Genomic DNA, 144,179 nt, shown 5'->3' on the forward strand with positions numbered 1-144,179 from the left:
ATTGTAAACAAAAGGTCAAAAGCAAATGACTTCCAGCACTCAACCACAATGGTGACAGTGTTGGAATGGATGATGTGAAGTGTTCCTCTGACATGCAGGTACAAGGCAATAGTATGATTAAACAGAACCAGCAGATAGATTTGCATTCATTGGCATTATGGGTGTGGCTTTGGCACCATTTTTGCCTATCAATTTTCACCTGAAATACAGTATTACAGAGTATGTGTAAAACCAGAAATGTCCATTCTGCCTATCATTCAAATCCATTACCCAGCAGAAGATACTGTAACACCTACATGTCTGACTTGTATAATGTCTCCAATGCCTTCTCATTTCCATTTTTTACTAATAGGTCTTTCACCATCTTCAGAGACATCACCCCTGCTCCTGTATCCTTCTGGGAGTTCAACCTCACTGGGCTCACAGTCTTTTTTCCTTTACTTTTGGGGCTCTTCTAGCCTGCACTGTTCTAACAATTAGAGAGACCGACACTCTTATTTCTCAGACATTATCTGTTAGTCATCTTCTCTTTCTGGTTCTAGGTAATCCTGGTGTATTTCAATAAGACACCAACAACTCATTAAGTGCTGAGAAAGCATTCTGTGTCCTGGACTGTCTCTTCTCCTTCAGGGTAGCCCCTGGTGAATATACACTTTGCTGTTCCTTTACAAATCTACTTTTTCTGTAATTTTTTAATTGACCTGGGAAGTGGTCAGGCTGTTGAGACCACTGGCCATTACGCTGGAGATCTTCTTTCTTTTTCTTCATGGTCCCTCTGCATTGAATTGTTTCTCTTGTTGCACAATTAACTTGTTTGCTTGCATGGACTTTTTTTTTTTAACCTATTTTTGCTTTGTTAAACACAAGAGGTTACTGGTCTGTGACAAGGTCTCCCATATATTGTAATAGTACGAATAATGGTTAATAATAGAGGTTGAGGAATCAGTCTACAAGTTAAAAACAAAATATGATTATGGTAACTTCCTTGGTATGTTAAGTCTCATGGTTTCATTGTAAAAGAAAGAACAAAACACAAACAAAATGTTAATTCAAACCAGAAGATATTGTTTAATTACTTCAGTGTGTGTTGAAAATACATTCCTAACAATAATACATCTCTCTTTCTTGAAAAAATAGAGTTTAAGATCTTTTAAATTCTTTTAGATTCCAATAACACCAAGTTAATCTGGGTAAATCAGATTGTTCTCCTAGAAAAAAGACTTTACATCTGTAATTCAGTTAAATCAGTTATGACATGACATTTCAGAGCTTCTATATAATTTTAAAAATCAGCTTCTGGTAATATTAAAATATCTCACTAAAATATACTAATTCAATAATATTACTGGGAAAAAATAGAAAAAAAAAAAAAGCACAACATTTTCTAACCTTTTGTCCCTCCTCTGGCATTTTTATTTAATCTCATTCCCTATCTGTACACTTGTTTTCTAGAATTATTGAGACAGGCATTAAACACTCCTAAAATATACCAGTCACTGTAGACATTCTTCCTGTGTTTTTCTAGCAGTTCTTACTGCTAGAAACACAAACTTTTCCATCCTATGCTAAATGTTACATATGACATAAAAATACTGTGCTCTACCGTTCTAAGTAAAATAGTTCTCACTTTTGTAAAAAAGCACAAATCCATGTCCCCAGAAAAAGGGAAAATAAATCATAGTTCTGTATGTTTTAAAGTGTTGAAAACAGCAGAATACTGCATTAATAAGACATATTTCCAACATAGCTGTGTCAATCAGCTATAGAATGAAGTTTCATTTACGATTGCAGATTACCTGAAATTCATTTATTTTGAGTTAAAAGCAAAGCAAATAGAACTGATCCTATGATGGTAGCTTGAAAAATTTCTGTTCTGCTGTGGAAGAGTGTTTTCTGTTTCTTCAGTGTCCCTTCTGCTGTTTTTCAAACCTAATCTTTCTGATGAAGCACTTTTCTGTTAAGAAATTTTTCCTTCACCAGGATCAAAATATGTTTTCTCTTGACAGACTTAACTGGGAATTGTCAAACCTGCCCGAGGTTTCAGTCATTCTCCTTCTATAAATTTGCGTGAGTGAGTAGACAACAGCTGATTTGGATCGACCAATCCACAACAAATTTCTTGATTATCCTTTATGAAATATGACCTCTCTCTATATCGAAACTACAAAGCATTTTATTTGTGTAATTAAAAAAAAAATACTCAGCTGAAAATATCCTTGAACACTTGAATTTACTACCCCTCTCAGTGATTTAGATTTCAAAAGTAAACATATTCCAGAAGCTTTTGCTATGCTTGTTTTGTTTTCATCTGAGAAATATGTTCTTTTTTCCTGGGAATAGAGAAGCACAGATTAGCATTTGAGAATTGCTATGTGTAGAGCAACTACAAATAGCATGCCCATTTCCTTCAGAATGAAAGTGGCATTGTTGACAATCAATTTGAATGCACTCTCATGGCAATACTAAGAAGGCTTCTTTCAGTCTCCACAACAAATTAAAAAAGAAAATAAGAGTGCCTGTGACTCAGTAGTTGTGGGAATTTTTCAAAATTACTTAAGGCAGTTCATTGCTGGTTTTAGGACAATGTTTTAAGTCAGGACTTCTATTTTCAATCAAACATGTGTTTCTGAGTTCTACATACAAGACTGATATTAGTCAGCTCCTTTCATTTGTTGTCCAAAGACTGAGTCACTCCAAATCAGAAGTTACTTTTAAAAAACCCTGATCTGAGTTTTTGTTCTTTGCATGGAAAGAGTTTGGGATTTTCACTGCTGCTTCCCTGGGGCTGCTTGCCAGAAGATGGCACTTCTCATTCCTGGTCAGTGCTCCGTGGAAGACATCAAGAATGGCTGAAATGAGTCATTCACCAGTGTGACTACCAGAAAAAACAGTGAAGATTAACAGTTCTGGATATACTTGCATTCCTGTTGTGCCATATTTAGTCTGTTAGCTTCTCTGCCGGACCGTGGATTTCCTGGTGAAATGCTAGTCTAGTGTGATTCTCAATTTGTATTGTCTTTCCAGCAGAGGTATTAAAATATGGGCTTTCAGAAAGTTCCATGGCATATGCTGAAGTGCAAGCCATACTTCTAAAGGATGGACCTTTTGTTAAAAGTCAAGACTGGAAATGTGGAAAGAATTTCTGCTGTAACAGGCCAGACAGAGTTAATGGAAACTGAGTTGCGATTGTGTCTCCCTTAGTAAACCATTCTTTTCAATCTCTCTTCTGAGACAGACTATCAGCAGTGATGAAACTGTGAGGAAACAAGAGCCACATCTCCAGGTGAGCTGGAAAAGGCACCAGACACAGGATTCAAAGGTAGATCTTCATCCAGGCTCTTTGTATTCTCTGTCATAGAGGGGTGAGGTCTGGGGTGCAGATTGCAGAACACTTCAACTAGACAGCGATATCTAGTGTCCTTCCTTATGCTCTGAAATACAGGCTAGTCATTTTAAAATTCTTTCATTTTGTCAGTGTCCTAAAACCTGTGTTATGTGATTTTATCCTAAATGTTGGAACACAAAAAGATTATGTACTTCAAACTCCTTAGAAAATAAGGTTTTAAAAATATTGATGTTGACTTGAGAATGAAGAAGAAACCATCACAAAAGCACTAACCTGTTGTTGCAGAATGCTGAAAGCATTTTTTTTCTGTTGGTGTTTTGTTGGTTGGTAGGAGTGTTTTGCTGTGTTTTGTTATGGGTTTGGTTTGTTTGTTTGTTTTCAGGTTTGGGTTTTTGGTGGCTTATTATCATTATCTTTAAGCAAACAGTGATAGAAAGGTACCATTTTAAAACAAAAGGTAAAAATCTTGTACTAACTCATTTTTGTCTCTTCAAATTAGACAACATTGTTGAGCCAGTTTTGCATGTAGTACAGTGAACAAAAAATTCTATTTCTAGTGAATTTCTGTTGAATTTTGTGCAATATTAATAAACTTGATTTCAGATAAAATTGACTTTCTCTTCTCCACCTATGTCCCTTCGTCATCAAAACCCCATAATTATTACAACAGAAGTCATTCACAGTACTTTTCTGCTCATAGTTACAGATGAAATTCCAAATCAATGCTCCATTTCAGAAAGGTAAAAATTCATAATATTTTGTTTTAGCAGTGTCTTGAACCAGTCCACTCAGCAGCATTCCTCTGATTTTGCAAAAGTCACACATTCTCGTCTCAGCTTACCAGGCTAAAATGAAAAGTTTAAAATTCTCATTAATTTTTTCCATGCTCTTCTATTGAAAACAGGAAACATATTTTGGAAGTCCTTTGGATTGCTTGGAAAACAATTACAAGGTCTTAGAGTCTCCAGTAATCTGCCATAATAATTCCAATACAGTCATTTTCTTCCTAAGAAGCAGGAAAATTCATAAGAATTATACAATTTCAATAGGAAGGTATCACTAAATACATAAAAAGCATGTGTATGGGGCAAGTTTGTTCTTCTCTTTGATTCTATGAGCAACGGCAGACTGCCCATTGCTGAAGCTATCATGCAGCCCTGTGTGCCACAGCTGGCCCTGTCCCACACGGACATTCCTTCCCACCCCAGGACTGTGGGCGAACTGACTCCTGTGGAGATGCAAATCTTGCAAGCATTGCATGTCAATGAAGCAGCCTGAGAAGGTCATTTGGCTAAAAAAAGAGTTAGGAGCAGGCAATGGGGTAATCACCTGATTCTCCACATGATGAAAATTACGTATTTTCCCTTGAGAATTTAATCACCCTTCCAATTTACAAGGCGACAACAAGTACAAGATATTAAATCCATTTCCTTCATCTTTGTCCCTTCTTCCATATAGTCTCTCACTAGTGTCATTTGGTATCAATATTTGCTTCAGATGAAGTCAGTATGAAGTTTTTAGTGGACTTCATAGCTCTCCCTGCAGTTTGAGTGCTCTCAGCTACAACAGAATCATGCAAATCGGTGTAAGTGCTTTGTCAACAACCATTCATTCAGCTTCCTGAAATGTTTTAGCCATTTCTAGATTTATCATTTATTACAGCTCCTAGACACTCAGTATATAAAACTTCTAAGAAAACTATTTTCTGGAATCTAATTAAAAGTTTTCTTCATCAGTTATGTTTAGCACTAATAAAAGGAAATTTTTTTTCTGGGTATATCCAAGCTAAAGAGATCTGAAATCTGTCTGTCACCTTTCTAATATATACTCCTTTGCACATAAATATGTATTTGCAAATACAAGTCCCTCAGGCCTCTGTGCACAACTTTACCATTTGGCAATAGAAATAAAAAGAGAGCAATATGAAAACAGAAAATAAAAATCCTGTATCATGTGACATTCACTAAACATTTTCCCTAACTCACTGCCTGTCTCAGTAATCAGCTCACCATCAAATCTTGAGGAAACATCTAAGGTGAAATAGCGTATATTATAGAAGACCAAAATATTGTCTTTAGTAGGCTGATTATAGGAATAAAACTGAAATGGGTGTGTTATTTTCTTGGAAGGAGGGGGTCTAGACACTATCGTATAATTGAATTGCTTTACAAACTGAAACCCAGATCTTACTTCGCCATAATACGGGGATGCAAAAAACCTGGGTTGAGATTTACACCTGCATCCTGTGACTAGAGCTTTAAATAAATAAATAAATATCACATTTTGAAAATGCATTTATTTATTTTGAGACTTAACATATTATTTATATTTGAAAGGAGATTAGAGCTTAAGTGACTTGTTTTAATTTCAACAGAAACCTGCTGCACTTTGAGTACCAAATTCTGACTTTTTATTAATGCTTTTACGGTAGTTTTTGAAAATAATTCTATTTATCTGTGGTCATTGGGCTATTTTCCACAAATATAATGTCGTAAACAGTTTGTAAGGACTAGAGAGAGGCATTTTGAGAACTGTTCTCTGCCTAAGTGCACCTGCATTCCCAAAGCTCCAGTTAGCATCTTCGCAGACTAACCATCACTTTGTGCACAAAGTGCCTTTATCCAGCAAATGTGGTTAAGTGAAACTGTGGAAACAAAACGGTGGCCATTACTCTTCTGAGAAAGTGATTAAGGATCAATATGAAAGGACTGTCTTGAAGCTGTGCTTGCTGCCACTTCTTAATACTCATTGATCTTGAGTTACTACCTACCATGGAGAAATCCTCCCTTGAATTGCAAAGCTCTGACAGGGATTCAGGACTCTATCAAAGACAGTGCACAAATCTGATTCATCATTAGCATCCCGAGTTGCCACTAGGTTAAAAGATTACTTATGTTAAACAAATATGATGAATATGCATGTCTCCCTGTTAAGACAAGCAGATATACGTAACTATGAGACTTAGCATGCATGCAAGAAAGCAGTGATGAAGAGTGACAGCTGAACAGAACCTGAGTGCTTTCTGTGTGTGGATGTTAAATGTTTCCTTTTTCTAAATTAAGCCATCTGTCATTTCCTCTACTTATCTATTAATTGGTGCTTACAAGCCCTCATGCTGTACGTTTAAGGAAAGATCTCCAGAGTAAATGTAACGAGATAAGAACCTGAAGTGCACAGCAGGCAATGCTGAGTTCAGTAATACAGAGTAATGGCCCAACCCATGGTCAATGGTCCTATTAAATTCTGTTTCTATTGGTTTCAATTTAGAAAAGCATGAAAATGCAGACCTAAATCTGTTTACCTTAAATTATCTCTGGCTTTGCTGATTGCAATGAGACTTCAATGGATGCTTAGATTTACATATGCATTTATATCCTCTACGGAATAAGATTTTCCTGAAAGGGACTGTTAGTCTCAGTCTATACAGAAACAGCTTTTGAGATACCAGAATCCATAATCCTGGGGAGACTGAAGATGATAGCTTTGGATGAGAGCACAGCACAAAGCCTCCCACTCATCTGTATGCCTGGGCACCAGGACCACTGTGCAGGGCAGTCTGGAGGAGAGAATGCTCTCCAGTGTGTCTTCTCTTTCTGGCTCTGTCTCACTACTGCTACAGGGCACATCTAGGGATACCTCTTAGGCTGGCTGCCACCACAGCTGACTTCAACAGTCCCATGAACCAGAGTCCAAACCAGATAAATGAATTACTGTTTTATGCAGATCTTTGGGTTTGAAGGACAGGCAGTGCATGGGGCTTTTAGTGGAGTCTAAGTTTGAGCTCAGAGCTGTGGTGAAAAAACTGTTTATAATTTGCCTGCTCAAAAGGATTACTGTGCTTTTTCACAGCACAAAAATACACATTTAGAACCATAAAATTCCCCCAGGGCTGTGAGCTTTGAGAGAAATCTTGGTGTAACTATAATAGAAACTGCCTGCTTTTGATATCTGCCCAGACAGCTCAACCCAGGCACCTGCAATATCTCATGACAATATAACTCTCTCACCTTTCCAGATAAAGGTCTTGTCTAGTGGCTCCTTCCCTCTCCTAGCAGAGCAGGTTAAGGGCTGATGACATGACACCACATACAGTAAAACTGCAGACCCCCATCCTGTCCCACAAACACCCAGAGAAACAGGTTTCTCCTGTTTCAAACTGCTGAGCAGATAGAGGGACACAAATAGCACTCTGTTGTGGTGATGTCCTTTCCTCTCTCCACAAACACATACCATCAGAAAGCCCCAGAGTCACTTGCCTTTAGTCTGTGAATGACTGTGGGGAGAAATCACGCAGTCTGTCTACTGAGGCTTCCTCACCCATTCCTGTGCCTCCATGGATCTTGCCTGGAACTGAAAAGTCATGGTAGCGAGGCTCGAAGAGAAGAGGAGGGGAGAGGAGTGTGGGAGGACAGGGAAGCTGTGGTTTAAAGGCGCCCAAACACACCTAGTCCTCAGTCTACCTCTATCCAGGGTGGCAGAGCCTAAGGAACAGCAGGATCTTCAGAGAAGGCAGAAATGGAAACTTTCTGTGAATGGCCCTTTAGCCTTCATGTTGGGACAACAGTGAGATGTATTAAAGAGAAAGAAGCTTGGCTCATTGCTGAGGGAAACTGAAGGAAGCTTTGGTGGTGGCTCTGTGGGCCCATGCTACTCTCTTGCCTATCCTCTCAGGTCAGTGCAGGACAGGAGAGGACAGATAGTGGCTTTGGGGCCTCTGTTGCTCACTGCAGACCTTCAGATGGTGTGGCTGCTCCATTAGATAGCCCATGTTGGTCAGATTTTTTTGATGTCAGTCTCCAGTATGTCCTGTTTGTACTGTTTGGCTACATTACTTTCCATAAGTCTTTCCTCTGGACTTCTTCCCCAGTTCTTTTCCCCTTATGATTTTCATATCTGTAACAATTGCTTCTTCCAGTTCATAAGTTATGGGCATGTTCCCTTCTCCTTCCATCCTGTTTCTCCCCTTTAATAAAGCTGTCTTATTGGCTTCAAGATTTTTACAGTAAACATCTGCAGTGGTAGTCACAGACTCTCAGCTTCAAAGGTGCTAGAAGTCCAAATTTTCAGCCTCTGGGCATGTATCTTCCTGTGCAGTGTGGGGTTGGTTCTCTGGTCCCTGCAGAATCTGTCAGTCTCCGGTGCAGCCTTGCTGGTGCCACACAATCTGCTCACCAGCTCCTTTCTCCAGCAGCTCAGCAGCTGAAGTAGGGCTCAGAGAAACCCTGGGCTCTCCTGTAGCTGGAGATGTGGATGTGTCCATCTGCTTTGAGTAGCTGCATCCTGCTATAGGACTCTGCCTTGCCAGAGGTGTTACTTCTGCTGCTTCCAGCTCTTTAAATGGTAATCAGTTCATAACTTCTAATTACACTATGCCAACAATGTGTGTGTAACCGCTGGAAAAAAAAATTCCAGAGGGTAATATGTCTTATTATTCTTTGGATTTGTATATATTAAATACCTAGATTTATTGCTGTCATATTTAGTACTAAAATTACTTACTCAGTATTAGAGCAATGTATTTTTACAACATTCAAAAATAACAGGGTACCAGACTTAGAAGATATCGATCTAAATGCAATATATTCCAGTGATTCAGTTCTTTAAATGTGCCTGTTGTAATAGGACTGAATTTGGGCTGTGATGGGCTTAGGGAAAGGATGGAGGTTATATCAATGTATAGTTAAAAGTCTTGTAGCTGAGGGGTTGATTTGACCTGTGAAGATGAAGATATATTTCCTTGCTGTACTACAGTTTACAAGTGTGAACTGAGACAAATCAATGTAAAATGCCATTGACTTGAGTGGGCTAAGTTAGGAGGGCTAATTCTGGAAAAAGGACTTCAGCATTTTAAGCATGAGCAGCCAGATACATTGCTCCAATTTCACCTATTTGTACCTATTCTGAGGGTTCTCATCCATGCTTTTTCTCTTGAAATCTCATCTTAACCTGATGTTAAGACACTTTCTCTTCCTTTTTGCAGGAGTGTTTAGATGCTGGGAAAAAGGCCTTAAGAAGCAGGATGTTTTCAAAATAGAAACCTTAGTGCTGACCTCCACGGCACAGATCAATAGCTGTTGGAAACTCAGCTTGCTGCCATATTTTGCTAAATTAGCCCTCTCCACAGGTTTTCACAAAGTTTCCGAAAGTGACAAAAGGAGGATAACGTACTAAGCAAATCTTGTTTTATTTCTCTTACCACATTCACCTGTCCCAATGCTCTTCTACGGAGTACACTAAGTGATATTATCTTGGACTCTTTTGGAAAGCAGCCTCAAAGAAAAAAGATTGCAGGTCTGGCACAAGGAAATGTTTGTAATGCTGTTAGTGATTACTTCTTGTGAGACTGTTCCCTGAAAGAGGTGACTCAGACCTTGCGTTGGCTGTAGTTTTGGGACAAGATGTGAATTATAATTTATTTTGAGATAACCTGAATTCATGAACATGAGAAGGCTCTGTCTGTCAAGGCAACACACACTCACACTCAGGTGCTGGTCTTCCAGAGATCAAGTAGTCTCTTTAACTTTCTTGACTCAGGCTTTGTGCCCCACACAGCCCATCAGGGAGGGCTTCCTCCCTCTCTAAAACATTCTGCCTTTCTCTGAGGTTTTGGAGAGAGGTACTCATTCTGTGTTGGATGCAGTGAAGGTATATCAGCTAAGTAAACGTATTTTGATACTGTGTCTCAGTATGAAGTCCTCTGTGAAGGCTGTAGTTTCTTTTTTGAAGTGAGATCTGCCATACCTCCCTTTTCAGTGCATCCTTTGATCACAAATTAGGGAAAGTTTGACAAAATACTCTAAGCAACTTTGGCAGTTTTGTAGCTTGAGGGGACTCTGTACACATCCAGACACCTAAAAATTTTAATTAAACATTTAATTTAATTCCATATAGCCTGTCCATCCCTACAGGCAGCACAGTAAATAAAAAGGCACTGTGGATAACACTGTTTGTTTCAAGCAGCTGTGAAATGAGTCCACTGTGTATAACACTAAACAATGCAAATGACCAGAACTGAGTATTACTGTTAAATGAGTTGTGTGGTTCCAAGCATCCTGTGAGCTGTAGTGGTTTTATCACACTTTTTTCTTCCTTCATTTTTTCCACTTGTGTCTTACTGTGTAACCTGAGTCCTGTGTGTGGTTTGGCACTCTCTAGAACAGGTTGCTGTACCAATTTGGATCGTAGTTATCATGGTAGAACCGGAGTTCTAATTTTGAGACCCCATGTCGTTGCAGTAGTGCAAATTAATAGACCAGTAATACTTTCATCCTGCTCCCACTCACATTGCTTTCCTCCCTAAAGCAGAAGCAGGCATGAGCTAAATGTCTTTATCATTTGGACAAACAATAAATTCACAATGTAGTAGAATTACAAGCTATTTCCAGAAATAAAGCAATTAATTTCATTTATGCTCTTCGATTATTTTTTTTAAACGTATGAGCACACGGGGCTGGTGAAATCAGAAACTGATGCTGGGGATAAGACAGACTCTGTTTCATTTTGGTTTATTTTTGAATATTTAGAGGTTCTCTGAGGATTCCTAGTTCGTGCTTTTATTGTGCATCCCTCTGAGTGTAAAATGAGAGCACTGGGGAAGCAAAGTGAGTCTTAGAGGCAGTTAAATATTTGAATGCCTTCTTCCCTTCACTGATCTACCTTATCCTGAAGGATAAGTCCCTCTGCCCAGCTCTTCCCCAGGGAAGAACCACCCCACAGCCGCTGGTAAAGCCTGGGAGCATGAATGAGGATGCAGACAGTCCTGCTGGTCATAGGCTAGAAGACAAAGCATGAGGCAAACAGATGTTTGACTGGAGAAGAGTTCATACAAAATGACCTTCCCACATAATTGGATATAAATATTTCAATAGCTGGTTTTATCCCTCCAGGCTATACCTCTAGGAATCAAACAACTCCTCCATTTTTCAAAGATGGGTATACATGTGGACACATCATGCACAAGTCCGATATTTTCCTAATTTGATGATTAGTAACCAAGGATGCATGCAACATGGAGTTGATGTGTGTGTGATGCTGTGCTTTATGCACAAAGATATAGTATCAATTTTTCTGGAAATGCTTAGGCTTTTTCTTCCTTTTTCACATTTCATGAGATTGCTAGTACTCATCAGCCTCACATGATTAGCCCAACAACAGGCTATTTATTACCTGCCAAAACAAAACAAAAATATTACATTGGTATTCTTACAGGTATTCTGGACATTGGTGTGGAAAAGCTTGTACTTCTTTGGGACTCCTTATTTCTCATTGTCCTGGTTCTGTCTGGAATAGAGTTAATTTTCTTTCTAGCAGCTGCGGTTTGGGTTTAGTGTGAGAAGAATGTTGATCATACATTTCTGTTTCCATTGTTGCCAGGTAGTCATGGATTTTTCATCTCCCCATACTCTATCAGGTGCACAGGAAGTTGTGAGGGAGCAAAGCCAGGACAACTGACCCAAACTGGCCAAAGGGCTATTCCTTACCATATGATGTCATGCTCGGTATATAAACTGGATTTGGCCAGGGGCCAAATACCACTGCTTGGGAACGAATGGGTAATCAGTGCCATGGGTGATGAGCAGTTGCATTGTGCATCACTTGTTTTGTATATTCTATCATCATCATCATCATCATCATTATCTTCTCTAGCTTCGCTGTCCTATTAAGCTATTCTTATCTCAACACATGAGTTGCTGGGGTTTTTTTGGTGGTTTTTGGTTTTCTGATTGTCTCCTCCATCCCACTTGTGGTGGAGCAAGGAGTGAACAAGTGACTGTGTGGTCTTAGTTGCCGGCTGGGGTTAAACCATGGCACTCAAGTTTTCCTTGTTTAGATTTTGCTTATGGAGATGATTATTGAAATTGGCTCCAAAAAGCTAATAGGAGATTAGCTTAATATATGAATGGCTTTGTTCAATGAAAATTAATTCACTAATTTTTTAATTAATTTTCTTTAGTGCTTCCAACCAATTGGAGTGAGTCCTTTACCACACTGATTTAATCAGAGTACTATATTACAAATGCCATATTTAATTAACAAAGAAGCATTAGTATTGATATCTGGCAAACTGTTACAATACTTCATTATAGTTATAAATCTACATACAGTCCTAAAAAAATAAGAAGTCAGTAATCAGTATGATGGTGCAGCAATCTGCGTTGTATATCTTCTCTTATAAATATGTAATTCAGTTAAATGATAATTTGAATTAATTTATGATTTCAAGTTCTCAGATGGCATAGATTAATGAGAAACTGCAGCAGTTGGCAGCAACAGAAAATTTGCTGATGATATGTCGACGATGAATATAATTCTGTATTGAAAATACTGTGAAAAGAGAAACGCAAACATGCTTCTTTTAAATTAAGTTCACCATATCATAGTGACAAAGATTTAAACTAGACAGTATTACTAACCATAGTTCAGAAATAATTGATACTTGTATTATAAAATACATTATATGAAGTAAATAAAAAAGAAAGAACACTTGCTATGTCTTTTGGTCAGATGAAAGCCAACTGGTTCTTTCACAAAGGAAAAAAATGGAAGTCCAAGTTGTGATAAATGCCTGCTGCAGGACTATTCTACTTCACTATCCCTGAAATCACTAGCATTGTCTCTTGTAGAGAAATATAAATTAATTTTGCTAAATTGCTTTGTTTGTTTGTTTGTTTTTCTGGGAACTACATGAGGAATCAAGATGAGCCAGAAAACACAGTTCAAATACTATGATGTTAGTAAGAATAAAATTAATTTCTGAATATAGGCCATATTTAACCACTTAGATGATTTTTAAAAAATATGTGTAGGATCTGAGATGTGCTTTAGGAATAATATGCAGAGTATTTTTTTCTACTGTGCAGAACATTAGACTTTTGAAATTATTTCGTTCCTTCTGTAACCAAGAAAAAGTCACCTTTCTCAATACTATCTGTAAAAAAGGAACATAGTCCATGTATTGTGTTAGAAAAATAATCAAAGAAAGCCTTTTATCTGCTTCTGGCTTGTTCTGAATTCTCATAATCACACTCAGAAGCATTCTATTTTTTTCTCCTCTTAGCAGCTGAGGGCTTTTCCAGTTAAAACAAGCAAGTTAAATTTATAAGAAAGGAAAAAACTAAAAAAAAGAAAAAAAAACACAAGCAAATAAACACTCCAACTAACTTTTGTGATCTCCACAACTATTCATGTCCATAAAATTAAATAGACAGAAAAGTGCTTGCAGATTTAAGGCCTAAAAATGCACTTGGCTAAATTCTATTCACCCTTTCCAGATTTCACTGAACTCCTGCTGCGATTTACTTCAGTACTGAGTAAAGACTTTAGGATTTGGCCATTGTCATGCAATCTTTTTTTTGTCAGAATACAAAGTGCATTGTGAATAGCTACTCACAAATAATCAGAATGCAAAAGTCAAAATAGGACTTCATTATAGCATTTGTTTTCTTAAAAGAAGAAGCTGAGCATATTCCTACAGAACCAATAAAACTGAAGGTTTTACCTTCTAGGCTCTCAGTTCAGGCACAGGTTAGTCTGTGATCTCAAGGACTCAGAATAAATGTAGTGTTAATGAATAAAACTCGTATTATCAACAAGAAATTCATTATGTAATCTTTTTGCAAGTGTATTTCTTGGGACTTTTTATTGTTCAGTCAAACCATAATGAAAATAATTTTATTTCCATTTTCTCATTTTTCCTGGTAACAGAACACAGACCTGATGCCAGGTGTTCTTGGTCTAAGCCAAGCATGCCGCACTTGTAACTTCAAGGCAGGCTGGTCTTGCAGCATCCCAAACAGAAAGTGCAGGCTCTGCACCACAGCTCAGTCCCATATCCAAGTCCATGTAAAGTACAGGAGTTTTCTGTTACAGTCTGTTCAACCAGAAAGTGCTGCTCTTTAGAATCATAACATATGTTCTCTTGTTTACTTCAAAATAAATATACCCAAAGCTTGACTGATCCAGTGGCTCCTAGGAGAACACTTGACTGATTCATGAAATGCAGCAGCTGATTCCAGAACGGACGTTGCTGTTCTCTGGAGTACAGCTGTCACTTAGTAGTGTTTGCCTTTCACTCTTCATAACTTCTTGACATGAAGTAAATTTCTGACAGGCAGAGGTTGGACTTGAAGAGAAAAAAAAAAGACTGAGAAAGATGAAAGAACTATAGAAGTGGCCTACTAATTCTTGGTATGATAGCTGAGCTTTATTATTGCTTATTAGCAAGGAAGAAAACAATTGCTTTATCTCATTGGGGTCCTGTAATTCTCCTGAGATGGAGCCAATTAGAGATGAAACTGTATTGCTGAGTTTATATGCTAAAAGAGTCCAGTTTAATGTTTCACCTAATTAAATTCTAGCAGTATAATAGAACAGCACTGCTCCCTAGAGATAAGGGCGGCTACATATTTCTAATATCCGTGTATACCATGCACCACTGACTTTAAGACAAGGCTTGAAGTAACTGGGTAGAATTTCTGATAAAGCTGTCTTCTATCCAGATATTCAAGAAACCTTCCCTATCTCTTTCATCAAATTGTCTCACCTCTCTTGTCATAATCCTCACCATTCCACTCTCAGTAAAGAAGAAAGACAGGTTCTGATTGACAGAATCATGATAGATAATTCTTTGAAATTAGGTCAATAACCTATATATCCCACAAATATTCTACATATGACACAAATCAAATGGACAAGAGAGGCATTAAATGTAATCCAGGTGTTGGGCAGTCTTTCTTGAGACATCTCGTGAGAGATTTACAGTTGATCCCCTAAAGGACATTGTGTTGTCCTGACTCATGCATGGCTCTCCATGCACCTGTGGGGAGAACTGGGAATGCTGAACCAGATTTCACCGAAGAATACCCAGATGAGTTACATGTATTAGGATGAAATGGCAAGTATCGGAGCCTAGCTTTGTGGTAAAGGAGGAACTAACGCTGTTGACAGATCCAGAGTCACAGTCTTGAATGCTCCCCTGCTCACACCAATTCTCTCTTGCAAAATCCTGCACTTTCAAGCCTTGCACTGACTGCAGTATGTTCAGGCAATGCTTCCACTGGGGTTATGAGTAATATCTATAAAGATGTCATCCTTGGAATTGTACTGAAGTTAGAGCAACCCAAACCTCTGTTCATATGTTTGAAAGTGAGGACAAGCATCAGTTCTAAATACATAAACCTGGAATGTGAGGTTTGCCGTGTATTTGTGGTAGTTTGGGGCATACTGCTTCTCTGTATATTCATATATCTATAGAGTTCTAGCTATGACTTACATTTATAGGTACATAACTCTAGAGATAAGCAGTGTGCCACAAAATCATACAAATATGTGTGAAACAACACCTAGATACTACATTTTTATTCTGGTGTTGTTTTTCCACAAATTAGCAGCAGTCTTTACCTCTGCTCTTGATGTGATCTGACAGAGTGAGAAGAGCTGTTCACAAACCATTCAGATATTCACAGATATGTCTCACAAGTGTACTTGAAAGAATGTGCTATACTCAACACCATGCACTTGCACCTGTCAGCCATGAGATGAAAGCAAACCTGAAGGCTGCCAATATCTTTATGTACAACTATTTGCCCAGCCACTGTGATATGTTGTTCTGCTGTCTTGTATCTTCTTCATCTACAGCAAACAGGTCTTGAAACCAATATGTTCATAAAAACAGAGCATCTAGAAAAGGTTATGTACTCATGCAGGCTGACTGAAGCATGAGTTTGTTTGCCACAGTTTATTGTGGAACACAGAGAGGGACCACTTGAATCTCAAGTAAAAATAGCAGTATTAGAAGGTGATTTAAGTCTTAGAATCTTTTTCTTTGATGTTCTGGTTTCTAAATTTCATGAAATATTAACAGAAATAGCTTGCTGCTTTTTATGATTCATCAAGTGAGATGTTGATTGACTGACTGGGGTGAAGTTGGAGGTGATGCCAATTTATTTGTTCAGGTGTTTTCAGCCAGTATGTTTAAGTTCAGTGTTATTGCTGTGTTTTTCAAAGGATCCATTCTGACAAGGCACCACTTGTTGAAGGAAGGAACAACAGCAAGAAAGTTTCATTAGAAAGGAAAATTTAAAATTTTATTTTAAGATAATGCTCTCTGTCCAACTTGGCTTTTCAGTCCCTGAAAATCCAGATACCACCATATTTCTAGTGTTCAAGTACAACATACCAGAAATAGAATCACATCCAAAGCCCATACTTCCATAACTGAAGCCCTCTGTAATAAATTGTTCTCTCAAAAATTGCTAGCGAACCTTTCCAAACTATAGCTGTCCCAATAAAGAGTGTCATGAGAAGGATGTAAGTATATGAGAACCAAACACCAGTCCTAGAGTCAGTCTTGCCAGAAATTCTATCTTGGACTCAATGCCAGTTTAGTACATAATGTTGCCCTTTTGTTGGACCTCAGCTTCCACATCTGAAAACTGAATGCAGTAAGTCTTGCTGCATTTTCCATAGTGTTTAATGAGATCAATGAACTAAAATGAGAACCATGCCTAGAGAGATGGGACTGGGACTAAATTTTCTTGCTGGAGTTATGGTGCACATCTTGGTCTCGTGTCAAGGTAGCAGCTTCTGAGTGCTATGGCAAAGCTCGTGCCATGGGGCCCTTTCTGGTACTCCTTCTGGTGCCACTTCCACCCTAGGTATGACTGGAGAGACCTAAATCTAGGCAATAGACCCCAGAAGTTCCTCATAAATGGAGATTTGCAAATTATTCCCTGTACCAATGCAATATCCAACTGTATTTACCTCAGAGAAATGCAGAGAGTCTCCTGTCTTCTTCACTCCTTGGCACATTTTTGCCTTCCTGAGAAACTTAATGCAATCATTGCCACTGTGCCCTAGTTTTCAGTACTGCATATTCCACTGTGCCCACTAATGCATTGTAGCTGAAAACAGATATACCTGTGAAACAGAAGGATAAATTCTGTCACAAAGCATACAATATATAATTGCAGTGCAAAGACTATATCACCATGAAATGGCAAAGAATAAATAAAAACGTTGTCAAGTCACACTTTTCTTTGTATTTATTTGAATGATGTGTAAAATATTGAAATAACAAACCTTGTGAAGTAATACTGAGAAATTGGACGGCTGTTTTACTCTGAGAGCTTCTTTCCTGCAACACTTCTAAAAATTTAATTGTAATAGAAATTTTTCCTACCAGGATCAGAATAGACCAAGTGAGAGGAATTAATACAAGCTCAATTCAAAAGAGCTTGAAAGGGTATTGGAAATCTTTGATAGAAATCTAGCATCTGTGGTGTAGATACTTTTTAAAAAATGAGATGGGAATTTTTACTGTAACCAATGAACAAATTATTGCTTGACCCTTTGACCATAGAGTTTGGTGACACAATAGAATATTTTATTTCATGTGCTATCTACAGGTAGCTCATTTGAGGAATTTAATCTCATAAAGCTGCATTGTAGAAAATTGTTATAATTTATTTTGTGTATCCTAAATAACTGTGTATACATGAGAATGTAAATATATTTCTAGTCTGAATCACACATAACTAATAATGAGCCATTTTCTGTTCTCTGATGTTGCTTGAATTGATTGTCTCAAAATGTTTTGTCTGCCTGGTTATTTTGGTGGACAATGCCAATTTCTTGAAATAAAAAACCTGCAGGAATATATAAATTTCAATAATTTTCTTATGTGGAAAAGTTTATCAGATTCAGGATGGACCATTTGCAAACAAACAGAAAAGGGTAAAAAGACTGCAAGTCTTTGCTAAACCTGGGATGCGTGAGATTGTAAGGGTCTAATCTGAGTCAGACAGGGCAGAATGGAAATAAATCACCTACATTTTATTGAGCATGTGCTAAACACATAGATCTTAGCCAATCATAACTACTCCTCATTGCTGAAGCTCTTACTATTTGTATGAGTTATGAAATATTAATTGAAACAACTGAGAGGGATCAATTATCATGATTGTAGGAAGTAATGTTGAAACACTGTAGCGTAGCAAAGCCCAATGTGAGACCTAAAGTGAGAGAAAGGTGGTTTTATTAAAAAAAAAAAAAAAAATCAGTTTTACTCAGTCACATTCTTGTTCCACGTATTCACAAGCTGCAAGATATGTATGCCCAGGTCATCTGTTCAGCACACAGTCACCATATTGTATCCAGGGTCCTGTTCAAGTTTTCTTGAAGTTGTTTGGAGGACAAGGGAGTCAACCTGTTGAATCCTCCTCCTCCCTTATCCTGGGTACTTCCTAGCTTGGAAACCCTTGCCAATACTGGGTTGCTCTGTTTGACCTTTTAGAAGTGGACAGTATTTTTTCCTATCTCTCTTGTCTGAACTCCATGAATCATCAGGATTTGTACACTGCTTTTTGTCTGCTTGTGTGGGTCTCTTTTGGCTCCTACTTTGTCCACTGTCTTCCCACTATCTCTAAATACACTGAGTCTTTGCTTTAGTCTGCTTGTGGGCTGCCTTTATTTTAGGATGGCACTTTCAGTCTGTCCTTTGTTGCCTTGGTGCTGAGTACCCTGAGATGATGCACAAAAGTGAGTTGGCATCTTGGTGACTGCTAATATACTTGCCATCAGCACATGCCATTCCCATGACCATTATCCTGGGAGTTGTTCCTTCCTGTGCTTCCACCAGATATTCCCAATCATTCTCCATTCAAGTGATCTAAACATTTCTATGACACACGATACTTTTGTCCAGCATGAAAGGTGCTCAAGCCACACCTTTCATTGCTATATGGTGGAGACCAATGGGCTGTAGTCAGGCTACTCACTCTGGAGCTCAAACTCAATGTAGCTATCAATCAGCTGTGGCATTCAAATTCAGAACAATAAGTGATTCAAATTAAGAGAAAGAAAAAATCAGTATTCAGATGCCCGGCCTTCCCCAGTTGCCTATCTTAAGGATTTCCTCATTCTGATTCAACCAATGGTATCACAGTCCAGAGGGACAGCAGGTAGTAGGAATTAAACACCACTCGGGTGATGTACTAAACCGGTCTTTTTTGCCCTATCTCTAACCATACAGCTGACAGAGATTTTTTGGCTGTCATCCTGAGTTATCTCTTTGACTTGGACAAACTCTAGTCTGATGTCATCAGGATTATTTGGTTGTATATATTGGTTTGGAATGTATTAAAGCACCCTGAAGTATCAGGCAAGGGCAGTGCTTGCAGTGCTTTTTCCTGTTACTTGCCCGTAGATGTTCTTTTGCAGTTTCATCATAACCATGGGATGGTGTTCATGTGACCAATGGAAAAATTCACAGATTATGTAGAAACGGACATTTTAAAACACTAATTTGTATCAATCCTAAAATAAATGTTTAAACCAGAATGTGAATGAATCATGTGCCACAGGTGCCTGTTTGTCTCAACTGACTATGAATGGAAAGGTGGACGTGTAACTCAGCTATAGCCATCTCCGTGGGAGCTGACTCTTACCTGCAAGTGGTAGTGTTTCTAATATTTCCCTTTTAAAAATAACATTAATGTGAAAATACCAGATTTTGCAAGTGTCATTCAGAGAGGGACATTTAATATTCCTGGGTCCGTCTTTTACCTTCAGGCATCCTTTGAGAGTGTCTTTGCAGAGACAAGGGAAGTGGAGATGCTAAGGGGGACAGAACATGCGCTTATAAATATAACATTCATAAGAAATCAGGCACAAACTTATTAGCATAATCATTTGAGCACACTTGCTTTGTGCTCTAAACATTAAATTGCTCAGAAGTTTTATGTACCAGAAAATAACAGCTACAAAAAGAGAAGCATTGTTTCTTTTTCATATGATATTCTACTTTTCCTCAGAGAGAAATGGACATCCCCCCACCTGCGTATTTGGTAAAATATAAAGCAACGGCTTTCTTTATTTAATTACAACTGTAATTTGTATAACTAGTGATATCAGGCCAGTTCTGGGAAGGGGTTTTGTTGAAGGGAACTGTGCTCGTTCTGATATCTGATTACTCTGGATGTGTCTGAAGTACCATAAGAAAAGAAACTCTGGCTGGATCCCACTACTTTTGCTCATGCTGAGGTGATCCCTTGAATGGTGACATTGAAATACGTGTGTCTGCTTGGGAAGTAAAAGGCTCTTTGGCATGAGTCATAGTTTCACAATTCAGACTGAGGATTCGGTTTGTTAAGTTGATTAATCACCTTCCTTAAGCATTAAATTAAACCTGCACACTTATCTCTGGGTAAGGACACCATCATAATTGTCTCACAATAGGAAAACCTTTGGGATGTAACAGTGATTCAGACTAACGCTACTTGCCATCCTCTTTTGTCTGCTCTTGAGAGGGAATTTGTTGCAAACCTGCATCTGAGTATGTTTTTCTTTTCCCCACCTTGGTTAGTACACTGCTGCTAGTCCACTGAAATTGTGAAGCCAAGTCTCCAAGTTCCATATGCACCTCCTTTAAGAGGGAAAAGGTTTGGATGTATCTTCTCTGCTTGTGTCTGAGGAATGATATACTGACATTACCAGCATTACAAAAGGTAGAGGTGTAGGATTTCAGAGGTAGCACTAAAAAACAAAGCAAATGAAAATACATTTAGAAAAGCAAGGGATATAAAGTCCTAGTAGTATTAGACCCTCATATTTCTGCAAAAATCAATTCCTGCCACAGAGGTTTTCCTACCGCTGAGATAATGGAGCCTGCTGTGATAGCCGACTTTTGACACTAATTTGCATTTCATTGCTGTTATACATTGCTAAGCTATTCCACTTGCCAAGATTTTGCTTGCTATGAAACCAATGCGCTTACTTCCTGTGCCAATTGCATCTCTGTCTTCTGTGCAACATAGCAATAAGGGATGGATAATGTAAAGTCACCATTATTTTATGAGTAAGTGCATTCCTAGGCATTTGGTATGAAACAGGTTTAGGACAGGATACGTACTGTAGCTATGATACAGTAACGAAGATGATGAACTAACATAGTTTACATCTTTATTCTGGAAAAAAAAAAAAAACAACTTACTTAAGCCAGTTCCTTTCCTTAGCTAGGAAAATCCTCCAGTGTCTTATGAATGGATTACTACATGCTTAACATTTCAGGGGGAATGCAGAAATTAGGCTGTGAATCAGTAGTCTCCATGTAGAGATTTATTTCAGAGTTTGTAATTAAACACCAAGGAAGATTTTTGATGACTTCTCATCATACTTTAATCAATCTGGACATGCATATTCTTAGATACAGTTAGGGTTTAATTAAGGAACCAAGCACTCTATAGAAAGTGTACTTTGGCCTAGATGGTTTTCTATTGAGATTAAAAAGCAGATCTCTACGTACAGTGATAGCGCTGCCATGTATGGGATTAACTCCCACTTACCTATGATAAAGGATGAAGATCTGTCCCATTATGTTTCAAATTGTTCATGTGTTGTGTTTCCAAGGCAAACATTCTGTTTGGGACTGCAGGACTGGTACTTTATTATTGGCACTGCTCTGTTTAAAAAGGCTTTGACATTGAACTGTGATAGCTTCCGAACAGTGTAATTTGATTGGACAGATATACTGGCAGGAAATTGAATAAAACACATCAGTGTATTTCATAAAGCCACTGAAGCAAGATTTCTGTGCTGGTGATTCACTTTAGCGTGGATGTACAGAAAATATAGTTATCCAATTTATAGTTGTATAACTAAATTCATAAACAAACTGATCTTGAGGGCTCTGACAGCTGAATTAGGAAGAAAGTATAAATTTGTTTAACAACTTAATAAGAAATGAATTCTTTGAGGAACTCTCTTCAGCTCTCTTTGATCTGCTGCCAGAAAGAATTCCTCTTTCTTGCTCTTTCCAGGCTTTCCATGGCACCACAGCTGCTGTGGTGCCACTCCATGTGGTGGGCAGCCCAGGGTCACCTCACTGTTCACATTCACTTCGATGGTGTGGGCAGTGGACCTTTACTCTCCTTATACAGTACTTTCCTGGGACTGCTTGGTATGGAAAGAAGCACTGATCAGCTGCTTCTGTATAGACATGAACTTATATATACACAGGCGCACAGTGCTGAGATGCTGGCCCTGGCCTTCTCCACCTCATGATGCAGGAAGAAACAAGATCAGGAAACAAATTTTCTAGATGAGGAAAAGGAGAACTTAGTCAGTTGGTCCCCAAAAGAACTGGATTATCCACTTGTGTTTGAGGCCACTCATGTTGTTCAATGCATCCTCCTCCATGTGTAAAGTGAAGTAGATGATTTGGACTTGTTTCTCTTGCCAACATTAGAAACGACTACACATTTGAAATCAAGTCATTCTCACATAATCCACCCAAAGGAGACAAAATAATTTGTAGTCAGGATTAGGTATTCAAACTTTGCTGTGCTAGCTGAGTTCCATGTTTCCTCTAGTCTGGGCTTATCTGCAGCTTTTCCCAGCAGTAGATGTTTCAGGGGAAGCAATGGTTACCGTCCTCCAGGAAAACAGCTAAATGTGGACCAGAGGCGTAACAGAAAAGCTTGTGCTGGTTTTGTTCGTATTGTATCCAAAAGGGCAGGAGTCTTGCTAATATCCATGCCTTGTCCTGCAGCTTGTACCACAACTTCCATATGCAGAATGCAAACTAGATCCTTTCCTCTCAGATTAGCCTCAAACCAACCTGGTTTTATAACCTTTCCCTGTGCCTCTTCCAGCCTCATCAAACAAAAATAAGGTTTTGCAGAGTGTGAGAAGATTAAATCAAATGAGACCAGGAGATTCACCATTCACCTAACTAAAACCCATTTGCATCATCCGAGTAGCACATCAGGAATAAGTCTTAATTTGCCTCCTAACAGTGTCCCTGTTACTTGCAAGCACATTTGTGAATGTACCTGGATACATCTGTTGGTTCCACATTACATACAAAGGGCTGTCTAAAAACATGGATAGCTGTATGTGTAACACTGTGGACATCTAATAGTTTGCAGATGGAAGTATAATAACTTTTGACTGTATTTTTATAAGTCAATTGAAAATTTAATCTAAAAACTAAAAAGGAATCTCTATACAAAATGAGAATAATTCATAGAGAAAGCAACATTTTATTTCTTGGGAACTAAGGCTAGTCTGATGGTACCACCTGGGTGTACATCTATGAACCTTCCTGTACTCTGTTAATAACTTTTGAATATGTTTGTCCATTTTTCCCAAACTAGGTGTGACTCAAGGATCAATAGATTTCCTTACAAATAGGTACACAAGTAGATGATGGAAACCCAGTGTCCTGTGAGTCTCTTGACTGAGAAGAAAATTGCCAGTGTGTGAGTTCTTTGTTAGATAACAGACTACCTGAATAGGGCATAATAAATGTCTCTGCATCCAAAATATCTGTGTTCACACTTTGAGATCAGTCTTAGGACATGGAGTCCTTCAGAAAGAAAACCTAATTAATTCTGGCTCTTCAAGAACATATGTTCGCAGTTTTCTCCTTCTGGGTGTTCTTTCAAAGGGCAGTATAACGGTTGTTTTTTCTATGGCATTTAAACTGCTTTTGCTATTTTGGCTAAATTAGCTAAATAAAAATTTGCATGTCAGCAGCACCACAAAAAATCACTACATTTGACTGTTAAAAAATGTTGGTTTGTTTCACTTGGAGAAAATAAAGTGAAACTTCTGTGTCTTTCACTTGGTTTATGTTTATTTGACCACTTAACTTTTTTTTTTCCCTCAGCTATCTTGCTTGTGCATTTGTTAGAGAAAGAAATGACTTGTAAAGAGCATGCTGGAGTATTTTTCCAAGGAGGGATAGAAACCAGAGTTTACAATAATTTCTAACACTGGATAAAACATAGCAATGGTATTTGTATTAGATGTTTAGTTAAATAAAAGCTGACTATTTAATGACAATTTAAACATACTTTGGTCTTAGTTTTATGTTTTTGGTTAAAATGTACAACTCTTTGTATTCTGCCCTCTGTTTTTTCCATTTTGAACAGGTGTCTTTGTAAATGTACAAAAAATGGATCAGAAAAATACCACCTTTCCCATCATCATTCCTTCCTCAGTCAGAACCTCTAGCTAGCACCATGTCCCAGTATCTCTTCTGTCCTGAAGTAGCCTGTTGCTTTCCTTGTGTAGAGAACACTGAAAAGTTTAAGGCTGTTGGAATATGAATCTAACACACAATTTGCATCCTCAGTCCCAAATTCCTCTTTTCTTTCCTTGTGGCTCCCAGTAATGAAGTAAATAATATTCTTGGTTTTATACAAAAAAAATGTATTAACTCTGCTCCACAGAGTACAGAAATCTGCAGTTCAGGTCTTCAGCTTTCAAACTTTTGCCTTGCTTCAGTTCCCTGCACACTTAAAAAGGGGATCATACTTGTCTTGACATTAATTTCTTAATCTGTAGATGTCTGAGACACTGTAGACCTGAACCATTTCCCCTTACTCTAACACAAAACAAATGGAAATTAAATAATTGACTGGTAATTCTACAGCAGTGCCAGCCAAGGACATTTGCTGTGCTTGAAGAGGCATAAAGTTGTCCCACATAGCTCTGTCCTGAGTACAGAAAACTGTACACCCAGCTTGACTTTGGTCCCCTCTTCATATCTTTTGTGTCTCTAACTGCATCAAAGATGGTAGGATATACAGATTTTATATGACTCTTACAGACAACAAGAAATGTGGGAAAACAGTGTAGAGTAACATGAAATTGAAAAGGAAGTTTGCAGATCCCATTATGATGTCTGTTTTAACTGTTTGTCCTCCTTGGATGTACCTGTTTGTGACACCAGTATGGTATGCTGCTGGAGTAGCCTATCTAAAAACCTGTAAAACAAAAATGTGTGGTTTGATTTGTGTGGAAAGACAGAATGGTATATTCTTTGTTGTGGAATATCTGTCACACAGGTGGAAAAAGCATTCTTGCAGCCTTCATAACTTCAAAGAACATACCATGTACTTGAGTCCCACATATTTTCTGCAAGAATGCATTTTTTTATAATAATTACACAAGCTGCCTAATGTATTTTCATGCATCCCAAAGCAAGTGTTTCTCTCTGAAGTTCGTGAATAGTATTATAACGTTGCTAATTGCAGTAATCTAATTCCTCAAATTACTTTAGTGACCATAATCTCTGAGCAGGCTGCTGTACCTGAGCAAGACATATATGTCTCTCTCACCATCTTTGCCACGAAGTTTTTTTAAAAGTGCAGTTGTACCAATACAAAAATAATCCTTTTATTTTCAAGGCAAAGTAAGAATATTGCATCGTTTCGTTAAAAAACAAGCCTGAAGGCAGAAAGGACATTCTGTACATACAAAATTAGAAGGCAGTTATCTAAGTTCAGATGAATTTACTTTAACTATCAGCATTGATAGAGTGTGTTTAACGTTACTATTTGATGGAACTGTACCGGTAAAAAATTGCATTAGTTTTCACAGTACTACCTCATTCCCATTTTAGATTTTTTTTTTTCAATCTCAAGACTGATTGGGAAGTTTTTCTATTGTATTTTACTAACTTGAAGTGAGGTGCAATGTCATAGAGTGGGAAAAGTCCTTAATTTGTAGCTGGGAAAACAAAAAAGAAACAGCTTTTCTTCTGTGTTGGCATTAGAAATCATATTTCTTCTTTCTGATATTACATTGTCACAATCCATAGGGTTTTTCATCCTGTCTCTTCAGAATAAAAAAGGTTATTTCCAAGTGTGATGGTAACAATTCAGTACAGGCATTTTGTTAAAGTCTGTAAGACTTTTAATTAAACTGCACATTTAGCTTTCTCCTAAGCCCTCTTTATTAAATTTGATTCAAGGAAGGCATGGTTGTTTTTGTGGACAGTGTTGTGTGCCCCAGCTCAGAATCACAATTATCAGGGAGGATGTTTTAGTAAGAAATCCGTGATGAGTAAAATGTTTGTCTTTTTGTCAGGTTTGCTCACTGAGGGAGCCTGCCCTTCTCCTCACAACAGCATTCTTTTTCTCTCTCTGCTACAAACTTCTTTTCATTGAAATCAATACCACATGTTGACTTTGTTTGAGTAGCACCATTGGCCCAAAGTAAGCCCAAAGTTAAATTAGAATAAGTATTTCTTAGAGCTTCCAAATCAATAGCAATTGAACAGTTATTACATTTCATTTACAATGTATGGGGCAGATGCTTATTTCTATTTAGTTAGCAGAATGTAATATTATTAATGACTGAGACCTGGAATTAAGTCCTGAAACGAAATGCAGAAATTAATCTACTTCAAAATATTTTTCACTTAAAAATTAGTTTAATTAAGTGCGTATGTTGATTTGTATGGAAGTAAATAGAACAATAATTTCCTCCAGAAAATTGCCCATATTTTGGGCATTTTACATGTCTGACAGTCTTTAATCTGCCTTCACAAATTTAGAGTCAGAAGTTCAGCAGCCAGCGGTATTGTACATGTTACAAATGCTGCCGTGCATTGTTCAAAATCCCAAACTCAGATCAACTTGAAGAACTTGATGCTGAAATGAAGTTGCCAAACAATCATGCCCAAAGCCATTACTTCTATAATTAGAATGTCATATGAGATATTTATTTAGCTATAAAAGTCTGCTTGAACCACTGACCTCTATCCTGGCACAAGAATTCCCAGTGAGACCCAGTTGTATGTGCAACTGACAGTATCACTTATCTTCAATGGGGAATAACTCCTGTTCAAACAGAAAGATACAGACTTTCAGTCTGAAAAGTGACAGTCCTCTTCCAAAAAGTAAACCTTACCAAATAAGCATTTTTTTCAAAGAGTTGTCACTGCAGCTATTTGAAAAGGGACTCAGTGTTTAATAAAGGTGTAGCACTGGGGAGTTCTGCCAAGAGGGAGCTCTTCTTTACTGAGTGTCCAGTATCCAATGCAGCTCTAAAACAATATCATCACTTCATTGCCCTTCCTTTGAAAATAAAAGCTGAAATTGAAATGCAGCATAATAAGAGTTAAATATTGAGTGCATCACTCAATATACATCATAGATTGTCAACACATGTAAACAGAAGTTTCCTAGAAAAATTCCCAGGTCCCTTAATAGGCCAATGTTTTTTAGTTGCTTTTGTGTATCTGCTGGTAACTCCTTAAATATCTCACCAGAGCAGAGAAATTTGATGGTTTTCTGATCAACAGCTACAGAGGGGAAATAAGATGCACCTTTTAGAAAGATACAATAAGCAGACCGTTCAAGTAACTATATTCACAACAGAAAGGAAAGACTGATCCAATACACATCTTAAAATAGGTAAGTGTCAATAGAGATTAGCATCTACTACTAACTTGTTTCTAATTTACTGTGTTTAATAGTCTATTATGTTACTAAGATATCAAAATAAGATGAGATTGCTGATTAGAAAATAACACTTTTAGAATTATTTTTTCAATCTGGAAATACTACAAAAGTCAGCTCTCGTAACTGCAGGCGCTGCAAGGCTGCAGGAGTTAGAGCTCTCAGCTGACCAGCACAACAGAGTGCAAACAGGGCAAATGTGCAACATGGTAACACCAGTTCATGCGCAATCTAAGCCCCAGTCTCATACCTTTAATGTCATTAATTTCAGATGAATTACCCTAAATGGAGAAGGAAATATATGAAGTCAAAATTTAACTAGTAATATTTAATTGAAGTATTTGGTGTTTGCTTGGATCAATGCAAACATTTAAATGAGCTGATTTATGAAATATCTTGTTCTCATTGTCTCTACTCAAGGGTATAATGCAGGACTGCTTGGCCACATCTAGGCTAATACTATATGCAATCATAACTACTTGACTAAAAGAATAAGCCTTGGTTATGTAGGAATACGATTCCATAAGATAAAAGACCTGAACTTACCAAAATCAAACAATGTATTCCTCTGATTTCAGAGGGATCAAAATCAGCTACTTTAATCAGAAAAATAAAGAGGTTCATTCATGTATTATTTAAAAATTATTGAACATTGTAAAAGTTACAGTACAGGTACAAGACAAAAATTTTAAAGCTAGTTTTTAATGGAAGCCTTTACCTATCTTAGCTAAACTCAGTTGTTTGTCTTCTTCTATACTTCACAGACAATAAAATTCAAAAAAGTTATCATTATTTTGTTTCAAAAGAGATGTGAAAAAGTCTTAATCTTCCAAATCAAATCTTTTTGTCTAAGCTTTGCTTTGTGTCTTTTGTTTTAATCAGCAGCCTTTTATTGCATAGAAACAAATATTTTATAGTCTTTTAACTAGGAGGTATTAGTCAAGATGTACTTGGTGTGTATGATATTTTTAGCCTAAATGATAACCTAAACGGTATAAAATTTAAAAAGAAATTTGAAACTAGTAAATTTTTTTATAAAATCAAACAGTTAATTTTGTTATGATACGTGGTTACAGATTAATACTCTCCTCACAAACTCCTCGGGGACTAAAACATGACTGCATACAGTTAACAGGAAGATGATTAAAAGACTGGAGCATCTCTCATATGAGGAGGGGGTGCGAAAGGTGGAACTTTTTTCAGTTTGTATAAATGCCTGATGAACAGAGTAAAGAAGATGGAGCCAGGGTCTTCTCAGTGGTGCCCAGTGAGACAATGAGCATAAAATGGAACACAGGAAATTCTATCTTTTACGTCAGCTTGGGGATATTTTGATTCATTGTGAAGCTTACAGAGCTTGTTCTAGATGAACTAACACATGCTTTCTATCCAATTCAATGAAAATTCCAATAGAGACATACCCTGCAGTTTTCAAGAGTGCTCAAATTTCACCCCTCATTTCTACCAAAGGAACTATGGGAGACTTTCATTACATTTAACAGAGGTAATCCTGATTTATATCAGAAAATGAAGCAGACATGGTTCACTGATCTCTGAAGAAATATTGCCTAAAGACAGATTGCAAGTTTGAGCTACTGCAGTAACTATTTGTGTCATATTTATATGTGTAATTATATATTTCATTGATAAAATTTTATTCTTTGATAGTTGTGTGTTCTGTACATACCTATTGACTTGAAAACCCAGGAAAACCTGATAGCTACATTGTTACATAATCACTAGTCAAGAATAATGAGCATTTGGTTCCTGCAAAAACTTCATCTTCTCATTCCTCCCCTCCTTCTCCAGATACTAACCATCAGCCAGCAGCTGCTTCAGCTGGGAGGCAAAATATATCATTGGTTAATGAAAGATATCTTAAAATCTTGTGGCTGCCTGTCTCTTGGGCACCTTGTTTGGTTCCTCAGTACCTGGCAGGACAGAACTTCATTCTGGATGAGGAACCAAATGGGGGGCTTCTCAGCATATGACAGAAACATGACATTTTTTCATCTTCCACTCAGACCTTTTTTGGTATATAACCAAGAGCTCTAGTGCACTGTAATTCTGGCTTGCAGACCACTCAGTAAACCTTGTCAGACGATAAGTGAACTTTTTGAGCTTTTTTTTAAACAATCAATTTTTAATCTACTTACACATTCAGTAACTTAAGATAGTTCTTCAAAAATTGTGCTTAAGGACTCATGGCATATAAATTTCACCCTTACTTCACCAAGGCAGAAATTGATTGGGCAGTTTTGGTGGAAGTGGATAAAACTGAAGGAAACTGGACTCCCTCCTCCTTCTGCCAAAAGTTACACGATGTCTAATCAAATGTAAGACTAGAGTCATTGCTATCTGCCTGAAGTCTTCATGGCATTTGCCCAGTGAGATCACTGAAGTTCCCAGCTGGAAGCAATCTCATTTTGCACTGCATCCTTTTAAACACAGAGTCCATCAAACACACCTGTACTGCTGCTTGTGTGGTCAACAGCACAGCCTCCAATGAATAAGCTCATTGCATCATCTGAATGACTACAACTGTTGGACACCAGAGCCCCATTTTAGCAAAGCAGTTAAATAACATTTTAAAATGGTATGTAAAGCTAGGGTTGCGCTTAGATGCTGTGCTAAACAGGGATTGAGTGTAGCACATGTCAAAGAGACGTGTTTCAGACTTCTGTTGAACCACGTTAAAAGCACAGACTGTGAGTGTAGACTCTCCCTTGTGGAAATACAAAAATGTCCCACAGACATTTTCAGCAGTATTTCTGCTCTGTTTTAATGTTGATGAGGGAATGTTGCTTGAAGGCAAAGTAACTTTGCTCAGGTAAAATCCAGTGAAACAAAGGAGAGTGTTTCATGCAAACAAGGCCTGAGTCCAGCACAAGGGAGAAAAATATGTGTTATTACTACCTGGAAGCTATATTGGTGGAAAACAATCTCAAATACCTCAAGCAAAGATTTTCTAGGACTCAGTGAGGCCTTTTTTTTCATGCTGTGACATGAAATAAATAAAAGGGCTCTGTCAAATCTTTTCACTGTGATGGCCTCCTCTTGTGCAATGATATTCTGCTCATTGACCTGAATGGAAGCTGCTGACCTAATCTAAACACGTTGTAGGCACTTCATTTTTATAGTTGTCATTACCTGGGTAAGCAGGTCACAACAGACAAATGTCACAGTGGACAATCTGTCCTTTTCAATGTATTTTTTTATCAGATACCAGTCCCCTAAAATCTGTGCTATGATAATAAACTGTGTTAACTGAAGAAGTGTATTGTCTTAAGGTGTTTTATGCTGCCTTTAATGTCAAAGGTAATGTTTGTAGTTCATTTCATGTGCAGATTTTTTCTTCCCATGTATCTTCTACTTTTCCTGGCAGAATTCATTAAAATAAAGCCAGGTGTGTGCTGCTAATGATCAAAGATTAAGTTAATGATCCAGTCGTAGGTGTCAAAACTTTTGAACCAACATCTGGTTTCTGCTGGGCAAAGTAACACTGAGAAAAGGATTCAAGATCTGTCCATTAGCTAGAGTGGCATTGGCAATGCTATACCAAAAGATGGTTTTACTGTACGTAGGTCAGACCACACAAGAAGGGAGTGGTATGAAACTATATTATGCCAGTCAGAAATTTAGTTCGTTTTTTGATTTTCAACCATTATTTTAACTCAAATTTAAAATAAGCAAGCTAATCTAATAGGATGGCTGGGCAAGAGTTCTACTTAAAAATTCAAGGAGCAACTGTTGTTGCATCATAGGAGCAGTGTGATTTTTCAGGTACTCTTCCATTACTATCAGAATGGTACCAGCAGATTGATGAAGTAATGATTCGCATAGTTAAAACACTCCAAAACAGCAAAATTCACAAATTTGACCAACCATCTTTGAGCACTGTCCATATTACTATGACATTGGAATAAAAGCGGCATTTCAGGCATCCAGGACTGATGAACAAAAGTGGAAGATTGTTATCTTTTGCCAGTTGTGGTAAAAATTAACAAATACATAAGGATATTAAGCAGCATGTACCATTCCCATGTCCAGCAGCTGTTCTTTCTATATCACAATGTGTAATTGCCTGTTTGGCGATACAGTGGGTGTCTGAAAGCAGCCTCCTGAGGAGGGCATTTCTGAAGGAGTTGTACCTAAACCAGACTGCCCAAGAAGGATGCGTGGACTTAGTCATTCTTTGCATAGCAGCTGTTAGAACTGTACAATGTGAATTAATTTAATCCTTTTCTTAGTGATTCTTGCAGAAGAGTTGGGGAGTAGTTCCTTTGCTTAGTTGTTTTTTGGATTTGTTGTTGTGTTTTTTTTTTTCCTATTGGTGTTTTTGCTGTTTCTTTTTAAATGTTTTCAAACGATTGTGGGATTTCTCATTGATTGCAGCTGAACCTGGATTGCTGACCCCATTCATTAAGAGAGGAAGTCAAGTTGAATGATTTGGACACAATGCGATCCCTGGAGCAGAAATGTATAATCAGAGCTCAATAAGTGTAGCCTAGTTCTGTAGCAAAGGGCTGGGGATTTTGCAGATATGGTATAGCCAGCTAGGCATGCTGTAAACTTTTAAGATAAATTCCACATGGGTGTTTTACTGAATCAACAAGAAAAGCAATATTAACTGACAGTAAACCAAGTTAATGTTGCACCAGTTTTTCCATTCTTGTATGCTGTGGAGCTCTGTGCTGTCAGTATAGGACTGCATTACAAATATAATTAAAGAAGATGGGATTAATAGCTTCTGGAAAAAAATGCAGTAGGAAAAGACGATAAAGGATAGCAGGAAAGTGCTAAGTATAGGGAAGAGAACTATGACTACAAGGTCTGGAAGAAAAGATTTTAGGACACAGAGCCATGGAAAAGCAAATTCTGCTACTCATGTCTTTGCTGTGAGCTGTACACTTAAATAGAAATTGTCAAGGTGTTTTGCCACAGCTGAAATGTCAGCTTGTTCAGCAACACTTATTCTACAAAAAGGCTGATTTTGTAGAACCTGCAGTTCCTTCCATTTCAAACAAGACTACCCGTTCACTATAAGATCCAGGCTACAGAGCTATGCAAACATACAACTTTGTTTTCCGATGCCAGTCCTGCTCCTGAGCTCATTTGTTGCTTTATGGTGATGTCTTCCTCTATTAAAGCATTGCTTTTTCTTTTCCTTATAGCTCTGTGAAACACCTATTCAAATGGCATCAATGGATCAATGAATGAGGCTACAAAAGTAGTATTATCTTGCATGTACTAATATGAAATGGGTCAATAAAAAAACCTCAAAAATTAAAATATGAAGTATAGTTTCTCATAATAAAGAAAAAAACATCCAGATGTTGTTTGCTGTCCATAAAAAAAAACCAAACCAAACCAACCAAACAACAAAAAAACCAGGAAAACAAAAAAACCACAACCAAACAACCAACCAAAAAAAACCCACAAAAAACACACTCTTGTGGCTTTTACATTGCATTTTTGCTTGTGTATGTGCAATGTGTGAGCTATATGATATGCAAAACTAGATCTTACTTCAAGAAACCAGAGTCGTACCTCTCACTACCTTGGTGAAGGTGGGTATCTAAGTACAGTGCAGAAGATTCAAAATGCAGTAATAATCAGAAATATTTAGATTGTTTGAGAAAAATATTCTTTAACTGCTATTTAATTTGGTGGTGCCTGAAAAACATACTTCATGGAAAGACCAAATGCTTCATCAGGATGAATATTTGGCAAGATTTAGAGCTTACGGGCAAATAAAAACCTGAACTCTGCATCACCAGAAAGCCAAATCAACACTAGAAGAAGGGCATGAAGCCTCAAGACACAACCTCTCCAGACCACATAAGAGCTAAGCCGTGTTAAATTCTTTACGTCTTGAGATTTTATATAGCTCTGCAGAAGCTTACACATACACACACGGACACTTGCTTGGGTTTAGCGAGACAGTCAGGATGCCAAGCAAGGTCAACCTTAGCAGCTGTTGAATAGACTGTGCTGACTTCTTTCCAAAGCCATTAGAAACCTTTTCTGAATCTCAGCGCTCATCCAAATAAGCTTCCCTTTTGTCCTCTATCTGCTATATAAAGTACTTTCCATATGAAGGCACTTTATCTGGCAATGTAATTTATGGAAGAGACCATCTATTATTTTCCACATTAAGCTTTTGATCATGGATGGATATTTGCAGTTATTAACAGCACAGAGAGGCTAAAGTTCCAGGTCTTTTTACTCATTGCCATTGAAATAAATACTGAAGTTGGCAACCCATAGTGTAATAGGAAAAGTCTTGCTGAGAATTACAGATTACTTCCAGGTTTTTATTTTGAAAAGCCTTACAAATAGGCTGCTATGTTGGAGACATTTCTTTTCCTGTTTAATTTTTATCATTTGTGGTCCAGATTATCCTTTGCCTCTGCATCTGGATTTGGTAGGAAGAGTTGGGGCAACACAAAGCCTGGCTGATACATAAGTGTCCAAGTTGTAGCGCTATAGGCTAAACTGGAGAACAACCCCATGGAACCTGCACAGCTCTGGGCTGTGCTCAGAGAAGTAAAACTGACTCTACATTTTCAGCTGACTCAAAACTTGGAGGCTGGTGCTCATTAGTGACTTCAGCTGTCATTTTGGGGTTGATTCTGAATTCCTTGGGTAGTGGAGCCAGTAATTCAATTCAGCAGTCCTAGCAAAATCAAACCCTCCTAAAGGTAGGCTTTGGCCAATGTGTATCAAGATTTTCCTGAAAGGAAACCTTGGCATAAGGAGGCATGCAGAGCTAGTTTTGGCAGCCTTAAGTAATCCATCATGTTATAAGTGATCATAAATTGTCTTTGACTGAGTTGCTTGAGAATTGCAATGGCCTCAGAGGCTCTCAGTCTTAACAATGGAGCAGGTGAGAGCCAGGCCACATGATGCTTTACCCACAGTGTGTCTCACTGGCCCTGGCTGACACAATGCTTCAGAGCAGGCCCTGTTCCCCACTAGAGTCCTGTCCAACACAAAATTAGGATACGCCTTCTCTCTCTGACTAGAATCTCGCAAATAAAATGTATGAAGGGAGAGAAAAAACAGATACATGAATTTGAAATAGTCACAGTAATAGCAAATGGGACAGTGACAATGCCAAGTGGCCAATAAAATGATCTGTACTGCATTTAAAAGGTTCTAGGGACCTCACACTGATGACAACAAAACATTTCCAAGCTACGCCATTTTCCTTTTCAAAGTGTAGAGGTTAGCTTCCCAGTACTGCCTCAGGGCTCCTCCTAACGTATAATGGAAGAAGGAAAACCCAGGACTCACAGAATGGCAGTTCTGCTGCTCTATGTCTATGTTGCAGCTTCTGCTGAAGGCAGTGAGAACCTTGGTGCTTTGGAGGATCAAGCACTGATATTACTCTCAGCATAGCGGACAGCAAGAGCAACATGTCAGTTGTCAATCTGTGAGAAACAGCCCAAATTCTTGTTGTTGTCCTCATATTGCAGGATAGGAAGAGATCTTCAAGAAATTAATACAAGATTAATACAAGCAGAGCTTCCCTAACTCCTCAAGAACTTAATAACAGTAGCTCATCTCAGCAGAATGGTGCAGTCAAAGACCTACAGATCCAAAGTCTGTGCTCTGCTCTTCCTGGCTGGCAAGGTTGTGGAGAAAGGGCTTGTTTCTCTGTTGTACTGGATTGCTCATGCTCATGATTTTTTTTTTTTTTTGGCAAGGTGGGGGAACATTACTTCCACCTCTGATCTACCAGAAAATAAATCCTTCTTCCATGGACCTGGATACATGCATGCGAATAAAACTTCTGTGATAGGTGGTTGACCATTGATAGTCATGTGTATTTAATATCTATGAAAGGTCTTTGTTGAGACTCTGAACACCACAACTGGTTACAATAATTCTGCATATTAATATTTATGAGCAGGGGAAGAGGTCACCAGAGCTGCTGTTTACATGGCATGGAGGCTGGCAGCTGATTTCCTTGAAAGGTCAAATCTAATCTTGGTAGCAAGTAATGACAGACCTTTCCATTCACAAGACACATGCACACATTCCAGCCACCAAATTTAACCATCTTCTGGCCTTGTTTTCTTGCAAAAACCTTGTGTCTCACCTGGACCCATCTATTCCTCTGGGACACCTAGATGATCCCCGTACTCCAGACTGCAAGATTGGAAGGATGCTTGGGACAACAAGCCTAAGCTTTTCATAAAGTTTTCTAGGAATGAGTGAGCGAGTTATACCTGTAATGGCTTGTTTCACTGTTCAAGTAATTTCCATTCCCTCATCTGTATCTCTTGTTAAACCACTCAAATTCACAGAATAAAACAGGAACCATAAAGAAAATACCAACAATCTCTCTGCAAGTCTCTGCAAAGATCCATTCCCTCCTTTACTCTAACCTAAGCACGTGGGTCCACTACAAACCTCACTTGCTGAGTTACTGCTGAAAGTAAATCTCTTCATGTATGTTAGTTTGGAAGTCTTCCAGAGTATTTTAATCTAAGTGGCTAATAGTTACCTCTTTGTAAAATGTTGTTTCCTAGTAATCTACCATGTGTAAATTGCCCTGTTGAATTTTTATAATGAATGTGTAATGCCATAGTGAGCAATGTGTGGATTTTGCCCTAATTGAAAGTAGAAATTTGGACTGTTACTTACAATCTAACCCTTTATAGTGTGGTAATTCCTGACAGTGATACCACTGTATCCAAGCACTACAGCTGTGATAATTAATCTGTAATAACTGGTGGAGCTAATCTTGTTTTTACTGAGCTACCCATTTCCTTGTATCTGCATCATTCATTACATCATTATATTTTCATTCACCATTACATCAGTGGTAAAAATGGTTTAAAATGCAATGACACCTTCTGGTCACTTTTCTATTTATTATAGTGTAGGTGTGGTAACAAAAGTATCAGTGTTGCAGTAGATATAATAGTTTAGAGTGCACAGGCAAAGCAAGATTTACCAACAGAGGTAATAACTCTAAGTAGACCAAACGGTGTATCTGTAGAAGTTAACCAAGACCTCAGACACACAAAGATTTCTTCACAGGCTGTCACAAGAGGAATTGCATACCCCAAAGACTGCCTCTGCCTATTAGGGAATTTAACATGCCCCGTTAAATACAAACCTTCCAGATCAACAGTGACATATTCTGATTTCAAATTCTTATCAGAATTTCTATGTATTATTAGCAGATCTGCTATAAAATTAGAACCAGACTCAAGAAAAAAGTATTATCATTTCAACACAGGCTCCTTTTTGTCAGGGAAGAAATTAAACCTACATCCAGCTGTAGCATGGGCTATTCTGCTGCCAAATGGGAAGAAAACGCTTTAAATGTGTATCTTGTCCATTTGATTTATAACAATCCACTCACAGGACTTTTCACACTTTATATGATTTATATAAAAACAGTTACATAATAAGAAAGTATAATATTTTTCTTGTTTCTTTGCCCACTCCATAAAATATTCACTTGCTTGAAATAATCTATAGGAATGTATGGTTACAAAAAAAGGACCAGTGGGAGTTTGCCTGGGGAAGGATCAAATGGAAAACTGAGAGAGAATTGGCCACAAATAAATATTAAATAACTATTTTTCTTTCCAGTATATGCTGCAGCCAGAAGAAAAGAAAAATAACAAAAATCTCAATTTATAGAATAAAAAAATTGTTGATGCAAAAAAGTATTGATCCAAGAGGGAAGAATGTGACATATGAGGTTGCGTTCATCAATGTAGATGAAGATTCTTCCAATATGATCAAGAAAATATTTGGGAACTAGAATAAGGAATGCCATTACATTCAACCTGTATACTGGATTTTTTCTTGCTTCTCCCTAATTCTTCATGAGTGCTTTCAAAGTCCATCCAGATCTGCCTTGTCATTATATTCCTGTTCCACTGAACTCAGATTCTTGCTAGAATATTTTTGAATGTATTGATTTACATAAGACCTAAGCGGAATGTACAGTGCAGTCATGATGCCGGTCCAGTTAAAGTCATAACGCAACCATGGAGGTGGCTCTTTCCTTAACTCCCGGAGTTTTGACTGAAGCTGTGTAATATATTTTAGTTTATTTAGCAATGTTTATTTAGCTGTACCTCTCACAATTCTTATTGTAAATTATATTGTTATTAATGATAGCCATAAAGGTTATTTTGCAGGTGGTTAGGACTGTGAAAACTTTTTTCTCTGAAAAAAAAAATAAAAAAATAAAGGCAATTATAGATACAGAGTCATTCAAAATATCTGCTTTAATTTTTCAGGCTATGCAAAAGATTATAATCTGACATAAATGTATGCAATCCCTTTGAAGTCTTTACCCTACAGCAGGGTAGTGTTCATCCCCAGCTTCTGGATGTGTTCAAGCTGCAGTGTCACCAAGATTAGATAATTGCATACTTACTCATTTTACAAGCACTTCTGCAAAGCCCTCTCAAAATTACAAACACTTTTGAAAAGACCTTTCACAGCTGTGCCTAAAAGGCTAAAATTATATGTGCTACTATGTGAGATGCTAAATCATAGCTTCACAGTGTAGTAAAATGGCAAGGAAGTGTTCTGCTTTGCGGAATGTTCGGTGATGAACTTGGCATTCCTGGAGTGTGGGTCTTTCATCTAGCACTTGCTAGACCACAAGCCAAAGCTGTTTCATTTAATCCCATTATTCAGGTACTCTTAGAATAGCAGGAATGCTCTGCTATAGATTTTACTTCTGTGCTTTGTTACTTGATAACATTTACTGAAATTCAGTAAGCTTTTTTAAAAATATTGCTGGTTTTATCTTGCTATCCATTATTGAAAGCAGAGCTAGTAAAATCATGTGTAATACTTCAGAAATGCAAGGTTTTTATTTAACATTAGCCATAGAAATCTGATTGTAAAAACAAACAATAATAACTTCTTCAGCATCTGGTACGGACAATGTGATATGCCTGTCGTCCTGATCTGCATAAAGAGAAGCATGGCCAGCAGGTTGAGGGAGGTGATTCTGCTCCTCAACTCTGGTGAGACCCCACCTGGAGTCCTGCATCCAACTCTGGGGCTCTCAGTACAGGAAAGACATGGACCTATTGGAGAGGGGCCAGAGGAGGCCACAAAAATGATCAGAGGGCTGGAACAGGACAGGCTGAGAGAGCTGGGACTGTTCACCCTGGAGAAGAGAAGGCGCCAGGGAGACCTTACTGCAGCCTTTCAATACTTTAAGGGGGCTTATAAGAAATAGAGAGAGACTTTTTGACCAGTCTGCAGTGACAGAATAAGAAACAATGGTTTTAAACTGAGAGTAGATTTAGATTAAATATAAGGAAGTAATCTTTTATGATGAGGGAGGTGAGACCCTGGAGCAGGTTCATCAGAAGTTGTAGGTGTCCCATCTTTGGAAGCGTTTAAGGTCAGGCTGGATGGGACTTTGAGCAACCTGTTCTAGTGAAAGATGGGCCTGCCCATGGCAAAGGTTGGATGTGATGATCTTTAAAGGACCCTTCCAATCCAAACAATTCTATGATTCTTTGAAAGATGCTAAGAACCTGACTTAATTCTTATGTGAACCATTATTGTTTTGTTACAGTGAGATTATTTTAAGAGTGCATCCTTTGAATAGTGATTGAAGAGAACAAACTCATTTTCCAGAGATGCAGCGTGATCCGCTCTCTATATTGCATTATGGCTCGAGTATAAGTGTAATTGCATGTGTTGTCACTTCTTTCACTGCAAAAGCACCAAAGTCAATTTTCTTTTAATTTCAAATCCACAACAGCTTAAACTGATCTATATCAGGGCAGATGTGCCATTGTTACTCACCATCTCCTCTGAACTAAGTATTTCTACCACCTTCCTTTTACTTCAGCTTATATCACCCGAGTCTGCAGTAAGGTCAGAGAACTGCGGAGGCAAAAAACATAGTCACTCATGCACTCCAGGGCTCAGTTTCTATCTGGGCCACATCTTCACAACAAGAGCACAGGGGAGGGCTAGAAACATGCAGCTGAGGCACGGTACACAAAAAAGCAATAGGCATGTTATTTATTGCAGCAATAAATGCTTATTACTTATATTTAAAGATTAATTTTACAATATTTTTTTTCTTTTCTTTTTTTTCTTTCTACTTTTTAGACAAAAAATATTCTTCCTGGGATAAATTCATGTCCAGCTTAAACCAGATGAACATTCCTAAGATTACAAAATAGGGTCATATATATTGTTCAGACAACTATTCTTGGGTAAAACAGAACAATTTTACCAATTTCAAAGAAATGCAATGAGGTACAAGGAATCCTGTAGAGACTAAACTCCAGAAGTGTTTGGAATACTTCTTTTCAAATACTTCTGTTACTACTTTGAACTAAAATACTTCAAGTTTTACACCTTCCTAGAGTACATTTGAAAAAGATAAAAACTAAAGCTTTTGGAATAAATTACACAATCCAGTCTTTGTAAGTATTTCAAAGTTCGGCTACCAGCAAATCCCCTGAAATACTTTACTAGTCCCTTCCTGAAATTTTCTTAATTTTTACTTGTTTTAAAACATCATAAAGCCCTTTGGCCACCAGAACTGGGATTAGACCACCAGATGGTCAGATAAGTACAGAAAAAGTAGTAATTTTCTTGGTTACTAATACATGGTAGGAATCAACTGCCAATAATAGCCATTAAAGGATGCAGATATACCATATTCAGATCTACATATAACACAAATGGGATTAATTTAACTTCAGGGACCTAAAAACTAGGTGCCAGCAATCAGCTGGCTGCCTCAGCTCCCCACCTAGGTAATGGAAACCTCCCAAGAGCCATTCATCCCAGATGCCCCTTGCAAGTGGAAGGAATCAGCTCCCCTAACGCCTTAAAAATTTACTGTCTTCTATTTCATAAAAGAAGTTTAACCTTTTCTGAAAACCTTCTGGACAATTTGGCTTGTATATTATTAGAGTCCTAGGTAAATAATTTTCATTCAAAGCACATTTTCTTGTATTTTTTGTTCTTTCAAGGTATTTTTATCACTCTCATATTACCCAGTCTAACAATAACCATCTTCAGTTTTGCCTGTAGTGTATATGATCACATTGGCTGCTCAAATATGTAGTGAGGGGGCTTTTCAAAACTTTGTGATTACCTTAAAAGTAAGCACAGACAAGTTTGTAGCTAGTTTCTGGTTTTTTTCTATTTTTGTCCAGTTTCCTGGCAAGGATTTGGTTAATGGGAAGCCTAAGGTACAATATCCCTTTCTTGTTGACTGGTTTTCGATGGGAAAATGAAGCATCAAATATTGCAGCCCCCGTGTAATCCAAATGAATCGATAAAGTAGATTTATTTGATCACTGGGTCTGTGTAGGTCTGAAATTGCCTATTTCCAAAGGGTAATAGTTTCAATCTGTTAACAAGGCATGCACAGACACAAGGCAGACACAGTTCACCATCTCCACCAGGCAAGTTAATGGAAATTAATGGTGATCTGCTTGCGTAACAACTGACTAGTCATCACACAACTGAGCATTTGGCTCCCTGATAGTGAAATTATCTCCAAGACTACCAAAAGGGATGAGGTAAGATGCACCAAGTGACCTAGATGCTCACAATTTTCATGTACCAATACCTTTAGGTACCTGACACCTGCATTTGAGAATTTGGATCCTGTATTTTTCAGGAGATTTTCATATGAAAACTTGAGGAGGGTTAGACAAAAGGTCAGGGATCTGTATAAAGGTAACCAATTGGGAATACAGCAATGCAAGACACTAGACATGCCTTCTGCCTCGTCTCATCTTCCTGGACACTTCACTAGAAGTTGTAGAGAGGCACGTCTCTCCACCTGGGATTGACAGTCATGAGCTTTCTGGCATATTAGGAAGAACAGAGCAGAGCTTAACATTTCCCTTGTTTGCCCAAAGATCCTGGTGCCGGCTAAACATTTTAATGACCACTGCAAGCTAATGGCTAGAGCATGTGCTTGGGAAATAGGAGAGACTGGCTCTGTTCCCTTCTCATGCATGGGTATCACACCCATGGCATTTACTGTGCCTGAAGGGACAAGAGCTACAATGCTGGTCTGTGCAGGTCCTGGGATTATAGAAGTGTGATGTACAGCTCACTCCTGGCCCAAAGCAGTAGCCCGAATTAGGAACCTAGGGGTAAAATGTCCAGCTGCAAATAAAGGCACAATTATAATACCTTCTTGCAGACTATCTGTGCATTTGGCAAAGCAAACAGACCTACACCCTCCTTCTTGGATCGAAATTCCCTGAACACTCAGCAGTGAGGTCTGCTGGCTTGCTTCTGTCTTGCCCAGGTGTCTCTGTCCTGTGTTTCTCCCTCCAGTGTTAACATGGGCAGAGTGGGTTGGTGCCCTTCTGTGATGAGTGGCAAGGCACTCCCTAGGAGGGTCTGCAGGCCTCTCTGCTAGTTTAGAAATCCTAGAGACCTTGAGACTGGAGGTGGGTACCCAGCTATTTGCCCTGAAAAAGCTTAATGAGGTGGAACGGAAGCTGTCTAAGGAACTTGCAACCAAACAAGGAGGTGGCAAGTGAATTTTTAAAGTTTCTTTGGGTAATGCGCCAACTAAGAAAGAGACGTATTTGCAATACACTTCTGTACTTAGTCACAAACCTCCCGAGTCCTGTTTTGTGCCATTAAAACCACTTCTTCCTTCAAAGGTATGTCAGCACTATTGTGAAAGATGACATTGCAGAATTATCAGAGCAGAATAACTAAATGAGAAGACTTTTCCAGTTCTTCCTTCAGAAAAGCCTTTCTTTCTTTCTTATAGTTTCTTCAGACCTCAACAAAGAAATGTTGCTCTATTGCCCTCTTTTGATTCTTCCTCCTTATACCCTCCATTCTGACTAAATCTGATTCCCCTTGTTGGCCTTGAGCAAATGGCAGTGCAGGGAGGGTTGTCCCATCTTCTTGGTAACACAACGGTAATTGTTATCGAAGCCCTGTTCACCTTAGTCCTACAGTTGTAGAAATCGGGACAGAGACAAAAGAGATGTCATTACTAGTAGAACATTGTGCTTATCTTCAGATGAGCTTCAGGACTAATCCTGAGGTGTCAATACTATTAATCTAATAGCTAAAGCAGGAGGAATATTTTAGCACATAATGAGCTATGCTACATTTAGGAAGAAAGAAAGAACAATATTATAGTTTAAAAAACAGATGGGAATGTCATATGTAGCTATTATAAGCAACAGAGGGTAAAGAATTAATAAAAAAAAAATACTGGGCTTTAGCAATGTGCTTATGGTTAATTACTAAATATAGATATTCTAACACTGAAATACATGAAGCGCATTATCTTATCGTCGAGTAAGGACATTGTTTGACTGACAGAAAAAGGATGAATAGTATAGAAACAGGAATCAGGACAGCACCTAAAGCATGCTTGAGAACCTCAGTAAATGAAACAAATTTTGGGGTTATTGTAAACCGTATTAAATCTCTGTAATAATTGTTCTTATATTAGCTCCAGTGATGTGAGGACCTCTCAGTACATTATCTATAATTTCTGTTGGTTTTTTGTAATAAGCATAATCTCAGGAAAACCTCATATATACCTTGAAACATCTGCAATGATGAGCCATCTAAAATACCTATGCATAAAACATCTTGAAAGACTAGAATTTATTGTTCCTCCATCTGTAATGGCAGAAAATATGTATTCTATTCTAAAAGTATGTAGCTGAAAACTGATTTCCTGACCTGATTCATAGTGTGGCCCTATAGTTTGGCTGTGGGGGTAACACAAGTCAGGTGGTAATAAGCAGCCAGAAGGAGGCAAGGAGAAACACCTTTCAGGAGCACTGTCATGAAAACCAACATGTGATTGAATCATGGTGTGAGTATGTGCCAGGGACTGGGCTTATCTCTGATTTCTCCTCATCTTCCTGGTAGCACAGCCCCAGTGAAACTACACAGTCCATGAGGCTGCTCTGGGCTGTCCAACCTCCCTTGAGCTGCAAGAAGGCTGTCCAGGGGCAGTAGTGTCAATTGGTGTGAAAAAGTTATAGTTCTAGCACAGAAGACCCCAAAGCCAATGCACATCCCAGCATGCCTGTCATGTCACACCTGGACCTGGATCACTGGAGATGGTGGAAGAGCTATGGAACTGTTGCTCTGTTCCTCCATCTGGAGACTGATAGGGTCCATCTCTTGGGGCTCCTCTTGATGCTAGCCTTTCTGCCTTCCTTTTGTTTCTGTCCTGCCCATTGACCAACACTTTTTACCTGTATGTACCTTTTCACTTCAATGCAATCATCACCCTTGATCAAATACTGATGTCAATTCAAGTGTGCTGTAGTCCTATGAGCCATTATGGTTAGAGAAAAAACACTTCTTGGTTAGGGGCTTTATAAGAAGAATGTAAAAATATTGTTGTTTAACAATTATTAAAATTTTTGTAACTGGAAAATACTCTGTTTGAAGAAGAAGGAAAAACAGGTACTGGATTTTGTGCAGCATGTCAGTCATTCCTGTGGTTAGAGCTGGCTAAAAAAAGAAAGACTACATATAATTTAGTGTGGGAAATAATCCTTACCCATTTACTCATATATAGTATCATATGGCACAGTCATCACAGTTAATATAGGGGGAAATCAAGTGTTAAGTATTTTACAGATTACTTATTTTTTTTAGTTGAAACAGGAGCAAGAGACATTTTCAATAGCTCTTTCACTACATAATAACAAATGCTTACAAAATCTCACAAGGATAAGATTTACCTGCAGCTACAGCTATAACCCAACATAGTTCTGCAAGCACTCCCAGCACAAAGTACAGGAAAAGTAGATACATCACAAGTAACTTCAACTGCTGTTTATTTTGCTTATGCTTTCTACGTCAAAATAACTCTGTGCCATTTGTGGAAAATGGAAAATTGCTGACAGTTTGTAAGGCCTGCTTTTTACCAAATCCATATGTGACAGAAGTAATGAGTCTGGCAAGAAGATCAGAGGCACCTACCATACTGGTTTTACACTACAGAATGCTTTACATTACAGTACATAACTATGAACACCTGTATTCGTGCTTGTATGACTGGGCATTGCACAGCTGACCAAGCCCAGTTGTTTATTTGTCCATGAATATTTTGGCAGTTTTGGCCCAATACACACTGCAGTGAGTAGTCTGAGGGAGATATAGACAGTTGCAGGCATTTTCCTTTGATCTAGCTGTCCAATTTTTGCTTCAATTGAGTTGTCTGTCATCGCTGATCAAATACAAATATGTGGCTGACAGCATAATTACATATTATTTCTGTGTCATTTGCCTGGCCCATTACCTCTAGCACACCAGAATGATGCTGGAAAGGCTCAGATAATAATAAGGCTACTTCTTATTAGAGGTAAATCTGCTGAATCCTCTTTTCCATCACTGTGTTTTATGTAATCTTAGTGACACATGACAACACTCCTGGATGGATCTGGTAAGAGATTACATCCACATGTGCTATGATGGTGGACAGCAGGATGACCATGGGCCAGCACTGTGCCCTTGCGGCCAAGAAGGCCAATGGTATGCTGGGGTGTATTAGAAGGGGGGTGGTTAGTAGGTCAAGAGAGGTTCTCCTCCCCCTCTACTCTGCCATGGTAAGACCACATCTGGAATATTGTGTCCAGTTCTGGGCCCCTCTGTTCAAGAAGACAGGGAACTGCTGGAGAGAGTCCAGCACAGGGCAACAAAGATGATTAAGGGAGTGGAGCATCTCCCTTATGAGGAAAGGCTGAGAGAGCTGGGTCTTTTTAGCTTGGTGGAGAGTGAGGAGTGACCTCATTAATGTTTATAAATATGGAAAGGGGGAGTGTCACGAGGATGGAGCCAGGCTCTTCTCAGTGACAACCAATGATAGGACAAGTGGTAACGGGTTCAAAATGGAACACAAAAGGTTCCACTTAAATTTGAGAAGAAACTTCTTCTCAGTAAGGGTGACAGAGCACTGGAACAGGCTGCCCAGGGAGGTTGTGGAGTCTCCTTCTCTGGAGACATTCAAAACCCGCCTGGACACATTCCTGTGTAACCTCATCTAGGTGTTCCTACTCCAGTGTGGGGATTGGACTAGATGATCTTTTGAGGTCCCTTCCAATCCCTAACATATTTCTCCTTTAGATGAGGACAGCTATGACTGAGCTAATGTTTTTCTTCTCCTCTGAATACCAGTGACTTTCCAGACAATTTCAAGACAAGAAAAGCTGTTACAGTGCTGTTGCAGAGACAGATGTTACACAAGTGATTTTGTGTCTCACTACATGTAGACTAAGCATTGAAGTCCATGTACCATTTTCCCATTAAATTCCTAGGTTTCAGATATGTAGAGTGCTCGTGGGATTTTTGCCCAGGCAGAAAACACCTGCTTCTTAGTTTTTAAGCTCTCTGAAAAATAACAGTATGTGAGTGCTTTGCTGGCTCACTGTGGCTGAAGGTTACCCATAGGCATGTTACTCAGCCTGTGGCATCTGTAACCACTAGTGGTCCATGAGACATCAGAAGGCAAAGAGTTTTGCTTGCTTGAGCTCCTACAACTGCAAAGAAATATGATGGTAGAAGGCGACCTCTGGATATTTTTCCCAGAAAGGCCAGATGGGTATTGATAATGAAAAAAAATCAAAAAAACAAAACCCCAAATCTGCTGATCCATTTCCCTCCAGGCCATCCTCTATCCCTCCAGTACTTTGTGTGGCTGAAGTGGTCATTCTCAACAGCCTGAGGGTTGCTCTGCCATGTGTCTATTCACAGTACAGCAGAGCAAGCTGCATTAAGAAGCATGAAATCTGATGGTGTTGTTCCCACTTTCTCTTTTCCTGCCACACTTGCTAGATATTACCCAACCTCTGGCTTTCTCTAGCCCCACAAATATGCCTTGTGAGCTACTATTAAGCCTATCTGCAAACTAAATCTTTATGGGTTTTTCAGATAATTTTTTAAATATCCAGATTCTTTATAGGTCTGCAGCTGTATGTGTAGGTTAGAAGCAGATGGATCAGGACAATCAAGGTAGGCTCAACAGGAAAAGACACAGAGCTTGACCCAGATCTGATGATGATGATGTAGTATCATGGAGCTGTACTCCATATCAGCCAAATTTAGCACTAGAGATCCATGGAGGAGACCAAATTAAAAGCATACACAAGGCTGGTGGCACACACATATATGCAGAGGAATTTTTCTTAACAAATAAAGTCTAATACTGCTTTTGTTCTTGTTGTTTAATTCCCAGAAGGGTCAGCTACAACGTGTCTCTCCAGGAAGACTCCAAAATGAAAAAAATAACCCACAGTTGTTTCTTACTGATCATACTTCTAATTGTAAGTACAAGAAAACTGAACTGCTCATGACACCTACCAAATTTATACTTGTGGTGATATCTAGAAAAATGAGTATGAGTTGTATTTGTTTTACTGCACAGGTGAAGGAATGAGTTCCCTTACTGATAAATTTCAAAGTAAGGTTAATAAAGTTTTTAAATAAGATATCTCATAGAAGTTTGAACTTAAAACTCTTTTTTCTTGATGAGATAGAACTGCAAGTCTGAAGAAGGTAATGCATGTGATTTTTAATTTCTGTGTTTTACAAGCTACAATGTACCAGTGACACAGAAACTTAACATTGTTGTGTGAAACATAGACTGAATTAAGTAATCATGGATTTTCACTGTTTCTAATTACTCTGCTATGAGGAAAGAAACTGAAATGGAAAATAACAATATAAAGTTTAGTTATTCAGTTATTATGCTATTTTCAACTGTTTAATATCAATATTAAAGTTATTTAAATGTATTGAACATGACTGAGTAACTGTTGTTCTAAATACGTAGTAAATGAATTGCTAACTGACTAAATACCTCTTATGTAAGTTGAGTGCTTTCTCTGATCTCTACTTGTGAAACCTCAAATTGTTAGCAATTATAATAAAACCGTAGACATTAGAGGTAGTCAGAAATGAGATCACTGCCCAAAGCCTCAGTTACAGAACAGTCAGAGTATGCCTGAATGATGCCGCTGGCAACAAGCACCTCTCTACCTTGGTGCAGTATGAGTCACTTGTGCGCCAGATCCCACCTTATTCCACAACTGTTTATCTCTCTGTTCCTGAAGAAAGCCTTGATTCTTATTCTTCTTATATTTTGTTGTTTAGCTCCTCATGCCCCTCTGTTTCTCATCTTATCTTCCAACACCCTAATGTGGAACATTTGAGCATGCCTCCAAATCAACTCACATCTTTTCTGTCTGTAAGCTGTAAAAACAGGGCTAGAAGGCATGTTGGGGAACAGTAGAGACTGCTTTCCCAGGTTTGTTTGTTGGGCTGTGTCCCTCCTTTCGGCCTACCATAACTTGCCCACAGTACTGTTTGCCAGCTGATGTGGATAAAAAAGAGAGAAGGAAAGTAGAGAAGAGTAAACAAATGATGAGTAGAAGGAGGTAAAAAGAAAACAATTAAATGAGATCAGCGTGAATCCAGGAAAACATCAAAGAACACCTGATTTTGGTAAAATACTGAATTCATGGCTCAGGATTAGGACCCTCAACCAAAGAAGATCTGGATAGCAGGAGAAAGAATGGAGAAGAGCTAATACATTTCTGCTAACTTGGTCTCAAAAGAATTTGTCTAGAATTAGTTAATGACTTGAAGGATCATCCCTGTACTTGACAGAAGTCTTCTACTTTGAGGTATGTTGGAGTATTCTGGTATTTGTGACCTTTTGTGGCTGTTACACATAGCCCTGCAAGGGATGCACATAGCAATGCACTGGCTGGGACATCAGCTATAGTCAGAGATCTCTAACAAAATAACCTGACAGAGACCGACTTCCCTGGTCTTGATTCTTGAATCCCAGCTGATCTGCATAGCCTGACAGGGACCTTGGCAAACAAAACAGTGAGTGTTCCTAGAACAAGCCAATGCTGACTGATGGAACAGCTCCAGATTATTTTTCTTCCCCAGTCAAGTAACAGGACTGTCAATATTCTGATAACTAAAATTGTTAACAGTATTTCTGAGTGTCTGAGGTGCTCTGACCTAACAGCATGGATTTGTAGGTCAGCCCTGAAGCACTGGGGTGATCCTTGCTATTTTGTTTACAAATCTTTCAAATTTCTTACCCATGACAGTGTGTGTTCAAGGTTAGTTCTGTGCTCAATCCTGCAGTACTCCAGGGCCAGGATTTCTTTAAGAAACTCTGCAGTGAAATATGCATCCGCTTCCTTTTAGGTGTGTTTGCACAACAGGATTCTACAACTTCTGATTTCCATGGTTAATTTAAGCACAAATTTCCTTACATTTTCACTTTTCCAATCTCTACATTCCTTTCTTCCCTGCTGCAGTGGCCAGACTGATTTACTTAGACACCTCCTAGACTAATTTATCTTTCAGTAAGGGAGAAGCAACAGTCATAGAAGTAGACCATGAACAAGCTCTGTTTCCTTGGTGACACTTGCCAGAACATTGCTGTTAGATCAAATATGAAAAATATTTGGCATAAGTCATTTTTACAAAAATTTCCCCACCAGTAGCTAGTAGAAAACATTCATTTTTTTACATTTTATTTTTGATCTGTAACAAGAAAAATGTGTCTTACTTTCTCTTCCAAAAAGACTGTTCCTGCTCTGTTTGTTCTTCTAATCACTCCTGTGTTCCCAGAGCCATGAGCCCCTGGGACTTACATGTCAGCTGCTGTCTGAGGTTCAGGAAGATACAGTAATTAAAGTGGTTCATGACACAGGGGTGGTCTCCCATTCTTGTTCTTTACCCACCCCAAAAACCATCTTTTCTCTTTGATGGCTTTGATAGTTTACTGTCATCCTCTTGTCTGTGTCCTGCACTACCAGCTGGTAACTGGAAGTTACTGCAAAGCAACACAACCTTTTGAGGTCCTTGCTTTCCCCTCTGGGCTCCAGGCTCTCTGTTTATGCCATTTGTCCCACACTTGGTGCCAGATTCATCCCCTATCTCTTGAATGTTTTGTCCTTAGACCCTAGCTACAATGTATCCATAGACCACCCCTCCCCACAGTCTCCAGCCTTTAGACCTGTCACCAAGGATTTTGGTACCTTCTGATAGAATCCAGCTCTCTTACACGTGTCATTCTTTGCAAGAATAAAGAGCACTTCACTCTTCTGTGTACAAGTCCATAATAACTTGCCTTTGCCAAACAAACACTGGAGCACCAGTTACTCCAAAACTTAATTTAGAAATAAAAGTAATTCCTTATTGCCTTCCTCTTTAATGGCTTCCCTTGCTTTTGCATACACAATAATGACAATGCTTGCAGCATTACCAGATAGTTCTCTACAATTCAAGTTGGATTCCATTGGAAAATTTAACTGTTCATTATTTCTTAGTTCACTTTATTCCTGTTACTCTCAAGTGGTTTGTAATTATTGAGAGTCACAGAATGTGATTGAGAATTATTTCCTCAAATACGTGAGCCCCTGTACACCAGAGCAATTAGTTTCCCTCCTCAATGCACACTTCTCTCTGCAAGAGAGATGGAGCATCAGCACAGCGTGTCCAGGGGCATCAAACTGCAGAGAATGAGGAGAAGGAAACAAGCTTGAGTCTCTTTCCCCTGTGACAGATCATTTTTGCGGGACATTGAAAAAAGAGAATTCTGTTCTTTGCATGATTTAGTCAAGTAAGAATTGACATCTAGTACCTACAAATGGTAGTTTGGTCTTATCCTGTAAATGAGGATTGATGGAGTAGTTTTTCTCACATATTCCAATTTCGTTGTCCTAAGCCAACGACAAAGTGCTCAGTAAGGACAAAATGGATGCTGCAGCTGGAGCCCACGCTATTATTCAATTAGGTCCATTAGGCCAATTTTGTATTTTAAAATAAACTTATTTTGAGTAAAAAACAAATTTTACAAGTTCATTACATCCAAATCTGTCAAATTGTTACCAAACCTCAGTCACTAACCTATGCACAGTCTGGAACATTATGTCTGCTCCTGAAACACTTGTGAATAATTCCCATTCACAACACATGGAAAATCACACAACTGGCAACACAGTTATAGTAGGTTCAAGTCTCCAAAAGCTGATTAGTAGACTGTTATGAGGGCACTGCTCATGGTGTACCCACTAGATCCTCACAGCTGGAAGGGCAAAATGCCCAGGTGAGGTGGTACAGCCATGAGCCCCCCTGGCCTCTGCCACCTGCCCACCTCAGCATCTCTCACCACAAGTCTCTAAAACCCGTTTGTGCAGGCACCATACGCACAAGCTTTTTCCTGCTTAGACAGTGGCTCTTCCAGCGTGTGGTCCAGAGCTGGTCCCAACCTTCAGTGAGCCAGAAGGGCTGCTGAAGATCTGTGGCAGATTCCCTTGGCATTTTTTGTCATGCTGGCTGTCTGGGACTGCTGAGAGTGCAGGGGCTTCCCCAGCCACTCGGCATGTACCCCTTGGACTGTCCAGCTGCTCAGTGGAGCTGCATTGACCATGTGCATCAGACCATTGGCTCTGTGTGCCTGTGGGTGACATAGGTGCTCGTGGCCTCCATGCTCTCTCAGATTGGCAGAGATGGTTTCATCACCTGAGCCCGTGCCTTTGAAAGCTGTTGTTCTGAAGTGTGCACTTCTCTTTATAACTGTGGGTTGCTGCAAGCTCTAAGGAATTGGACTTGCAAGTTCTGGACCTCTTCTTGCACAAGGAAAACTCAGGAAAGCAAGTTTCTGGAGATTTAAGGTGGGGAGAATCAGTATGAGAATTTGAGACTCAAGATGCTCCTGGTTTCCCAAGAGGGAGAGGAACAGCATATTGTATTCTGTTCACCCCAGTTTCAGGGGTGATCAGGACTTCTTGTCTCCATCTTTGCTTTTAAAAATATAAGAATGTTGTTATGCAGCTGATTGCTATAATGAGGCCTCTCGCAAGATGATACTCAGAGCTACAAGCAAAAACCCGTGAAGTATTCTGCAGTCTTCCTTTAAGCCCACAGTTTGTATCAGGCTACTCTGGGACTAAAGCTTCCTCACAAATCCTGCAGCAACGGAAAAGAACTGTAAGATTAATGAGTTGCTTTTCATTAGAAGTGCCTTATCTTCATCTGCTGTGGCTGATAATCTTGAGCTTGTTTAAACAGCTGCCAAAATCTGTGATCTAAGTCATATGGGATCTCACTGTGAGATAATTTCCATCCTACTTCAATAGCAATTGAGTATGGGAAAATCTTAACGTTCAGTAGTTAAGTAAAACACATCATGTCAAGGTATTTCACCAAAGAAACTGCTGTTTCCTAGCAGATTTGTGATGGATAAGAAGTTGTTATGTTTACAGAGTACCATGCACTAATGACGTTCCTGAGGTATTACAGTTGTTTTCTCATCTGTCCTAACACTATCAGCTGTGAAGAGTAGTTCAAACATAATCGAGGTATGAGAGGGGCTCTGCAACCTCTCTAAATCATGCTGAGCTCTCACTCAAAGTTGTGATGTATTGAAGGACAGAAGTTCAGTGACCCACAAAATGGTGACTACACATAGCAGTTTTAAAATAAATGTACCAAATGAATGCTTGAGTTATAGAAATCACTACCAAACAGTTGGAGCATACAGAATTTGAAATATATTTTGACTGAGCTCAACAATAAATGTTGCGAAAGTACAGTATTTAGTGGAAGGAGGGAAAAAACAACAGCAAAGAAAAATACAAATTCCTTAGGAAAATAAATGTCAACATTTAGTATACTTCAGGCTCCTTGATGGTGGAAGAAGAATACCTGGGGATGCTTGTTCATCATGTCCACTATTTTGTGGAAAAAAAACCAAATAATATTATGTTTGCTTTATCTGGATTCTCTGTTGTAGAAATGGGCACAGTCTTGCGCAGGTTAATAGCAGGTATCTCTTACAGAAACTGAGGCTCTATTTGTTCATTTCTATGCAGTTTAATAATGAAGCCAAATCGATTTATGTAGATTCCTTTATTAATTCTAGGTATACAGTGAACTTCAGCATTCCCAGCAGCCTGTTTTTTCTCTTTGTAATAATAATTCATTTCCTTGTAACAGTCATTTGTCACGTGGTGGCTTGGTGGTCGTATGTATGACGTCATTTACTTGGACTTTTAGGAGTGACATCATATGTACGGCTGCTAAACTGCTGCATGGGACATCACTTAAACAGTTTTCTTCTGAAGAAATCATACCAACCATTTTCAGGCTATGAACACATCCTGATTATTAAGTTGTGAATTATTTCTTTCTCTTTAATAAAGAATATTTATAAACAAATGAGGCATTCCTTTATTGTATCAACATCATTTGTATTTCCATCTGAAGTAACTGATGGATGGATGGGAAGAGTTCTAAACCTGCAGGACTCTGAACATTCAAAATTTGTTTAATACTGTAGGTAGTAAACACATGAAAATTTTTTTTATGGTGAGAACATGTTTTAAAACTTAGTTCCTAAAATACCTAGGTACAATCATGAAAACATGGTAGCAGAGGTTTCTAATCATTAATTCCATGACAGCACACACACTCACATGGACTCGTGGGGCATTCCCAGCCTTTCCCATGCTACACACTAAGCTTTCCCACACGTAGCCATGCCAAAGCTTCTGCTCCTCTAGTAAGAGAATAATGACCCAGTGATTTCTTCCTGCCCCATTTGCCTTTCCTGATCCCTAACGTAAGGAGTGTGAGAAGAATGAAACAAGAGTGTCTGACATCACAAACTGTAGCAAGATTTCTGTCTGACTGAGCCCCAAGAATTCAAGGCTGGATCATCAGCCCACTGAACTGACTTTGGGGAGATTGGGCTTTAGGGTCCAAGTCCCAGAGTGGTGGTGGATGTGTGATTCTCATAGGCATGGTAGAAAACACCAGCATTGCAAATAGAAGTGTGGCTGTTCAACATGAACAATCCAACAAATTTATTTTTCATTAGCCTGCTGAAATGGTCATCTGATTTTAAGGTAGAAGAAAATACTGTTCAAACTTCCATGGCCAGATTTTCAAATCTAGGCAAATAAAAATGAATAATAGCAGCCAAAGGGAAGAGCACTTTTAAAGGGCGTATCACAGACGAACAATACCAGTAACACACTTGTGTGTAGCCCCATAATTGGATTTCATGCACAAGCTGTTCAATTACATTACAAGTGCTTGCGTCTTTGTGTTTCGTAATAAGAAAAAGAAAAAGAAAAAAAAAAGATAATTTAAAAGATAGCTGTAATCTAACATTATTACGCCAGTCTTTATCCGAACTTGCTTTAGATTTACTGTAGACCATTAAGTGATTTCTACTGATGAAGTAATTTTCACTGAGCTTTACTGACATGGTCTCATCTATACTTTTAATCTCTCTGAGTTAATTCTTGTCCCAAATGTGGGCAATAGACATTTTTCTGGGAATTTCAGCTGGGCCATGTTTGCCTTGCTCAGAGGCTGTAGAATGGGCAGCCCACCTGGTTACACGGTTGAGCACTTTAAGTAATTTTGTGCACAATCCAAGTTGTTTATGCTACTCAACACCACATAAACTCTCTGCCTCCAAATATTATTCATATTAACCTGTACAAAACAAGAGCAAACTTCTCCAGGAATTGTGTTAGTCCCTTACACACAGCAAGATATGAAACCGACCTTTGGTTTCCAAATTGTATCTTACCCCTCAAAATCATAATTCCTAGTTAAAAACTGTTACATCTCCAGTAGTTAAAAGATGCAAATAGAACATTCCTTTTCTAAAGACAGATTGTACTTTTGATTTCAGCTTACATGTTTCTGTAGTGTGCAATCTTCTGACAATGGTCTGTCCTTTTAAAAATGGTGAATAAAAGAGGATAGAAAGTTAGAAGGGGGAAAAGATACTCTGAAGCACTAAACAGTTTCTATATTTTCTGTCTGTGTAACCAGCATTTGCCAATTGTTTCACATCTGTGTTGTGCTTTATTCTGTACAGATAAAGCAAATGAAATGGCAACTATTTATGGCAAGCAACACCTGTCTTTCTGTCCTCTATAAGTGTGAAATGTTTTTGATCTTGTTTGGTCAAACAGATCTGAAAAACAGATAATCTCCTTCCTAGAAGAAAACAAAAATGAAATAAAAACATTGTGGCAGGGGAAGGAAAATTGGTGATATTTTCCAAGCACAATCAGATGGTTATGCTTTCAAAACATGAGTTTGTTGCCAAACTGGCCCAGAATAACAGAAGAATCATCAAGAAGGGAGGTGATGCCATGGAAGCCTTCCTAGCTTTCTTTGACAGTACCATTATTTCTCTCTTGACTGCAAACAGCTTGGAGCTGAGGTATTATTCAAAAGAAAAAAAATTATCATGGAGTGTCTATGAATCACTTCAGAGAAGTACAGAAGCCTGTGGTGATACACAGACACAAAGAGCTAAGAGAGACCTGAGAGCATCCCAAGAGCCTTATCTGCATTTTCCTATGCTATATGCTGGATTTAGGATATTGTTTGACTGGTTTTTAAATGATCCTCATAGATTCCAGCTACTCTTCTTAATCTTTTCACAAGTGGGGGTTCTGTGATAAGATTGGCTTTGCTTCTGTATTTCGTGTTCTGGCTTTCTACTTGCTTCATTCTTCACTTGGATGGCCAGATGAAATGTTCCAAATGGCTTCACTGTCCAAGTAAATCTCTGTGTGTGTACATAAAATTTATATAAAATTGTATCTACCAGAAAATATCGTCCGTCTTATTCCTCTCTTTTTATTTCAAGCACCTTTTTAAGTACAATGAGATAACCTGCCTTCACTGTTCTTCAGCCTTCAGATGGTATCTGTATACAGTTCAAAATGAAAATGTTAGTATCAAAAGATATTAGACTGACTGAGGAAAAATAATTTGGTATATAAGCATAAAAAAATTAAACTGAGATGATCTACCACAGAAATATTAAGTTAACGTAATGCATTTTTTTTTCACCTCACTCAAATCTGCTGTGGTTTTGCTGTGTATTTATCCAGGTATTCTAGTTGTGCAAATTGAACAGAAAGTGATATATTAATGAGCCATAATTATTTGTGATGTTCAATAGGGAAAAAAAGGAAACAATAATTTAAGAAGTAAGATGGTATTAGAATTTTCAAACCTGTCATGTTTTTAATTTGGACTACAAATGCTTTCTTAAAGATCTCTGTGTTAGTATTTGATGCTAAAAATGCCAAGTCTTTGTGCTTACGAGACTTGTAAGTTTTGAAGCAGCCTGTAAATGACTCTGTAGGTGTTTCTGGTGGCTTTGGTATGGTTTAGTATAGGAAAAAAAACAGAGGGTCATACAATGAAGGCAGCATTCCTTTCACTTGGGAAAGCAGAGGAACTAATCCTTTCCTATCACCTTCATGCAGAGAAGTGTCCTGATAGAGGATTAAGGCAAAACAGAATTAGCTAAAGCTCCTCACTTTCATTTCCACTCTGGCTCACAGACCTGGGCTGTGCAACAGAGGGATGGAGGGATGGATGAATGGGTGGATATCTGGCCTCTCTACCTGAGATTTTTGCTTTCCAGAGGCAATGATCCTTCCCCTTTGCCATGCAAGCAGCTCAGAGTCGAAAGTCAGAAGACACCACTTGATCAAAGAGGACGTTGTTTTTCAGACTTAAATTTAGGGACATTTTGCTTTGGTGCTTAAGTAGGAGCTAAGGCCAGGTAGAAAGGTTTAAACTCTCTGCCTGAAATAATCAGTTTTTGACTGTGGCACTGAGGTATTTTGTCTGGGCGCAAGTGAGTGGAAATATATGTGTTTAACTTTGGGAAAATACAAAATTTTTTTGCAGATCACTAAGCTAAATGAAAAGATTTTAAAGACTTTATCAAGTTTTAATGGTCCTCTGTTTTGCCAAGAAAAAGAGCTTGATCTGAATCCTATGTTTATAACGAGGTAAACTAGTAAAAATTCAGCATTTATTTTGCAAGCGGTATAAGGCCTATCATAATGCTAAACACATGCAAATAAAAGGCCTTTGAAGAATTCATAGTACAAATTGCTGATCCTCACTTTTTTATTTTATCCTCTTGGTTTATTCACTTCTACTAACAGTTTTTCCTTTCTGCACAGAAAACGATCCCAAGTCTTTCTTCTACTGTAAATTATACTGATCCTACATTAGAGCCTGTAGTAACTGAAAATTCAGTCATACGACAGAAGATAATAGATTCACAGTTCAAATGCTATGAGAGGATGAACAGAGCTCCTCCATATAAGAAAAAAGGTAAAAAAGATTTTAAAATATTTCTTCGTATATTGCTATGCTTACTTATATGGCTATAGAGAAACATTTTCTTCTCTATACTAACCCATAGTCTTCCTTGGGGTTCAGTAGTCAAATTCATACTTACTTAGAATCCTCTTAAGTGCAAAGAAAGAAAAAAGCCTGGAATGAGCCCAAGGAATGATCAGCTCTTCCTTCCTCCCCACACAGATGGTACCTCGGTCATCTATATTTCTGGCTCAGTGCTTTGCTGCTTGAATATCTCCTGTTCTTGCTTAGGGAATGGCATTCTCCAGAACCTTTTCAGCAAGCTTGCACAAAGACCTGCTTGTGAATGGTGATCTCTTAAATATAAATATAATTCTGTTTGTTTCACTCACTGTTTTGTTTTTCTGTCATTCATGTATTAACTGATAGCTGTCATGCTCTGTAGCAAAACAGATGTGCCAGGTGTCTGTATTCAGCAATAACAGTAGCAAAAAGAGGTTTTTAAAACACTGGGGGACACATCTTTACTGAATACAAGGTTCATATTAAGATTAATAAAAAGGGAAATGACAAATAATAGTGGTGTTACAATGCCACCAATGAATAAGAAGCATTCCTGATTGGGACTTAGTGTTCTGGTAACTATTTCTCACAGAAAATATGGAAGTTATGGGCAGGCTAGAGAAAAAGTGTTGGAGGCACTGTGGGGATTTATGCAAGTAAAAACAGAGACACTGAGGCCACGATTTAAAAAGAAAATGTATTAAAAATATTTTTTAAATCATTACTTAAAACCCAAACTAATAAATTAGGTGGAGATAATGTGGGATTTTTGTAATACAAGCCTTGATGGATGAAAACAACCTTAATGTCTGCTCAGATGAGTCTTTTAGTCTCCAGCTCTATAAATACGTAATTTTTTGATGCATCTATTATTCTGCTGCATTTACCTTTCTTTTACACCTTCAGCCCTTGCAAAGGACTGAAATGTTTTCCTAGCATGAGCAGGAAATTCGTATGTCTCATTACTTGAATTCCTGGTAATGTTCTCAAGGGCAGCGTTGTCCCAGGAGGACAGTGGTGGCAGAGCCACAGCCATCGGATACTGCACAGCAGTTCCTGCATTCCTTTGACTGGCAGCTAGATTTGCCATTAGGGACTGTTATGATCATAGTAACACACACTTAATTCATTTAAAACCCAGACTGAAGATAATGGGTGACTAAGGAATTATGCCAATACAACCAAAGTTGCATTTTCAACTGAATTACAGGATCCTCACTGGCCATCCAACATTTAAATTTCAAAAAGGGCTGGAAGGGAACAAGGGTCTAAGTCTCTTGGCTGCAAATATGAAAGGAAAGATGGGGTCAAACAGGAAATTCCTTTAATGTAAAGGACAACCATAGGGGTGTCTTCTGAGAGGAAAAGCCCAACACATGAGGAAAACCCAGTGTCTGGTACAACTTTACAGAGCCAGCCAAGATGTGTTTAATTTTTCCCTGGCATCTCTGCAGTCCCTGGTGTCGCTCATTTATAGACTGGTGCAAAGGTGGTTTAAATCCTTCGTAATCCTGTGTCTCAAAGCTGGTGGCAATGAACTGCAGAGAACTGCACAGTATCTCACACTCAGAAGCCAGAGAGGTGATACAATAGAGGTGAGCTGTGGCAGCATTACAAACGGCCATGTGTCAGCAGGGCTGAAGTAACAGACTGTGCACACACTTATCTTGCCCATTTCATGATAGAATTGATAGAACTGATTATTTTGAATCCCAAAGAAATATCAAAATGCGGTGCCCAGTCACATGGGAACACTCGACCAACCCGACAGGATGGCGCAGTGCTCCTGCACTCCCTGTCCATCCAAAAATGTAATATTTTTAGCTGATGATAAAAGAGTTCAGTGTTCAGCCCTTCTGTTTTATTACTTCTACTGTTTTTTTGCAAGGCAAAGGATTTAAAGCGAGAAATTCCTAACAAACCCATTCTTCAGTCTTTCAGATGCAAGCTTAAGTTGCAAAAATTGCAAACATTTTTCACTTTTCTGTTTCTCTGATATTACAAAATGATTCCTAAAAGCCTTTCAGATACATCTCAAGGCTGGAGAAGAACATGAGAATGCCTGAAGGAAAGATAACAAACTGCTGATATGATGGTTGGTTAATTAAGTGAGCAAGTAGCATTAGCATATTTAACTTGACAGTGAAAAAATATAGCTGCATAAAATCTTAGCTAATGAAAAAAAAAGAGTGTTCATAAAAATATCTTTTTTGCTCTACATATCTGGGAAAAAAATTGGAAGTTTTATGCTTTTAATTTTTAATCCATAAAACCACTTATTGGTGCAAATTTGAACAATTCAGACATCTTTTTACAGCTTTCTTGCTTCAGTAAGAAAGCTTATTTTTGGATAATTTAAAAAGCACTATAAGCAATTAACTGCCCATATTTTATTAACTTTCAATAGTTATTAGGCCCCTTCCATATGATGTGTTCAAAAACAACCTTCATGGTCATAGTAGCAATTTTGAAACTTTCTCAGGACCAGAGCAAAAAAAGCAAGATGTACCTTCTCCCTGTATTTCATTTTAACCTGATGGTCATGACAATAAATACCCTTCCTCAACACAAACTGATTTTAAATGGAAAATAACTAAGTATAGGGGTGTTGTTTCTTTCTCTTTTCTTTTCTTTTCTTTTTTTTCCACTTGAATAAATCCACAATCAGTCAGGAAATTGTGTCATAGCCAGTAGTCTTACAGTGCGATTTCTGTGGACTTTAGTTTGTAATATTTCTGTAACACAAATCAAGAATGAGCTGTGTTCTGCCTCTCTAGTGTGGCCATTGTTTCTGGGGCTGGTAACAGCTCTTGTAGGGGACACAGCCTCGAGAGTGCCACCTTCCCAGGGAAGTGTGATGAGGACAGGATCACAGCATGCCTGCTCAGTCAGCATCAGCAGGCAGAGTTTGCCTGTTACAAATTGGTCCTGCACCTCACTTCACTGCACCTGTAGTTATCTGACTGATCTCTAGTGCTAAACAATGCAACAACCTCACAGGGACCTGTCTCTGCAAATGTTATCTTTTGCAAAGATGTCCCTGAAAGCCCTTTCTACCTTTACATATCACAGACTTGATTTTCAGACCTGCTGAACAGCAGGAAGTGAAATGAAAATTGAGTGTCTGTAAAGTCTTTGGATAACTGAGGCCCCCCCTGCCACTAGTGTTCAAATTTACAGCAAAGGATGGAAGGAGGATCAGGAAGATTAGACCCTACATTCAAAATTCAGTTCAACAGGCTTAAAAGCATTCACTTTCCAGTAAAATTAACACCACTAACATCAGGTCAGCAAAAACAAGTACCTTGCAGCACCTGAATGCCACACAAAGTGTAGCAATACCAGAGGGGTTTATTGCAAAAAGAAGATTGTCTGCAGACAGCAATATTCCTTGGGAGGCTAGAACAGAGCAGGTTCAGGAGTGACTGTGTGTGAATTAACTACTGCATTCCTCTTCAATGTCCAGGTCTGTTCTGCAACAGAACATGGGACGGGTGGTTGTGCTGGGATGACACACCTGCTGGAAGAATCACTGCTCAGAATTGTCCAGATTATTTTCCAGACTTTGATCCAACTGGTACAGTATTACTTTTTATCATTTTGTCTTGTGAAGGGAATATCCAAAACATTCGTGCCGTTCAGCGGAAGCATGTTTCCAGTGGCATTTCTGCAGCATTGTGACATCTCAGAGAGTTTGGCTGAAATTAAAATATAACAAGCTTTCAGATTGTCTAATTTATATATTTTCAGTTTTAAAATAGTTCTTATAAATTTACATTTTTGTAAATATAACCCGTGGATTTATGAAACCTAGTTTATGAAAATATTAACTATTTAATTATGATATCAAAACATTTATAACACCTCATTCTAAGTTTTCATAATCAAGAGGAAATTCGAATGTGCATGAAATATATATCAGCATGTACTTTATTCATTTTTTATTGGAAAATACCCTTTTATGGAAGAAGTTGAGCAGAAATAATATTCTTTCAGTCTCCAAGTTTCGGTTGTTTATTGAATTCTTCTTACAAATATTAGCAGCCATACAAACCAAGAGAAACAATTCCAGAAAGTTTAGAAGGACAAAGTAAAGGTAAAATCAAGTACATAAATATTGCTAAATAGGTACAAGGAAATACTGGACACAAGTATAACCCCACAATGAGCACTGTTTGAAGAAAGACACAGTTATGTATTCCACACTCAGGGCATATTGCTTATAGATGATGCTTGATGCCACGGTGTGCTACCAGTTGCAATTAAAGCCCATGAAACTAAACATTTGGAAAGGAGGTTATATAAATCTAAATACTTTCCACAAGTTTAAACCAAAATATATATGCCCAACTGGAAAGTAAAGAAACAGACTATTGCATAGATGTGAATTAATTACCCAGTACAGCAGCTAAAACTGTTGAATGTTTTTGTGCTTGTTGCCTACTTAGAAACAGAAGAGGTTCCAGATTGGATCAGACCTGGTATGCAGTTTGCTGAATTCCATTTGCAGTAGCAGTCAGATTGATCAATATTTCTGTTTGTTATAAATCAAGCTATTCATGGTTAGAGAATTCACCCAGCAAGTGGGAAACTTCCAGTGTCAGCCCCAGTCTGAGGGGATTCAAACCTGCATCCCAACTTTGATGGAGGAACCTTCCCCTTTCCAGTGGAAGCAGGCATTGGACAGGATGGAATGAAGGATTTGTGTGCCTGGAAAGTGGGCTTGTGTGGTGATGTGACTGTCCACCTCTTGTGGGAATACCCTGAGACCTACCCCACAAATCTTACAGGAGTTTACCTCCCTGAGACACACAAAAGGCAACAAATTGCAGTCTTGTCCTTTGTGACCTCTTTTTGCTTTCTGACACAGTCTTGAGCTCTTTTCTGTACAGTGTCATAGTTTTCTAGGAGGAGTCTGGCAGCAGGGCCATGCTCACAGCTAATCATTGGAGCACCAGGGGGAAACAGGCTGAGGAGCTGAGACCCTCAACTGGAGGAGTGCCTTTGACCTAGGTCTCCCTTTCTACAGACAAGTGCTTCAACCATTAGGCTATTTGGACAAAAGATGTCAGAAGGGCAGTTTAAAAGAATTGGCCAAACTTGGTTCAGTTCTCATAAAGAAGTGCTCATGTTCAGGAGAGCCCTTGAGTCTCTGAATCATGATGTTACATGAGCCTATCCCTACATGCATGTTAGAGGTGCCTCTTGGACAGGGTCTGTACCTCCTGCTTCAGCCCCCAATTTGTTTGTGATATCATCCCCATGTAGCAACAGCCCCTCCGAGGAATAGCACAATTTACTACAAGGCTTCTGCTTTTGCTGCTTCCGTGGTTTCCATAGAAAAAAAATGGGGCACTAACAGTCCCATATACTTCATGTGCTGCTCAGCTATTACCTGCAAAAGTGGGTGCTGGGCAGCTCTGTGACCACAGAAGTCTCCCCATGAATCACAGTCCTCATCTCTCAGTGCGTGGGGTTGATGACAGAGCCACTCTCCTGCTCACTCCCAACCCACCTATTTCCAGCTTTTCCACTTGCGCACTTGTCTCCAGTGACTTGTTCTGAACTAATTGCTCCACTACAACAGCACTCTTCAAAGTAATAATTCAACCCATCCATGGAGAAGCTCCTCACTTCACTTGTTAATGCTTCTTAACACCAAGGTCTGTGGCTTGTACAGCTGATTGCAAATCACCCTTTAATGTGCAGATGCACGCAGCAGAGTCTGGCCTACAGTGCGTGAGTACCGTGGTTACTCTTTCTGCCATGTCTTAAAACTTGCAGATTTGGGAATTTTTTAGTATTCCTGTTCTCTTTACACCGCCATGCGGGGGGAGAAGCCTGCTTCCATAATTGATTTCCTGCTGTTCTCTCTGCTATCATGCTTAGAAACAAAACCTATGGTCTCCTGGACTCCGTATTTTCCTCTGACGCATCTCTCTTGTCAGCACCTCTGTCAGCCTCTTTGCCTGCATTCTGGTCAGTTGACACTGTTTCACTGGCTCAGCGGCAGCTCAGCATCTCATCGCTGAGCGAGAGCCACTTTCCTAAAGTAGCTGTTGGGTTCCCCAGCATCTATTACAGCTGCGGCATCAAACCAGCAGGCAGGCAGACTTTGCTTTGCAGGTGGCTGATTGTCACGCTGGGACTTAATAAAGTAGGAGGGAGACAAGAAATCGCGGGGGTGACTAGAAGTCTTTCAGCTGCTAATGCAAGTGGCTGCCACTTACACGTGGCCAAAAGCACAGGTTCAGCTGTCTTGAGAAATCTGTTGGGTTTTGTGTCACAAGTCATTATTTCCTTCGGTAACTTCTGCCTGTTAAACAAAATACAGATGGATTTTCTGCTGAGAAACAGAAAATTCATCTTAAAGAACAACAGTTTTACAAGATGAAAACTGCAATGACTGTCAGATTTTCTTCCGATTAAGTCTCCATGATATGAAACCACCTCAGCATGTATTTTAGGCATGCAAGTAGCCCCACGGACTTTTGAAATTAATATTTCATGCTGTGCTGCTTTGGACTGCACTGAGATCTGCAAAATCATTTTATATCAGTTCACTGGTGGCTTAAGTCGATTTTGTTTGAGGTCATCTATAACTTTGAGTCCTGGAATAAAGTTAGGTCATACAGCCTTGTTTTTGTGCTTTGATACTCATCACTTGTAACTGGAAAATTGGAACATTATCTGACAGCACAGGATCAGATCCTCCTCCCATATCCACCTGTGGGTGCTTTATAGCAGCTCGATATCTGAACCCCAAACAAGATTCAGCATTGATGCCAATGAGAAATTGCTGGAGTATGATAGAAGGTAAATAAGATGAAATAATATTCTGGAGAAAAGGGCCCAGAAGCAAAATGATAGAGAACACACTCACTACTCCATTCATTTTGTGTCAGACAACTTCAATACTACTCGACGTAGTCCTGTTTATTTTACTGAACCTACATGAGTTCATACTAGACAGAAGTCTGTGTTCTGAAAGGAGGAAGGACCATCTAGTCTGTTCAGTTAGCCCGGGCTCCCATGCTGCTTTTCCCACCTGAGGAAGCTCTACCTTGTGAAAGGAAATTAGGATCTTAAAGTTAAGAGACAAACAGAAACCCTTCTCTACAAGCTTTAACAACTTTGTCCTTTTCAACAAACAACTGTTGCTTCTTGTAGCAATCTTCCTCATAATGATGATCACACGCAGTGTGATAATGCATAAAAAAAAATCAATTTGTCTGGAAAACATACCAAGACCTACTACTTTAACTCCAGTGACAGCAGGAAATTCATTGTCTCATCCACTCCTGACTGTGAAGTTCTGAGCAGGGCTGAGTTTTATACTCCTCTATTCAGGCAACTGCCTGGTTTCTCTTGAATTGTACTTTATATTCATATTTTATCTAGATTAATCTTTGGTGTAATCTTCGAGGGTGTGCTGAAATTGCTAAGAATTGAATTTGATAGGAATGTAGTATGTAATTAATGCAAGTAATATTCTTGCTAATAAAAAAAGGGGGAAATATATTGTGGTTGTAATGGCCTTCTAGCAAGGCCAATTTACTGAGGGCAGCAGGAGGAGCAGAAAGTTGCCCTGTGCTGTGCATAGGCTGTTGGATCTATGGCAGGTGAGTGTGACATTATCCACCTTACTGTCCCTGCATGGTTCACTTGATCAAGATTAGTTTGGTTCAGTCACATACAGAAATGGAACTGAAAGTGCAAGTTGCACTGCAGCAGCCTTACTTTTTTGTTTCACTTTCACTCCCTTTCCTCTTTGGCAAAGAGCAGTGGTTAAGAGCAGCAACCACCCCAGCAGGGAGCAAGCCCAGCCTAACTTTGTGATCCGAGGCTGCTTTTAGCAAAACTTCACTCTGTTCTCCACTTTATTGGGTTTCTGTCTTTGGTTCCATTTTGTAAACCAGTTATTCATAACTCTTCATGTGGCTCCAAGAGCAAAGTTTCTAGAACTGCAATTTGCAAACAGATCCATATGTATCCATAAGCAGTTACCTCAGAGAATAATTAATTTGCTACCTCTCACAACTGAGGAACATGAAAGCCTTGCCCTCCTGCTCTGACACTGACTAGAGGGGCTGATGTCCACTTGCTTTGGAGCGTGGATTATGGCAGGGGAGGCAGCAGATGCACTGTGGTATTTGTGTTCTCTGCAGCTCTCTTCTTGTGCCATACCGCGGTCTCTGGATTGCTTTGTCTTTCTTACAAAATGCCTTTAAATAAATAAGGATAAATGCTCCATGCAGAAGGAGGAGAAGCAGATTGGATGGTTCTTGCCAATCTTTTTGGATTTACCAGCTGTGTTGCTTATGATCACAAGGGACTGCATTTGAGGGACACAAGCACACCCTTCTCACAGCTGGCAAAATGCACAAAGCATTCACCTGAGTATGTTGTCAAGCTGACAAGAGCAGTTATTGCAGATGAGAAATCATGGCCTTGCACAAACTGGAGAGAGAGAGAGACCTTCTGGGTCATGGCAGCAGCTGCAGCTCCTTCCACCTTCCTGAGTTCTAGAAGGCAGGAAGGTCACTTCCTCAAGCATCCCCTAATTCAAGCACCTTCCCAACTGTGGTGTCAACTCCTGTGTACCCAGTCCATCATGTGCTCCTTCCCACCCAGCCCGGTGCCTCAGCAGGGTGACGTGCCTGCACTCGCTGCGGGCTGCAGGCAGGAGCAGCATCCTTGGTGGGCAGGAGCCTCAGGGACATGCTGGAGCACCCTGAGCAGCTGAGACTGGCAGAACCCTTCTCTTCCTGCCACAAAATGCAAATTTTCTGACTCTGACTAAAAAAAACAGCTCTGGATTTCTGCTGGTCCTATTTTCCTGTCTAAAGATAGTGATATATAAAACAAATCTGAACTCTTTGTCCAACTGCTTCTTTTCCCCCTACATTTCTGTGTATTTCTGTCCCGCTTCTTAGTAAACTTGACAGCTGTATTTTAAAAATCAATTCTTATTCCCACGATGCACAATATGACTCTATTATACACATTGCCATTCTGATGACTGATGGACTCTGATGATAGTGATGATTCTTCATTATTAGGACACTGGAATTAAAGATTTCTACGATCTCCATTGTATTATATCAGATATTCTTTCCACTTCTGAAAAAATTTCTTCTAGAATATTTTTACTGAAGATGTCAGTCAAATGCGCTACATGAGCTATTTCCTCATCTGCAAAACAAGGCACTGCACAGGTCTATCCAAACAATGGCAAAGAATCCAATGTCTAGTATGTGCTGAGCATGCACCGCAAGAGAGGAAAACTTCTATTTCCAGTTTATAACTCAACAATAAATGAAAAACTGATGTTGACTCTTTTAACACATACTCGTTATAGAGTTGGTCTAATTGTAAAAACCTGGTTGAAAGAGCTATCATGTTTGTTCCACAGTTATTGGGTTAAAATATTTGTTATATACAAATGACCGAGCTGTTTTTATGAAAATACAAGCACTATTGGTAGCACAATCAATACCACATGCAAACTTATTACTACTGGTTAATCTTCTTAGACACTCCACTACTCCCATGAAACTGACCTTGTAGATGAGATTTCTCTCATCCATTTTTCCCAGACAGCTCTCGAAGAGTCTGTCTTTCTAAGGTAACTACAGAGAGCCTGCACAGTTGCCTGTGAATTGCATAACTTTATGGTTGCTGAAGTCAGGTAGACAAATCCAAGGCAATGTCACCATTTCTCCACTTTTAATAATATGATGCCCAAGTGGTGCCTTATCCAAGGTAACAGGGTACAGGCAGGGCCTATAATTAGTGTTTACATAGTATCTGAATTGTATTAAAGTCTACCCTTGCATTTTGCCTTGCTCATGTTGCCTTACCCATTCTTAGACATTGTGTATTTCTTCAGAGCTTACTAGGTTCTTCTGGTTGGCATAAAAACCAACACATGCCCAGGTTCATAATCACACATCTGCTAGTGGGCCACAGTAGAGTGACTTCCAGTAGAACAGTGGTTGGGTTACAGACTCACATTTCTATATAAATCATAGATTTAGAAAAGATGTTTGACCTGTCTGAGTCACTGGGGTGGACAGCAGGGAGTTTTATCCCCCAGTCACATCTTCTGACAACATCACAGCAACAAATCAGTGGGTCGTGGCTGTGTCCATGTTGGGATCAGTTGTGTTTGTCTGGCTTCAAGGAAAAGTACAGAGGCCACATTAAACTTCAGCAGAGCGCCTACCTAGGCACTAAAGCATAGACATGACAGATGATATTAGCATTAAACCCTATAGCATGTTAAGAAAAGCCATGTACTTTGCAGAGTGCATAGGATAGTAGGTACATTTGTACACTGTGTTCCATGGTAGCATAATCATTAATCTTATATCTATGACTGACAACTTTTTTCCAGCTTTAGATAATATCTGGCAATGAGTACAACAGGAACATTGCTACACAGGCGGTCTGAGTTTATCTACAAGCTGCGGTGATGGAAGGCTGAGATAACATGTACTGTCCCTCTTGGTGGTGTTGATGCACGTATTGATTTCAGCATCTCCCCCAAATCTATTTTATGAAACTCACAGTAATTTTGAAAGTATAATGTGTTCTGGAGGATAGTGGGTTGTTTTCTTTTTTCTTGTTTTTTGTAACGGCGCTATATAAGGTGCATTTCTAGTCAGAGAAAGATAGCTCCGTCTATACAATCCTTACCTTGCCATATGATTGATTGCTTTCCTTAGGGTATATGGAGGGAATATGAATTTTCCAAATTAATAGAATCATTAACCATCGGGGCTGCTTAAAAAAAATAAACGGAAATGTTGAACAGAACAGATGAAGTTATGTTCAAATGTTAATTTGCTCTGTAAAAGTGTATTGACTGGAAATGTTGATAATCTGTGTATAAATGCAATAAAATTATAAAGCTAGAATAGGTAAAAGGAAGTCAATATAAGCTTTTTAGACTACATAAAAATCAGCCTTGAAATATCATGATTTTCATAAAGAAACAGCTGTGTCACTACCTAAGGAAACATCAAATAATTTAAGTTTCTGATCTTATCCTGCCTTTGTTACTCGAGCAAACTTTTCCTTGACTCCCATGTGGCTAATGCTTGAGGGAAGGCCAAAAGAACTAATCCAAAACTCAACAGGTGATTAGGAGTGACTGCACCTCAGCATCCAGGGTTTCCCAGGTAGAAACGTGAGCGTGGCCAGGAGGACACAGGCACAGCACACATCTGCAGTTCCAGCCAGCACTCAGCGCTGTATGATGCTGAGGCCCCGACCATCCCCCTACAACAGCAACAGGACACATGCGAGGGAGCACGAGCCTGCAGAGCCATGGGTGCAGCAGGCTTTGGGGAAGGACACCAGAGCCACCTGTGGTGCAGGAACCAGAGAGACACGAGGAGAAGCCAAGCACATCATTTAAACGGAGTACTCTGTGGCCAGCCTAAATTAAACTAGACACCTGGGACATGTGCCAAAATGTTCGTGAGGCTGCTACTTCCAGTGCCCACATGCTTTGCAGCCTCTGAGGAAGGCGAGCAGAGGGGCTGGGCAGGACCCTTCCCCCTCTGCACAAGGGCAGTGCTGGCACTGGGGCTGTCACCATCTCCAGAACCCAGGCTCCTGTTTGTACACTGCCTGCTGCCCTTTCCCTGTGCAGTATTTTTAACTGTTTAACTATTTTTACCTGAAACTCTGCTGCAAGATTCAGTTCAGTAGCATCTATGTGTGGATACCAGCAGGTGTCTGATTTGAAAACAAAAAGTCGGATTTGCATGCTAGCCTGTGGGCCCATCCATTTTCTAATATCAATATTGCAAGTTGGGACAAGAACTAACAATATGCAGACATCACTGTGTTTGCCTGCCCATGCACACTTCCACCAGGTTTGGTGTCAGGACCTAACATTACTTTCTCTTCCATAAACGGATTTCAGCAGCCTCTTTAAATGAATTATTATTAATTCATGCAATAAATACCTGCATCTGAATGAAGGCTAGGTATATATAATTTACTGCATTCTTTCAAGAAAAAAAGGAGACAGATAAATGACATCAGATAAATCTCTGAGTAAAACAAAACAAATCAAACCAGACAATTGTATATAAATTGCACTGTATATTAATTGCACAAGTTGAAAATCCTTTTAATTTTGTTACACAGGTATTTTATTTCCAAATATAGAAATTATTCTTGTATGGATTTTTAAATGGGTAATATGCATATGCTAAAATAACTCTTATTGCAATTTTTCATTAGAAAGGGCTTCAAAATACTGTGATGAAACTGGAAACTGGTTCCGGCACCCTGAGAGCAACCGAACATGGTCCAACTATACCCTGTGCAACTCTTTCACCTCTGAAAAACTGAAGGTATGCTACAGTTAAAAAGGCAGTGTTTGCTTGGGAATGGTTTTGGGCTGAGCTAGCAGTAAGACACATATAAGAGAGGTTCAGAATAGTCCTATCTTTTAGCTTTATTTGCTGCACAAGAATTCAATAACATTGTCTTCCTGATTTTATCTTATTAAAATGGTTTGATGAGTGCTCAAAACTAAATATAGGTTTGCTATGGGGTAGATATTTTAGTACCGATTCATGCAACAAGTTTCGCACTATTTTTCAAATGCATTTTTTTAATTCATATGATTTTCCCTGATTGTCCAACAGTTATAAAATGGTCCTTTAGAATTTCAATTTTGCCCTCCACAACAAGTGTCTTCCAAACTGTTGATGTCTTCAGGGCTAGAAATATTAACATAAGTCAATTTTTTTTTTCTTAAGCGAAAAATATTACTCACTTCCTTTGAAAAGAAATATATAGGAAGGTACCATTAATCCAGAAAATCCTACAAGCCTGAATACATTTAACTTTAACAGTTTGACTAGGTCATTGAGACTATTTACAATAATGAATTAAGCATTTGCCTCAATATTTCCAAAATCAGGTTGCTAAGCTGAAAGAGAACTAAATATTCAAGCACCAAAAGAAACAAAGAGAAAGAAATCTGAGAAAAGCTTAAAAAAAAAAAGAAGCGGGGGGAGAGGGGGAAACTCATGAAAATAAGCATTTTTCAGATGAGTCGAGCTCCAGGAAAATCTAATTGCAGATTTGTGACAGAAAAATTTGTGACTATTTGGAATTGTGGAAGGAAAAGAGTCAAAAACTTATTTGATTTGAGGTTTGTGTTGGAGGATCTTTTTTTATATAGCCAAAAAGCAGTATGTGGTTATATTAAATGATGATCCAGTCCAAGGGGCCTTGAAAAAGTCTACTGGACTAGGCAGGAGGTGAATTCTAAACGTTTTTGCAGCATGAGGAACCGTCATCGTAAAATAAGGCTCACCTATGTGACGAAGAGATAATAATAGTAACAATCTGAGCTCACAGAGGCATTAAATGGAAGCACCATAAAATACAATCTTTCCAGTTGTTAGCCCATGTATGGAGACAAAAAATGTAGTTCTGTTATCTATTATCTATGCTTTCCAGAAGAACCGTTCTGAACATCATTCACTCAAAGTGCAGATAGAACACAAAGGAAAATTATACGTACATTGAGATTCTTTTGAAACAAAAAATAATGGAAAATGCAGAAAGAATCTTTATTTACAGAAATGTCAAGTTAGATCCTGACCTTGAATCCAAGTATTCAAAAATAGGAGTATGCTTCATTTGTAGACCATTTCCATGTACCTATGGATAATATATTAATATTAAATGAGTAGGAGATATTCCTATTCGAGAATTTTCTCTCCTCAAGGCAAGAATTCTAGGAGGACAAGAAAAAAAAAATTTAAGTGTTTCTTTTAGAAGTATCCTAAGCCCAGGATGAAAAAAATCTGTATAGGCTAAAAATTTGGTGAGTCAGCATGTTAGAAGTCTTATCTGTCAGAAGGAATGTGACATTATCATTTCATGGAGTGAACAAATTAATAAAATAGCTCATTATTTATTTAACTGGAAATGCCAATATGCTATATTTCTGAGACAGATAACTTAAAAAAAATAACATTGCAGCCAGTTCTTAAAAACACAGTGATGGATCATATGCTTTGTTAGCTGACGGTTCATTCTGGTCTGTCTTTGTTGTTAAATTTGGAAAGCTTTTTTGAGCGGTTACGATAGTAAGTTTACATGGAGTAATCAAAAATGCTATTGCCAAGTCCCATATATACAGTTAAACTGATTGATTGTTTTAAGCTGAAAGGCAGATAACTTGAATAACCAAGAGTCCTCTGAGGTGCCCATAGATTTGCACGTACCTATCTGGAAGACTTTCCTACTTCTACCTATTTCAGGGTAAGGGGTATGCATACGGGATATGCAGCAAAATAACTTATTTTTGAACAGCTCATCTGCAAATTAAACTCAGGCTTAAAAATTATATCAATCTCATACTGTGAAAAAACATTACCACTGAGTATGAAGTGGAAGAAATGTTACATGCACAGAGTTCAAAACCTCTCCCACTACTCTGTATTCAGAAAGTTGTCTCACAATATCTGCACTCTGGTTTTCCCTCCCTGGGGTTTCTTGTGCTCTCAGAACAAATTGTCAAGTATTTGCACTCACTAGCAATGCTGTGGTTTGTCCTTGTGAAGAAAAACTAGGAGAGCTAGGATATTTGCAGTTAATATGCATAGTTCTATAAGTTGGTGAATGATATTTACATTCAGAATGTGTCTGTTCTACATTGGTCAAGATGGTGTAAATGTGACTTTGGTTTAAATCTGAGTCAGACCAGCACCACTTAATGTAAGCAGGAGCTGATTCCAAAGTGAACAAACGAAATATGAAGATGTGCACCTTTGCTAAGAGGAACAGTTTTGTTTTCTGGATTTCATTCATATTTGTTTTCAAATGAAAGTTTAAAATTACTTGCAAACATCAAAAAAAAAAAAAGTGGCAAAACTTGGGGCTACAGAAAGCAATTCATTTAATCACTGAAAAAAAGAAAATTGTTCATGTATAACAAAAGAAAAATGAATGAAGTGGAGCTGAAAAGAAAATAAATGCAGCAGAGGAACTAAAGCCTGCTATCTAGTCTTTTTTTTCAGGACAGGTTGATACTATTATTAGTGCTTTCAGAAAAGAAAGCAATGGTGAAGCCTGGCATCCCATTTAGCTTCCTATGGTCTTCTGACAGCTGGTTGATGCCTAAGAGCTTGTCTGAGACCAAAGTATGACATTTAATATTGCAGCATTCTACAACCCAGGTGCTGTCCTGTGATTTTATTTCACTATTGGCACACAAAATATGGATAGGCCTATCTCAGATTTCACTGATATTATAATAGTGGAAGTGAAAGCCCAATTTTGTCTTCATGCATACTGGATTCACAGCACTGTAAGACCATTTAGTTGCCCAAGAGTGAGGTTCATACCAGTGTGAACCAGAATTTGTTTCAGGGTGGGCTTTTCTAGTGTGGTAGGGGTTGAGGATAATTTTTATCTCATCTGCTGCTTTCATGACTTTGTAGGCCTTAATCGTAAGATTTATCTCCAAAGGGCAGAATCCCAACATTTGGACCCACTTGTCATAACACAGCTACTCTACCTCAGTTATTTTCAATGCCTTCTTTGCACCTTTTCTAGCTCTGCCATGTCCATAAGGTGTGCACATGTGCGATGTAAATTTTAAACAAAGGTACAAGATTGTTCTACCCTCAGTGCCCGTCCTGATGATATCCAACATTTTGGTGACTTTTTTGATATCATTGCGTACTAAGTCAATGATTCAGAGAACTGGCCAGGAGGACTCCAAAATCTCCTTCCTGAGTTTGGTTTCCATTTCAGTTCAGCATTGTGTAGGCAGAGTTTAGATTGTTTATCCCTAGGTGTATCACCCCACTTTTTTCTTTATGAAAGCTTATATGGCATCTTCTTATCTCCTCAGTTATGTGAGGCCCTTCTGGAGTCCCTCACTATTAACTGCAAGACCTGAGTATTACCCAGAAACTTCGAGATTTCTCTACAGCAGGTCACTGGTGAAGAGGGTGAACAAAAGGTCAGCCCTGATTCCAGTCCCAAGGCCACCTAACCACTGACTCATCTCCAAAAGTGACCATTAAGCTTTTGCTCTCTGCTATTTAAGCTACTTTCCAACCATAAAAGCTTTATACCAATCCTGCAGCAACCTATTTGAAAATCCAAATGTGTTACATATGCTGAGCTGTCCTAGAGTTCGGGAAAGTTAGTGACGCATAGTGTGAGCCAGTTACTTCAGTGCTGCAGAAACAGATTAACTCATGTAAGAAACACTTATCTCACATTTACACCATGAGTCATGCTATTTAATAGATTGCTGATATTAAAAGTATATTTAAAAAGAAACTTTGAAAGAAAATAAATACAAAATAGGAGGTTGGTTTTGTAGATTCTTCATCAATAAGAAACAAAAAGACATATTGCCTGCAAATTGTTCATATTTACCTTTTGTTTTTGTTAAATTGCAGATGGCGTTCATACTTTATTATATGGCGATCGTTGGCCATGCTTTGTCTATAACATCCCTATTAATTTCCTTGGCAATTTTCTTCTATTTCAAGTAAGTGCTTCTTACAGACACACCCTCTCTTCTTTCCCTGAGGGGTTTCAAATGGTAACCAAAGAAAAGCTCAGAAAGGGACATGGCAGGGAGAAAGAGCTCTTCCAAAATCCCTTTTATATATTCCTGGTAAAAAAGTCTCAGCACAGGGTCCTCTCACCAATGGAACATCTCCCAGTGGTGTGTAGCCAAGATCATGCTCTTACATTTATCAAGAGTGGTATAAAAGTGCAGCCCATAGGGAAATGGTGTAATGAGGGGTGCAGTAAGGCCCTTCATTTACCAGTTGCCTGAAAAACAGGAAAACCTTCATCTGATGCTGAAGGGCTGAGCTATTGACTTTAGTAGGTGCTTACGACACTCAGCAATAAGTGTGAATCTGTGTAGCCTTTCATCATCATTAAAAGGAAAAACAGTGATGGGCTGTGACAGAACTTTAAAGCAAACTAAACTGATAATCACAGAAAGCATTGAAGCTACTGTATGGCAACTTAAGTGGAGGATTAAAATCTTATCCCTTAGTGAACCTGCCTGCACACTATTTATTATAATGTGTCTGCAGTGAAGGAGCAGAGTGAGCACAGATTTGCTGTCAGGCATGTATATGAAGCTTCAGTCACAATCAGTAGCGAGGGGCTGTCTGAGAACAGCCTTTGGTTTTCAGCTCAGGGAAATGGTAAGCACTGGAAGACATCAAAGGCAATGGGGAAAATATTCAAGAATAAATATCCAGAGCTATAATGATTTGTATTAGCTAGCTCTTAAGCAATCTCTTTAAGTTATTTCACTTCTGTAATATTATCACAAACTACAAACTACCCAGGCTGATAGCACACTCATAAATCAGGGTTGCAATGTCTGTTCACAGATGCTTTGATGAAACAGAATGATACATCCGGTATAATGACCCAAATGTGTAGTATCTTATTGATTTGAGCAAAGGTGCGTCAGTTACTTGCAATCAGATAGCCAGAACATCAGTTCATAACCAGAGGTAGGGAAATGCTCCCCATCAGTATAGTACATATAGAGATAACTGGATTGTGAGATGCTGGGCTGTGGGATATCATCATTTTCATTATTTGAATTTCTGAGATGTGTGGTTTTGGCCACAAATACACACATGAAGATTTGTAGAATCCATCAGTACATAGCAAACACAAAATTCCAGCCTACACATGCACAGTAATTGAATAAATATGGGGATAAAAAGAAGCCCTTGCTGAACATCAGTCTCTAGTGCACAAGGAATGGGTACCTTGTTTCAAAAATCTGTACTGAAAGGTGCTCCACAAAACCCCAGATACCTTGTGCCAGTGCTTTAATCAGTTCTAGTGCCAGAGTCCCTGTATTTTTTAATCTAAATCTTACATGAGGCACCTCAGCCTATTTCTGGTCCCAATTTTGATCTATATGTACTACGTATCTATGGGTATGTACTACATATCTATGGATATGTTCAGGTTGTGTGCCTTTTCATAATATTCTTAGTAACATTATGCAAAGCTTCTCCCTGGTTACTTCATATGCTCCTGGTCCCTGAAAAGTTACACCATGGAGGAAGGTGTCCATGTAGGCTGGACAAGGGTATACTTATTAAACTGAGAGGCCAGAAGAAGGTGGCATAAATCTTAGGGTTATACAGTTAGATGTCTGTGCCTCAACTGTCAGACAGTAATGGTAGTAAAAGAACAAGTCCACAACATCATCACCACCAAGAGTGAGTCTAGCAAACATAAGAAAATGAAAAGTCTGGACTTTGCAGAGACTGTAAGTGTCTGTAAGATTACAGGCTTAAAATAGGTGGATCCAAAATACAGGTTGTGAATTCTGCTGATTTCCAGAGAGGCAGTTTGATGAATGACTGTGATAAGGTGCACTAATCAGATACAGAGATAGCTAGAAACGGATGTGTTCCCTTCCCATTGAGGTAAAGATAAAGAGCATAAAACCGCAGACACAGTAATGCCTTGAGAAAACTGGGAAGAGCACAATTTAATCTGATTTGGAATCTTATACTCAGGCTTCAGAGTTGTTTGGAATAGTAAAGACAGGATCTGGTTAAACCGGCTGCCCAAAATGAACCAAGAAGGTGATACCTTGCATCAAGCAAGGCAGGATGAGCCTGTCTGACTCACTCCTATCTCTGACTCATGGATAACGCACAATCCTGACCAGTCCCAGGATGCGCTGAAACACTCATCTTTGCAGCAGCCTTCCAGACAGCAATACCTCTCCTCCTCTCTTTCCTTCTCTGCTTTCCCTTCATGACTAAACCATGACACAAAGGTTACAGGAGGAAGGAGAGAAAGGAATTAAAATGAAGTACTGCAAAATGAGGAGAAAGCGGAAACCAATCCACGATCATAAGAAAGTGAGAATAAAGCTCTATTGGGAGCAGGGTTCATGTTGCCTTCAGTTGTTTTCTATCATCTGGCTATGACAGTGATAGATTATTTGACCTTCAATAGAAGGCAAGCTGTCAATCAGACAGTCAATCAGACAGCAAAAGATGGTTTCAGGGCCATATAATAGCCTTTGACTATAGAGGCGGCAACAGATAGCTTGCAGAGGTTGCTGTTTCCCACATGTAGGTCTTTCCTGACAGAGGTTCATTTTCCTTTCAGTTTTGGGTATCAGGGTTCATAATGATGAGAAATGTTGCAGTACTTTTGGAAGGGAATACAGAACCAGTAGTGATGAGCATCGCTAAACAATAATAACTCATAACAGCAGACAGAGTATTCATAAAATAGAGTCTCTAACAGTTACATGTATCATCACATTACTGCAATATTTTTGTAATTGCAAACTGAGATCTCATTATCTTATATGATAAAACACAAAATAAAAAGGGGACTTCTAGCTCCAAATCACTTCCAATTGAATTACTAAAACAAAGACATTTGTATAAACAGATAGGGAGTACAATACATCTAGATTTGCCAGAATAGTAGATGTTGTGAATGCACCTGCAGTCTCCAAGGCTTTTAAAAGGAGTTGAAGGACAATGGGTGGAAGGATTGTTGGGGGCTTTCCTCATGGGTAAGGGAGAGCATGGTAGAAAGCATGAAAATAATTTGAAAACTACACAACTGGGTAGGGGGTAGAAATAGCTGTCTGAGGGTGAAAATCTGTGTTCTCATTATTCATGAATGAAAAGAAAAGATGTATCAAAAGTGTAGATCTATGAAGAAAATAGTGCTAAAACCTCCTCGGAAGTCAAAATATCCTAGATGCAGTAGAGAAGTAGAGATAGGAACTGAAAAGTAGTGGTGACCCTGTGAGTATATAGCACTTATCTCTGTCAAAGGAAATGTAGAAGACATAGGATAAATGTGAAGCATAGAGGGACCATGAGAAACACAGGAGATTGAAACTCTGAGACACAATTGATAAAGACTCAAGAACCTCACAAGTTTTAAACCCTGATAACTGTCTTAGTGATGCCTTCTTCCATATTGATTAATAAAGTAGATTAGGGAGCATTAAGAAAGATGGGTGGTGTGTGAAAAGAAGCCTTCAAAAACACCACAAAGGAATACTTAGGAAATCAGGAGGAGGGCCAGGAGAGACCTAAGAGAGATTGGAGAAGGAGATTAAACAAAGAGGATGAATCAAGGGGTTTGAATTTACTAGAATGTTCTCCTCTTGGTGTTGACTGAGTCAAGCAGGTACTAATGTCATTTTGATGGCAAACACTGAAGATCAAATTAAAAAGTGCGGAGTAAAACTAAGAGAGGAAGGCAGGTAGGAAAGGAGCTTGGACAGCAGATGAAGACAACATGCAGTGAAGGACAGTCCAATTTAATAAGATTGGCAAAAGTCAAGGGGAGGAGTGAAGAAGGACAAGAATGTGAGCGAAGGCACATGTACCTGGCAGAGATTATCATAAAAGACTGTCTCTCTGTATTGGTTGCCATGTAGAGAGGCAGCTGGAGAGACAAGGGTCAGCATCTCTGTGTCCAGAAGCTGAAGAAACTGCTCTAAGTAACAGGGAAATTTTTATTTATTGGGAACAAGAACTGGCATCACACCAATCCTGTTCCCAGGACTGCAAGAGGAAGACAGAGGCAGATGGGCACATGACAGCATCCCAAGAAAAGTGGGATCAGTAGCATAGGCAAAGTATAGTGATGGAGAATGGGGAGGAAGGAAGAATGAGGACTGGATAAATACCACCAGAGCTTAGGAGCAGAAAAGGAAAGTTAACCTGGATTTGTGATGGGGGCAAATATAGATGGAATAATCACAAGAACACTGTGTAGGAAAAATAGCTCCAAAGCATGGTCTGTTTTGCCCAATAACCTTTCCTACAGTGGATCACACTGCAAGTGTGCCTAGCCCCATATCTGGTACTCAACAGTTGCCAATAGCTGATGCTAAAGTAAGAACATAAAATCAGGGCAAGTGTAAAAATATATTCTCATTCCTAGACCCATGAACCTGCATCTCATGGTCATCCTGAACCAAAGAAAGTGTCTTGGGAAATAAGGAGGTCAACAAAAGTGATGAGCATTGCAGGATGCTGATGACCATAACCAGAAACAACAGCCTCAAGCTGAAGGAAGAATTCCATCTCATAACTCAGAAAATGAGTGTGTGGAGAGCTAGAAATAAGTGGCAGGTGCTAAGCAATGAAAGAAATAAATAAACAAACAAGAAAAATAATCAGAAAAGAGTTCAACTGGTTAAATTAGCTCTCTGTTTTTAAAGAATGTGCATTCTGTGTTAGCCTCCATACGCAAAGCATCAGAAAGTCACAGCCTGTGCTTTGTTCCAGACTGAAAAAGACTCCTAGTGCAGAGGGGAAGCCTTGCCTTGGTGAGACAGTGATACTTGCTTTTGGCTGTTTTTTACCTACTGGTTTTGCCTGCTTGCTCTCAGTGATCACTGGATACAAACATCACAGCATTACCTAACAACACCATGATTGCCTTTCTGCAATCACCTCCTGTCAGCCCCAGGCTGTGCTCTGGGGCTTGGAGTGCTGTGCGGGTGTTGTTCTCTGCGTCCAGGGTAGCTGAGGAGGGGGCATGAGGATTTGGGCATTAATTAGAAAAGGGAGATGCTTCAGGTCTGAAACTGCAGGCATGATTTGTTTGCACAAGAATCCTGTGAAATTCCCTTGGGAAATTCTGCTACTCACAATAGCAGATATCCTACCCTACCCAAAATCAGCCATTTCGAAAACATTAGTGCTCCTTCTGAGCAAGAAAACAACTTCTTCTGATTTGAGATCTCAGCTGGAGTTAGAAACGTGCAGGATGACAACTCAAATCCCCCTGTAATTTAAGGGGACTCGTACCCAAACTTCCCATCCTGTCTCACCACTAATTTGCAAAGTAACAAATAATTTTAATCTGAATATCTGAGAAACTGAGTCTCCAGGAAAGAGTTACTTATAAACCACTATTCCTGGTGTTGATAACTTGTATCTTGTGCAGCTTAATTCTCAGAGTTCTGCTTCAACACTTAATATCTTGATTACCATGAAATAAAGAAAGGCGTCGAGGGCTGAGAAAGTAGCCGGATAGCTCTTTACACCATGGTCTAAAAAGCATCTGGTACTAAACAGGTGTAAAAACAAACCCAAAAATTTGTCAGAGGTTATGGCTGCAATGTAAGGCATGTATTTTCCAATTACGCCTTGCCAAAAGGCATTTTTGAGAGAATGTTGCCAGAAAGAGCTTGTTAAAGTGACATCAGAAGAGAAGCACTAATTTACGATGTGTGCTACATATTTTTCAGGAGCCTCAGCTGTCAAAGGATAACACTGCATAAGAATTTGTTTTTTTCTTATGTGCTGAACTCCGTGTTTACAATCGCCCACCTCATTGCTGTTGTGCCTAACCCAGGCCTTGTAAAAAGGGATCCTGTAAGTACTGCATGACTCCTCTCCATCTCAACACCCAAGTAAAATTACTATGGCCACTCTAAAACCAGACATTCCCATTCATCTGTCAATAATAGCTGTCTGGTAAAACATGTGCAGAGGCTGCAGATTCTGAGAATTTCACTCAATCCTGTTCAGATCTTTCCTCAAGCAATAAAAATATTTGAATTTGATACAAGTGAGAGAAGCCCCAGACTTGCTTCAGCCAGCCCATCCATACAAACGTGTCAGATGCCCACTGCTCTTGTGTCAGATCCCCATCACTCTCAGCACTAACTTCCTGATGTTTCCCAACAAAGCCCCAGAAAGAACAAATGCTCTTGGTGGTCACCTGTCCTTCCTCACAGGCACATACGTGGCGGGGCCAGGGGGCAGGAGTGGAGAAAGATACGACTATTTTCAAAATGCCTCCCCAAAATATCTTTTTGCTGCATTATTTTTCTTGGGAGGTGGTAAATCAGGGCAATAGCTTGCTTCACTGCTCTTAGATAGTGATACATATTGTACTGATCCCTCAGCTGATAAATATGTATAGCAGATCTCAGTCACCCATCTCTGATCTTGCTCTCTAACAGAGCCATCACATTGTGTTTGCCGTTGTTAACAGCAGCCCTGGCTGATGTGAAATTAAAACAAGCCTGGGAATCTCTCAAGTTATGTCACAACACTGATCAGCTTGTCTTCTCATAAAATTGTTCAATTACAGTTCAACCATTTATCCGCTTCTAATTTTATGAAAGCAATTAAACATTAGCACCCAAGATTATCTGATCAGGTGTGCGTCTCTCAAATGTGGCTGGTTAAGTAAGCTAATTAAAGCTTACCTGTTAAGTAAGCTAATTAAAGCGGGAAATACATAGACTAAAAAAAATCACCTGTTCCAAGGACCATCTGGAGACTAAAAAATAGAAGAGCAGAAGAATAATTAAAAAATCACACATTTTGTTTCTCCTTACTGCATAAGCACCATACAGAGGTAGCCTGTGCAAGAGATGCAATGAAAATACACTTTATATTTGAAGATAGAAAGCTGGCACATGATATCAGGCACCTAAATTGAAGTAAGATCATTACCTCAGGGTTAAGAATGATGCTTCCTGACAGCACAAGTAAATTATTAGAAGTGCTTTAAACTAAAAGTTGAAGCTGCAGCAAGGACTCTTGTGCTCTAAGATTTCATTTAAAAGCTGTACCTAGTGCCTTTGGGCTGAATCTTTATTTTGAATGAAATCTTGACCCCAGTGAAGCCAATGACAAAACTCTCAGAGACTTCGGTAAAGCCACGTAGCCAGTATGCTGAACATCACCCGATGAAAACCCCAACCTACGTTGCTAAGGCAACAGACACTATAGAAATGACATAAACGGTTACCTTTGAAGACTGTGGAGCTCCAGAGCAGTGGAGAGGTTCATGTATGCAGTAATCTTTCAGGTCTCAGGCCAGGCTATGAAGAGGACCCTTAGTGCTGAGTACAGCCACAGAAATCACCCAGGCTGGTGCCCTTCCACTGATGTTACTGAATATGGCCATGTTACTAAACCTCACCTCAGCTATTTAGCTAAGCACATGCTTGGATGAACAAAGCCCTTGTTTCTACTTTCTTCTTCAGAATAGAATTTGCATGTCTTTGACTTGGCAGTGAACTGCTGTTTAGAGGCAAGGTACAAAGCTTGGTGCCAAAAGACCTGAGGCCTCCCGTTTTTGTTCTGCTGTCAAGTATGGGATGAGGGTACATTCACTGCTTGATCTTGCCTCACTTTCTAAATTTCCCTTCCTTAAAAAAAAAAAAAAATAGAAAAAAAGAAAGTGAGGTGACCTGTTCGAAGTGTCTCAATATTACTAGAAAGTGTATTCTGTTATTTTAGTACCATAATAGACCTGTAATACATGATTGGGAAAAGAAAATGAACTGCCAGGGACAGGCTTTTAACACATGATGAAAATGCATAGGGGCTCCATATGAGTATATGACAACTTAGAGGATTTATGTTAAAACTTTACTTATTCCATCAGGTAAATTCCAATAATATTTTTATTTTAATGCTGACTAGAAGAGCAAATGAAGGCTTTATAGCTTGTTTTTGTTTTTTTTTTTTTGTCTCTACTACACCCTCTGTTTTATTAAGTCTGATTTAGGATGACTACTTCTACCTTCCTTCCTATAGTTTTCTGCATTTATCCCCTTTCCTTCTGTGCAACTCCTGAGCTTTACAGGCTCATGTATGTGTGTGGCTCCTACCTGTGACCTATACAGAAACACTGAAGTGTGTAGAAGGAATTTTAAATAGTCACAGACACCCTGTATGTAATGATCATATACAGAGATGCACTTGGTAGCATTTATTCTGCAAACTAATAAATGTGTTTCAACCCCAATAGATCCTGCACTTTTTTTTCCTGCCTAAAGTTTCACAATAGATTTTAAATATGCAACACCATGGGAAAAATGCTTACAGTGAATACATATTTATGAAGATATCAACAAATCCATATAATTCTGAAACAAGAAAGAAAGTTCTGTTAAATAACAAAGAGAAAAGACAGGAGGATCAAAATAGGAAATTCATCCCTAACACCAAGACACGTACATTCTCCCTGTATCCAGATAAAAAAGATTTGAGACAACTCAAAGCATCATTTACATGAGGAGAGGTTGTACTGCATCCTTACTTGCGTATAGTTTGCTGCACAGAGATAAACCCTTTGATCATCATTCTGATCATGTAAAATGGTAAGTCAAGCCACTTTATCAATAGATCTTAATTTTCTTCTTTTACCTCATTTTTTTCCTGGTTATATAATTTTCTCTCTCTTTTTCTTTCTGATTTGTCTGGATCTCAAATGATGGAAGCAAAAGATGTGAACTCATGACCATACAAGAACCAAAGAAGCAATGAAAAAGGTTCAGGATCACTTGAACAAAATAAACAGGACACATGTATGAACACTTATTTACATACAATGAAAAATGTAATGTGAGCTAATTTTTTAAATGTTGTATCTAAAGTAGCAACTGCATTAATTACACTGTTACTGGAACATATTTTATAGGAAGTCATATCTTCTATCACCTTATTAAATGAGACTGACCCGTAGAAGAAGGGTAATCTGTGAACAGCATATTATATTCTCCATTAAAAACCCTGAAAATATAAATAAAACCTTTGCTGCCTGATCTTTTAATATAGTCTTTCACATCAGATCTGTATTTCTCATTTTTCTTATTCCACAAGCCTAGTAATTTTAAGAGTAAATAGCGATGGGGGTAAAGGAAGATACAGCTAATGACTGGAGGGACAGTTCTTACTAATGAGAAACTGAATAATTGATCAGCTCCATGGCCACTAATATAAATACATTTGTAGATAAGACTATTTGGTCACAAATCAGTAGTGGCTCAGTAATTGGAAACTCGTCCAGAAAAGCTTTAAGAGATCGTACTGCATTTTTAATCACTTTCTTGTTCTGGTGGAGATATCTGTTCTCTTCTTTCTCCAGGCTGTTCTGTAGCACCTTCACTTTTCATGTAGAAGATTCACCCTTGCTTCTGGCACTATGTGGAGCAAAAGTTGTGGGCTCTCATGCTTAGCCATGGTATATCAGAGAGTAAGGACCCAGCATCTGTTCAGGCATGCTCCAATTTAATTGTCAAGTCCCAGCTTTCTGCCACACAGCTTATTTGTGCCTAAATGTGTAAATAATCTGTTCCCCCTCTTGCATGGGTACAGCAACAGAGCCAGTAAGGGACAACCCAAAGCAACCCGTGTTTCATTACAAGCACAGTGGTTTCATTTTCTCAGCAAGGAGGGACTGAGTGTGGGCTAGGCTGAGCCTGGAGCGGTTCTTTCCACTAGCAGTATCTGTAACTCAGCTCTTTTTGAGGTGGAAAGTATCTTGGACATGGGGTGTGATATGCTGAAGCCTGTTCTGGCCTCCTTTTATAGATGTAAATATTCTTTAAAGGTCCTGAGCTAGTTTACCACACTAGCTGATGGTGCAGCATGCCTCCTCTGTCTCCAACAGGACAGGGAGCACGTAGTCCTTTCCTCTTCCCAAGCATTTTGCTGAAGTTCCTATCACTGTGAGTATGAGGTGGGATGACAAAATGCTCTCAGTTTATCTGTACTGCCCAAATCCCAGCAAACCTTCAGGAGAAACCACTAAGCTGCCTCCCACTCAGCGTTATTAGTGAGACCAAAAGAAAGAGAGAAGGAAAGCACAAAAGCTGGTGTCCACTAGAATTACAATCTTTAAAGCAATGCCATGATAGTAGTGATATTAAAAAAATTCTTTTCCCTCATAGACACTAGAACACTATAAATAATCTCACCATTGACTAATTAAAGTGAAAATCATGCCTGCCCAAGTATATTAGGTGTTACTCCCTACCAGAGGAAAAAAGTAGAAATAAAATGTTGAGTTGTGTGGAAAGATGAGGAGTGTATAAAGGGTAGTTACTGTGATTTATCAGATTATGATACTGGTGACTTCCCCTGTTCTCAAAGGAATAAGAAGGGAATGAGAGCCTGGAAAACAAAGGGGGTTCATGGTATTTCAAGAACGGTGTTAATTTTAGATCTTTTTACCATATCAATGTTACCTTCCTCATCTCTTGTTTTTTATTCCTTCTCATGTATCCTGGCAGAGACTGGTAGGGATTAAAACATATTTTTCTCAAATGAGAGGCCAATAGCTGATAACAGTGAAGATAAATGGCAAAAGCGCTGCCTCATGTGACTTGTGTTTGCCTCAGCAGTCCCAGCAGCTCCCACAGTGCTGCCTCCGCTGGAAGCAGCAAAGGTGGAGCTCCACAAAGAAGTGCACTTTGATCATCTGAGTTGTTTCATGTATTATGCTTGGGATAGAGCTTCAGAGCCTCCATTCTTGTTAAATTAATCAGATTCTTTGTTAATGTAACTATTTCCAGAGCTTGCCTTTCACTCTCAAAGCATCTCCAAAGTTATTCATCTTACTGCATTTGTTCCTCCATCCTGTTTCCACCAGATTACTTACAAGGGCCTCCACAGTGAGTTTAGCCACCAAGAGATGACACAAAGCTATTCTAGAGTTTTGTCTAGATGCAAAAGTAATCAAAGACCAAACTTCTAACAGGGAATTACTTGCCAATACTTAGCAGCCATGCCTCCTGAGAGTATCTCCTATCCTGGAAGATGGTTGATGTTCTCCTGAAAGCTGTCAGCACCTTGCCTAGGAGTCCTTAGTCTAATCAAGAGCCCAACTGGCTGTTTAAAACATTGAACTTTCGCTACCTCAGATGAGGCTTGGTGAGACTGGGTCTAGTGTGCATCTGTGAATTCACAAATTGTGTAATTTTGTACATTTGCAGATTATATTTGTACATTGACTTCACTAGTACAAACTGACTCAGCAAAGTTAACCCAAGAGAGTAAAAGGCTTTTGTGTAAGTCGAAGAGGGTCAAAGTCAGCCTCCAGTTGCATCCATGCCAAGCTCTATTGAAGTCAAAGGTTTTCCATCAGTTTTGTGTCTCACCACACCACATTGAGTGATGAAGTTCTGACCTTTTTTTGTTCACTTCCAGAGTAAAACATGGAGTAAAAGTTCTTGGTTTGGGTGAGCGAACTGAATCTTTTAATTCGTCATTTACAAGCAAAGGACTGAGGTTGTGCTTTATATTTTGCAGATGCCCCAGAATACTTTTTGCCATCTACAAAGGGATACCCAGATCCCATTAGTTTTCCTTCGCCTGAGGAAGTTCATGAAGACAAGCTCACCTCTCCCAGCCCTCCCATTTCCCCTGTAACAGCTACGCATCTTGTCATTAGTTATCACCAGTAAAGCAGAGAAGGGTGCATGTCTGAGTGATACAAGTTCTTTTCTGACATAGTAAATGGTATACCAGGATAGGGGAGTCACAAACTATCTTTTGAAATAGGAATGGGTAGTCACTAACATTCTTCTAAGTTCCATTTAATTTTTGTGTTGTTTTTTTTTTGGTTGGTTGGTTGGTTGGTTGGTTTTTTAAGCGCAAAAAGAACATCACTGGTAATTGGGAAATCAATAAAAAAAGAGGGAGGACAGTAAGGTTTGGCTCTAATGCTCACATTTGGAGAGAAGCTGTCCCAGCTAAGGAGCATTTCTGAACTGGACTACAAAGCACCATATGTCATTTTCTGAGGTTCATAGGTGCTGTGGTAGAGCCTGAGATGTGCAAGTAAGTACAGGGGGCTCACCTCAGGAGTTGTCAGGGAAAAGAAATTTCTGCTCTGTCTGCCTCTTCCCTCATTGACAAGACAGAACTGACACATGGAGAGGACAGTCACTCCTCCTGCATTTCTGTTTCTCCAGTCTCAGAAGAATTGCACTTCTGAGTGTATAATTCTTTGCTTCCTAACAGCATTTGCTGTCCAGCCTTGCTAAGCTACGGGGACACAGAAAATGGAGCGATAATGTGCAGGATACACAGGGGCAGGATCTCCTGATTGACAACTCTGACACCCAGACATGGCCAGTGTGGGATCATTGACAGTGTCCAGTGCCTGGGAGCAAATCCAGGTTTCCCTCCAGGGGAGTGTGACCCTCCTTGACTGTGACTTTGGTTCAGGAACATGTGTTCACCTTCAAGAGGATGAGGTGTTTTTATGCTTTATGCTGGTGAATCATTTATGAATGAAGTTTCTGACAGCAGTAAGCTCATGGGCAGTGCCAGGACTGTGCTGCACCAGCTTCACCCTCATTGAAATCACTGGGTTCCACTGGTGCAACACTGCAGTAATGCGGATGTAAATCAGAATCTCTCCTTCCATCCTAGGAAATATCAACTCTTCCCTTTCCCATGAAGTTCCCCGAGATTAATGCAGACTAAGGGACATTGTGAATTCAGAACCAGCCAATATTCAAAGAATTATCACAAATTTTCAGTCTTGAATAATATCTGCATTCATTTAAAGACACATCTGTCAGTTTACTCCATCATTTTCCCCAATGTCTTTCTATTCTTGTTTATATTCTCAAAAATCTCAGAGTAATGAGAGAAAGAAGCACCATATAAACCTGGTGGTGTCAGATGCACTGATCTGATGTGGCATGCCATGCTCAGGATATGAAGTATGGATGATTAAAGGACACTTCTGTGAAGAGTATTTGTGGTTTATGTGGAACAACTGAATCTAGGCTGCGAAGAAGTCAGTCAGTCATCATCTCTGAGAAAGATCTGTGCTTTTTCAACAATGTTATTATGGTTCCTTTCTCAATGGGAAGGCACCATCCAGTTAACAGTTGCCATCAGGAGGTGAAAAAAAGACATTTAAGAGTCTCAGAGTAAGTATTTATTTTGGGACAGACTCCTTCATCTTACTTTCCTCAGAAATTATTATTCTGTCTGCATTTCAGTTGCTTGCTCTTCTTTTAAAGCAGCATCTATTAGTAGGCTCAGGTTTCTCAAAAGTGTTGCAGCATCACAAAGGGAGGGATGATAGCTTTTGTGTAGCCCAGTCCCAAGGAATTCCAGGTCAAAATAACCCAGGCTCTATTGGATCCTGTGGATGGTACTTCAGCAGTGTAATCCTTATACACTGTCTCTTATTTAGAAGGCCATTTTCTTCAGAAATGTGATTCCAGAAAGGACCTCATACTGCCAAATGCATTTTGGTCCTGAAGCTGAAAGTATTGGGCCCTGAGGCTTGTTACCAGGTTTTCAGGCTGCATTTTTTCTGCTCAGGTGAGCATCATACCTGCACTCTCAGCCACAGCAAGGATGGAGGCACACAGCACACAGGCCAAACTGCAGTCTCTGTGAAAAGTCTGATTTAACCTGTCATGCTGCTTAATCATTGTGCACCTGCACCATTTCTGGGCCCTGAAGCTCTGCCATTGAGGCAGTGAGAAGTGAGCACTCGTGGGACAGTTGTTTGCAAAATCAGCAAAACCTTAGCTTCCCTGGTCTTGCTGTCATCAACTGCAGTTCTCCTGTCTGGCCACAGAGGCCATTTGCAGCCACTGGGGCTTTTATATGAGGTTGTCTTAGCAAAGCACGCGCTGTCTCTGTGTGCAAAATGAGTGAATCCTGATTTGCTAAAATTCATGACATGCCATCAGAACTGCTGCTCAAGAAAGGTGTACTGCTGCAGCAGCTCCTGAAAGACTGTTAGTCATTCATGGTGTGGAGTGGGGCTTGACTGAGTCCTGACACTAATTCAATTCTCCATGCTTTACTGAGGTTTTTTATAATTTTTCCCATTGCTTTTCCTCAAGAGATGGGACAGGTTTGTAATTACAAAGTGCAGATGACCTAAAAATGTAGGGTGGGACCCAGGTGACCATAAATTTCTGTCAGTTGCATCTGAGAGACTGAAAGGTGAATAGATGATGCATCATATAGATCCTAAAAATGCAGGCATGGAAATATGTCAAGTAACGTCATCTTCTTAAATGTCAGATCAACAAGTACAAATGCTAACCTTTGCCTTTTTGGTGGGTTCTGTGCTACACTGGATAGAACTGCTCCTGTACTTTCCACATGAGGCCTTGCACATGAACAGTACATTTAAAGCAGCTTAGGCTTTGATATTTTTTAGGTAATATAAAGCAATTATGTTTAGAAACTTTGCTGCTCTAGATACAACTACCAGTTCAGGATAGTTCAGATTAAACTTGAGGTTCCTCTCCAAGTTTTCTTTAGCTTGTCTTTAAAAGGACCTTCCTGGAAAGTAGATTTTTCAAAATCCCTCAAAAGATGTACATCTCCAAAAGGAATTCCCCTGAGAAGGGCAGTACCATAACATTTCCAAAACACAATATTCTCCCGAGTACCATGCTGCTATAGCTACTTTCCTCACTGGGATTTTTCTGATTAAATGGCAGTGCTGCCAGTGCAGGCAGCTGTGTCTGAATACAGGAGACCATTCCCCTTCCTCTGATGCAGGTAGCTAAAACAGGCCAGGTAAATAAAATGCAGTGCTCATTCCTCTCCAGGGACTCCTTTAGTCTATGCATCTATACCATGAAGTCAGACATCCAGGTTAGGCGAGATGAATGACATCTATGTTATTTCATTGCCCTTTGGTAACGGCGGTGCAGATCTGTATTATTGCCTATTTTCAGTCATGACCCAACCACTCTGCTTCTCTTTAAGGTATTTAAGACCAAACAAAAGTAGCCTGAAACAGAAGATAAATAAATGAAAGGGTATCAAAGTGTCTTTACAGATGACAGCCAAGCACATGGGGTAGCAGTATGGGAGAAAAAACAGTAATGATTCTGAGCAGGAGAAGAAGGCAAGAGTCTTGGGCTAGTTATGTACATAGCCTTTTGCTTTAGTTGGCAGAATGAGCTATCAACCAATAATAGATGAATTATCTGGATGATTAAGCTCCTTTTCTTATAATTTCACCTCTGAACAGCCTATGGTTGCATACACCAAACTGACTGTTTTCCAAATTTTCTGGTGCCCTCTTGCCCCAGCACCCCAAAATGTTGGGCATTCCCTGGCAGCAGGTCACCCCAGAAAAGGCACTGGAGAAGTCTGAGTCCATCTAGAGAGTTAAAACACCCATGAGCATTTGAGGTGGGGTATGTCTTACATTTGGACACCTATATTGTACATACGCACAGCTGAACTAGTCAGCCCCCACACCTTTTATAGCTAAAGATAGACAGAGGCACATTCAGGGCACAATCCATCTTACTTATTTTAGATATCTCATTCAGGTTGAGGTAATTTTTGCTGTAATCTCCATCACCTATATTGATTCATTATCTTTTGACTACAGAAGAAACAGCTTAGGTGACTATATTTAGTCTCACAAATCCCAGTCGTATCATTAGAAAATCCATGGAGTATTTAACTGAATTATGAAGTAGTTATATCCATGCCATCAGTTATATGTGTATCTAGTACCTAGGAAAAACTTTTGCAGGTCTAGATCTTACACCTGAAACCTAAGCATAAGTACAGTCAGCTGTTAGATGTACTCCATGTAGTCTTAAACTAGCCTGGCTCACTGTGCAACAACAACATGCCCAGAGCTCAGGTATGATTGCAAAATCAGCCAAGGCACCTCATAATATCTGATTAACCTCTGCCTAACCTATCCTCCTGTGCCCAGTGACTCTTGCTCAGTTGTGATGAAGGAAGAGAGGTGCCTGAACTAACTCATATCCAAGGGAATGGCAGGAAGATACGACCTGAGAGAATGGCAGGAAGATGTGCCAGGGGAGGTTTAGGCTGGACATTAGGAAAAAGTTCTGAATGCAGAGGGTGGTGGAACACTGGAACAGTCTCCCTAGGGAGGTAGCCATGGCTCCAAGCCTGGCAGTGTTCAAGAAGCAGTTAGACAATGCCCCCAGACACATGGTATGAATCTGGGGGGTATCCTATGCATGGACAGGAGTTGGACTTGGTGATCCTTCTGCGTCCTTTCCAACTTAGGACATTCTGTGATTCTATGAACTGGAGCTCTTACTGTTTTCATTGGGGATTACCTCCTATCACTGGGAGAAGATGGCAGCAGACCTTGTGAGCACTCTGACTCCAGGTCAGGTAGTTCCTGGACTATTTTTTGGGGCTACACTGGCTGCCCCAGTTTTATTCTTCTTGGGGCCCCTCTCTGACAGCCTCTTTGCCCCCATCCATCACTCAGACTCATACTTAAAATGCCTCCCTCCAGCAACCCCAGCTCAGAAACCCAGCTAATAAGCCCCATCGGGAGTGGTGAGTCTGCATTTTTCTCTACCTTGCACGCTGCATGGCACTTACCAGGGTGCACCCCGCCAGCACTGGCAGTGCTGGATGTGCCATGGGAAGCCCACGGGAGCCCAGCCCAGCATGGTGCCCTGTGGAGAGCAAAGCTACAGCCCCGGGAGAGCCATTGTTGCAGCAGCTGGGACTCAGGAACGTGCAAATGTAGCCAGATTAATTTCTGTCCAGAATACCTAATTCTGGGCTGGCTGCTTTGCTATAGGGTAGATATAGACACAGATGCTGTTCTAAAAATATCCCCTGTTGTTTAATTTCATATTTTGCTTTCTTGTAACACAAAACCTAGGATCCCTCTGAGCAACTGTGTACATTTTGTCCTTTAAATGGTTTAAAAGGATATTAAAACATTAATCTCTTAGCCCAGACCCCTGTGTGCCAGGTTTCTGACTGGAACACAATTTAATAGGTGACTCAGAGTAGATATATTGTATAATGGTATGGTGTTCTGATAGCCAGTGATTTACAGCTACAATAGTTAGCACTGTCTTGCTTTGGAAAGTCATTTTATTGCTTATTTGTGTAATATATGGATACGTGGAATTTAATAATTTTTTCATAGAATAGTGTTCAACTAACCAGAAAAAAACCCAAACTAACCAACCAAATAAGCATGTAAGGCAGATCAGTGATCGAACTTCAAGCCACTCCTTTAAAATCCTAAGAATATCTGAGTATACATTTTCTTGCCTTCAAACTGAATTTTAATAAACCACATCTGACCTCTGTGGAAAGCAGTACAAACTCTCCTTGAGAAGTGTCCTTTGCTGCTGTGCACAGGAGAGGTTCAGAGAGGTGAAGAGGAACCACATTGACAGATCCTCAGTAAGGTCAGATGTGTTTATTTCCCTTTAAACAAATAAATGCACATCTGTAGTGCTGGACCATGTAGCTGGCTTGCTTTGAAATCAATAACCTTGGTTGGCCTATTCTTAAGGATTTATTTCTTTGAAATGTCATTTGGCAGCATTTCAATGGACCGTTAGCATTTGCAAAGAGCGGTTTCATCATACATACCAATGGGCTATCCTGCCCTCGTTTTACACAGGGCAGGTCTCCAAAGCTGGCAAGGACTGGTATAAAACATGGACCTCTTTGCTAACAGGCCTCAGTTCCTTCACTCAGGAAACCATCACAGGAATGAGGACACACAGGGATCTGGACAACTTTCCTGTGCCAAAACTGAGTCAGTGCTTTTGCTCTGACTGAATTACTATGAAGACCTGCTCCAAAAAGCAGTTTATTTCACATTATATTTTGTTACTATTGTTGAAGACAGTATTCTGGGTTATATGTAGTCTGAGTGTTTTGGTTTGATTTGCCCTAATGGGTAGTGACAATAATTAATGCTGCAGCTTTCTAGCTAAAAGCTATTAACCAATAACCAAGGAGAGTCTTAACAGAGAAACGACAAGTAAATGTGATGAGGGACTGCTGGATTAGCCAAAGAGAGTGGCATGACAATTACATCACTGTGCAATTGCAGAGTCCTGCGTAGGCAGACAGACCTTTGGGACTCCTTTGACAACTGAAGCATTATCAGCATTTATAATACACCAATATATCCCACCAAACATCATAGACACCAGTTCTAGCTCCTTCTTGTAAAAGAAGTATAAATTATTTTATTTCTTCTCTGTGAAATGGTTCCAGCATCTTTTTGAAGTACCTTCATTACATGTTGCAGCTGAGATGTTCACAAGAGTTACATGACTCTTAGCAAGATTTGCAAGAGAGAATGACTGAACGAATTCATGTTGACCCTTTTTGCCCCTGACCAGTTAGCCAGAATTTAAGGCCATTGCAGGTTGCTTTCATGAGGAAGGAAAATTAACAATAAAAGATATTTCTTTTTGGGTGTTCTCCTCCAAATCTATAAAGAACTTTCCTGAGCTTTTATGTTCATCAATGCAGTGAGAACAAGTAGCAGAAGGCAGCCTCCTTGCTTGCAGACTGAGTTTCTTGCCAGTCTGTATTCTGCCAAAAAATGGTTTACTCTTGGCCGTCCTCCCGGAGGCACAAAGGAGCTGCTTTCTTAGGTGGCTACCTGGCTTTGCGGGCTCTCCTGATAATTGTGTCACACTTTACTTCATAGCCACCAAACTGTGCAGTGCAATGCTGTCTCCAGGCTGTCAAAAAGAGGAGCATCTGCTTATTCCTTTGTTTAGGACACAAGTACATAAAGCAACAGAGTTACTGGGCTGCACTAGAAAGGACCAGCAGTTTCCTCTCAGCCCACCCTGCTCACAAATTAATACCCAATAGCTAAGTCACCTACACACCCATAGACTGAAAGCTCATGACATCTTACGCTCCTTCGTAGTGTGAAGGTGCTGTGAAAATCCTTTGAGTCCTAGATTTGACTGTGCTGCATATGGTATAACAAGATCAGAGCCACTATGTCAAAGAACTTGCAACAAAACACATTTGACTTCAGCAGAAGACAAAACCCCTAGACATGTTTTTTTTTTATCTTAAAGTTAACAATCAGTCAGCATGGAAGTCATGGAAGATTTGCTTCTCTATCATCTTGCAATTTTACTTATTTCTATGAGAATAAACACTTAATAAAACTTATTGGTTCTGCAGTTTTCCCACCTAATGTACACCAAGACAACTTTCCTGTGCCAAAACTGAGTCAGTGCTTTTGCTCTGACTGAATTACTATGAAGACCTGCTCCAAAAAGCAGTTTATTTCACATTATATTTTGTGCAAAGAGCTGACAAAGAGAGGCAAGGGTACTCCATAATCATCTCCCTTTCAGTTCAGCAACATGAAATGCTGAAAGCATTAAGTTAAAATGACAGGTTTGAGAACATACCATGGATTTTGTTGCAGACCTCACTAGCCATTCTCTGCTCCCCTCCAGCTGCCAGACTGCAGCATGAGACAGTTCCTAGAGCCCCGCTGGGTGGATGGAAATCTGGGGATGCTTTGGCACCAGCGGGAGCAGGACCAGCCTGTGTGCAATGTGCAGGCACCCCCAGTCCCTCCTGCCACAGCCATTGGGGAAATAACCCCCTGACCTGCAACTTCTCCAAGGAGATCCCCACAGGGGAGCTGGGGCTGGCCCAGGACAAATTTGGGACACAGCAGATTTTATCAAGCCTGTCTGGAAAATTGCTGTGATGGCTCAGAAAGTTTGCTGAATTTTTAGAGGCTGGGTTAGCTGGCTCGTGTCAGGAAGGGTTACACCTGCACATATGTGCAGCCTTTGAGAAACACCTGTCAGTCAAGGCAGCCCTTTTGGGGATGGGTGATCCATAAGGGAAAGCTGTCAGCTAGGAGGCTGCACAAGGCACAGGCATGGGAACAAGGCAAGAAATATATTAATCCAGACTGTGAAAAACATTCCAAGGATAATTTAAGAACCTTGATGAACACATTTGCCAACAGAAAAAGGAGCAAATACTTCTTATTTTGGGGGTTGTTTTTTGTTTTGTTTTGTTTGTTTGTTTAACCTTTTTAAATCACTATACAATCCTTTTTGGACACATTTTGTAAGAACTGCTCAGACACGGTGTGGAAAAAAGACCTGACTGTCTGCTCTGCCATGTGTGGTGAGCAGAGAAAATGAATCACCCAAAATAAAAATCAGTCCTTCAAGTCAATCCTGTCAGAATCCTATATCCTAACCTATCAATAATCATATATTTTCATGAGCACTAAGCTGCACTGCAAATATTGAAAGAGAACTAAATGCACATGCTTGGACAATTGCTTTGGGAATGTTTCTCAGCAAGAGAAGGTGGTGCACTGGATGGCTAACAAGCTTTTCTGGTCTGTAGTGTCAGTCTGAGTCCCTCAGATGGGCACAGAACATGCAGTCCTCTACCTGCTGAACTGCCAAAATGCCTGCTTAAAAAGACAAGTAAATCTTCGAAATATCTCTTATAGCCTAGGTAAACTTTTGCAGAAGTTAAGAGGAAGGAGTGTTTTCTTGTGGCCACAGATGATGACTGTCACTTTGCCATCATTCCTGTGACTTCGGATTTCCAAGGAGCACATGGTGCTCCCCAAGGAGCAGTGGATCTCTGCCGGCACAGCTATGCCCTCCCACTCCTCCTGGCCCTCCTGGGTGCTGGTGACATGGAGGCCATGTGGAGGACCCCATTGCCTTCTCTGAGGAAGCAGACGGACATGAGGTCCTCTCAGAAAAGGAACAGCATTGTCCCACACCAGATGGCTCTCTGGTAGCGGACATGAAGCACTTCCTTCCACCATCTGCCCACCACTTCCCAGCATCTTGAAGCCACAGTCTCTTGCCAAGGTGTATGTCTGCAACCCCATCTGAACCACAGGTGGGAACCACATCCCAGCTTCACCAGCTCTGTTTAGCTCCACGTGTTGCTTTGTTATTTGGACAAAATAAAGTTACTCCATCTTCTCACACAGAGGTGAAGCCGGTGTCCCTGACACACTATCAAAACAATCTCTACTGCCAACAGCACTTGCCATTCCCAAAGAATTTAATTCAGGGCTGATTGCAGTTTAAAGATTGAGTGACTCTGGCTCAGATGGGCAAGCTGACAAGCCTTGGAATAGTTTGATTAAAAGTAAAAAAATTCACCCAGGCTGGAGCTCTAAGTTACTGTCTTCTTCACAGCCTTTCTTGTACATGTAGAAAAAGTTGCTTGTTTCAGTTCTAAAAATAGTCAGATTACCAAATTTTGAATGAGTTTTTTTTATGTGGTACTTTTTAGAGTGCTGTTATAATATTTTTTCCCCTTTTGTCAGGGCTGTTTGTTCCATTAATCTCCTTTATAAAAGTTTAAAATACCCGCCACTGATAGGTGCTGAAGAAACACAGCAAGAGCTGAGGATTTTTGTTCCACTTTGCTTTCATACAGCCTAGCAGTAACATTTATCTTTGCCTACTTAAATGCAAAATGCTGATCAGTTGTGTGACATTATCTCATTTGTCTAACAGGTAAGCTGCAAAGTGCTACAGTTCTTTCACCAGTACATGTTGGGCTGCAACTATTTCTGGATGCTCTGCGAAGGCATTTATCTTCACACATTGATAGTGGTGGCAGTGTTTGCTGAAGAGCAGCGTTTGCACTGGTATTACCTCTTGGGCTGGGGTATGTATGTAATAATTTGTACCAGGATGGTAAAATCTTTCAGAGGTTTGAATTCTCCTGGCACTTGTACACCTGAATTGTCGCATTTATGCCAGTAGATCATGTCTTAAGATTGAGTTCTTGGGTCCTAAATTTGAATGCATTTATTTGGATACACCTAGAGACTTAGAAAATTCAGCAGGGGTCAGTATTCATTATTTGCTGCATCTTGGGATTTGACAAAAGTAATGCTTAAGTTTTGTTAAGCAAATCTTTGGGAGAGAAATAGATTTCTATTTTTTATCCATGCACATCTCTCATCTGAACAGAAACTGTCTATGTTCATCACTTATATGCAAAAATATTAATCTGTGACAGTACCTATAAGGATACATTTAGTGTGTAATGAAAAGGAAATCAGTAGCTATATCTCCTAAAGTGAAAAAACACAACACATAAAAAGAGGAACCAGAATTTCCCTGGAACTAAGCACAGTATCAGATATACTTTGGTAGACGTAGTTTTAAAGGAGAAGATACAATTTTACTGACACAGGAGTAGATAATGTTCTGCTCTCAGAGCTGGGATAAATCTAACCAATGTGTTACAGTGGAATGCAGTCTCTTTCACAGTTAAATCCCTATTGTAAATCCAGTCCACATCAATATTGACAGAAAATCACTATCAAGAGCTTTTTCCTGTTTTGTGAACCATGAATCTCTGGCCTCATTCCTCTTTCTGGTCAGCTGCTCCCCGTATTTTGAAACCACTGGTGCAGCTAAGCAGCAGATTATGGACCTTTATCTGCACTTGTTTGCTTGCATTCATATCTTGCAATTCCAGTCTGAAGCAGATAGAATTTATCTTCTCCTTCTTGGGAGATGTTATACTTGTTCAGCATGATTTCATTTATAGCATGAGAATAAATAAATATTCCTACTTCTTAAAAAAAATTAGGAAATAACTAGATCAGAGAAAAATGAGCCAGTTCTGAATGTTCTGAGGAACTTTAAAATTCTGACTTCGACCACTAGTTAGACATTCAATATCAGATTCTAAATAGGCAGTAACCTCATAGTGGAAGGTTGTTCTTCCCCTATTTATATTTTCATTTAAGATTCTAGTAACTTACTTTATTCTTTTGGTATGCAACTTAGTGCTCTTTAGTTATCTACATTAGATACCTAGAAAACTAGCATGACTTTCTAGTTTATATGGATTATTGTGCCAGGTAAAATTTTCCAGGCACTTAAGAACTTTTTTATTACTATTATTTTTGAGAATGCCAGCATGCATTCTCTTTTTCTTGTGAGAATGGCATCTTTTCTGAGAAGACAGGGACCTGTCATGCTCTTGGAATTAAAGTATGTGCAACATCATCAGCTCTTAAGTGAAGACAACATTGCTGAAGAACCCTAAATTGAGTCAAGGTTTCTGGACTGTCTGTCAATCCAAATAGCTGAACCCTCTTGGAACAAGCAACAGTGTTATCACAAGGTTTTCATAATTCAGAATATTTGAATATACAAAGTGTGGTAGGGCTGGGCTTTTGAAATGGCATCCCTATGGGAAGAGTCCATTGTAAATGTTTCCTTGCCATTTTCATGTCTTGCAGCATAAGCCTTCCCAAAATAGTGTAATTCCATATCCAATTACGTGGAAGTAAAATGGTCATAAACATATTTTTTCAGGTGGCATTCAATTAATGCAGTGAAATTTAATGCAACTGGGACAGGTAGCCTGCAGTGAAAGCTTATGAGCTAGCTGTAATATCGCTGAGAACAGCAGTAGCATCACGGTGGGTAATTCAGTGAAGTTATCTGTTAAGATACTCATCGGTATCTGCAGCACTACCCAAAAAATAATCAGGGTGGTGGCTGTGGTAATAGGGTGATGATATCTTGAGAAGAAAAAGATTAATAAAAATAGACACAATTCTTTGACTATGAAGTCCACAGCCTTTTTAATGAAACTAGATGAATACTTCCACAGAAAAAGTAATAATTAGCATCTCCTAACTAAGGCAGAAATCATTAATAGCAAAATGATCTAATTAGGACTATCTGGCCACCCTTAAGTTTGCATAAATCAACATAATTCAAGTGATTCCAGAAGCAGTAGTCACACAGTCTAACTTTAAACATCCAGCTCTGTTTATCAATGAAGAGTGATACATTTCTCCAAAGGGCAATGCAGAGCAACCAGAGCAGGTTGCGCTCTGAATTACAATTCAAAAGATCAAGGTAAATGTACAACACAAAATGAATACACTCATTATTCATTGTTATAACTAATCCCTGTGCAAGATCTAGATTATTTTATTTGGAAAAATCACTAATGACATTTGTAAAATAACTATAAGAAAAATAAAAATCTGAGCAAATATAACACACTTCTGCAAAATATTTGAGATGATGGAACAGAATCTGACATGGACAGATGTATTTTAAGGCCAACGCCTTCAGGTGACCCCTACTCTGGGAACTGCTGCTGAGTATGTCATTTTTAATTTGTTATTGTTTCACTGGGTCAGGAAATCACCCTTACGCAGGGCAAGAAAACAGTATCAAATATGTGTATCCAGCTACAGTCCACTCTGACTGCTTCAGGCAGCTCCATCCACATAAAAGTGAAAAGCGAATAATTTATTCAGACAGTGCTGAAACAGATTGCCTTCCAAATTCAACTGGAAATACAATTAAGCATAATTGTCAGTTTGTGCAATAAAGGACGTGTCATGACCTAAAGGGATATATCATACTTTCTGTGGGATGGTTGGGGTGAGACCTTTTCTATGTTGCTCAGTGCTGACCACATGTAGATGATACTCCTGGAGTGACACATGTTGTGCCACTGAGACCTAACAGGCCTCTTAGTGCTCTACTTCCCATCACCTCTCTGCTTTTTGGCCCTTTACAAGGGAGGAACAACATCTAGCCCTGTGGACCAGCCCACAGCTGGAAATTTGAGCCATAGACACTCATGAGCTTCTTACCCTGTAATGAAATCTTTCCATCACATTCTCAAGATTTGCTTGTGAGTTTGTTGAGCCAAACTATTCTAGGCTAATGCATTTAACAGAAGAAAAAGATCCCTTGGCATTGTATGGAGCACTCCACTTGCAATACTCCAGGCCAGAGCTTTCAGATTTAGACTTTTCGCCATTGCAGAAAGGCCCCTTAAAAATTCCACTTCAATCTATTTGTCAACAAAATTGGCTCAGACTTGCCCTATTTCCAAATAAAAAGGATTTTTTCAAGCTGTCAATCCCATAAGCTCATCCTGAAGTTGGGAACTCCTTTCTTTTCTGAGCCTTTTGTTGTTCTACTATGCATTATCACCTGATAAAAAGGCATTCTGAAGCCAGAGGCCAAGTAATCATTTTCTAACAGTATATAAAGGAAAAGGCAATCCATTTTATTGTCCCATAGCCGCACTGTCCTCCCAGTGTACACTGCAGTAAGAACTTTTTTTGGCAGTAGAGTAAGTAACTGTTACTTAAAGATACCTAGTGACAGCAGTGTCCTATTTACATACTTTTTTGACCTTGTTCTCACTCCAACCTTAACTGGCCTCTGCTCTGAGGTAAGGTTTCCTGAGAATTTGGCTAGGGCTCTGTCTTTTCTAAAAGTGTTCATGAATTCACTAACACACAAAGAAACAAGGAGCCACATTCATCTCTCTGTGACTAGTCATAGCATCAGCAGGACATTTTCACAACATCCAAAGCTCAGAAGAAATGTGCACAGTTTATAGGGAACAGGAGAGACAAGGCAGTAGATCATCTCCCCACTGACCAGCTATCTGTATGTGCAAGGTTGTACAAACTGGGGTCAGTGTTATAGTGTGGACTCCCCAATTCCAGGTTTCCAGCCTACTGGAGGGAGACAGAGCATATAAACAAGTTGAAGGAAGATGGACGAGAGTGGACCAGATTGTCACTTCTAATGTCAGGCTGGAAATAAGAATTTGAGGCTTCCAGTTTGCTAAGTGTGTTCCCAAGTTTTTGGCCCGGTGCAAATTTCCTCCCGGAATCTCCCTGTCAGAGCAGTGGTCTCCCATGAGGCTTCATGAATAAGTGAGGAGATGTGGATTTATGGTATCCACAGCTCCACTACTTGCTGAGATAAAGCTGCATGGGGTGGGCTTGGCTGCACAGAGGCTGGGAATGTGCAGAAGACATCCCAAATCCCCATCCCAAAAATCCTTAGTCCTAACATTTTCTCTTGCCATAGGCTCCAAAAGAGCAACTCCTCACTCTGTTGTTTATTATGTTATCTGTCACGCAAGTTAATGTGCCTCTCTCTTGCTCAACAGTGATTTACATGGTTTTAACAAGTGTCCCTGGTTTCCCGAGGGAATACTCTGCTGAGAACCAACTGATCCCTGCCTCCTTCCCACGCTGCCTGCTCACACCCTTCCCTGCACAAGCTGCAGCAGTGCAGGGGAGCCTGGCAGCAGCCCCAGGAGAGTATGGACTGTGGTCTTTGGTTCTCTTTTCAGCCTACTTCAAACATTATTCCCTTTTGCATCTCACCATTGAGGTGATGCTAGGGTGAAATGGGATTGCAGTTCTTTCCCAAAATCTGTGATTTCAAATACATGTATTTTATGGACAAAAGATCTTATAATTGTGTGTGACACATGAAATTCAAGCTAAAAAAATACCAAGACTGATACATCTATTTAATTGTTTCAGGGTTCCCTTTAGTGCCAGCATCTATTCATGCAGTTGCAAGAGCCAAGTACTTCAATGACAAGTGAGTAGGATGCCTGTTTTTGAAGGATCTTAGCATTATTTAACTGTGTGACATACAATAATACATTTTAATGGTGTATTTCTCCTCCAGTTGCTGGATGAGTGTTGACACACACTTGCTCTATATTGTTCATGGACCTGTAATGGCAGCTTTGTTGGTAAGAATATTATTTGCTATTGACAGTTTAATAATTATTTTAGAAATGCTGCTAACCTGCATAGAGTAGAGGTTTCTGTACTTTAAGTATTCTGGTCAAAACTCAGAAGTAACTAGAGGTTTTCAGTGCTAAGATTTCAGATTCACAATACTTTTCAAAAACACATCCTGAAAAACAATCAGATTTTGAGGCAAACCGAATCACCCACTGCCTTTGAGAATCAGGGTGGTCACTTTTGCTCCAGTGTAACTTTTTTGACACAAAAGCACTGCATTTATGTGACATCGATGAGGTATTTGTTTATGCCCTAGCTGGGGTGAGCTGAGTGCAGGCTGGTCATTCAGCACAAGTTCTATTGGTCACTGAACTGGTATGGTCCAAAGGTAGGGAGATGATCAACTAGTCCAGGGCAGGGACTGTCTGAGTAGGATGACAAGACTCAAAGTGCACCTTGGCAATGTGTATACGTATAGCATATTATATGCCAGTGGTGCTATTGGGCATGGTAAAGCTGACCTTCCCAAAAGGTGCAGAAAGGGCTTTTTCAACCCAAGCCCCAAACTCACCTCAGTGTGTCACCCAAAAATGCACTTTTCAGCTTTTGAGCTGTCTCTTGCTTGCAAACATCTGCATGGATGTGTCTGAAACAGTTACCTTGGAAATTAAACAGTAGAACAGTGAACAATGGGGACACCTTTGAATAAAGAAACAACCTTCCATCTAATAGCTGAAAAATCTGGAAATCTTTCCACCCTTTCTTGAGAAGCAGTCTTGCACATCAACAATGTGAAGAAGCCCATTCCTCTGTGCCATAGAATCCAATCATAAAATCACATCTATGTGGGTTTGCTGGTTCAGTCTTTATTGTTTATTGTTTAATTGTTTATTGTTGTAATACCAAATAAATTCTAGGAAAGGCCATTCAACCTTTATTTTTATCACCATGCTCTAAGTCTGTACATCTTAGCTACAAAGTAAAAAGGAGGGACTTGGGTTTTTAATGGAAAAAGAGCAATCTTCAACTGTTTTCAGAATAAGGCATTATAATTTTTGCCTTGCACTTATGCCATTTCCAGTCTTATTTTTCTTGTGAAGATGTCAGTGTCTACAGAATGTCCTGCACGATTTGCAACAAAAATCTCATAGTGACAGACTGACTCAGAAGAGCTGAGGATTTTTACATTTGTAAAGTCTTTTTTCCGCTTTTCATAGTTACTTCCAGAAATTCTAAGTGAAGGTTAAGCAGAGTGAATGAAGTCAGAGGAGGATGGAGAATAAGGTTTATATTTAATGCTGAATGGGATCTCAGAAATCATTTATTATTCCCTTTTTCCAGTAGAACACAAATGTAAAACAGTTGGAAGGTCTCTCAGTAGTTAAGAAGTGATGAAATGTTTTACTAAAGCTTACTGATTCATATTTTATTGTTCTGAAAGCTTCCACTGAAATTTCTCACATATCTATTGAATTTAGGCTATTAAAATATCTGTGTAAGTTACGCAACTTACATGCTTATTTAACAAAAATCATCTGAAAAAAAAGTCTGTTGAAGTCCAGAAGCATAGGTGCCTGATATTAACTGTAACAGAGTGGGAAAGCATGATCTGGGTACACTGAAGAGAGAGGAGGTCTGTGATACATAGAGCATCCACAGGGTACCCTCTGGGCTCATTATCAGCCTGGGTCTGCCCTCCCTATTCCTTCAGCAGCTCTCAGCACATTACACCAGAAGGTCTCTGTGAATCAAGAGCAGGTTTCCATGTGCTAAGTACCCACAGATGGAATCCGATTTCCAGAAGTGACTGAGGTGCAATGCTGAGCTACTCGACATAGCTGACCATAAGGGGCAGGGGCAAAACTTTTTGAATTTTCTGAAGTGTCTGGCATTCTTGCCCTGAGCCAGTGCATGGTAAATTTAGTTGTGGGTAATATACCACGGAGTCTGTGGAGCTGGGTGGAGGCGAGGGATAGTCTAGGTAGCCTTGCCTGCCTGCTCATACACAAGCCTGAGGTATTGGCCCATGTAAGCTGGAGTATGTTCCTGGGAGAACTCTGTTGCCTCCATAGGTCCCATATGCCCAGGGACACACTGGAGTTTCTCTCACCTGGCTGCAGACATCTTCAGTGCAGACTGAAGCAAGATACTTAGATGACCTTTAGACTCAGAAAAGAGACATTGTTACTCTTAAGGGACAATTCATCCATCCTATTTGAACTTTAGACATAAAAATGAGATTAATTGTTCCCTGGAAATCTTAAATTTGCTCACATCAGTATAAAAATAGCGAGCGCTTCCTGGAACTGATCCCTGCCCGTCTGAAACATCCATGAAGGCTTCCTAAGGGAAGCGTGTAGAGCAGCTTAGTATCTCTTTTCTGAAGACATTCAAGGTACTTTCTAAGGCCTGACTACCAAGGAGTTGCCCATTATCATAGGATCATAGAATCATTTAAGTCAGAAAAGACTTTCAAGATCATAAAGTCCAAGCATTAACATACCACTGCTGTGAGCTACGATAAAGCTAGAAAGTTACATTTACTGCCATTTATAAGTTTTAGGTATTTCTATTTTGAATGGCTGTTGTTTAATTTGAATGCTTTCACCTATAATGGCTTTGCTTTTGCAGGTCAATTTTTTCTTTTTGCTTAACATTGTCCGAGTTTTGGTGACAAAGCTAAGAGATACCCACCGTGCTGAGTCCAACATGTATATGAAAGCTGTCAGAGCCACTTTAATCCTGGTGCCCTTACTGGGAATTCAGTTTGTGATTATTCCCTGGAGACCAGAAAACCGACTTGCTGGAGAAATATATGATTACATCATGCATATACTGATGCATTACCAGGTATGTTATATAGTATCAACTTCAGCTTAGGTGAGGTGCTTGCTGTTAATTTAGCAAAAGGTGCTGTTTCCAGTTGTTTTGCCCTGAAATGGAGCACAACTGTGGTTTTGCAGTTCTTTTCCAAGTACTTTCACATTATTGGATTATCTGCCTTGGCACAAGTAGCATCTCTGCATAAAGAACAAGAAGATGATGGGGAAACAATAAAAAAATGTAGCAAAAATGATCAGATGGCACTACTGCTAGACTAAGCAGAGACTTAAACCGAGCCTGTAAACTGAGATTACTGAGGGGTCTTATGTTTGAAGCACAATTTCTGTTGAAGGGCTCATATTTATTTATTTATTTATTTATTGTGAGGTTGATATTAAAAATAGCTATGTATGCAAGCTGTTGTACAGAGGGAATGCCATTACACAGAAGAAAAAAACTGAAACAATGAGGCTTCATTTAGGAGTTAAAATTCTATTTTTAGGCAGTTTAAATTAAAATGTAGCACTAACATTTTCATGTCAGAAATGCTTCAAAAATACAGCCTCATTCAGTAAGCCTGGTTTATTTTCTAGTAAAAGTAAACCAAAACAAACCTAAGTGACTTTAAATGCTTCGTTACTGGTTGTAATATATCCTGTCCTATATTGACTAGGAATGGCAGATTTCTATTGCATTTGTGAGTAGCAGTCAACATGGGCAAGTACAGTGACACACTTCTTGTTTCATTTCATACAGAAGCTAAATGCAGAAGTTATTTTAATGTTGTAGTATGAAAACAGTTAAAAACAAACCAAAAAAACACAAACAAAAAAACCAAAACTGTGGTGCTTTGTTCCTTAAATGAAGTGATAAAATTACCAAAATCTATGCATCCTATCATCTTAGATTATACTTTCTGCTTATCACCTTTGTCCCTTCAAAACTGTGGATGTGCATGCTACTGTGTGCCAGAATAACTGAAGTTATAGGTTTGTTTCTTCTATTGTTACCTGTGTTGTGACATCTTCAGTCTCAAGAGCTATAAAGGAGCATCTTTTCAGTGGTGTCTTTTTGGTCACAAGTTGCTTTAAGTTTTAGCAAGTTAGGATAAGATAGTGTTAAATTAATCATTTTACTCTTAAAACTTCTTCAAAATCCTATGAAGTTGTTGGAGAATTAAAAAAAAAAAAAATATTAAGTTAATTAACAATCCTAATTATAATCATTATGCAATAGAAAGTCACCAAGCAGGTTAAAAGGAAACTGGAAACAAACTCAAAGTATAGAGAAACTGTTGTACTGATGGATGGGATTAGATGAGGGAGGGATCCAAGGAGGCAAAGTTTCATCTCCAGTGGGTTCTTCCTGCCATTGTCTCCATGATCAGGAATGGGTGTCTCTTCATGACTTGTTGACCCTGATCACCCCCTGCCAATAAATTTTGTCCTGTTTCAGCAGTGGGGACAATGCTGGGGACACCAGCACGGGCACATGGTGGAGGCTGCCTCTCTCCCACTGCCGCTGTGTCCAGAGAAGGTCACGGGGCATGCCAGGGTGTGACAGGCCACCCAGAGCTGTCCCCCAGCCAGGGCAACAATCCGGACCTCACAGAAGAGCTCTTGACACTTCTGCAATATAATCTCAGTGTGCTTCCCACAAGCACAGAAAATTTGTTCTTTTGGGAGGGCTAAGCAGTTGTCCTGCAGCTGACTGTGATGCTCCCTTTCCTACTTAGGGTGGATTTTAATTGTATTCTAAGATAAAATTTCTTTACCATTTGCCAGACATTTCTTGTGTCCATGTTTAAGAAAACCAGCTATGTAATTACTCCTCTGGTGCCATTTTCTTCTAGGACTGGTTATGTAATTAGCAAATACTGTATCAGCTTGTGTAATGGCTATATTTCCCCAGTACCTATTGCTCTCTCATAAACCATAGCGCAGCCTGCCTCTCCATAAACTAGCAGCAGTCTATTCGTTTTCACATCCCATGGTATATCAATCATATACAAGCAGGCACTATGGGTGCAATTATGATTTTTTTTAGTGGTAGATACAATACATTTTCCATTTCTGCACTGGTTAAATAATTAATTTTTTATACCTTTTCTAGAACAAAAAGAGAGACTGTTTTTCAACAGCACATCGCTGCTTTAAGTAAGCACACTGGTTTGACATATTAGTTACATTGTCCGTGTACACAAAAATAGTGCAAACAAGCACTGCAGTCTATTGTAAAAATCAGAGGTTTGAAGATGATGAATAAGAAAGAATTTGTTCCCACAAGAAACTGTGTAGTGGTATTTGTTTCAGAGAATGGTTTTCCTGGTTGAAAAATAACGCATCAAGAGGTCACGTGCTAGGTTTCCTCTGCTGAAGGCACTTTTGAACTACAGAAGCCAGTCTGGTTTTTAATTGACCTGCTCTTTTTGAATTACTGTTATCAATGCTCACATTTTTAGCAGAAATGTTTTTTCAAATATGACTATATGAGCAATTTGTAAATACTGTATACGAACAATTCACAAAACCACTGTATGTCTATCTCCCCTATATCAGCTTGTGTCTGCTTCATCACATAGACCAGATTCTTCTGAACAGATCTGTACAGTAAATGTATAAATGATAAAAAAAATGAAGATTGGCTGCAAATATGAACGCTTGTACTTTTCTAGCCCAGCAAGCCAACTTCCCATGGATCCTGTAAAAGTAAAGATTAGTATCGCCCCTCACCATCACCAGTATCAGTTCTTCAGTCTCCAGACTGCTGAAATGAAGACTGCACCAAGCCAAAACAAGACCTTAAGTGGAATAACTTATGCAGAGAGTGGGGTGCTATAGGTGCATTGCTGAACACACAGCTTATTAAACAGAGTTCCTGAAGTAGGAACCACAAAGCAAACATTTGCACTCCAGAAGAGCCAGTGAGATGCAGATTTTCCTAGAGGACCTGACTTGCAAAAGCCTGTTAGATGATGCTGGAAGCACATGAAAGATGTAATCTTCCTCAGAGTGTAAAACATTATGGTGCAGGATGCACTGGCTCCTTGCACACCTCTGCTGTGAAAACTGTCACTTCAAAGCCTGAAAAGACCCATCGTGCTGCCCAGCAAAGATGAAATGGTTACACCTGGGCAAAGAGGGTGCCTTCTAGAAAGGAGTGAGGCAGCAGCAGCCCTGTGTCCTGCCTGTAACTGCACTCAGGTCTCTGCAGCGAGAGGGCAGGAGGGATGTGGCTCATACCTCACAACACGCCAGAGCTGCCTGCACCTCCATTGGCCCTGGGGCTGCTGCTGCCGGTTCCTCCACCCCGGGAATCACTGGGCATCTTTTGAGGAGTCCCAGGCTGCAAAGAGATCAGGGTGCTGAGCTCCTGTCAGAAGGTCTGCTACGAGTGAGGACAGCCCATTATCCCAGCTTCTGATCCCCGACATTGGTTCATAGCAGAGGCCTCACAGGGAGAGTGGAAAAATGTAATAACCCCATGATACATCAGTTAATCCCACATATAGACACCCCCTCCTGCCCCTTTCACACACTAGATGTTCTCAAACAAGTCCAGCAATTAACACACTCCTACTTGAAAGCTTCTCACAGAATTCTGTCTCGGGCATCTTGTATCTGGGTTTGTAGAGGCCATCACGTTACCTGACATGGCACTGTCACTATGCCAGAGAAGATTTAGCTGTGGAGGTCCCCTTGGTGTGGTGGAGAAATAGCCCCTGAATCAACAGCATTATGCAAGCACTTTAAATTACTCTTCTTCTTAATACCTTGCTGACTGTGGCCCTAAATATGCAAGTCTGCCTCTAATGATAAATTAAAATGTTATTCAGTATAAGGGTCTTGGCTCTTATTGGAAAATAAGGGTTGGGTTTTTTTTAATTAAATGGAGAATAATCAGTTTTCTTGCTCCCCAAGTACAATTACTTCTGTTTCAGTCAGCAGCTTCCAAGCAGCACACTCAGGCCTGCAACACCCACCCTGCCAGGCAGGAAGATACAGATCCTAGGGGCAACCTTTGCATAGAGGTTATTTTGTATTTTTTAGGCATGGGTTTGGGTCCCATGTATATCCACGGTACCTCCAAGTTGTGAATTTAACTCTCTATGCAGCTTTATGCAGAATAAAATTAAAAATTTAAAAGTAATGTGTTAAAAACAGTAAGATATTTCAATGCATTTTAGAAGGTATTCATTCCATCTGTTTCTCCATTTGAAGGGAAATAAATATGCCCTGTGATGCCAAACCACACAGAAACATTTTCTGCTTCTGTGCAAAGTTAAGGTCATCAGATTGCTTTTGGTAACATAAGTGATTTTTTTGTTTCCCGTTCTTTTTTTTCTTTGCATTCTTAGTAATTTCAAAATTTTCTAATATTTTGAACCAATAAAAGTTGGGAAAAAATAGTTTTTTGAAAGATGGATAGTGTAAAGTGCCATTTTTGTATGAAGAAATCATGTACAAAATTACAGAAATGAAACCTCCAGCAGAAAGAGGGAGAAGAAGCAAAGCGTGAGCTTTGGCTGATGGGATGCCTCGTTTTGCAGCAAGTGTGACAACCTCCTACCTCAGTAGCAGCAGAAACCACACAAATGCATTCTTTGCTTTGCTTATTTTTTTTAACCTAATATAAATGAACACTTTATAACATAGCCATTTACCTCACAGCTACTGTATGAATGTGCTGTGAATTAAGATGATGAGGGACATAGTATTGTTTTTCTCAAAGTTCTTTATCTTTACTGGAAAAAAAGAGATGTGAATGGGGATCACTTGAAGGAAGGACTTGGACCTTCATATCCAGAAGTGAGAAGTGAATGGATATGGATGAAAACCCACACAGCAAATCAGAAACTGTTTATGTTATGGCCATCTGTACACTTACATGTGCCATCATCTTCTACCATCAACAATGAATATATCACCCCACTAAAGCCTAGATGGCAACACAGTGTGTAATTAGGGCAGAGAGTAAGGCCAGGAACGTGGTCATGAACAAAAGAAATAGCGCTTCTATATATGCTTTATTTGTTTTATGGAGACATAAGCTAGAAGAAAAACAACTGAGGTATCAGAAACATGTAAATTTGCAGTATCTGCATAGGTATTTTTGTTTGCTTCTTTTTAACCTAAGCAAATCATTGGAACTTCTCTTGAAGACACTTATGTCCTCTTAGAGAGTGAGATACAGATTAAATACCTGCCAAGCAAAGAATGTCCTTGAACCAGTATAGACACATAAACACAGGGAAAAACTCACTACAGCGTCAGTATGGTACATGAAGATCTGAGAGCTGCTGAGTCTGGGCAATCCCTAAGGCATGATTCAGTTGAAATTCTCATTCACCTAGTCTTCACATGGTCCAGAAATAAAGAATTTCAGAAGCAGTCATTAGCGGCCTTAATCTCAAAATAAATGTATTCTTCATCTCTACTTTCAGTACCACAGCCAATTTGATCCTGTTGGCAGCAGACAATATATCACAGGTCAGTTTTACAACTCCACACAGTGGCAGAAAGAAAAAAATGACCTAGAGATATCATCCTCAACAAGAATTGCACTCTGAGCAAAAACCAGCAGCCATTAGAGAAGCTATGGAAGATATATGTCAAAGAGATATGAGAAACAAGCCGTGGGCCTTACATTAAATTATTAACTTACATCTAGACTGTCATATTTTTTAATAGATTCACTATAAAATTATCAAAATCCCAAGACCTCATGGCTCTGAAGAGACCAAGCTGGTGTCTGCTACTGATATCTCTGTAGGTTTACAGCTGAAGATAACAATAGTACCCTGAACTATGGGAAAAACTTTATGTATAATTGGAAGAACAAAATAGAAATGATAATAGAAATAATAGAAATAGAAATAGAAATAGAAATAGAAATAGAAATAGAAATAGAAATAGAAATAGAAATAGAAATAGAAATAGAAATAGAAATAGAAATAGAAATAGAAATAGAAATAGAAATAGAAATAGAAATAGAAATAGAAATAAATAGAAATACAGATGGCAGAGCCCAGAGAGCTATTAGTGATAGGAGAACAGCATTGAGACTTATATGGGACAAACTGGAGAAAATATTTTCTTCAGCCAGATGTACAGCATCCATGGTCTCAAAATAACAAGAAGCCAGATCTGCTCTCAGTACACTCTGAACCAGAAAGGCAACTGAAGGGATATGAGGCATCACTGCAGCTTCCTTTTGAGCTTTTCTGTCAGAAGTTGTCTGGAGAAAACACCAGTTAAGGGAGCTACAATCTCCAACAGAAGAAAAGTACAGAAATTGCAGGATGTAACAGAGGAATCTGAATACCATACAGGAACTGAAATGGAAAATGGCTTCACTTCAACAGTTCAGGTTCAATTTCTGCCTTAAGGTACTACAATTCCAAGATTACCCATAAACACTCTCACTGAAGAACAGACTTAGAAAATTTGTCTGCTTCTTTCTCTTCTCCTGCTGTCTTTCATACCTGCTGTGTGTCACATGGACTGTCCATTTAGCATCTGTACTCTCAGAGGAGATCAAGATCCATCTCACTTCCCTGAATGCTGTTGATAAAAACACACATATAGGCCACCAGGAAGTGACACATTTTCTCCCCTTGCATAAATTTTCGATTCAGGAATCTTTGGTCTGGCAAAGTCCTGCTTTAGAGGTGTATGGTTTTAGTTGACTTTGGAGTGTTTCTCAGACCAGAGCTTATGGACAAACTACTGTGCATTGTATATCATATACTGGGATTTTATTTTTTTGAGAATACTCACTGTTTTTCCAAAATATGAAAAGAAACTTTCCTTTTCTCACTAAGTCTACCCTTCTTCCTCCTCACACATGCTCTTCTGTGTTTGTATTTGAAGTCATATCAAACTACACGTTGTGCATTAGAGGAAATTTATTGGAGTAAAATAGTTGCCAAAATTCAGGTGGTCATCACCTTTTCAAACCAGCCTGTGTGTTCCTAATGCATAAGTATTTTGTTAAAACAGTTATTACTTACCTGATATTTGTGGTCCAATGTATACACTTGAGAGTCCAAGACATTTTACAAAATGTTAGCTACAGTTTAACTGGTAATCAATTAAACAAGGGTTTATAAAAAAAGATACAGCTGTAAAGCTTTTCAAAGCAGCCCTTGGGAACACAAACTTTTGTATTGCCATTTTCCCCATAATTTTGTAAACTGCCATGCTTTTAGTTTATAATAACTGCTTTAAGTAATTTAAAATGAAGGCATTTGGCTCCCAGTGATGCTGTGTAATGCTGTTTTAATAAGAGCAGGTGCAGTTTAGAACATGGAATAGTGTAACTACGTGACTCTGAATGGCAGGTTCTGTGTGTGAGAGTTTTCTCTCATTAATTTCTTACTTTTTCTCCTCGTGTTCCTGCCTTGGCCCTATTTAATCTTGTAGCAGTAGTGAAATACGGTCTGAGCATCTGTGGTAATAATTAACTTTAAGCCATTTAGGACCAAGGTATGGTCTGCAATTGCTCCTATTTTTTTCTGCCCCCCTATTTTCTAATTCACCTGTTCTGTTTGGGGTTTTTTTCTTTTTCTTACCACTTATACTTCTTTTCCTATACTCTCCATCCATTATGATTCTCCATGTACAAGTTCAGTTATCCTGGCACACGCTTCAGTTTAAAGCCTTCCTTGGTCAACTGGATTCTCTTTGGCCAATACTTTAAAATGAGTGGCAGCATGTAGGACACAATTACTCTGGCATCTTTTCAGCAACGTCAGTAACAGTGTGGTATCGTACTCCACTGTATGCATTTAGTTTTCCTTCTCTAGGCCCTTTGCAGAAAAATAACTTAATAGGCAAAATAGATAATTTATAAATGCTAGTAGTATAGAAGAAAATGGCAAAACATATTGAAAAGACAAAAATCGGTGTAAAAGCATAACTGTGAAATGGCAGGGAAGTTATGTGAAGTGTCTGTGATGCAGAGGAAGTGGACTTGAGTTTTTATCTTGTATCCATCAAGCCCAAATTTCCAAACAACAACAACAAAATTATATATTCTGATATTTAACTATTTTATTTTCCTTTCTCTTAGGGCTTACTTGTGGCAACTATATTCTGCTTCTTCAATGGTGAGGTAAGCTTGTAAAATACAGCAAATGAAAAGAACTTGAAAAATAGTCACTTTGTCGGTCATTGATGCAGAAACGAAGCAGGTCATGCTACAAAATTTGAAACTACACAGAGTCACTCTCTACTGTCTGTATATAAGCAGCAGTGTGCATTTTTGAAAGTTCTGTGCAGAGCGTGACTTCAATATCTCTGAGCAGATGAATTAGGAGTGTTACCATTACAAAGCAGAGGGCATCAAATGATGTACAGGCATGAGCCTCTCCGCACACCTTCTGCGATTTTGAGACAGAGATCTAAGTAGAGGAGACAAATGTTCTACCTCCCTTCCCTCTCTGCAATAGCGGGAAGAACCACAGTGCCCTATAAGAAGTAGTGGCCATCTTGGGGTCTGTCCTGTAAACATAACTGTGGCAGATGCCATCCCCGATAGCACTGACAGAGCAGAGGAGCCTGGAGGAGTGTGATTACTTGAACTTCTTTGAGGATTGGTGCTGGCCTTTCTAAGGTCCGTGTTTCTCATGTAGTAACTGAGAAAAAAAGCCCCTTGAGTCAAAGATGCCTTCCATTCTCTTAGAGCTGGATTAATATTTTATATGCCTACAGCTGATTTTAGGTCCACTTCACTGCATCTTTTTTTTTACAAAAAAATAGCAGGTTAAAATATGTCAAGAATCATTTAAATTCCTTCAGCAAGCCATTTACCAAAAATCATTAGCAGAAAAATGCTATTTCAATACATCAGGAGCATTCAACTGTAGCAACATAAAACACTACATCTTAGAAAAGCTAGAAAGTCTGTTTAAAGGTTATTTTTCAATCCAGCACAGATGAATTAGATACAGAGGAAGCTTTGTGATGCTAACATTCAGTATGTTGCCCTAAAGAGATATTAGTGCTTCTGTTTATCCCTGTATATTATACAGGGATATGTATATTATAGCTAACATTCAGTATGTTGCCCTAAAGAGATATTAGTGCTTCTGTTTATCCCTGTATATTATTAGAAAGCAGTAAATTCCCAGTAATGATGTCACCATGCTGAAGTTTTGATAGTGACTTGCTTAAAGTTATGTTATTGATAAGGTGCTACTGACTGTTTTACTAACTCTTAGGATGGAAGAGAGTATTAAATTCTGTTACTAGTCGTCAACATCTCTATCAATTTGCTTCTGGTTAGCCTGCTGCACAAATGTACAGAGAAATGAAACAGCAGAAAAGATGAGAGGCCTCCCACTGTAATTCTGCAGCATGACTTCTCAGTAGAATAAAAGAGAAAGGCAAAATATGGGCAGTTAATGACACCAGAACCTAATGTGAAACGACATCTATAAAGATCAACGCTACAGAAATTCATGTTTTCATGGGTCCAACTAAACAAAGTTGGAGAGATGGAACGCTTTTTCCTACCACATTTCTATCCCCGGCATCTGCAGGCTACTACTGCATTTCTCCTTCTCCCTTAGTGTCATCGCTTCCTGGTACAGTCCAGTCTCCATGCCCTGGAAACACAGAGAGACTTCTGATTCTCTCTGGTAGGGAAGACCTGGCATGGAGAAAGAAGAGATTAGCCACGCAGTTTTTGAACTCACATAGCAATGACTGCATAGCTATGTACAGGCAGAGCTCCAATGTCTTTCACTTGCCTCCAAACAGTGTGTTACCTGCAAAATCCTGGTCTTGAACATTGCCTTCTTCATTCTCCCCAGTGTCAGCTTCATTTTTTTTCATATCAGATTTTGCAAAATATATTTGCTCAACATTTTATAGCTTTAGGGCAAAAGGTCAGTTACTCTGTAATTCTCCAGCTCTAATGAGAACATATGGATTTGTGCTGTAGCAATTCTAAAAATGAGGAAAGGCAGCAAGAAAATGCACTGAAAATGTGAAGTATCTTAAAGGCTGTTTTTCTTTAGATGTGTTTCATCAGATAGCTCTAATTCCAAAGCACTTTTGGCAATGCCACAATGTCAGAAAAGTATATCCATCTTTACAAGTCCAGTAATACAACTTGCAAGTTACCCAATACTTAATATATCTGGAGCTTCTGCTTGCCAATGACATGGCAGACCACATAATTTAATTCAAAATTAGATTGCAGGGTATGAATGGGTTTATCTTTCACATGAATGAAACTACAGTATGCAAGGCAGAATACTGAAAGCCACATTCCCGAAATTAAAATTAGTCTAAAATAAATGCACATCTCTTTTTGCTGTTGTTGTTCATTAAGTATTATATTACATTTAGAATCCAGAATAAATATAATTGAACTAACAAAGTATACCACATTCCTACATGATATTCAGATGTCCAACCTCAGAGACATACTACACCTTGTGGACTTCTGCACTGTTTGGGCTGCTGTTAGGAAGTGGCAATAGCAGCCAGTCATTCCTTACATGGACTGGAGATGCATGGTCTAGATCCACATCTTGAATAACAGCAGTAGTGACCAAGCCCCTAGTCACCTTGGAAAACCACCTCTTCCTTGTGAAAGGCTCTCATCTGGATATCTGCTTTTGATACTTGAATTGTCAGCAAGCCATCACTGAGGGTACACATCTAGAAAGGATGGTGTCCAAAATGAGACAAAAATGAATTGGATATTTAAATGTGGTTTCCATTTTTTTACTCTGTTATTCCCATAAGTAATCATACGGATGGTTTAACTACCTCTGAGTGGCTCCAGACTGCAGACAGGTTGAGTGTGATTTTTGTTGGTGCTTGGGTAACTTTATAACATGACACCCATTTTTAAAATTATATCTACCGCAGACTTACAGACTGTCTAACATGCACAATGGCTGGGATGCTGAGAAACACTCTCATTATTTTCTCATACAAAATTTTATTTACCAAACAATAAGAGAAGGGGTTTTTTTTAATTTCCCATTAAGGTGGACAGAAAGCCAAGGATGACACCTCTCATATAGACTCAAGACAGTTCGGTGCTACTCACATCAGCACATTACCAAGAAAAATCAAGCAAGTTTATGTACTAGAGTAGTTGTGCTGGGCTGCACCAGAAAAGAAGATGAAAGGATTATGATCCCTTTCCTCCAAATCCCATTTATTCCTGAAGTTACACAAGGTGCAGATGTATAACACAAAATATATAGAGGAGCAACAACAGACTGATGCCAAGATGGCATTAAGTGCTTTCAAAGGAAGCAGTGATCTGAGTTTGGCAGCCCAAGAGAATTGAGATAATCTCCCCTAGTCTTTTGCTGTGTGTAGTAGGACATAGACCAAAGCCACAGTTTGGTCTCCAGTCATGGTAGGAGATTGTTTCCAAGCTGCTGCGTACATCTGCTGCCATAGAGCTCAAAATTATTTCTCATGAGAAAATTCAGTGTGGGGTGAGGAAATTAATTTTATTACCATAGGAGCCTGGATGTACTAGGATTTACTTATTCCTACTGGAATATTTAACTTCAAGGTTGAAATACATGACATGTAGCCAGGACAAATAATGCTAAACTCAGTACCTCCTGACTGTTTTGTATTGCATTAATCGCCTACTACCTCACCAACCTCACTTTAGTATCATGAGCCCATCTACAGAAAGAAATGTAAAAATAGTAATAAGAAGCTGTAGTGCTGCCTGCATTCATACGGAAGAACACATAAACAACGGATTTGGTTTGGACTTTCAAAATGACAGATCTGGTGCATTTTCATATGAAATCTCAGTGTCCAGCAACACTGTAGTTTTTCTGTCCAACAACAACAGTGTTGTACAGATGATACAAGGTCTCTGCAATAGTCTGCTCACCAGACCATATTTCCAGGCCTGAAATTGCTTCTAGACTGCAAGGCTGGCCAACAAAATGGAAAGTCTGCTAGAAGAAAACCAGTCATATATCTCGTCTGCCAGAAAGGCGTGAATGGATAACAGAGAACAGAAAATCTTCTAAGTCCTGAAGAGCAGAGTAAATAAACTCAGGCTCTTCATTTCTTTAGACTTTACTTTCTTTCATCTGCTACCACAGAGGAAAATGTGGCAGGTATTGCCCTGACCAGCCCTGTTCCCAGGAGCCTCCCTAGTCATTAATATGTTATGCCTGTTCATGTGATTTTCAGTAATGTTGCTTACACATTTAAACCCCATGCATGAACAGTTTTATTTGGCACTGAATTATCATCATCTGAGATCCCTGGAATCATAGCAAAAATCTAGATTAACGCATTTTTTTACTGAAGTGCAGCAGCTTGTACTATCCATCATCTATTTGTGGTCAGATTCCTGTACTGGCCAGCGGTTCAGTGGAGAATAAAAACACAGCTGCTTTGACCTCGTGCTCTCACTGCTCTGTGGAACCTTTTAAAGCTGGCTATACCTGGCACTTCTAATCATGGGCTGAACTGGAAGGGACGTGCCTGTTCTCTCCCTGACCGTATATAAAATATAAGTGTCACTCTCTTCTGAGAACAAGTCTATAAGCTCGTCACAGCAGGATTTATATAACTCAGTGACACTGTTCTTCCCTCTTCAGTTAACCATGTTATCTCTAGACCTGTGGTTGCCCTGGTGGCCCATCAGTTTACAATTCAACTGAGGGCAGTTTGACAGCTCAGCAGGAGCTCATCACCTTCACAGTGACTCTTCTCCCCATGCAAAAGTGATCAAAGTCCTGGTGTCTCTGCAGGGGACAGGAGTCTAGGAAAGAAACAGTAAGGCTGTAAGAGCATGTTCTTGCTACTTTCACTAAATACACTGAGATTATTCTGAATGGATGAACTGATGTGAAGTGCAAACACTCTCAATACTTAGGGGCAGAGGTGATGGCCAGAGTTGCACAGTGGCTACAGTTGCTGATGACCATGGTGGCAGTGTTGGAGACACAGCTGCAGGCACACAGAGCTGCTGTGCCCACTGAAGGTTTCTGCATTGTCCTCGTTGTGTCTGGCCATAGGTCACAGGAACTACTGCCCCAAAGTGACACTGGGGAAAGTCACTGACTTAATCCTTCTGAAGATTTCTTCTTTCAGTCCCTTCTATAGTTTCTAGGGTTGCTAAGCTAAAATATTCATACTGTAATATCAAGAGGCAATCTTTAAGTGACTAAAATCTTTACAGGGTTTACCTTATATGTAATATTTCCCTATCATATGCTACAACTGCGTTGTTCTTTCATGCAGTAATTCTTTCTCACTAGTAAACTTTGGTGATGGTGTGATATGAAACATCCTTCCATGCAGATATTTCACTTTAAATCTCAATATTAGCATAGTAAGATTTGCTCACAGCCCCAGTAATTAAAGTTCCATTGTAACCATATGCCTTTTCTGTGCTTGATACCTAATTATCATGCACTCAGCCATTTGTTTTCTTTATGTCTTAGGAGAAGGTGAACAGGAATACATATCATCAGATGAAAAGAACTCTTAACTACTTTGTCTTAAGCAAAACAATAGCAAAGAAGAGTTAGTATTGGAAACTGAACATGGATATAGTTTTCAGTTAGTTTTAAAGTCCAGCAAACGTTTGTTTACTCAAAAAAGGAGTCAGACCAAAGTCAGTGCAACTACTTGCATGAGTAAGGATTTATGGCATCAATCCTCATATCTTGGCTTGCATCTTGGATTAAAAATAAAAAGCCAAAGCAATTGAAATATCCACTCTTGGCATGCTGCAGTCATGCTGTACACTCAGTAAGCATCTCAGGTTCACAGTAATTCCTTATGAAGCCTTGTCCTTATGTGACATGAAACTGCTTTCTTCCAGGCAGCTGTGGGTGGTGAGTAGAGAACTTTTTGCTATATACATATTAATAGAGTGATTAGATTTGTGGAGACTTAGGAAATATTAAAGTCATTCAGATTTATCTAAGTGAATCAAAGATATTGTTCTGCAGAGAGTGACTTCAGACTGCTCTCTGAGCAAAAATGACATACAACATCCGCCTGAACAGGAGCACAGAATTTCCAGGACACTCCAGTGGTCACAGTGCCTCACCTGCACCTGCCATCCTCTGGAACAGTGGTCATTAACAGCAGATTATTACAGGAAACTGCTCCAGTTCTCACATTTTGATGGCTGAAATAGTTGAGCTCAAGGGTCAGAGCCAGGGTTTGCCCACACCGTACCGTTGGGAAGGAGCTAGAGTGCGCCAGCATGCCTGAACATGTAGCTGGAGAAGGGCTTCTTACTCTCTGGCAGGACTCAATAGTTTAAAGGCATATCTTAGAGACGTATGTAACATCACTCTTAATGTAAATGCTGAATAAAATATTTTATTCCTAGAAGATGAATGTTGAAAGGTTGAAATTCTATAGTACACAGAGTCCAGTGCTAGGGTGTTTTGCCAGCACAGAACCTCTTCTTAAATTACCAGAACAAAATCTGTTTTGCTCTACTAATCCTCAAGTTCTTTTTCTCTACAAAATTAGGCCTGGCAAGCTCTTGAAGTGTGCTTACACTTTGCCAATCATGGACAGTTTTACTCAAGGTTATGTTTCTTCAGGGATCACAATGCATTAGCCATTCCAGGGCAATGATCCAGCTGTAGCATCAGATGGGTTTTAAACCCCATCCTTCTTCTCTCTTCTACCACAGCACCCTACTGTGTTCCTGTGCAGCATCTGTTCCACATTTACCTTTTACGGGAACAGCTAACCCATACCTGCTCTTCATAAGCAACAACAACTGCAGAAAGTCTAATTGCTGCCATAGGGTAGGCAGGGACAGAGTTAAGGCCAAGAGATGAGCAGCTGCTTCTGCTTCTGGAGCTGGGAGCAGAGGGGAGAAGAGAGGCAGACTGAACCTGATGGAACTAGACCTGGAGCTTTCTCTTGCTCTTGCTCTTTCTTTCTCTCTCTCTCTTTCTCTTTCTCCTTTTCTTCTTCTTCTTCTTTCTCTTCTTTTTCTTCTTTTTCTCCTTTTTCTTCTTCTTCATTTTCTTTTTCTTCCTTTTTTCTTCTTTTTGTCTTTCTTAATTTTTGTTTTCTTCTTCTTTTCCTTCTTTTTCTTTTTCTATATCTTTTTCTTTTTCTTTTCTTTTTTCTTTCTTTTCCTTTTTCTTTTTATTTCTTTTTTATTTCTTTTCCTTTTTTCTTTTTTTTCTCTTCCTCTTCTTCTCTTTTTCTTTTTTTTTTTTTTTTTAATTTCCTGTAGCAAATTTTAAAATTGCTACAATTATAGGGGTTTAGATTATGCTTCACGCTAAGCATGTGTTTCTTTAACAGGTACAAGGAGCTTTGAAGAGGCAATGGACACAGTACAAAACCCAGTGGGGCCAAAGGCGCCGAGAGCACTATTCCACACGATCTACCTCCTACACTGCAACATCAATCACAGAGGTCCCCGTTTACCTGTACCATCATGATTCCAACAATGAACAGTTAAATGGAAGATACTTAGAGGACTCTGAACTCGTTGCATTGAAATCTGGAGAGACATCTGCCTAGCTCAGCACCAGCCATTGCTAACTCATCATTTACATTCTGCTTGTGAACAAAGTGGGGAAAAGGGTGGGAGCCACAATGAGAGGGCAAGACCAGGTGAAAGGACACATCATATTCAAACCACATCATCCTCTGACAGTGATGGCATAGAGAGAGTCTGACACAGACCTGGGAACAGCATTTCTCCCTGTATGCTGCAGCAGGGAGTAAACATGGACCTGCCCACCAGGCTCTGTCATCACCACTTCTCCAGATACCAGCTGTATGAAGTGACCATGCAATAGGTAGTAACGGTATCAGGTATTCCATAGCAAATAGGAAAGAAAGAACCAGTACCTGGCAATTGGAAACTTTCAGCAGTTTTTGCTTTCAGAAATTTTCTTTAACTCTAGCTTTTGAACTTTCAACATTCAAAAGATTTAACTGGCTTGGAGTCTTTTATTTTCCTCTTTTAATGAGCTCGATGACTGCTTGAAATATTTTGCACATTACAAGAAAAATCAGAAAAATAGAAAAAGAGTCACTCCAAAGTATTCCAATTCTGATGATCTCCAAAGGATATTATCAAACCATTAGCAGGAGCATAAAGCAAATGATGGTGAAATAGTAATTGCATGCCAAGATCTCAAACACCCTCAAAGAAAGAGATCAGTATTGTAAGCAGCATCACACAAGTCCTGAAGTCAAACTAGTTTTGGTTCAACAATGCTAGTAGTAAAAGAATATTTATTTATAGGCAAAAATGTCACCCTATTACTTTGCCCAGAAACTCATCATGGAGGCACAATTCTTTCACTCTGAATAAACTGTGCAGTTTGTTTGGAAATTACGTTTTTCTTTAATAGCTATTCTGAGATGAACGCTAGATGAATGCTTGTCTCTGTTATAAAAGTATGATCATGGCAGTAAAGGATCCCAGGTAAGAAATAAGAAACTAATGTCTTAGCACAGGAAGCATCTATTTTTAGAATCTGGTTGCTGCTCTGAGTCCCTAATTGTTGAAAGTGATGGTTTCATATGTCAGTCTGTCATCAGGATGACACGAATATACAGTTTTGTGAGTAACAAGGACTTCTTATCACACGTTCAAATCAGCATTAGAGTCTCTGATTAATGAGGCAAAAATCAGGTCAGGGAGAAGCTGATTTGCAGTTAGAAGTTACAGTACTGTCACTGCAAAAGTTCTGCAAACCACAAAAAAAATAAAATAGATTAATTTCCCATATGAATAGTACATTCTACATTCTAACAGTAAATAATCTGCAAGCAGCAAGACTGGTGCCAAGGAATTTTTGCAGGCCTGTGACTCTTATGGAGTTTTATGCATAAAATGTCTAATGAATATAATGTAATTCCTTCTTGTGTATCTCTGAAAAAGTGTCCTACACATTTTCCACTCCTTTGCCTTCAGATGAGATGTGCATGGAGTATTGCAAATGCTAACAACTTCAAGGTACTCATCACAGTCTTTAACTTTGAAGGAAGCTGGAAAGGTACCAGTCCCCTTTGTTTTCTCTGCTAAATACTCTTGCATTTGATGCTGCATCTCCAGACCAAGCAGGAAGACATGGCCAGAGGGGGAGGCAGCTGCAAGTGCCAGTGGTGATGTTTGCTCATCTCAATGTCTGAATACTTGTCCTGGGAGCTGTAAAAATACTGCCCTGCATGGCAGGTGAATGGGGAGAGGCAGAATACCATCTTCTATACTGCAGTTGCATTCACCTGAGAGTTCTGCTGGTGTAAAATTTCTTCCTTCCCTTCATTTGCCTGCTGCAGTTCCATCCATAATGATTTTTAACTTAACACTGAAAAAAGTACTTAAAATATCATGGGTTAGAATAGTCTTAAATCTAGATCTTGTCAGGTGGTAAAGGAGAAGAGAAAAACTGAAATAAGGCACTTGAGCTAAATGTCAGGTTTTTTGAGGCAACTTTGGAGCCTACAGACAGAGGACCTAATCCTGCGGAACTGTGGAGGAAGGGCTGCAGGACAGTCTGTATACCACAGGGTAAAACACACTTTAGAGGGTTCCATAGAAAGAGATTATAAGCTAGTCCGGCCATAAATCTTGATAATCTATTTGAGATTCTATTGAAATTAGCAGACAAATCCCCATTGACTTAGATGAGTAGTGAACAACTCTCTTCAGTATTCATGAATGACATGCAATATCATTCAGTGTAGACCTTGAAAACCAAAGAAAATTTTGTCCTTAGCAATTTGAAACCACTTTTAGCTTTGTGTTCAATCAGGCACAGCTTTTTCTTCACTGACTCAGCTAGACATAAAGTTTTATCGTTCACTTGTAAATTTTAAATGGAGGTCCCTTGTATGGCTCTACCTACATGAGTAGCCATCTCACTGGAAAAGTCCCTTCCAGGAATGAGCTCGTGAGGAATAGGTGTAAACCCAGCACTACGAGAGGGGACCAAATTCCCACTGTTGCCTTGCAGGGAAGGAGTTTGCTCCATTTGTGTCACTGGCACACTGTGCTCCACCAAAGTTTCCTCCCCATTGGGAGGAGTGAGCTGCTGGGACTGCCACCGTAGAACAAGAGAGAGGAGCGAGGACACAAGAACTAACTGTCCACCATGATGTGGTTCATCACATTATTAATCCAGTGGAACATTTGCAAGAAAATATGATTCTGTGCATTCCTTCAAGCCACATACCTGTTTTTCAGACTTCAAGAAATATGAAGGCACTTATTTTTTCAGACAACAGTATTTCATGTATCCTTATTTCTACTTTTACCAGTGAAAAATGGGAAGTGGAGGATTTATTATAGTTATTAAAGACAATAATGTGGCTCTGCTATGAATTCTGTATTTCTGAATAGCTTTGGTGCACACCATACTTTCCTGGAGAACTCCAGAAGGCATTCTTAGTTTCTAAAGACACAAATGAGCTGATTGTAAAAGAAATGTACATAATACAGCAAGTTTAATAAAGAAATGTTGGTTTTAGTAATGTACATGTTTACAACATGTAAGTATGAGTTGTTTTACAGTCTATTATGTTCATATGGATGTACAAAAAGGAAATGCTTTGCCATCATAGTCGTTGTTTTTGTTCTTCACTAATTATATTGCTCTGTTCAGTAGAATGCTCTTCTGAAGAGCCAAATTCAGGATCTGGGGTTTAGGATCTTGGTTTGAGCTTCAGGTGGTGGAAATACTGTATGGTTATGTCAGTCCTTGTGGCAGCTTTGGTTTCACTGGAGTGATGATAATTTAGAGCCACTAAAAATTTGATTGAACATACATTCTGAGTTTAGGGTTGGCATCATCCTTGGGCTTTGCAGGAAACGCTGGTTTTGTAGAGCCTTAGTAATTTCTACTCAAAATATTTTCCAATGGAAAATGCTATTTTTCTTCATCTCAAGATGGTTTGAAATGTTGTCATTGCACACATAAGATGAATTTCACTTCTCTGCTTTATAAACAGTACCATACACTAGTGACAGCAATATTGGAAACTCTAATGTGACCTCAATAATTACAATGTCTTGGCAGTAGGGTGTTTTGTCTCTAATACATTTCACAGGAACAGAAGAAATGCATAATTAATGTATCAGTGTATCAAAAAATAGGAAAGGAAGTGACAATTGAATCAGTGCATTGAAGGTGTATTTTAAGAGAAAACCAACCTTACATTAATCAACTCTGCAGTGCCAATTTCCTCTCATACACCACACCTGACAAATGAAAACCCAGTTCAGTGAACATTCACTCTGGCAGATGGGTTTGTGCAGTTGCTATATCAGGAAGATGCTGGTGTTTGTTCTTTACTAGGTATAGAAACACAGCACAAATTAAAAGACTTGTTGTGGTATGGGATGCCAAAAGTAAGACTTCTTTTTAATTTTATTTACTTAATAAATATGTTACAGCTGAAATAGAACAGTAACAAATGTAGAACAGGCAATTTTCTCTGTATAAAAATTCTTAGCAATCATGCTACCTTAATTAGATGTCTGCCAATATTGCCATTAAAAAGTGCTCATGTGTTTATAATGTAGCAACTTAACTTTCTTTTGGGATAAAACCAACCATGCAAATGGGGCCAATTTTTGTCCCCTTTTCCTGAATTATCCTCCATCCTTTGCCAACCCTAATAAACAAAATCTGAGCCATTTTTCAAAGGTGAAAATCCTGAACACTAACAATGTGGGGATATTTGCATTTCCAGTGCTTGGAATTTTAAAAGTCAGAAATGTCTTCATGAAGCTAAATATGCACAGTTATTTAATTACTGCTCAAAAATATGAGCATTTGTAAGCTAAAAGTCATTTGCATCAAAATACAAGTTGATCCCAAGCCAATGAGACTCTGCAGCATATGAGTATGCCCTCTTTGCCCTCTGGCTGCATAGAGAGCCTAAACCCAACCACTTGCAATTTGGACTCAGTGCTAAACACGTGGAGGGGAAATGCTCGTGCCAAACCAGAAATTTTGAATTCCTGGGGCAGCTGGATCGTTGCGGTGCACCATATTGTCCTTGCTCCAGGAATACCTGTTTCAGAGGGACTTGGCTAAAGGAAAGTGTGAATCCTACGCAGAAAATGTCATCAGCCAACAGTGAGGGAAAGTCAGACCTCCAGCTTGAAATAACAGCAGGAAGGAAGATCATGATCAGCTCCTTAGTCAACTCTCTAGTGAAGTTCAAGTCTCTGGTCAGCCCTGGGATTTTGGATGGTGCCAGTTATGCTGCTTTAACACCTGTAGTTCTGTGGCAGTTGTAGTAATAAAGGTACCACTAAGGTTTAATTTCAAAATATCCTTTTTATGACCTGCAGATTTTTCTGTGCAGCACAAAATTTTGCAGGTACTTCCAGATGAATCACAAATCTATATTTAAGCACTCCTTTGCTGAGTTCTCAGACCATATCAAGAAAATAAAATAAAGTATTTCTCAGAATCTAAAGTATAGATCAGTATACTTCTCTCAGCCTAATAAAGGGCAACTGTTTTAATCAGTAAAATTAAGTGTTGAGAAGGTTATCATTACTGAGTATGTGAAACTGCTGCATCAAAAGAAAGCATCATAATGAGACTAACCAGAGTGTTGTATCTGAGTGTTATAAAACACAAATAGACACAGGAAGTATTAGGGATGATTTAGACCTCGTTCATCTGCCTTGGCAGAGGGACCATTAAGATGACCTGTCAAACTCCTGTCAAGATGTATTTTCTATGATTTTATAGCAACAGAGATGGGCACTGTGTTCTGCTGGGCCAGGAAGGTACTTAACTCTCATCGTATGCCATTTGAGATTTTCTTCATAGCCGAGTTTCAGACTCTTGCAAGCCTACCTTTAAAAGAAAAAAAAAAAAAAGAAAAAAAAAATTATCTTCAGTCAGTTTTTAAAGGACATCATATGCCTGATATGCCTGCACTGATTTTAAGAATCTGGTTCCTTTTCTGTCACTGTGAGCAAATGCAACTTTTACAAGTGACTCCAGGAGGTATCTAATGTGCAGCAGTGTGACTAGATGCAACTCCTCCACTCCCAACTGCAGGTGAGGTTAGTTTACCTAAATATGGTCAAGGGGATACAGCTCCTTCCCTCATCTGCCCTGCATTTCTCCTCACCTCAGTATCACCAGCACAAGAAGTGTTTACTCCCCGATCTGTACATCCTACGCATTTTCAGGAGGAACATTTCTCTTTTACAGTTTGCACCCTGTGTGTCTTGCTGTTGATCCAGGATGTAATCACAGAAAGTCAGACTGGAAAGAATGCATTTTATTCCAAACCAGTTCATGGAATTCAGGTGTTTGGCCAACATCCTGTTTAAAAAGAAAAATATACAGAACTGGAATTATGAAATGGTAGGTGCAGATTTAGAACTAAATTGAGGATTAAAGTTTGAGCACAAAGATCAAGTATCTTTAGAAGCAGAATAACACTACCTTTCTCATTTTGACAGAATGTAATCCTGGCATCTAAAAAAAAAAAAAAAACACATCTAAAAGCTCTTGAGAAGTTGAATTTTAGATAAAAGGTACAAAAAAGAAAATATCTGAAAATTCAAGATAGCATACATACATATGTATATATATTATATATATGAAGATATATACACTGAATTTTTATAAGAACTCTGTTCAGGTAGACAGTGACCCACAGTCCCCACAAAATGCACAAAGCAGAAGTCGTCAGTGGGAGAAACTGTGAGGCGGAGAAGATATGTAGCCTCTTTTTTCTACCTTAATGCTTTCTGGGGACTCCATATGGAGCACAGGCAACCAGGTTCACCCATCTGCCCACTCCCACACCAGATGGGCTCATGATGGGTTCCTGATGGGAACCACTGGGCCAAGAAGTGTGCTGCATTGTGTTTCTCAGCTTGCTAAAACAACACTGAGCTGATGAAAAAGGCTGATTGGGAGGTGAGCAGAAATAAACCTTTTGCCAGCTGCATGGCTGCTCTCCAACAGGTAACCTCATTCATGTCACCAGCATAAGACCCACTGTTGTGGAAAAGACTGACCAGAGACCGGAGAGCTCCTTGCTATGGATAACATCTTATTTCACTGTACTCTGTGTAACACAGTAATTCTCACTGACTTCAGCAGTGTGGCTAAGGGCAGGATTTCTCCTTCTCTGACTTTAGAGGTTAGCTAAATATCTAGCAAACATTGAAAACACTTGGTGAAATACAGTCTCACCTTCGATTTAACATGAAAGAACCCAATTAATCTCTATTATGCTACCTATAGGCTGATATTTCTTTAGTTTTGAACAAGCAAGGCCAATGTTTCTCAATGCAGATGGTGGCACAAGGCTGACCATCAGTGCATTGCAAGGATAGGTGCTTCTGGGAGGCGACTGGAATGCAAGGAGATGTACAGTTTTTCCCAATAATCATTGCAAGGGATTAACTTCTCCCAATGCATATGTGTGTGCACATGCACACACATTTTTAATGAATAAACACTTCATGGATAAATACCATAATGATTAACATCCCTTCTGAGAAGGATCTGGGAGGGAGTACCGTGTGATTTAAACAACATAAGTTTCATGAAGAAAGAGGCCATGTCTCTGGTTTATAGACATCATGACCACTATTGGCTTCCAAAGGGAGGCAAGTTACACAGAATAACTGCTTATAATGAGTGTTGCTCTACAAATGGCCAGAGCTCATATTCTGCTTGCTGCAGATTGCATGGGTAGGTTTATCAAGTTCAGGCCCACAGCAAATGAACAGGAAATAGCTGAAGGTTTTGCTTATTGAATTGTATTGTACAATGGGCTTTGGTTTTTTTTCTACAAGCACTTGTATTGTCTTAGGGTGTATAGCAACTATTTAACTCCCAAGGACTTAGACCTCATGCTTGCAATTGCTCTCCAGCAACCGAAGTGAGATGCCCCTCTGGCAGAGCCTGTAGCTTTGAAGTGGCAGTGATTTAGAGCCTTCACAAGAATTAGAGTATGACTATGTCCACCACAAAGTAGATACAATCTCTACTGGAGCCTTCATTTTCAAAAGGAGTGCAAGGATTTTTCCTTTTTTCCTCTGTTGTAGAATTTCTCCTCAATGAGAGACTCCTTGGGAAGTCAGAGTCAGTAAGGATGTGGAAGAATAACAGGTCACTCTAGATGTCCTATCACCTACACAGGTACTGCCACATACGTGATGGACAGTTTGCCATGACTTGTCAAATTTGGGAAAATGCCAAAAAAGAGTCAGAGCATGTTTCTCCTTTCTAGCTATGGTCCATGTAGGAATAACTTGGTAACCATTTTTCTTATAGATCAAGATGTTGTGAACAAAGGTCCCTGCTTATCAGCCATTCCTATTATATTACACGAGTACTAAAACTCTTGAGTGCAGGATGGTGTATCAGTTGCCAATAATGCACTTCAGCAAAAGAAATTAATACAATCAGGACACAGAAACATAATAAATTCATGTTATTCTTAGCATATACAATCTTTGTAAATTATCAATAGAACTTCAGGAATCAAAACATATACAATAACATCTGGATATATTTTGAATGATTCTCTGTGTATATAAAAAGTTTCTTTTTTTTTAATTAACCTCTAGATAAAATATTCCTGTATGTTCATGACAGAAAATTTTTATACAATCATTTTTTGTTCCATTATACTTGAAAGGCATGGTCCACAAATTTGAAAAGGCTTGAAAACATAGCAAGGCTTCCCATGTTGGCAAATCTATGGGACAGTCTATAAGCCACAAATTTATTGTTTATGACAGATATGGATGAAAACACAGTTCTAACTGAATTATCCCTTTGCTTTTGTATAAGCTGGGAAACTGTCTACTTTAGCATTTACTGCATAATGTGTTTTTATGCCACAAAAATATCCTAATGATTTTATACACCAGGTGATGTATATTTCTGATTGTAAACCAATTATTCTTTTTCATTGTGTGCTGTACATAAGCTAAACCTTGCTGTAAATAAGTGGTCTTGTAGAAAACCTTCTTAGAAGAAATACTGACTGATGTAATTGAAATCTTGAGCTTACTAAAATCAAAAACATCAGCTGCTTGAGTTCTGTGGAAACCAGGATTTCACCCTTTACAGTTCCCATAATATGAACTTTAATGGCTACGGATGGATCAGAGAGGGGATGGTTGGTACTGCCCCTGCAACACACACATGCCCAACGGGAGCTGCAAACGTGTGGAGGCTGCTGTCGTCTCTTCAGGTCATTCCCCCAAAGAACCGAGGAGATTGCTCAGAGAGTAGTGATGGAGGCAACGACACAGAAGTGAAACCTCACTCTGACATTTCCGATCACAGCAGATACAGCAGGACCGAGCCCAAGAGAGAGGTTTCAGATATCCTGAAACTCCTGGTCTGCTCCAGCCCTCGGATCAGGTGACGCCTGATGGGGCCCATACTGAGCTGGGTGCCAGTCAATTGCCTCTTCTTTAGTTTATTTTCTGTGTTGCACAGGTGAGTTTTACATGCCATTTCTTTGGTATGGAACTGAGCATTCAGGAAATTTTGGCTTTGTGAGAGGCTTCTATTTTTGCAATTAAAGACAGACTCATTTTTAAAATGTTAGAATGTCTTCATCTCTTAAGTTAATCAAGTATAAATGAATACAAAACAACTATTACTTAAACAGTTTAATAACCCTGACCCCATCAAGAACTTTCTTAAAGTCTCTAAAAATGAGCTAGTAGCACAATAGCATTAAAAGTCACAGAAATACCTATTAAAATCAAGCAAAAACCTGTGGTTAAGACACTGAAATTCATAGACTCAGCAGAGCTACATTTGGGTCATTTCCCTGCCACAAACTTACTGTGTGGTCCTGAGATAAATGATCCCAAACAAAGTGCTAGCCTCACTGAATCCATTTAAGCTACCACTGGCAGATTTAGGCTCCTACACTCAAAATTTAGACTTTTCCTCCAAGCATGTTTTCATTGGTAAAAACTCGCAACCTGTCAGATCATTGTATTCTAGACACATCTAAAACTGCCTCTAAGTCCTAACCAAAGTTCTCACAGGAGTCAGTGTGGAAAAGCTGTCCCTTCCTCCCCCTGAATCACCTATTCCTGAGTGACTACCTGTCTTTCTGCTCTCTGGTCAGAATTTCGTACCAAAATCTCTTTCTTCACAATAGTGCTTAGCCACGAGATAACCAATTTCTTCCCTGTAGTTAGTGAATTTTTCAAAATATTTAAAACATTCTGAAGTATTAGAAATAAAAATATTCAACAGTTTTTTTCTGAGAGAGCTGTGTCTTAGGGAGCCCTCTAGCATTCAGAGACTACACATATGCATATATTTAAACATGCACATATAATACAAAATACCTACATAGACTCTACACTTATAGTCCCAGTTGTCTGACTAGGGTGAAAGTGATGCAGTTTCAGGCAGTGTTGGTCAGGGAGCAGATTCAGCTCTTGCACTCCAGCAACTAGTTTGCTTAAAGGTGGCTACTAGGCTGAGGAGAGGTTGGGGTGCAGAAGGCCTGACTAAATTGCTCATATTTTTTAGATGTCTCATGTAGCTGAGAGAACTGAGCCCTTCTCCATTAATTAGGCCCATCTATATATTAGTATATATTAAAAAAAAAAAAAAAAAAGGATGAGCATATCAAATGCATGCAACACACACAGTACTATTTGTATGCCTTGCTAGTAACCTTTTGGTATTCATTTTCTCAACTTCTGCTATAAAACTGCCTCTTTCTGGGCAACAAGAGAACACTGAAAAACACTGTGGGTACTACCAGTGACAAAGTCAGCAAGAAAGTTAAAGTCTCCTTCACATCACGATGACACCTCTGTTGGCACAAAGGCAAAACAGACTTAGGCAAAGCATCCCTACACTGTCTGTGAATGTCAGCAGTCCTCAGAAAGACAAAACCCCAAAGCCCTTTCCCAAACTGGTTCTATAACATTCAAAACCACCAGGTCTTCAGCAGAATTCATTTTGGCAGAGATTTTGTCAACCTGCCAAGAGAGACCAGCTTCTAAAGCAATGCAGATGAGCTGCAGGAGCCAGCTAGCACAGGAAGACAGTGGAAGAGAAAAATGTCCCTGCCCAGAACAATGTATATTATTAGAAAAAGCATCACCAGTGGTCAATATACACAAATAACATTAGGCAATTAGACAAGCATGAGGCACGGTGGCAGTCAAGCGTATCCTAAGAATGTTTTCATTCATCCAACAGATTAAATCTTTCAGTGGCACCTCCTGAATACAGTTGCATTTGCTATTCTGCTCCGTGAATTATAAAGCTGCTCAGGAGATGCTGGAGAATCACTAGCCATCAGGTTCCTTGGGCTGGCAAATGTAACTCTGAAATAAATGATTTTTTGGCATCAAGTATGTCTTGCTCTTATTTAATGAAGCCTTCTGCACCTAAACAGTATCTGCAAAGAAAAAGGAGGAAAAACCTTTTTTCATATTGTTTGGATAAATTACAAGTCTAATGGGTTTCAATTAGCAGTTACACATTTCTGTCTTAGAATTAGAAAGTCCTTCCTCATCTGGGGGACGGATGGCCCCAGGAGATCCTGAGTGTCTGTCTTGGGAGATATTTTAAGGAAATTAGACAAACTCAGAAATGATGGATATGGACTTAACTGTTGTCTTTGATAATCATAGAATCATAGAATAGTTTTGGTTGGAAGGGACCTTCAAAGGCCCTCTAGTTCAATTCCTCTGGCAATGACCAGGGACATCTTTGACTAGACCAGGTTGCTCAGAGCCTCATCCAACCTGACCTTGAATGTTTCCAGGGATGGGACATCTATTGCCTCTCTGGGCAACCTGTTCCAGTGTTTCACCACCCTTATTGCAAAAAATTTATTCCTTATAGCTGATCTAAATATACTCTCTTTTAGTTGATAACTATTGAATCAAGTCCCAAGTCCTGTGCAGAGCTGCTCTCAGTGCTTTCATACCTACAGCCTGTGCCCCAACTCAGGTGCAGGACCTTGCACTTAGCCTTGTTGAACCCCATGACGTTTGCATGGGCCCACTTCTGAAGCTCATCCAGGTCCCTCTGGATGGCATCCTGTTCCTTAGGCATGTCAACTGCACCACTCAGCTTGGTGTCATCTGCAAACTTGCCGAGGGTGTACTGGATTCCACTGTCTATGTAATTGATGAGGATATTAAACAGTACTGGTCCCTGAGGGACTGTCCCCTGAGGGACACCACTTGTCACTAGTCTCCATCTGGACATTGAGCCATTGACCACTACCCTCTGGATGTGACCATCCAACCAATTGCGTACTCGCTGAACAGTCCACCCATCAAATCCATATCTCTCCAATTCAGATAGAAGGATGTTGTGGGGGACTATGTCAAAGGTCTTTACAGAAGTATAAATAGATGACATCCATAGCTCTTCCTTTGTCCACTGATGTAGTCACTCCATCACAGAATAATATGTGATAACAAATAACTACTAGTTTGCAATATCTCATTTTCAATGGGGGAACTCCCCTACAAGCCTCAAATTTTCACCTGAATTTTGGAGGGCTGCTTTTTATTTCTCCTGGTAGCAAAGCATTCACGATATTGCTCATCAAAATAGACTTCATCTCTATCAATATTTTTCCATCATATTGCTAGTAGTTCTGATTTGAAATGCAGAATAATCGTATGCATGGTTGCAGTTTAAAAGCAACAGCCAAAGATGATCACTTCATTTCAAAACTGAAAACCACTCTGCTTCACAGAGAATTTTGTATGTTTCTCTACTGTTTTCAGGTATTGCTCTGAGGTTATTCTCTGCTGAGAGATATTACTGATTTTCACAAATGGCACTTGAATGTGAATGAATTTTATAATACCGAAACAAACAAACAAAACAAAATCAAACATTTTTGCTCATATGGATTTCAAGATCATGGGTAAAGGGTGGTTAGTGTTCAGACTATGTGGCAGAGACATGTAGAATGGGCATGAAATCTTTTACATGTTACAAGAATAGGGAAAGCGTAGCTCTTTGAATGTATTTAGTAACACGAATTCTCCAAATACATTAGAGGGTCAAGCTTAGAAAATAGTCCTACTGTCTCTGGTAGCTCAAATATCTGTACCATTCATCCTGAAAAATCTCTCACATTTTCATAATGCTATGTGGTACAGCATGAAAGATGTTATCAACATTATGTCATAGTAATATCTCCAATGCAAGACTCTGATCCTTAATGGCATAGGAGCAAGGCAGTGAATACTTCCACAAGTATAAGCTTAAAATAACATCCCAAATAATCCGCTATAGCAGGATGGATTCATAGCAGATCCGTACCCCTATTGTGACTATAGCCCTTGACTGCTCCCACCAAATAGCTGCTTTATTCTCCTAAAAGGCCAAACTCTTCCCTCTAGTGAAAGCCTTTAAAAATTCCCACTGCTTCATGCTGCAAAGTCTCCATCCTTTTGCCTTTCTCAGACTGATTTCACTGGGGACATTCTGCTTCACATGAAAAGTGTTGTTTTGTCTTCCACTGGCAAGAGCTACAGCAGTAAAAGTCCTTGCTAATCTCCATCAGCTTTTTTTAGGTTTGGAATCCATCTCCACCATTGGTGTGTTAGCTGTGAGTGATCCAGAATAGACAAGAACCAAGAGCAATTTTCCTGCACATTACAATTTTCTCAAAACCAAGCTGTGTTGGATATAGTAACTTGGAAAAAAAAATCTGAAATCAACAGAGGTTTGCTATTTTTATTGCACTTTAAAAAACACAGATCATCGGATTCCTTGGGAAATATATCTGAGTAAGTAGTAAAGTCAAGTTTCAGTGTGGTCAAATCAGAAGCAGCTGAAATATTAAACACTAATTTCCAAGATGGAAACTACAATATGCAAAATACAATGTTACAACTGGAACTAAGAAGAAAGTGAGATTAACCAGGAGCCATGGTGGACTATGGCAGTAGAATATAGGTGTTGTAGTTGCATTTTTGCACAGAACTCAATATGCAAAATTTAAACCAGACTCAGATTTTGGACATCTTTTCTTACTGCACATTTTTTCATTCCTTCACCTCTATATTTCACAAAACTCTCATTGTCTACCTAATTCTCTGCTACAACTGACTCAGTCAAAATGTGGTTTGAGAGTGTCAGAATATCATGAGACCATGCACATCAGTAGGGCCACTTGGCTTCTTGACCTTCTTGTCTATAACATGTTTATTCTTTTTATTTAGTGTTGTGGGTTTTTTCGAGGGGGTGTTGTTTTTGTTTTGGGGTTGTTTTTTTTTTAGTTTTCGAAAATCTCTCACTAGTTAATTCCTCTGACATTTTTTCACAGTGCCTTAGTTAGGGGAGTGTAGTCTTTTATGAACTAAACAGTGTCACATTTTTGTCTTGGTGGTCCAAGTATATTGACTATTTAATTCTGATGTGCATTAATCTATTCTTACCTTCTCTTAGGCCAGATTCCTTATCCAGGTAGAACAGCATTTGTTACTAACCAGACTAATGGTCATTTATGGAAGTACCTTAAGTCTTTCCACTCCTCCCTCTCTGAGATCAAGAGCCTTTCTACACCACCAGGATGAATTTTGATTATTTTCTCTCTAAGCAAAACAAAACAAAACAAAACAAAACAAACAAACAAAACCACAAAACAAACAAACAAACAACACACAAAAAAAACCCACAAAACAAAACAACACCACACCTTCAAAACCATTCTGTTTTTTTTGTTTGTTTGTTTTTTCCTACATCTATCTCAAACGGTTCATAGATTTTGTTGAGGAAAGTGCAGTGAGGCAGTGAGGAGATGGTAAACTGCAATACAGGAAAAGAAGGGGAAAAGGAAGACCCTGGCATTGGCTTGGTTTCCAGAGAAAATGCAGTATGAAAACACTTCTTGTGTTGAATTTCCTTCATCCTGAAGGTTGAATACATGGACATTCTTCTTCAGTTATGCTCTGGAAGAGACAAACACACTTCACACCAGTAGAGCTGAGGGAAATGGCAGAAGAGCTGATGTCACCTGTTAAAGAGAAGATGAGTTGGCAGAAGATGAGCATGGAGAAAAGTGCAAAAAAATGAAAACTCTACTTCTCTTGAGGTGTTTGTTCTTTAATACTTTAATGCTCAAGCTCAGCTTTTGAAGGTATTTTGTACCATAATTATATGGGTTGGACACTGTGAGAATATGAGAAGAAAGGTTTCATAGGCTCTCAGACCTGAAAAACCATATAGCAAAGAGGAAGGGAACACCTGTTATGTGTTTATCTGGAAGACAGGCAGAAATATAGCAGGAAGGATTTGGAAACACATTTTTCTCCCTGAAAATCAAATGTGACCTTCCTGTCATTTCTCAAAACCTCTTTTTTTTTTTCTTTTTTGTCCAGTTGAAGACCTCAACAAACAAGTCATTCTCCATTTTTCACTAACATGAAGTTTGGAAATTATCTGGTCTGACTTTTAACATAAATGTTCTATAGTTTATTGCAAAAGACCTCAGTCTCCAGAAATTCATTAGGACATGGAAACTTAAGCAATTGTTCTAATTACAAACCTTTTAGTTATGCTTTCAGATCTATGGTTCCAAACTATCACGACTGCCAGTCTCCACAAAATAGGACTCAGAAATGAGTCCTATTATTCCCATGTTGCCTACCCTTCATTCTGCCAGATGTTACTGCCTTCACAGCCGATACAGAAATATATCATTTTTCTGGTCAGAATAAAGTCAAATCTCTGTCAATTCAGGCCTTAGACTGAGTTGAAAGCACTTTTGCTGCCTCTGATTTAGGGAAAGTACCCTTCGGACCCCCAAATCACTATCAATGTTTTAACTGATAGTGAGTATTCTATGAATTTTCTGACAAATTAGGTTCAAGGAATATGTACAGTTGTCCTTTTCCTTGAGTCATTTTGCCAGATGTGCCAATGACATAGAACAAAATAAGTAATTGTAGAAGCAAAAGTCATTATATTTTGCTATAAAATTACACTAAAAATTGTAAGAGAAAAGCATATTCTATTAACATATTTTCAATCAATTTACCAAACTGGAAAACTCCAAACCAAATGTCAGAAGGCTAATACAATAATTATGTTAGTTGTAGCTTCCAAATATCTATAATTGAAATGGAAAAAAAGAATCTCATCATTTCATGAAAATAAACAGTAGCAACTACTTTTATTCAGAAATCTTGCAAAGGAAGCCAATAAATAGTATTTTATCTCTGGTTGCAAAATACACAATATCCACCATGAAAATGTGCTTAGCATGAAAATTTAAAAAAAAAAAAAAAAAAAGATTGTTTTGTGTGAATAAAGAAAAAATATATTTGTCCAGGTCTTTGAAAGGAAAGTACAAGAGGTTTGGGGCTTTTTCCCAGAAGTTATTAGCAACTTTGTATTACTGTAATTAGAATTTCCAGACTTGGATTCACCTTAAAGGAGCTATGGTTTCATAGGTCAAATACTCAACAGAGTCTGCGCTGGGGATATCTGCTCTGAAGGGTGCCCCAAGGATGACATAATATATAGTATCATTACATTATATTGCATTATATCATATTGCTATGACATGTATTTTTATATTATATATTGATATTTTATTATATTATGAATAATGATATTACATTTCTATATAATATATGTATTTCTTTTCGGTGGTTGAACATGCCTTATGTAAGGCTGCCTTATGTAAGGCTTCTGGTTGCCATCAGGGAAAAGTACCAGTGGTACAAAAGAGATGAGGGAAGAAAAAACCTGTATTGCAGTTTTTGTAAAGAAATAAAAGCACACATAAAAATTAAAGTATTTTATTTCATGGGCACAGCCTCAAAGCAACATGTTGGCAGAAGAGGATGCAGATGTGTTGTAAAACGATCTGGAATAAACTGCTCATAGGAAAGAAATACACTCCAAACACATGGAGTGTTGCATCCAAGCCACTTTCCCTTTGTTCATACCCACTTGGGGTTTGGAGATGAATTTCCTTACCTGGACTCCTGTTCCCAACAAGCCAACCAAGGACTTGGTAAGCACATATTCTGCATGCCGGAGATGGCTACATGAGGATCCGAACTCCACAGCTGTACTGCAATGTGTTGAGTACTGCTGGAGGAAAAAAAAAGAGACTTGGATAGCAGCACTGCACCTGAGGTGAAGGTCAAGTCTCACAGTAATTCAAAGTTTCATTAAAATGAAGCAGAGTGAGCAAATTGCAAACTCATTCAAAAGTATGTTAGAGCAGGGAGCACCATGATCTGCACGACGGCTGGACTGATGCACATGGCCCAATGTAGTGCAGCCCCGACAACAGGCAGGAGCTGGAGCAGAGCTGGGAACACATCCTGACGATGCATCAGAACTGCTGCAGGTAACTCACCGGGTAACCTGCAGTCACGCAGGTAACTCACATCAGCCCAAACAGGGTTAAGGTTGTGATTCACTAACAAGACTACTTGTCTTTGTATGACAAAAGTAGTTCTCATCCCTGCATACCCACACATGGGTGTATAGTGTCAGCTAGTCCCTGAAGCAAAACGCTAAGAATCAGTGGGACAGACAGGAAAGGGCAGGAAAAGCAAGGTGAGTTATCTTTGCTCAGACTCAGAGCCCTGATTCCTGCAGTGGAGCTGCACTGTGCCACACAGGCATGTAAAACAGCTGACCATGACCTCCAGCCCTTGGCTTCATCACCTGCAGTCTACAGCAGTTTGGTGGGAGCTGCTGAGAGGGGCAGTGAGGCAGAGCCTGGCACTGTCACCCTCAGCCTTTATATCTGCTGCTTCAGAGACAAGCCTGACTGGAGTGGAGAATATGGTTTGGTATTTTACCCTGTGGGCTGTAAAGTGGTCTGTAGTGAGGAGATGCCCAACAGGGAGTTTGTAAGGTCCAGAAGACACTTGTACCACCCGAGCAAAGGTGCTTAAATCTAAGGCTTCAAGAAGTAATAAAAGTAGTAGTAGTTCTCTGATTTAACTAAACAACATTTAGTGCTTCAATCTCATCCTGCTTTTGCAGCTTTATTTAAGACAAGAAATACATACCATCTGTTGTCTGATAGCACATAAGAGGCATCTGTGAGGTGTCACATCCCCACAGGATCCCAGTGATTTTATTTGAAATCTCCACAACTCTCTTGGATACACCTTGGACTAGTATCTCCTCATAAACCTGACAGGGTTTTTGGAGCCAGCAACACAGAAGGCTTTTGATGGAGCAGTGCAAGCAGAAAACCAGATGGACAAGATGATCAAATTGTCAGCACAGGTTCGTTTCAGACTTGGCAAGAACATCCACGTGTGGATGCTGCAGAAGAGTATACACTACCCTGTCTTCAGCAGAACAGATTTAAAACTGCTTTTATAATCATCTCATTTTCTTCTAGCAAAGAAAACCAGCACCTCTGCACCAGTAAAAAAATCTTCTGAGGCTATTTAACATTACTTTAAGAGCTCGATTATTCTTAAGAAAATTTTGACAACTTTTCCCCTGCCTTTAAGACAAATGAACAAGTAATTCCACAGACAGAAAGAATAAAATCAGATGGCTAGGCAAAGAGAAATATACACTTTTGGAGGTTTCATTTGGCCAGACACTGAGAGGGCTTGTGATACAAACACAGGTGTCTTACAAAGTAGAATTACCCCTTTCCTTGCAACACCTTTTACTTCAGAAAAAAAAACACACTTGTTTCAACACTAGCTGTTAGCATTAGGAAAAATACTAATAATGAGGGTTCTTGAAGTGGCATGCAGCAGCTCTTGCTTCCCAGTTCATCCCCAGAGTAGTGGCTGTAACTAAAACACCAGAGACCCCAAGGCTCACATGAGTGGTGTGGTTCCTGATCCAGCTGCTTCTGTGGCAGCATCCTCTGACATTTTCTTCTGGCCTGTGATCTGCCTGCAGAGAGTAGGGCTATTTTCAGCCTCAGCTATAGTCAGGGCCACAGGTCTACCTATAAATGAAGGGGTGCAGGATCAGGGGCACAAGGATGGGGAGGGTTAAGGGTCCAAGTGGGGAGGACCTCAGTGAAAGGAATAAAATTCCTTTTTACTTCAGTTTCATATTCAGTCACCCATTTCTTTCCTATTCTGTTCTAGCTACACCAGAGGATAACATATCTTCTGGTGCCTATGTGAGAAGAACACTGCATCAGGACAAAGAGCCTTAATAACTATTCCGTAACCAATAGGATAAACGAAAACAGAAGGGCATTTTAAGGACAAGTTATAGTTTTCTCTGAAGCTTTGCACATTTGATATGCTTCACAAAAGTTACTGAGAATAGGGAAAGTTTACCGGTTTTGGATCATTTATAGATAAACTCGATGACAAGGTGTAGGAAAAATGTTTTGGTTTTCTGACTCTGCAGTCAGCCAAGTGGACAGACCCTTAGGACTGCAAGTGCAGAACTACATTGCTTTTGGAACTAATACATCCTTAGGCAAAAATCAGCTCTCCGTTTTTCCACTGCCTTCAAAGGACATATTGACAGGCAGAATGTGGCAATTTTAATTAATGGGGTGAAGAGAAAAAGCTGTCGATATTTTCTCCGAGAAATTTTCCCAAATGGCTCTTTCACTAAATCAGTGAGGAATATTATCTCAGAGAGTGGTACAAAAGCCTGATATGTTTGCCAGCTCTGATCAAGATTGATGGCTCTAGCAACAAACAGCACAAGTGGACATCTTCCAGCTTCCCCAACTGTTTAAACCCTGTGAAGGCTCTTCCCTTGGGGTAGCAAGACTCTTTCTGACTATAAGGAAAAATGATACAGCTACAATCTTTAAGCTAAATAAGACCATTTTTTTTTTTAGGTAAACAAAAGGTAGTTGATGAAAAATACTCAGATAACCTCAATTCCTCTTCTGAACACCTACCCTATTCATTTCTTCATTCGTTATGTCTGAAGTCACAGGTTTGAAAACTGATCTCACCATAGAAAGAAGGTGACCATTTAAAATGAATGAAAATAAAATAGTTTTGTTCAGATAAACAATGTAGTAGCCATAAAACACTTCCCTATTCAAAGTTTAGCTAAGCACTTTCCCAGGTGTTTCAGTGAAGTGAGGCCCTAATTATTATTTTTTGAAATCCAGTGGTTGTGCTGTAAAGCATGCTTTCCCTACCTAGAGCTGAATGAAAGAAATTGAACTTGTTCACGTCCTAAAGTCTTTACTGAGTTCAAGGAGGCACTAAGTTCTCTCTGACTTCAGCAGTGACATTAAATGGAGGACACAAGTAGCAGGACTTTTAGGGTTTGACCTGTTGCAGACTTTTGAGGCCTTTGGGTGGGGGCTGCAGTCCTTATGGTTCACATAAAATATTCCCCAAAGTTAACAGGAAAATAACTTAATATAACAGGCAAAGGAAAGACCTCAAGAATTGACCAAAGACTTCTCTGGGAAATCTTGAGGGACTCTGCTAAATATGGAGCTTTTTTCTAGGGATCTCAATCCTGTGAAATATTCTTTTTTTTCATCATCCTATTTTCACAAGCTATTTGGTGAAATGAGAGACAATTTTACTTCATCTATCTGACACCTGCAGAGCAGAAATGCTATGTAACAATAAGGAAAAATAAATCATCCAACAATCTTCCAGAACTGCTTACTCCAGCAAATATTTTTCTTATAACAATAGGTTGAAAGATTGAAATTTGATGTAAAAAGCAATATTTACTAATTTTATTTTCTCACCATCTTTTGAAAGGCTTGGGAGGAATAATTTATTTTATAATGTAGGGGGAAGAAATCTCAGGTGGTTCTAATTTGTTAGAAGAAATTTTTCACTGTTCCCTCTGTCTCAGGGCCAAATAATGTATTTTCAAATTTTCTATTAGATCTACCTTCCTCTCATGAGCTTCATCACATAAACTGGGAACATCTTAAAGATTACAATAATTTCTTGTAACTCTTTCCTCCTGAAGATTGCCATTTGACAGGAGACTCACCCCATGTTGGACTTCTCTAATCAACGAGCTCATTCCTGTGCTTGCACCCAGACAGAGGAAAGGAAGAAGCTGCCTACATTATTCCCTGCCCATCAGGACTGATACAGGACACCATTCCCACATGTTTGCCTCAGCTATATTAAGTTTTGTGCCTTTGTTCACAACAAGCCATGCCCAACTCAGCAGCACTCCTATTTGTGAAGGCCAGAAGAGCTTTGGACTGAGATGTCCCTCACCCTGGTCACTCAGGTTCTGCGTCCTCCCTGCTGACATTCCCCGCCACCCTGGCATATTTGGCCACTTGCCTGTGTGTGTCGAGCAGCACATTCCAGGGCACAGGTCATCATGTTACTGAGCAGGTAACTGTAAGACCTGGCAAATGCAATGTACTGTCCTGCCAGAAATAAATTTTACAGGTTGTGGGTCACTCTCCTGTGTGCAAAAGTGGCTGTTAGAATCTCACAATAATTAAGGCCTTGCATGCAGCCACGTGATTGGGAATTTTATCAGTATTTCAATGTGTAAGCGAATAAAAATGCTGGCTTGAAAATCCTAAAGAGCCAGCCCGTGCTTTCACCAATATGTGACCCAGGAAACTCTTTCATGGCAGCGAAAGTGACAGTGGGGACTCATCACCCATCCTATCCAATCTGCACCCCACAGCTTCCAGGCGAGCACAATGCTCACATTTTGTTGCTGCATTTTCTATATTCATGTCAGAGCATCATAAACAGCATACAGACAGCAGCAAGTCATTGTCCTTGTCATTTTGTGGCATATACCATCCAATGTCCACCAGCTCTTCAAAATTTATTTCCCAAAAGATATTTTCACAAATGTTAAAGACAGTCTGCAAGTTTACCATCATTACTTATTTTTTCCTAATGCTTGCCTCTTGCAAACCAAACAAAGTGTGGCAATGCAGAGACAGTGACTAGGTTGATTGATTTCTTTATATTTGCATCACAAAAACAACAGTGAAACTTGGAAAAATAAAATCCAAAGTAATGGCCCTTTACACAGAAAAATAATCCATCAGTCTTTGCCAGACTGAATGAAACTCCTCCATTCAGAGGATATTACTAATTTATATCATCCTTCTAGATATGCAAGAGGCACATCTGAAGATTTATTTTCAACTCACTTTAGCTCTCTGTTCACTTTATTTTGTATCTAGTCTGTTAAACAGTTAAATTTCATTCACAGTCAGTGAAGAGAGAGTGAAGTGACATTTCTAGACTTTATTGATGGACTCTGACTTCACATGGGTAAAGTTAGAGGACATCAAGCTCGCTCTTATATTTAAATTTTTATTTTCTAAAATTATGGGGAGATCAGCATTCATTCCCTCACTCTCTTTAGAAACAGCCAGCCTCAGTTTGTAACCCGTGGTTTATGAATTTCTATTCAGTTTCATTACCATCCACAGCTATTTAGTTTATCAAACAGCTTTAACTTATTTTAATAAAGCAAACTTACTATGTACCTACCCTTCGTTCCAAGGACACAGGAAGGCAGACCCTTTGCTGCTAATTCCATGCCTCCTTCAGCCACATCTAATCCCAAAAAATTAGTCAGTCACTCTCTCTCTGGTTTTGATCTGCTTCCAGGTCACCATCATTGCATCTGCTCTGAATTTCTTCTTGATTTTCTCACCCTTTCTCTGCCACTTCTGTATACACACTGATACACTCAGAGCCAAAGAAACCAAAAGACAAATTACCTTTATATTAAATGTTGGGTCCCTAAAGCAATCTGCTCAATCAGCTGCCTGAACCCCTGCTTAAACCTGTATGAAGCTAAGCTTGCCATTTCTAAAGCTATTGCTAAACGAGGAAGCATTTAATGGTCCTGGCATTTGTCAGGGAAGTAATTTGTCACATCCAGCAACCTTGGTGAAGTGACTTAAATGATTATCCTACAGTAAAATAGTATGTTTTTTTTTTTAAAGTTTCTGAACAAAATGGAAGATATCAAGGGACATAAAAAGTGATAGTGAGTATATGTTACTTTTTAACTGGGCATACAAACATAGGATGCCATGTTCAGTATATTTATTTTGTTCAGTTAAAAATCAACACATCCTGAAACTGCATTTTAATATTGAGAACATGAAAACTGCAGCCATCAAAGATGATGATAACTGATTTATACTAGTGGATTAAAAACCTCATTGTCAAAGTAATTTCACAGGAAGACTTTCTGTAAAACGTCCAGATTCCTTAGAGCCCAAAACTGAGGTCTAGAAAGAGAAAGCAAGTTTATTGTTCATTGCACAAGTCCTATCTAGCACTAAGTTAGATGTCCTGGTATACCCTGGCCAGCTGCTGCCCCTCCAGAAAGGTACAGATTTTCTATAGATCCCATGTCCTCCCTGCCAGTCCTAGTCTGACATCTCAGACACTTTGGGCCTCTAGGGTAACACAAATTAATCTGAGGAGACATCTGATTCGTTGCTTTTCACTCATACACCTTTTTTCTTTTCTACGTGAATTTCCATTTTATAATACAGCTTGACCATAGACTTCTACTGTACTTCTTGACACGAAGCACCTCTCTTTTGTCCCTACACCCTGCACTCACACTGAAGGGACCATAGGGCACAATTCTGCTTGTGATGCAGAGGCAGGCTTGTAGCAGTGTCTGCTTACAAAAATACTTGCACATGGTGCTCAAGCGTGAGTTCTGTAGCCAGAAATCATTACTAGGTAGTAGCAAGAGGACTGTATACAAAGAGTCAACTTAGTCAACAAGTCTCACAATGTTTCTAAGAACCTACCTTCCCCCAGAAAAATCTGGGGAGTGCCAGTTCTCCCATCAGAGCACATACATGTAATCTGTGCATCATACAGTCATCCTTCCATAAATATTCCTTTTATGCTTTTCCTCTGCTCTGTGCTGTCCACTTGCTACTGAGTCAAGCCAAATAGCTAAGCTTTTTCTTTTTTTTTCTCTCAGCTCCCTTAATAGATGCTTTTATTTTAACTGCTCATCCATTATTTTATATGTTGTTATCGTTTCTGTGTTATGCTGTCGTGTGGGTGTCACTCTCATCGTTGTTCTCAGCCCATAGAGAGACAAGTACAGACAGCCAGGGAGTTCGGGAAACCAGGGAGATAGTGCTGGTCACCATGACAGATGGTAGTATTGGAAATATGAAGTTCCTTATGTTTTAAAAATGTTGAAGCAAAGGAAAGAATTTGAAGGAGTGATCTGCAGAAGAGCAGTAGGGTCAGTCGGAGGGTGTTATTGGTAAGTCATTTTTCCCCAGACACAAAGCACAGAACAGGAGAAAGCACAAATATATTCATTTGGAAATTGGTCAATATGGGGAGCAGAGCTGTCATTGTGGGCAGGGTAGAGACCACGGTGAGCTTCTTGTACTCAAAGTGAAGACTGGCAATTCAGATTTGGTGTTACAGAGGACTGGGGAGCAGCAAAGGACATAGACCCTCCATGCAGCCCATGGCATATATAACTGTTGTTACCAAAGCTATTGTCCAGGAGAGAGATGTGTGTCTCATTTTGCACGTATCTGGTCCTGTCTCCTGTAGCTTTGCTGACTGAAGACACAGCAAAGACTTTCAGCTTTCAGAACAGACAAGGCAGGCAGTTTTCTGGAGAACTCTGTTGAAAGGATAAACAGATCTCATGAAAAAAAAACCACTGCTGACGTGTTTTGGTACAGGTTAGCACAGCTACAAACTGCATTGGCAGCCCAGTCATAGGCTGCATGTTGTGATAAGTATTCTCTTGGACATATCTACATGCACGAGTTTTCACACTAGGTTAGTGCTCACTGCTGAGAAGCTTTGTTGTGAGAGAAACATAGCAGTAACCTATAGAAATACTGAAAAATGGGAGTAAATCCAACACTTAAGTGGATTCAGTGAGGAGTCATGAGTTAACAGAGTGTCTGAGAGCCAGCAGCTCTTGCCAGCTCTCATATCACAGTGATTTATGTAGAAGTTTTCTAAAAGTATTTTTCCCTGATATTTATTTATAAGGTAGCCCTGAGGTTTCAAAAGCATCCAAAACTCTTGGAAAAAGGTACTTCCCCTCTTTGGATATTTTCACTTAGAGCAGCTAAATACCTATCAGACTGTTTATAATCTAACACCTCAAGGGCAGTTTTGTCAGAGCTGTGTATAATTGGTAGTTCTTAATGCTACTCATAAGCTTACTTCAACATGCAATGCCCTGGATATTCTTCAGCTCATGGTGTGACTTAACAGTTAACTATAATGTCTAGTCACTTCTGCTCACATCAATTTATATCAATAAAACCTACAAATATTCTAGGAGTGATTCACTTTCAACCCAGGTAGTCCCTTACTAGCCTTACTTTTCAGCATGCAGTCCTGTAAGTTGAGAGAAAACCATCTTAAAATATCAAAATCACAAAAAATTAGACCTTCCTCTGAAGTTACAAGTCCTTCATCTGATGCTTCCTTGGCACATGCCCTTGTAAAATGGTTTTAGTACTGATTGGAGAGACAGATGTAAGCAGAAGATGTTGGTTGAGGTTTTCTTGGAAGAAAAAAATTACTCAGTAGGCAACAGACTCTGTAAACCACCATACAAACCAAGCTGAAACCAGTTAGGAGAATACCCCAGAATAACACTATAGAAAAATTTAGTAGCTGCTTTTCAGGGATGCAAGATATACATGGTTTGTGGACTGAATGTGAGTGTTTGAAGTATGTTTACAAAATACAACCAAATACAACCGAATACAACCAGAAAATCAATTTTAGAGTCAAGGATGTTACTATGATTTTTTAAAATAAGACAACACAGACCAGAGAATTATATTCAATTTTTGCTTCATCAGGACAACAACTTCTGAGACAGAGCTAAAAAAATGTTTTTGGAAAGGCAAACAATCTTGCTGTAGAGCCTTCCAGTGAGAAAACGTGGCACATCCGTTAATGTAATTACTTCTCTGTCAACTAGGCATACAAATTCCACTGAAAAAGAGACATAAATTGTGACAAACAGTATTTTAAAGGGAAATTGGGACAGCTAAAATAGATTTTGCAGAGAAAACTACAGCAAGTATGAACATTGAAGAAATGATGCAAATCTGTTGGATGCAGAATGATGGAAGAATCTGTTGGTGTGTGTGGTAACGAGGGGTTTCAGGGAATACTTTTCAGAGGGCAGATGATGTTCTATCAGAGATGTATTACCACTGGGCCTGCTCCTCTCCTTTCCTGTGTTCCTCAGAGGGATTAGTACATTGCCAAGAACTCTGAAGGAGCCAAAGTATTCAGTAGAGACTTAAAATCCATATTAGCGACTAAGTGTAGGTATCAATCAGTCTTAAACGAACACACATGGTGCTTACAAAGTGATTCAAAGTGTGGATAACACCAGCAGAGAAAGGAGAAGTCTCTAAAAGGACATACAGGAAAGTAACATGGGGTTCTTGGCA

General features: G+C 39.3%; 1 protein-coding gene across 1 annotated transcript; it reads left to right on the plus strand.

Moving 5' to 3' along the window:
- Positions 1–46,841: 46,841 nt before the first annotated feature.
- Positions 46,842–118,356, plus strand: CALCR (calcitonin receptor). The gene is made up of 12 exons (XM_080340066.1): positions 46,842–46,904; positions 56,631–56,784; positions 60,302–60,412; positions 69,097–69,209; positions 73,296–73,387; positions 79,139–79,265; positions 94,952–95,105; positions 99,784–99,844; positions 99,935–100,001; positions 102,628–102,846; positions 110,893–110,934; positions 118,119–118,356. Exons 1-12 carry the CDS (start codon positions 46,857–46,859, stop codon positions 118,338–118,340), a joined length of 1,410 nt encoding a protein of 469 aa, XP_080196192.1. The 5' UTR covers positions 46,842–46,856; the 3' UTR covers positions 118,341–118,356.
- Positions 118,357–144,179: the final 25,823 nt, after the last annotated feature.

This window comes from Nesoenas mayeri, assembly GCF_963082525.1.
Source record: "Nesoenas mayeri genome assembly, chromosome: 2".
NCBI classification, from domain to species: Eukaryota; Metazoa; Chordata; class Aves; order Columbiformes; family Columbidae; genus Nesoenas; species Nesoenas mayeri.

Bases quoted from the DNA above. Each gene is read 5' to 3' on its own strand.
- CALCR (XM_080340066.1), top strand. From the start codon at position 46,857: ATGAAAAAAATAACCCACAGTTGTTTCTTACTGATCATACTTCTAATT. The intron at 60,413-69,096 runs GTACAGTATTAC...ATTTTTCATTAG, and splicing joins TCCAGACTTTGATCCAACTG to AAAGGGCTTCAAAATACTGT. The intron at 110,935-118,118 runs GTAAGCTTGTAA...TTTCTTTAACAG, and splicing joins TCTGCTTCTTCAATGGTGAG to GTACAAGGAGCTTTGAAGAG.